General features: G+C 46.1%; 4 protein-coding genes, 2 long non-coding RNA genes and 1 other non-coding gene across 16 annotated transcripts; 3 read left to right on the top strand and 4 right to left on the bottom strand.

The window, feature by feature from the left end:
- Nucleotides 1-17,574: 17,574 nt before the first annotated feature.
- On the bottom strand, nucleotides 17,575-26,459 carry Tamalin (trafficking regulator and scaffold protein tamalin). The gene is made up of 8 exons (XM_005324978.5): nucleotides 26,073-26,459; nucleotides 24,060-24,109; nucleotides 21,652-21,706; nucleotides 21,457-21,559; nucleotides 19,955-20,048; nucleotides 19,794-19,860; nucleotides 19,523-19,589; nucleotides 17,575-18,785 (listed from the first exon to the last, which is right to left on the bottom strand). Exons 1-8 carry the CDS (start codon nucleotides 26,322-26,324, stop codon nucleotides 18,274-18,276), a joined length of 1,200 nt encoding a protein of 399 aa, XP_005325035.1. The 5' UTR covers nucleotides 26,325-26,459; the 3' UTR covers nucleotides 17,575-18,273.
- An 11,068-nt stretch (nucleotides 26,460-37,527) lies between these two features.
- Nucleotides 37,528-78,312, bottom strand: Acvr1b (activin A receptor type 1B). 3 transcript variants are annotated; one of them, XM_078014659.1, is made up of 10 exons: nucleotides 78,154-78,312; nucleotides 55,072-55,311; nucleotides 54,085-54,333; nucleotides 50,596-50,826; nucleotides 48,846-48,951; nucleotides 47,354-47,535; nucleotides 46,222-46,378; nucleotides 44,161-44,285; nucleotides 40,773-40,903; nucleotides 37,528-38,392 (listed from the first exon to the last, which is right to left on the bottom strand). In XM_078014659.1, the coding sequence occupies exons 1-10, from the start codon at nucleotides 78,242-78,244 to the stop codon at nucleotides 38,267-38,269; spliced, it is 1,638 nt and encodes a 545-aa protein (XP_077870785.1). In that variant the 5' UTR covers nucleotides 78,245-78,312; the 3' UTR covers nucleotides 37,528-38,266. The 3 variants fall into 3 exon arrangements, with proteins under 3 accessions (XP_077870785.1, XP_077870784.1, XP_077870783.1); XM_078014658.1 differs by lacking the exon at nucleotides 48,846-48,951 and adding an exon at nucleotides 77,228-77,303 and having other exon boundaries at nucleotides 47,354-47,521; nucleotides 78,154-78,286; XM_078014657.1 differs by lacking the exon at nucleotides 48,846-48,951 and having other exon boundaries at nucleotides 47,354-47,521.
- On the top strand, nucleotides 67,000-67,072 carry Trnaa-agc (transfer RNA alanine (anticodon AGC)). The gene has a single exon. It is a non-coding gene; the product is annotated as a tRNA-Ala (tRNA).
- On the top strand, nucleotides 76,952-97,863 carry LOC120888308 (uncharacterized). The gene is made up of 4 exons (XR_013422912.1): nucleotides 76,952-77,158; nucleotides 85,559-85,636; nucleotides 93,839-93,951; nucleotides 96,189-97,863. It is a non-coding gene; the product is annotated as an uncharacterized LOC120888308 (long non-coding RNA).
- A 7,821-nt stretch (nucleotides 97,864-105,684) lies between these two features.
- Nucleotides 105,685-120,828, bottom strand: Acvrl1 (activin A receptor like type 1). Of its 6 annotated transcripts, none has more exons than XM_005324974.5 (11): nucleotides 120,691-120,828; nucleotides 120,009-120,206; nucleotides 114,080-114,148; nucleotides 113,293-113,544; nucleotides 112,905-113,116; nucleotides 112,599-112,698; nucleotides 112,119-112,265; nucleotides 111,547-111,822; nucleotides 110,546-110,743; nucleotides 107,983-108,113; nucleotides 105,685-106,948 (listed from the first exon to the last, which is right to left on the bottom strand). In XM_005324974.5, the coding sequence occupies exons 3-11, from the start codon at nucleotides 114,141-114,143 to the stop codon at nucleotides 106,814-106,816; spliced, it is 1,515 nt and encodes a 504-aa protein (XP_005325031.1). In that variant the 5' UTR covers nucleotides 114,144-114,148; nucleotides 120,009-120,206; nucleotides 120,691-120,828; the 3' UTR covers nucleotides 105,685-106,813. The 6 variants fall into 6 exon arrangements, with proteins under 6 accessions (XP_005325031.1, XP_040136552.1, XP_040136553.1 ...); XM_040280618.2 differs by having other exon boundaries at nucleotides 120,681-120,812; XM_040280619.2 differs by lacking the exon at nucleotides 120,009-120,206 and having other exon boundaries at nucleotides 120,691-120,816.
- Nucleotides 113,534-116,091, top strand: LOC144364834 (uncharacterized). 2 transcript variants are annotated; one of them, XR_013422911.1, is made up of 3 exons: nucleotides 113,534-113,865; nucleotides 113,955-114,169; nucleotides 115,884-116,091. It is a non-coding gene; the product is annotated as an uncharacterized LOC144364834 (long non-coding RNA). The 2 variants fall into 2 exon arrangements; XR_013422910.1 differs by having other exon boundaries at nucleotides 113,534-114,169.
- Nucleotides 120,829-132,413: 11,585 nt separating the features above from the next.
- Nucleotides 132,414-136,081, bottom strand: Ankrd33 (ankyrin repeat domain 33). 2 transcript variants are annotated; one of them, XM_021726175.3, is made up of 5 exons: nucleotides 135,834-136,081; nucleotides 135,372-135,620; nucleotides 135,019-135,148; nucleotides 134,718-134,858; nucleotides 132,414-133,720 (listed from the first exon to the last, which is right to left on the bottom strand). In XM_021726175.3, exons 2-5 carry the CDS (start codon nucleotides 135,534-135,536, stop codon nucleotides 133,002-133,004), a joined length of 1,155 nt encoding a protein of 384 aa, XP_021581850.1. In that variant the 5' UTR covers nucleotides 135,537-135,620; nucleotides 135,834-136,081; the 3' UTR covers nucleotides 132,414-133,001. The 2 variants fall into 2 exon arrangements, with proteins under 2 accessions (XP_021581850.1, XP_021581851.1); XM_021726176.3 differs by lacking the exon at nucleotides 135,834-136,081 and having other exon boundaries at nucleotides 135,019-135,144; nucleotides 135,372-135,504.
- Nucleotides 136,082-139,151: the final 3,070 nt, after the last annotated feature.

Here is a 139,151-nt window from a genome sequence, read left to right on the forward strand (position 1 = left end):
GGTATTCGTCCATACTCTTGTGCGACACAGGGCAAGTCATCTAACCTCTCTGAGCCTCAGCCTCTTCATTTGCAAAAAGGATAAAAATTTTATACACCTTTTGTGGTCATGGGAAGGACTGAAGAGCTTGGAGGTGGTTTGCACACAGTAGGCACTCCAAAGGAGTTTTTCTTCCTCTCCCCTAGAAGCCTGGCTTCCCCAACCCACAGAGTGCTTTATGTTGGAAGAACTCAGGCCCACCACCTGACCTGGAAAAGCCCACCTGCCTCTGACCACAGTCTCTATGCACAAGCATCCCAGTGGGAAGCTTCCTGGGGGGTGGGGAGTGCTTGCTTGAAAGGTCTCTCACCCAACTTACTGGAGTCCCCTTGGAAATGAGAACCATCCTGTTCTAAGCAAATCTTTATCCCCCAGCAGTTGCCCACTCAGGCGCACTTAAAGCCCCTTGTCTGGAAGGCCTGGCCAAGGTTGGAGCCATGGGTATAGGTGTGGGGGCAGGTTAGAAACTGCCACTCTGCACCCATCTTCCCAGAAAGCAAGGCTACTGGGGAGCACCCATTAGGGAAGATTCTGTACTGTGCCCTGCTGCACCAGCCCACCAGCCCCTACTTGTTTTTTGAAGCCACCTTAAATTGTGAGCAAGCTATTCAATCACCAGTGCCAGGCCAGGCCCCACGCAGCCAAGAATCCCTTCTGAATTCAAAACTACCCAAAAGTGGCCCCACACCCCCACTCAAGCCCTCATTCCAGGGGCCACATTCCTCTCCCCACCCCCTGTCCACCCCCAGGGATTTCTGGACCTATCCTAATCTCCCAGTGCAATTCAGAGGCCCCTTTCCCTCACTCAGCCTTCATAATGATCCCAAGTGGTTTTGTCTCAAAATCACTTGACTCTGTATGTTTCTATCCCAGATCCAAGTATTAGGGATTTGCAGATAAAGGAAATGAGGCTTTTAAAATAGCAAGATGTCAGAGGAACGAGGACAGGCTTCTCCTCACTCACCCCTCACCCCCCTCCTTCCCCAGCAGCTCCTTCCAAATGGATTTCATAAAGAAGCAGCTGCCCCACCCCCTCTTTTTCTTTCTTTTTCCAGAAGTCTAAGTTTTGAAAATACATTTTAAAATATTTGCCTGTGTAGGAGAAATAGATTTATTTAGACAGGAAGGGGGGCGGGGAGGGTTCAGTTACCAGTTTTTCCATGAAGGCTTCCAGCCCACAGAGGTCTCTCCTTTCCATAAATACTCAATCCAACTTGCTTTGATTATATACTCTCCTACATATAATGAAATAGAACATATATTATTAAAATGTGTAATGCTAAAACACACACACACACTCGTGTGGCTCATGGAGACAGGGTAAGAGGGTAGAAGGAGATAAGCTCCAGAGACCCTGGGTTGATACTGGTTATCAAGAGGACAGAACAGCTGTAGCACTCAGACTTATTTCTCTTTGCTCCTGCCTAGGAGACTAACTTCCTCAGTCCACGGGGTTCCAAATCTTTCCAGCTGTCAGACGTCAGAGAAGTTACTTGCCCTCTCTGGGCTTCAGTTTCCTCATCTGAAACACCAGAATGACATATCTATCTTACAACACTGTCATCATAAATGAAAAGTGCATCTTTGATAACAGGCATAAAGAAAAAGTCTTCAACATAGTGGCAGATCATTTCCATACAGAAGGATTTAAGGGAGAACCAGGGCTGAGGACCTTGTCTTGAAGCTGGATATTTAAAATGCTTACCCTAGCTTGGCTTAGTTGATTGTTTAAGTTTGGGGGGCTATACAGATGGGAACAATATCACTTCTAAATGTCATTACAAATGTCCAGTAAATCTCAGCCCCAGTGTTGTTGCCTTCACTCGGGTCCCTTAGCTAGTCAGCAGCCAAGCCAGAACCATAGCCCTTCTTTTGACTCCCAGACCAGTGCTATTTCTACCTACCATTGTGCTCCTCCATACCAAGCATCCTCTTTCAACACAAATTCCAGGAACCACTTCACAGCTTCTGTTGCAGATAGAAAAGCTGAGGTGAGAGAAGATGAACTACTCACATGGCTGATGGGGGGTGTACAGGGGCAGGGACACAAGCGCCCTAGCCAATGCTGTCCCATTCTGGGAAATTCCTGAGAAGAGAACAAGTCCTGCAACAGAAAGTTTCCCTAGTGTTATGGGGAAGCAAGACACAAGAATAGATATGAGCCCAGTGAGGTGGTGTACACCATAATCCCACCCTCTCTTGTGGCTGAGGCAGGAAGATTGCAAGTAATTAAAAAAAAAAAAAGTTGAGGTTGTAGATAAGTGGTAGAGTGCCCCTGTAATCCCCAGTATAATAATGATTATTAAAATAATGATAATATAAACATTTAAGAAGCAGACTCCAAGAGGTCTCAAGCTGGCACCCTGGTGGACACTTTATAAAGAGTTCATCTCAGAGGTCACCCTGTAGGAAGAGAATGTGGGATACAGTATGAAAGGAGACACAAGACTAGTGTGGGTAGAGGAAAGCATCCCACAGAGGAGAGTCTGCCTGTAAAGCACATAGCTATGGGGTGGGGCAGAGTTGAGGTCCTGATGGTGGGAAAGTAGTAAGCCAAGATGAGCCACAGGACCCAGGACTCTTTGTGGCCTTCCACATATACCCCTCCAGGTCCTAGTCTTAGAAGGCTTCCATTCAGCTCCACCCAGCCAGGGAGACACCATTCCACTCCACCTCAACCCCAGCCCACGAAAGGGTGGGGCAGGGTGGATGTCAAGGGGGTTCCCTAGCCTGTTTGGGCCTGAAGGTGCTCCCCTGCTCAGGGCCAACCCAGAATAAGCAGAGGGGCTGTGGAGGGGATTCCCTTCATAGGTTCCTTCCTCATCTTGAGAATCAAGAACTACCTGACTGGGGTCCCCCCATCTCTCGGGTTTAAGAGTAATTCAAGGGCAGAAAAAAAAGGTGGGGCACAAAGACAGGGCTTTCCTGGGGCTGCCCCAGCGATGGGGGCATTCAAGGGCACCACCCAATTGGGGTCACATGCTCAGATCTGCATAAGGAAGAGGTGGCCACTCAGTGCTTTTCTTAGTGCCTCCACATTTGCTGTCCCTGATTGTCATGGATGGCCATCTGGGCCAGCATGAGAAAGTGATCAAGGTCACCAGGCCGGAAACAGCATAACTGCTGGAATTAATGACATTTCTCTTAAATCCAAGCCAGGATTCTTTATTAAAAATAAATAAAAATCCTGTGTAACTTAATTACAAAATCAAACATGCTCATTGTAAACAAATGCAAATGTTACAAAACTGCATGACTGATTAAGTGCGAAGTCCGTAATCCCATTCCCAGAGGAGTAGGAATTGGGTCATTCTCTGATGTCTGCTTCCAGATTTTTCTCAACGTCTATGAGCATGGGATCTGGCCTGGGGACGCTCCCCTAGGGGCCAGCGACCGGAACGCCAGGCCGGAAGGAACAGGACCGGGCCACTCCAATGCGGGAGGCCCCGGCTGGCCAAGCCCCACGCTGCGTTCCGGGGGCCGCAGTGCTGCCCTGAGCCAGTGCTGCCCCGCGCCAGTCCCTGCAGGGCCGGGTGCGGCCGGGGAAGCCACTACGTCACAAGGCGGTCTGGAGGGAGCCCGCTGGGCCAGCCAGGATTCCATTACATCACCCGGGGCGAGGAGCCGGCGTTCTGTAAACGCCGTGGCAAACCATTGGCTACCGTGCCGCCCAACCAACCAATAGCACCAGAGTATGCAAATCACTTGTTGAGCCAACGCTTCCTTGGGTCTGCTGTATGCAAATAGACGTCATCGCCCGGATGGAAGTTCCCAGAGGAGGGATGAGAGGCGTCCTGAACGAAGTTTGTAGGGAGCTGTTGTGGGGACTTGCTATCCCAAAGCTCTTAAATCCAATCCCAAGAGGACTGGAGTTTGATTGACGGTGAATTATGGGGTTGTCTGACCAGTTAGACCCCGCTGCTTGGGAATTCAGTGAACATGAGCAATGATGCAAAAATTATTGTCAATTTGGAGAGAGTCAATTTGAATAAGTAAGAAAGCAGTACAGAAAGCTGGAACGTGCCTCGGATAGCACCTCAGAAAACTCTCTCCAAAGGGACACAGCAGAGAAAAGAACAGACACAGTCCTTGTCTGATAGGTAGTTCCAGTCGGGTATGGTGGCTCAAAAGTTGAAGAATCTTGATAATCAGTAATACCTGTTGTTATATGGGTCAGGGTTCTCCAGAGAAACAGAACCAAAAGCATACGCAGTCAGCTCTCCAGATCCTCGGTTCCGAGTCTATAAATCCAACCACCTATGAATTCAACCAATCGTGGGCTGAAAATATTTGGGGGAAAAAAAAAGCATCTGTACTGAACACATACAGACCTTTCCCCACCATTATTTCCTCCTAAACAATACAGGGTAGCAACTAATTGCATAATTGTATTAGGTATTATAAATAATCTAGAGATGATTTAAAGTATAGGGAAGGGTGTGGTAGGTAGGTCACACGCAAATATGACACCATTTTATATAAGGGATGTGAATATCCTATGATTTTGATATCCTGGGGGAAGATAGACCTGGAACAAATCATCAGTATATATCAAGGAACTGCTGTGTATATATAGATATAGAAAGGACATTAACTATGAGGGATGGGCTCAGAAGACAATGCCAAGATGGCCCACAATCTGTTATCTGTGGGCTGGAGCCCCAGTTAATCCAGTTAATGCCATCTGAGTCTGAAGGCCTGAGAATCAGGAGCCCTAATGTTGAAGATGAATGTCCCAGCTCCTTAAGAGAATGAATTCACCTTTCCTGAGGGTTTTTGTTCTCTGCAGGCCATTAATGGATTGGATGGGTCACATCCATAAGGCCATCTACTTTACTCAGTCTATCATTCCATGATAATCTTTTCAAGCAAAACCCTCTCATACACCCCCCCACACAAAAAAATGTTTTGCCAGCTGAGTATCCTTTAGCCTGGTCAAGCTGACAGATAATTAAGCATCACAAACCATAGTGAAAGAGAAATGAAATACAGGATGTCAATGAGCTATTTAACCAGTAAATAATGTAATTTTGAAGGTGGGATATTAGAGAATGACTGTGCTCTCCAAAGAAGTCTTTTTTAAACAGAGGGAGATTTGTCAGTCAGAGGGCAGAGGGAGAGTTCCAGGAAGAACAGTATGTGGGAAAGCCCAGAGGTAGGACAGAGCCTGCTTCCTTAGAGCAGCAGAATAAGGTGACTGAGTGGAGCCCGTGACTGAGGGAGAGAGTGTTGGGAGATGCCACCAGAGAGGAATGCTTGGCAGAGCAGTTAAGGGCCGTGTGCCACGCAAATGTTAACAACTTTCCTTGTCTCTTCTTTCTTCTTTAAATAGCCCTGTAAGGTGAGTGCTATTTTAGTTTGAGGAAACTGAGGTTCCAAGAGGTTGTCATATGCAAAAAGTAGCGGGCCAGTGTAGCTTTGAAAACTATCCATTGAACTGCTGTACCATTGCCTCCCAGAGAGGAAACTGAGGTTCAGGGAGGTAAAATGATTTTTCCTGCCTTTCATGGTTTACCACAGAACTGGGACCCCCAGAGAGGTCTATGAATTTTTGCCTTGTGTTTGTCTCTCTGTGCTGTAAAGAGAGGATTAAAGAAAAGGGAAGTGGGATGAAGAATGGGGCTCAATGTAGAGCTTGTGCCTAGCATGTGTGAGGTCCTGGGTTCAATCCCCAACACTCAGAAAGCAGGGTCGAGAGGGGCAAGGAAGGGGAGGGAAGAAAGGATCTTCCTTGCTCAGGCTAGAACTTAGGGTTCCCTGGTAGGAGGTAGTTTTTAAACATCCTGGCTGAGGGTGTGATAATGGCCACCAGGGGTCGCCCTGGAGGCTGTGGGAGCCCTGGCTTGCCTGGGCACCCAGATTAACTGGATCTTTCTGCTGTCCCGGTTGCCAAGAGATTCTGTTCCTCCTACTCTTCACTTGTAGAGCCAGCTCTGGTTACCGGTGACAAGCCCTGGAGGAGAGTGCTGGAGAGACATGCAGGCAGGCACAAGGGTGCCAGAGGAGGACAACTCCTTCCCCATCCAGGTCAATAGCAGAGGGCTGTTACCCCTTAACCCTCTGGGTTAAGACTGTGATCTGGGGACTGGGGTGTGGCTAAAGCGGTAGCTCGCCCGCCTGGCATGCGTGCGGCCCAGGTTCGATCCTCAGCACCACATACCAACAAAGATGTTGTGTCCGCTGGAAAAAAAATATATATATATTAAAAAATTTAAAAAAAAAAAAAAAAGACTGTGATCTGTGTCCCCCATGCCTTGGCCCTATGCTCAGAACTCCAGGAGCCCAAGGCAAGGCCCACATGGGTGTGGAGGCCTAGGCAGTAGCTGGGCACAGGGAGGACTGCAGGAATTTGGAGAGGAGTCCTTCCCTAACAGCTGAGCATCAAGCCCAGCAGTGGTGGGCATGCATCGCTGTCTGTGTGTCCATCTCATCGGTGGGCAGGGGAGCTGTAGCCAGAAAGATGGGGCAACCCGTTCACCTTCCATTTTGTTCTTTTTTTTTTTTTTTGTACTGGGGATTGAACCCAGGTGCTTTTTCAACATGGCTACATCCCCAGCTCTTTTTATTTTTTATTTTGAGACAGGGTCTGCTAAGTTGCCCAGGCTAGCCTCGAACTTGCAATCCTCCTGCCTCAGGCTCTTGAATCACAGGGATTACAGGTGTGTACCACCACACCTGGCCTTCCATTGTTCTTTTAGAAAATGTCCCACACTTCTCCAACTGTGACCTTCCTGCTTGTCATAGGGTTCCCAAGGTCATGGCCTAACAGATCCCAGTTCCCTGTCAGTGTCACTCCACAGAAGGGATTTCTAGAGAATAATTAGGCAAGTTAACTCTTAGATTATTTAAAGCATTACTCTTCTTTTAAAAAATTATTTTTAGGGGCTGGGGTTGTAGCTCAACAGTAGAGCACTCGCCTAGCACGTGTGGGAAGCTGGGTTCAATCCTCAGCACCACATAAAAACATATAAATAAAATAAAGGGGGCTGGGGTTGTGGCTCAGTGATACAGCACTAGCCTAGCACTTGCAAGGCCCTGGGTTCAATCCTCAGCACCACATAAAATAAAATAAAAAGTTTTTTTTTTAAAAAGGTATTGTGTCCAACTATAACTAAGAAAAAAATTTAAATGAATTTTAAAAAATAAAAAATATTTTTATTTATAGATGGACATAATACCTTTTTTAAGATGTATTTTTATATGCTGCTGGGAATCGAGCCCAGAGCCTCACATGTGCTAGTCAAGCGCTCTACCACTGAGCTATAACCCCAGCCCTCTAAAGCATTAATATTCTTAAGGAGAGATTATCTTTTGTTCATGTCTTGAGGAATAGATAGTTAAACTCATGAAATGGTTTGAACATTCATGCTAGGCAAACATTCTGCCACTGAACTACATCCCAACCTTTGTTTTAATTACTCAAACTTGTGATCCTCCTGTTCAGCCTCTGAAAGTGCACAACTGACTTATAATCATCATTCTTTCTTTCTTTCTTTCTTTTGTACCAGGGATTGAACCCAGGGGTACTGATCCACATCCCCAGCCCTTTTTTATTTTTTTTAATTTTGAGACAGGGTCTCGTTAAGTTGTTTAGAGCCTCACTAAGTTGTTGAGGCTGGTCTTGAACTTGCCATCCTCCTCAGCCTCCGGAGCAACTGGGTTTACAGATCTGGAATAAACATCATCCGTAACACAAGCTCTACATAGTCTCCCAGACCCTCCAATGTCATAGGTAGTCTGTGAAAGATTGGCCAGGGGGCTCTCAGAAGTTGATGGGCGGGGGTCTTGTGCCTGGTTCCTGAAGAAGAGTCCTCTCTGGTGAGCATTAGAGTATGTGGGTGCCTCCTTCTGGTGCAAGGGCCACAGTGCAGTGGTCGGTTGGACTGTGTCCTGTGAGGTAGGGGAGGGGCTAGAATGCAGTTCTAGAATAATGGCGCCTGCAGTCCTAGTTACTTCTGCACATGCCTCGCCCCACCCCACCCAGTTTCTCAGTCTCTTTGTTTTTTGGGGACAGAGTCTCACTCAGGTGTGCAGACCAGTCTTGAATTTGCAATTCTCCTGCCTCGGCCCCCCAAGAGATTGGCATTACAAGTGTGTCACAGTAACTGACTTCTTGAACTCCTCTTCCTCTTCCCTTGGAACCCCTTAGCAGAGCACCTGGAGGAGCAGAACTCCTAGTTCTCTTGGTGCTGGGTGCAGAGATCTCACAGCACTTACTCTGGGCCAGGACCTGGCTGCCAGCCAGGGAGATGCCTGGTGGATGCAGCGCGGCTGGATCTGCCTTTGCTGTTATGCCTTGTGAGCAGGATGATCCCTCCAGCGCTCACACCATAAATGTCCAGACACAGAGCCACTTTGGAACTATCTCCTGCAAGTCAGGCAGGGCCACCTCCCAGGGAGGGCTGGGTAACCTGAGCTACTGAGGGCCTTCAGGTCACTTCAGGAGCACTGGCGGTCAGCTGATGCTCCTGGGGACCATTCATCATGCCCCCTAGCACAGCCCAGTTCAGCCATGGCTATTTCCAGTCTTGGGGAGAGAGAAGATTATGTAAGAGGCTGGAAGCCAGGGGCTAGGGTGAGGGGCACCTGTGGCTACTCCCACCCCCTACTACTAAGCCAGACCCTCCAAGGGTCTCGGGGAGCCTACAGCCCTGGACAGAATCACTGTGAACAGTTGAGCAGCCTGTCAGCACACTTTCCACTTCCTGGCCACCAAACAGCCCCTCCTTAACTTCCTCATGGGAGGTAGAGCTCAGTGGGAGGTGAAGCTGGGCTTAGAAACACTTCTTCACCACATGGTTCTAAACGAGCTGTCAAACTTTAATGCGCCTCAGTTTTTTGTCTGGGAAATGCATAATATCTCCCTTGTGATGTAGTTGTGCCCCTCCGGACCTAAAAGCACATTCCAGGGGTGGATCATTCCAGTTTAAGTACCAGCCATGTGTATGTGGCCTTGGACTAGTTAGAGAGTCACCACTGGGTGTCTCAGTTTCCTCAGGTGTAGAAATGGGACAGCGACACTGCCTGTCTTCCCGAGTTGTTGTTGGGATGGCGTGTGTTTGTATGCATAAAGCACTTAAAGAACTCCTGGCCCAAGGTCAGCACCCTGTAAGTGTTGGTTATAATTAGACAATGTTTGCAGATCACTTTCCTCAGCCCTGGCTCAAAATAAGTGTTTGGTGAAAGATACTTGTTATTTTTAACTTCCTTCTCTACCTTACTCTCCCCCATAAACCAGCTTTCATTTAGTCTTGCAAAGTTTCCTAATCTCTTCTCTGTTTTTTTTTTGTCAGTCCAGTAAAGAAGTGTATAAATGCTATTTGTCTGATATTTGCATTCATGAAACATTTCTCATGCACTTCTGTCTGGACCTCACAGCCAGAAACCCGTGAGCAAGAAGCACACTCCTGTCATTGCCCTCATTTTGCAGAGCCAAGGACAGGGTGTGACCTGTCTAGAAGCATCAGCTGCTAAGGGGTGTGTCCAAAGCCCCTGAGCAGGATATTCTGATCTCGGGCACCAAGACGATGTGGCCAAGGCATGCCAGCTCCAGGCTGCCAGGGAAGATTAGCACAGGGGGGCCTCTGTTTCCGGTCCCAGCCCTGGGAGCACCCACAGAGTGGGAGGAGAGAAGCCTGTGGACTTTATAAATATCTCACATCTTAATACCAGCCCCAGCAGCCTCCAAGTGCTGTGTGGTGGTTCCCTCTACTGGACATAAGTGGCACTGCTGGCTCTTACAAGGGAGAAAAGTGAATCTATTATTCACAGAAAACTCTACCCAGGGCCTTCTATGTGCCAGGCACTCGTCTAGGAACCACAGAGGTCAATAAAAAATCTCAAAAAGGTCCCAGTCTTTCATGCATATACATTCTAGGAGAGGAATACAGATAAAAACATATATAACAGAATGTCACATAATGAGAAATGCTACCTAGAAAAATACAGCAAGTTGAGTGGCTAGAGACTGCCTGAGGCTAGAGACTACAATTTATCAGAGAAGGCTTCTAAGGAGGCAGCAATATAGCAAGGCCTGGGTGAAGTGAGGGAAAGAGCCCTCTATCTGTGCAAAGGCCTTGGAGACACAGGAAGAGTTGGAAGGTGCTAAGGTGGGAAAATTGAACATACGGAAACATTATAATGAGGCCCGAGTGGTCAAGAGCAGTGCTGGGTGCCCTTCAACAAATGAATTGATAAAGAAATGTACACTTACACAGTGGAATATTACTCAGTCATAAAGGAGAATGAAATTATGGCATTTGCTGATAAATGTATGGAACAAGAGACTATCATGCTAAGTGAAATAAGCCAATTCCCCAAAACCAATGGCTGAAGGTTCTCTCTGATATGCGGGTGCTAACCCACAATAAGGGACGGGGAATAGAAGTTCAATGGAGTAGACAAAGGGGAATGAAGGGAAGGGAGAGGAAATGGGAATAGGAAAGACAGTCAAATGATTCGGACATAACTTCCGTAGGTTCATATATGAATACACAACCAGTGTAAATCCACATCATGTACAACCACAAAAATCAAAAGCTATACTCCATGTATTTGTAATATGTCAGAATACACTCTATTGTCATGTGTATCTAAAAAGAACAAGAAAGAAGGAAGAGCAATGCTGGAAAGGGAGACAGGTTAAAGAAGCAGCTGCTTTCTATTATGACACGTGAGGAAGAACACCGTGCAGACTCCAAGGGTCCGGTGGCTGAAGAATAGTCCTGCTGGGAACAGTGACATCAACAGGCAGGCACTGTGCTGACGTATGCAGAGCTCCTGTGAAGTGGGTATTCCTGGCATGGCCACCATGGTGCAGATGAGAAAACTGTGGCTGAGACAGGTAGAGATTATGCATTTGCTCAAAGATGGAAATATAAATTCACAGTGCAAGCACTTGAATCCCAGAGTGCCTGACTCTAGAATCAGGGCTTTTAACCTCAAGTTATGCATTTGGAGAGAAAAAGGCAGGACGCAAAACAGCATTCAATACAAATGGCCATCATTGTATTCAAATATGAATATTTATATGCATAGAAAACAGATCAAGGCTATACATCATGTGATGACCTCCTGGGGTGAACTATGCCTCTCCTCCCACTGTGGTCCAGGGGCAGAAAAAAAAGCTCATCGCTCCACCCGGAGAAGGTAGACAAGAACATTCTTAACATTTTTTAAAAATTTTTTTTAGTATTTATTTTTTAGTTGTAGCTGAACACAATATCTTTATTTTATTTATTTATGTGGTGCTGAGGATCGAACCCAGGGCCTCACAGGTGCTAAGCAAGCGTTCTACCACTGAGCCACAACCCCAGCCCCATTCTTAACATTTGTAACAAGTAGTTTCATATTTAGATGCTACTTTTTGGCTTATAAAGTTTATCTTCTTTGTTTTGCATTTAGTCTTCATGATACCATTTCACACAGAAGAAAGCTGAGTCTCAGAGAGGCCGTGATTCTCCCTCGGGGAGCCTGTGCCTAACTGAGACAAGAACCTACATCTATACATTCAGTCCTTGCAGCCTTGCAGTAGCGAGGCCGAGAGGTCAAGGAAGGGCTGGGACTAGGCAGCCATCCAAGGGCGGGGAGACCGGGGAGGCAGTGCCCAAGGCTGCCAATAGAGGGCGACGGCGTCCCACCGCTCGGCGAGCCGGCCCGAGCCACGCCCCCCGCGGGCCAGGGCCCTGGAGCGACAGGTGAACCCTGGAAGCCAGGAGCAGAGTCCAGGGGACTGGGGCTTTCGGGGAGAGGTGTTAGCGGGGCAGCAGGTGGGCTGGGACAGGGACCATGGGAGGAGCCTCTGGCGAGGTTGCCGCGGGGACCGCACTGGCTCCAGCGATGGGACCCGGCGCGCGCGGGGGTGCGGGGCGTGTGCTGCAGGAGGCCGAGCTGGAGGTGCGAGCGGAGCTGGTGGGCGTGCACGAGAAGGTCCCGGCGTGGGCGAGGGGAGGGGGTGCACCGTGTCTGTGGGACTTCCTGAGGCTGAGAGATTTGTTACTCCGGGGAGGCGGTTACTCACTCAGGCGCTGCCACCTGCTTCCCTCCCAGCTCCCAGAACAACACAACTCAGAGTCCCCACGTCCACCCCCATCCAGCTCCTGGGGGCTGCGCCCCCAGAAAGCTGTCTCTGCAGTTCAGCCCCCAGCCTTTGAACCTAGAAGTAGAAGAGGGTAGGAGATGGTGGGGAGGGAAGTGTCCAGCCAACTCCACTGGAGTGGCACCTGAATCCAGCCCTTTAGCCTCCCACACCGCTCATGAACTCCAACCCCAAGCACCACCATGTTGGTCTAGACCTAAATCCTGAAGGGGCAGCCATGGCCAGCTGTGTGCTTTAGCACCTCCTCTCCCCTTGCCCCACCTCTGAGCACTCACTGCACCCAGCAGCCCGCAGATCCCCTGTCACAGATGTGTCCCCACCCTCCCAAAGTTCCCAGTCTAAGCCATTACGCATACAAAGCTGACATTAGGGAACAGAGAATGATTCCAGCCTGTCTACAAGTCCCTTACACCCTGGGAAGACCCGACCTCAGGGTGGCTGAGTTCTGTCGGTATTTGGAGTCACAAGTTTTTTTCTGGGAGAGTTCTTCTCTGAAGCATCCAGGGTAGTTGTGTTCTCTCTTTCTTCTTCTTTCTTCTTTTTGCAGTGCTGAGGATGGAAACTAGGGTCCCAAGCTCTTGGGCAGGAACCTCCTGCCCCAGCCTTCTGAGTAGCTGGATTATAGAGGAGCACCTGGCTTTGGAGTCTTTTCAGTTGTGTTACAGTCTACCACTGAGCTACATCCCAGCCTCCCTAGTACCTGGGATTACAGGCATATGCCATTGCACCTGGCTAGAAAGTAGGATTTGACCAAGTCTTTCAATCAAGAGCAAAATTTGGAGAGTTAGGTGTGCTGTGACCTAAGAGGGGCTGTCACTCTGGGAAGCTGCTGACCAGACCAGCGATGAGGGAGCCCTACGTGACTGTGCTGGGGAGCAGTGGGGAAAGAGACCCAGGGGTATCATTTGCATAATTTTTGCTTTTTATATAAATTTGCATGTTCTCTCCTGAAAGGCCAAAGCCCAGGAAGGGAAGATTCACTGAGGTTTAGGTCTCCTTACAGCAAAAATTCCAGTGTCTGGTAGTTTAGCAAGTGTGCTTCATCCTCCTCCCCACACCAGCCCACAAGCTTTCAGACCATGCAGTATTCTACCCAGGGAAATATGTTGGTTGAAATCATTTAAGTTCCATATTTTGTACATATTGTTCATTCATTCACTCAGACATGCCTGCCTTTAGTCAAAGCTGTTTGAATGCCTACTTGGTGCCAGGCCCTCATAGAGGTGAACGGAGTAGGGTTTCCCCACCTTGGGAGCCCGCCATGGGAGGTGAGGAGAGGCAGTGGGGCCAAATCTGAGGGAAGATGGGGGGAGTGTCAGACAAGGCTCAGTTCTGTAAAAATATGCAACAGGGCTGAGGAAGGGCTGAAGGGGCGGCTCTAAGGAGGGAGAGAGGATGTTGGAGCTCAAGCCTGTCTGCTTCTGTCCCCTCTCCATCCTGTGTGGTCAGGGCTCAGAGAGATGCAGCATTCTGAGGTCACCACCAGGGGTCAGCACCCCCTGCTCTACTATTGAGTATATCATCTCTTCTGGAATTATACTCTGTTGAGGAGCCCTCCTTGGTCTCTCTGCCCTCTCCATAGCCCCATGGCCCTCTCTCTCATTTCCCTGAACCCATCACTCTCTCCTTAAGGTCATTTTATCAACCCCATCAATGCGGGACCAGGCAGCCTCCTGAGCAGACAGCTTGACGTCTCTCCTGACCTTGGGGAATCCCACAGCCTCCCTCACTTCCCCAGCTTCACGAGCAGCTGACTGGTGAGCAGAAAGTACCTCCTACTATCAGCCCTCTTCTCCTCCTGCTGCCATCCAGTTCAGGTTCTCTAGTTTGATCTCCAGGGAAAATACCTGTATTCATGGGGTCACTTCTAAATGTTTTTTTTACATGTGCCTACAATGTGCTTTTTGAAGCCAAAATCATTTATGATCCCTCAGAACCAAGACCCAAGAGCCTTCCCTCTCCCCTCACTCTGATGGAAATGTTTTCATTCCTGGAAACTTGATCCTTCTAGACCCGATCTTCTCCCCTTTTGCAATCTGGCAGAGTCTGAGACTTTGCTCCTTCAGGTCCCATCTTTCACATGCCTCCTACACCCCCACTTCTCTTCTACAAGTCCTACCTCACAGGGTCAGCTCCTTCCCCACCATCTCTGTGACCCTGTCCTCACACCCCTTCCTTCAGGAAGCCTTCCTTCTTCCCATTCCAGGCTATTGAAGTAGACAGGAGAGGATCCTTGCTCTGCCAGGTACCTGTTACCTTAACCTCTCGCATTCTGTATCTTCATCTGTAAAATGGGGCCAGTGATATACAGCTGTCAGATATACTGTGAAGTGAGGGGTACATGGAGGTGCTCTGGGAGTCAGCCCCCGATCCTTTCTCTCTGCAGCTGCCGTCTCCACAGCCTGGGGATCCGGCCTGCTGTTGGGAAGCTGCCTTTGTCTCTACGCCCTGGCTGATCTGCTTCCCCACTGCCCTTGACCCAAGCTGAGGGGAGAGGACCCAGGGAATCAGGGGCACAAAGCCACTCTGCTGGAGAGGTGGGGCAGATGCAGGGCTCTGCAGGGACCTCAGACATGGCCTCATCTACAGGGCCATGTCCTCCCCCCACACAAGACCTGGAGTGGAGTCCACTTTTCTCTCCTGGAATTTTTGGGGACCCTGTCTGGGACGGGGGAAGGGGTCCCCCAGAATCCTGAGGCTTGAGGGGAGCAGAAGGCTGGTGGGAGGGGAGAGAGGGAGGCAGGGCAGGGGGAATACCGGCCACACAATATTACGAGTCCCTGCTCCTTTCCTATCCACCCCCACCCCTCCACCAAACACGATCCCTGGGTTAATTTTTAGCATCACAGCTCGCACATTAGTCACTCCCTGTCATCCACCTACACGGCAGGAGGCTGCTGTGCGGGTGCCGTCATGCCCTCCACAGAGAGGTGGGATCTGGCTCCACCCTAGACCACTTCCCCCTCCCCTAGGTGTGCTTTGGCAGCCAGGAACCCCCATCAGCCTGGGTCAGGGATCCCGACATCCCTCCCCAGGCCAGCTGCACAGCAGGGGTGGGGACAGGCTATGGGTGACAGGCTAGCAATCGCCTGGGAAGAAGGAAGCCAGGGAGGCCCCTGAGCCCCCACTCCAAGTAAGGTGCAAGGCTGTGCCAGGCAGCTGGTCTCCTGGCAGCCAGGGCCCTGGGAACAAAGGTGTGGGGCCCCTCCCCTGACCTGAGCCCAGAGCTGGTGTTTGTCCTCACTGCAGAGCAGCTGTGCAAACATGGAGCTTGGGGAAGCTCCATTTTCTTCACCAAATGTCTTGTCTTCTCAGGACAAGGGAGAATAGGGCAGACAGGTGCAGATGCCTGTCTGGAGCCACCACCCTGCCCCAGAGGGATTTCACAGGAGGGACCCACAGATGCCAGCTACAGATGGAGCACAGGGGGTCCCCCCCTTGAGGTGGAGAGATGGTGGTTACACCTGAACAGGGTTGGCCTCAAGGCATTCACTCATTCAGTAGCATTTACTGAGCACCTGCTATATGTAGACAAGCTCTGGGCTAGGCCCTGGGGGTGTGACTTTAAACAAACCTGGGAGTCCTGTCTCACCAGGCAAAAAACAGATTACAAAAGATGTGGTATAATTACAAGTTGAAAGAAAGTACTATAAAGAAAAAAGTAGGGTACACGGAGATCATGAATAATGGGGACAGGAATGACGTCAGATCAAATCAGGGAAACCTCTCTGAAGAGGTAATGTTAAACTGAGACCTGATGATGAAGAATCATCTTGAAAAGAAGAGTGCTCTGGCAGCCAGCGCACGCCTTTAGTCCCAGCAGCTCAGGAGGCTGAGGCAGGAGGATTATGATGAGTTCAAAGCCAGCCTCAGCAAAACGAAGGCGCTAAGCAACTCAGTGAGACCCTGTCTCTAAATAAAATACAAAATAGGGCCAGGGATGTGGCTCAGTGCTAAGGCACCTCTGGGTTCAATCCCTGAAACCCAATAGATAAATAAATGATATGGAAAGAGAACATATTTGAAATTGAGGAAGAGGCAGAGACCAGATCCTGGAGAGTCTCATGCAGGGCATCCCAATTTAGTTGCAGAGTCTGGGTACTGCACAAAGGTTGCCATTTGTCAAACGGTTGGGTCTGTGTGGTTGCTGTTAGCCAAGAGAACAGGATGGCTTTTGTAATCCGCTCAGAGAGATGTGTTATGGATAGGCCATGATAAAATGTTTGATTATTCTTTTATTTCAGGGGAAGCCATAATGGATTTTAGGCAGAGGGTTGTGATTTTTTTTAAACACTACCCTGACTACTATATGGCGAAGGATGGAAGATAGAGGAAAGAGAAGCAGCAAGGAACCCATTCAGGAGGCCAGCACTATGGGGCAGGAGGGAGAGTGTGGGGAGGTGGCCTGGCCAGGGGAGGGTCCACTCAGACCTCTCTTGAAACCACAACTGTCTGCTGGTTACTGTCAGGGAGGAGCACTAGAGTCTTAAGCCCCAGGCCCAGTTTACTGCTAGTTTGCTGTGTGACCCTAGGACATCTCACTTGCCCTAGATTACCTCAAAGAAGGTGGTGATCACCTCTTGGGAGATGTTTTGGCACACTGTATTGAGGACCTACTGTGCTAGGATTGGGTAAGAATAAAGCAGTGGCTCAGACAGAAACAGTCCCTGGGCCCTGCTGTAAACGTGTGCAAACTATTAGGTGGGCAGGGCAGGCAAAAAGCAGAACCTGTCAGAACTCAGGCAGTTTGGATGGCAGTGCTTACTGTGATGGAAAGAAGAGAGGGCTGTGTCAGAGGAGGGCAACTGCATGTTTGCTGAGGTGGGAAGGCAGAGCCCGCAACTGGAGGAGTCAGCCTTGGGAAGAGCTGGTGCAGAGGGAGGGGCCTGAAGCCAGGGACAGCCAGCATCCAGTCCCAAAGCAGGGAGCAAGGGTGGGGGGCACAAGATAAGGAGGCAGGCAGAGGTGGGACACTGCAGCACAGGAGTTAGAATCTCCCTTTTGAAGTATGGCTTTCCATTGAGGAGCTCTAGAAAAATGGGGTGACCAGTAATTGGGCCAGAGACAGGCTGTTGGGTGGATATGGCAAAGTGCCCTGCTGATTTGGCTTTTGTCCCTACAGGGAGACCTGTAGGGCTGGCAAAGAAAAAGGGAAGCAAACATTCACATTGGGATTTAGGGATAGTGAAGGGTTTTAGACAAGGCTGTTGTGGGTACTCAGGGAAGGAGGCTTAAGATGCACTGTTCTGAAGAGGGTGTGGGGCCCCCATTCAGGCCCATACATGTAGGTTAAACCTCCCAGACTATTTTTCTGGCTTCAGGCTGCAAGAAAATGAGGTGTAAATATAGTGTGAGTGTATGTGTTTGGAGGGGGGCGATGAAGTCAGAGCTTGCTGAGCCCAGTCCTCCCCCTCAGGCAGTCACCACACTGACACAGATGCAAAAAAACAGTCAATTTTATACAGTTTGTGTTTCAGAAGCAACATAGGCGAAATGGTGGAGCAGTCTCAGCAGTCCCCATCCCACCTGAACATGCCCAATCCTGTTCCCCAAGGGGCACAGAACCCAGGACCCCCTCCTGGCAGGATCCAACTTAGTTATAGGCCCTTGGGAGGAGCCAAGCCCTTACGGGTCAAGCCAGAGGGAAGGGACCAGCACCTTGCCCCCTTAGGGCCCTCTGATCCGCTGGAATAGCCTGTGTGTAGGGTAGAGGAATGACCCACCCAGGGCCACTTCTCCCCAAGGCTAAGGGGGCTGGGAGCAAGTAAAGCTGAGGAGAGGGCTTCGTGGGGCAGGGACCCCCTTCTAGGTGGAGGAGTTTTCCTGGACACCCCACAAGGCACTACTAACCCAGACTGGAGGATAACACATCCATCTTTGGTCCCCAAACCTATCCGGACCCTGAATGCTTGTTCTCCACCTGTCCCGACTCCCACTGTGGTTTACGGGAGAAGAGGCCTGGGCTCCCTTGCTTTGCCGAGAAAAGCAGAGAAACCATCAGGCTGGCCAGGGCTCCCAAGGACCCTCTCCCGCTGCTCTGGGCTCCTGGGGTCCTTTGGGCCCTGCGCTACCACCCCACTTTGAGCACTGGCTTTCACGAATAAATAAATAAATAGCTCCCCCACCCGCTCCCGCCCCTACAGCTGGCTCTCCTCCTCCTCCAGGGAGCGGTTGAGTCCGGGAATGAACTTGAGCAGTCGTCTGCGGAAGCTGCGGTACTTGGTTTTGCGCAGGCCAGGGCCACACAGGGCCTGCTCCCGAGCCTCAGTCCAGAGCGCGCCCGGTGCGCCCCCGCCGCCACCCCCGCTGGGGCCCGCGCACCGAACGCTAGCGCTGCGGCTCAGCGTGGCCCGCGGCCCGAGGCAGGGCACCAAGGTCGGCGCCTCTGCAGGGCTCGGGCCGGGGCCACGCGTCGGGGGCGGCGGGGATGGCAGCGCCCGGGACTCCGTGCCGGTGCCCCCAAAGAAGCAGGTGTGGTAGACAGTGTCCTCAGCGTCGCCCCTGGCCCGACGAGTGCCCCCGCGGGGACCCCCGGGCGCTGCAAGCAGAGGCCCGAAGGGCAGGGAGCCGGGGAGCAGGCCTGCACCATAGAGGCAGGAGCGCACGGACTCCAAAGTGTCATAGATGCTTGGGTCTTTGACCACCAGGCCTGCCAGGACAGAAGACATGAGGGAGGCTCCTAAGGCCTGGGGCCAAGCATACTTTGCTGGGGATAGGGGTGGGGGGGATGGGGAGCAGGTAAGAGATCCAGTTCCTTCCTATTGACTATCTATGTGACTCTGGCGAGGCTCCACTGGGAACCTCAGCTTCCCATCTGTAAAACAGCAATTATAAATTCAAATCCTTATGACACCGGGGTCACAAACAAGATTTAAATAAGGGTCACAAACAAGATTTAAATAAGCTCTCTTTCTCTTTTTTTTTTTTTTTTTGTACCAAGGATTGAACCCAGGGGCACTCCACCCCTGAGCCGCATCCCCAGTCCTTTTTTATTTTTGAGACAGGGTCTCCCTAAATTGCTGAGACTGGCTTTGAACTCCCAATTCTCCTGCCTCCACCTCCCAAGCCACTGGGATTACAGGCAAGCACCACAATTCCCAATTAAATAAGCTCTTTGAGCCTAGGTGTTCTCATGTGGAATATGGAGATGGTACCAACACAAGAGAGCTTATTTAAATCTTGTTTGTGACCCTGGTGTCATAAGGATTTGAAAATAACTAAAAAATATGTGTGCATCAGCCCAGGGCAGTGTGGTACTCAAAGTAGCCGCTAAACAAACCCTTCTTCACTTTGGAGGGGGCAGTAGCTCACTGGTTATGAGGGGGAAGCACAGACCTGGGTGTCTGAAAGGCAGTAAGTGGTCCTTCACATACCCAGTCTACTTACCATGCACCAGTCGCTGTTCCTGAACCATTAGGGACCTGTATTCTCCCCACTTCTCATACAGGGTTTGCTGCAAGACACACCAAGCCCCGCTGTCAGGAGCTAGCACTAAACCAGCAGGACGAGGGTGTAGACAGGGGTCAGGGAGTAGACTGAAGAAACCTTAAGGTTAAAGGAGGGTCAGCGGCTGAATGAACCAGTAAAATGGTGGGGCCTGAAGGGCAGGGGCTTGGGAAGTGGACAGTGGAGGTTGGTCGAACTCTGGGTTCCTCACCTTCAGGTACTGCAAACGAGCTTCCAGTTCTGCCTTCCGAATTGATGTCCCATACAGAGTTTCCAGTCTGAGGAGTTAGAGAACCAAAGTCTGAGTGAGCCCACAGGCTGAGGAAACATGAGAGGTTAAGCCCAGGCACCAGGCATCCCACCTGTGCATACCTGAGAATGTTGCCAGAAGCCTTGATGATGTCAACAATCTCCCGATGCCGGATGCCTTCCACATTCAGGCCATTGACACTGGCGATGGTGTCCCCTGCCAGGCAGAGAGGTGGTCAGCATCTGCTCCACAGGGCATGAGGGAAGAATTCTAGTCCTCTACCTTGGCCAGAAAGGAGAGGAGCGATACCCCTGAGGAATACTCCTGAACTCCTTCCCCCGAATCCTTCACTGTTTTGGGGAGACCTCTTGGGTGTCTTTTCTACCTCATCCAAAACACATAATCACAAAATCACAGCCATTCCTCCCTATGCAGTGACCACAAGCTTATCCAGATCTAGCACCCCAGCTTAGGTGCCTGCGACCTCAGAGGGACTAGACTCTCACATACCCAACACCCTTTAGAAACTCTGTGTCCAAAGACTGAGCCCTTCCAGGGCCCTGGGCTGCCCCTTGAGCTGGTTATTTGTTTAGCCTGATGTGAGACTCAGTTAAGACAGGAAAGAATAAGTAGCATCCAGAATAAGTAGATAAAAATGAAGTAGAAATAAATAAATAAGTAAAATAGATAAAAAAGATAATAAAGGCAGGGGGATGAGATTGTGGCTTATCGGCAGAGCACTTGCCTAGCAGGTGCGGGGCCCTGGGTTTGATCCTCAGCACCACATAAAAATAAATAAACAAAATAAAGGTATTTGTCCATCTCCCCCCCCCCCCCACTGGAAACCAACACTGGACCCAAGGTGAGCGGTCTCCAGTGCCACTGCAGGGGTTCTGACCTCAGGCAGGGCAGGCCAGCATCTCTAAGCTCCTTTCCCATCTGTAAAAAAGGAGTATGGAACCCTGCTGGAACTGCCTCAGGGATGATCAGGAGGAAGAATGGGAGGGAAACTACTTTGCAAAGTTATCCAAGGGTTGCTAGTAAGTAAACAATGAGATAAGGGACAAAAATTTTGACAGAAGGGAGCAGGTGAAGTTAATTCATGCAGTCCCAGGCTGCCCCTTTCTGGGACTTGGGGATTCTGCCTGGATCTCAGGGGTCTTCTACCAGAGGCATCATTTTCTTGTTGGAGGACATGCTTAGGTGCCCCAGACTAGAGTCAGGTTGGGACAGGGTAGGCCCTCACCCCATGTCAGGCAGACTCAGTAGAATGCTGCCTCTCCCCAGCTCCTGCCCATGCAGGATTGCCAGGCTGCCAGCAGGAAGCAGCTGGTAGCCCTGCAGCAACAGCCGCCACTTACCAGGCCCTGGCTCTGTGCCCAGGGAATCCCTCACCACACTGTGATGGGTGGACGTGTTATTACCCCATTTTGCAGATGGGGCTGCACAAGATCACACAGTGAATGGTAAATTTTGCCTGGATCCTAAGCCTGGATTCTATTTTTGGTCTTTTCAAAATAGGAAGAGGAAGGAAGACTAATTTCAGGAGCGATTTCTCATCCCTCTCCTTGGGAGAAAGGTCATACCCACTCCCAGAGCCCAATGTCCTGGGCTCAGGTCCCACCTGGTGTAAGTCCAGCCAGCTGGGCAGGGCTGGACTCATGAACTCGGCAGACAAAGGTCACCATCTCCACACGCTGCTCCTCTCGGTGGTGAAGGCCATAAGTCTGTAACAAACAAGGCCAGATAGATAGGTTCATGCCTCCCTCAGACTGGCCTCCTGACTGTCAACCCTCTCTCTGTACACAGCTTTTCCCACCTGGATCTCAAAGCCGAAAGTCTGGTTATCCTCCTTCTCCAGAGTCAGAACTTTCCTGTGGGAGACATAGGAATCAAGACTGTTAAAATTTAAAGGATTGTGGTAGTCTTAGACCTCAGGTGTCCAAGGAGGCAAGAGTCTGGTCTAGAACATCTAGAAAAGACTCAACAGTCTCCAGTGACAGCTCACAGTCATCACAGATTTTTGGAATGTCTTTTCCAGACCTAAAGCAAATTGTCCCCATGGAGCATGGGGGACGGAGGCACTGGCAATGGCTGGCCCCTGTGGGGCCAACTACACAAGAAGGCTCCAGTCTTCTAGTGAACTCCAAGTATCACTCACTGACAAGCTGAGGCCCCAGATTCGGCCCCAGCCTGGAGCCTCCTCCAGCTCCACAGAGCTCAGGGGAAAGAACGGCCCCACCCCCAGAGGCCAGTCACGAGGCTCAGCACAGACCACAGCTGCTCCTCCCAGCTGCGGTGGGGCCAGCCCACCAGATGTGAGGGGCTGGGGGAGGGGAGCCTGAGGCCGCCCCTTCCCGCACTGAAGGCCTGCCCGCCGGACACAATGGTCTGGAGCCACTCCAGGTCCTGGCCTGCTGGGGGAGCCCAGAGTTTCCTCTGCCCATCCCCACCCCCTTCCTTCCCGCCAGCCAGAGGCAGAGTTAAAGCAGCCTCCTAAGGCCCCTTCAAGTCTGAGGACCTCAGAAAGGACCTAGAGAGCAGGCCCCTCAACTTCTAGGCTGACCTAGATATTTCCCTCAAAACTGCACTGCCAGCTCCCATCTGAGCCCTCACCCTGAAGGGCAGGTCCGTTGTTATCCACCCCCGCCTCCAATGTGTGTACTGGGGCAGGCCCAGGGGGTCTGGAAGTTCTGTGTCAGGCTTTCTGAGTTTCTGGAAGGACTGGTGAACTTAACTGCAAAGGGCCAGATGTTAAATATTTTAGGTTTTCTTTGTGAGACCCATACTGCCTCTGTTATATATGGTTGTTTGGGGCTGGGGATGTGGCTCAAGCGGTAGCTCGCTCCCCTGGCATGCCTAAGGCCAGGGTTCAATCCTCAGCACCACATACAAAGATGTTGTGTCCACAGAGAACTAAAAAATAAATATTAAAAAATTCTCTCTCATATATATATATATTATTATATATTATATATATATTTGTTTTTATTTTTACAACACCTTAAAAATATAAAAATGAGCTGGTTAGTGCATGTCTATAATCCCAGTGACTAAGGAGGATGATGCAGGAGGACCACAAGTTCAAGGCCAGCCTTGGGAACTTAGACCCTGTCTCAAAATAAAAAATTGAAAGGGCAGGGGGTATAGCTCAGTGGTAAAGCATCCCTGGATTTAATCTCAAGTATCCTAAAAAAAATTGATTAATTTTTGAAAAATGAGTTGGGCACATGCCTGTAATTCTAGCTACTTGGGAGGCTGAAGCTGAAGGATCTCAAGTTTGAGGCCAACATGGGCAACTTAGTGAGACCCTGACTCAAAATTAAAAGTGCTGGAGGGTATAGCACAGTGATAGAGTGCTTGCCTAGCATGCATGAAGCCCGGGTTCAATTCCTAGTCCTGGAAAAAATGGTTTTTTGGTACCAGTGATTGAATCCAGGGGCAATATCCCTAGCCCTTTTATTTTTTGAGACAGAGTCTTGCTAAGTTGCTTGGAGCCTTGCTAAATTGCTGAAGTTGGCTTTGAACTTGCAATCTTCCTGCCTCATCCTCCTAAATCCCTGGGATTATAGGCATGTACCACAGTGAGTGGCATGTTCTCTCTCTCTCTCTCTCTCTCTCTCTCTCTCTCTCCATATATACATATGTATATATATAAAAAATATATATAGACAATTTTTATATTGGCCATGGGCCAAACAGGCCAATCTGACCAGCAGATCATAATTTGCTGGTCCATTTCAGAGAAATCAAGACTCAAATCAAGGATGGGTCATGGACAGAGAAGGGAAACTATGGGCTCCCAGGCCCTGTGGTGAGTACCACACCTTAGATCTTTCCTAAAAGGGATGTCACAGGCTGGAACCCCACTGGACTTGCTGGACCAGGCAGCTTCACGGAAGTCCTGGAGTCATGGCTTAGAACATTACCCCTACTTCCCCCACCCATCATCCAGATCTCACATCTCTCCAGGGAGGGGTAACTGGCAGGGACTGGGGGTGGGCTGAAGAGTACCTAATGATTCAAAAATCCCTGCCTCCTTTCTCTGCCACCCCTTCAGCCAGCCCACACCCACACCTGCCCCTCACTCCCAGCGGGAGAGCCATGCTGAAGAGTAAGAGAATGACTCCCCAGGCTGGGCTGAGATGCTGTATCTGCTTCCCCCTGCCTACCACCCCAGCACTTCATTCTTTTGGACCATAGCAAGGGCTGGTGGGGGTGACTCACCGCTGCTGTTCAGGACTCTGGCTGAGATTCTTCCAGCGGAATCCTGAGCCCTAGGTGGGAAGACAGTAAAGACAGGTGAGAGGGGGATTGCCCTTGGGCAGATGCTGAGAACCTCATTCTGGGATGTCCCTCTAGTTCTGGACACAGCACCCCGTTTCTCATTGTTGTCTGTCTCTTCCCAAATCCACACCTACTTTGTTCCTGGTATAATTATTTGCCACTACTGCAACTATTATATCATTCTCAGGGTTTCCTTAACACCTGGGATTGCAGGGACACAACTGTCCTCCTTGGTTTCATATGCATAAACCCCTAGGTCTCCTGCTGGTTTCCAAGTTTGGGGCGGAGTCATGACTCTAGAAGGGTCTCCATCACTGGGGGGGGGGGTCTTTCAGACCACGAAAATTGAAGCAGGGGCTCTTCCTCAGTGGGATTCTAAGAAATACAGGGCTCCCCTATCAAAGGACTCCAGGGAACCCAAGGCCAGTCTGGTCTCTAATTTTTCAGCCAGACAGTGAGTAGCTTAGGAGAGCTCATGTAAGAAACTCAGGCTTGAAGAGCTGGCAATTCTAACCTGAACATGGCTGAGTGGGGGACAAAAGTGCCAAGTCTCCTAGAATAAAGCCTGTTCCAGGGACCAGCTGTAGATCTCAGTTGCAGGTAGCCAGTGTGCCCAACTACACCTGGGTATCTTACTTTCAGGGACCAAAAAAAAAAAAAAAAAAAAATTGAAGATGTCAAACTTGTCAGTAAGTCTCACTATACTTAAGGGGTTGTTCTGGGGTGAAGAGATGACAAAGTTGAAGATCCCTGCATCTTCAGAGTCCCTGATAAATTAAAGCAATCTCCCTCCCTAAAATTTTGGAATATGGAAGCCCCATCTGGTTCCAGCCCTTTCCTCACGTGCCAAAACAGCCCAGGGCCTTCCGGGTCTGTGCTCTGTTAACCCTGCCACCAAGCTGCCCCAAGACAAGGAAGAGAAGGGGGCTCTCTTTCCTCAGAACCAGAGATTAGCCTTATGGGTGGGGACAGTTCCCAAACGGGCCAACAAGGAAGAAGGACTGGGCAGCACAGAGAGACCCCTTTGTCTTTCATCCCGATTTTCATAAAATGCAAATTCTCAACAAGCTGTTCATTGTGTGGGGGGTGATGGGGGGTAGGAGAGGAGGAGGGGGACTGCATGGGGAAAGGCCACCAGTCCCTTCTCCTTAACCTGGGTCTTGGATCTCTGCTTCTGAGCGCTCAGGTTCCCTTGAGCCAGAGGAAGGGCCTCACGGAGGGGGAGACGCAGAGGGCGGGCCCGCATCCTTCCTGCCCCGCGGCGCCCCACGACCCCTCCCACCGCGTCCGGTCCGCCTTAAGTCCAGGGAGCGGTGCCCTGGCACCCCGCACATCAGACGCTTTAGCCCAGGAACCCCCGGCACCCCCCTCGGAAGAGTGTGCTCCCTGGGGTCCACGACGCCCCAAGCACTTGGGCAGCGTGTGAACTCAGGCGGCGCGGCCCCCCTCCCCAGTCTCCTACTACTGGGCTCTAGGACCCTCAACTTGTCTGGGGCGAGCAATGGGGCCCCATCCTCACCCCTCCGTCTGCAAGTAGAGAAGCCCGGACAAAGGGAGTCCTGGGGGCTCCGAGACACCTGGACACCAGGAGGCGGGACCCGGGGTGGGGGGGAGGCAGCAACCTCCGAAGGAGGTAGTCGGAAAAAGGGGATGCTTGGGAGGAATCAGGGCAGGAGAGAAGGAGGAGATGGGGCGGCGGCGCGTGGGGAGTGGAGTTGAGAGCCAGCGAGACTGGGGGCGGCACTGAGCCGGGGGCCACAGAGCAGCGGGGGCCGCTGGTGGGGGGGGGTTGCGCTTTCTGGAGAACAAGGGGAGTCGACCCAGGTCAGCGAGGTGGAAGGTGGAGGACTCAGTGGACCACTAGGAGAGAATGGTGTGGGGATCAGCTGAGCCCTGAGGAAGGTACACTGCTGGGTAATGAGGCTGGGGGCGCAGGGTTTGAGGGGGACGCACCTTTCGGCGGGGCAGTGTGCCCCCGGACACCGCCAGCGCGCGGTACAGCTCGGCAGGGTGATAGTCTTCCAGCGCCGCATACAGCTCGTCCCCGGTGGGTCCAGGGGTGGCGGCTGCAGCAGGGGGGGCCGAGGCCGGGGTCGGGGCCGGAGCGGCGGGAGCGACTTCCGAGTCCGGAGTCCCAGCGGCGGGGTCCGGGGCGGCCGCTGCCTCCTCTTTCTGCTGCAGCTTTCTGAGTCGGCGGAGGGTCATGGCTCCGGCGCTGGGCGCCCCTCGGAAGCGGCGGTCGCTCCACTCCGAGGCGCTGGCGGCGGCTGGGGGATGCCAGCCGAACCGGCCGCGTGTGGCTTGCCTTTATAGGCTCGGAGAGGTAGGGAGGCGTCCTTCAGAGGCCTCGCCCCGGGTGCGGTAGGCTCCTCCCCCGGCGGGGGCCGCTGCCCTGGAGCCCCGCCCACAGCATCCGACAGCTGGCGGTACTGGGGAAACTTGGAGACCAGAGCGCTCAACGCTGGGGGAAAACTAGCAGCCGCGGGGAGGCGGAGCCAGGGCATCCCCGGCCGGGGCCCTTAGTTCCTTGAGGGGGGTCTGTGAGGAGGTATTGCACGAGATTTGAAATTTGGGAATGGAGGGCTTTAATGATTCATGGAGAGGTAGCACAGTAGGGGGGTCTCCGTAAGAACTTTTTTTGTGAAGATTTGGCGAAATCCAGGGTCTTCTAGGCCAGGGGAGAGAGGCGGTGAGGCTGTGCATGGGGAGTAACGTGGTCCCCAGAGAAGGAGGGAGTAGACATCCTTGTACCAACTGCGCAGAAGCCCTCAAGGAGTCAGAGGACCCAGAATTTCTCCTTTTCAAGTTATCTCAGAAGTGCTGAAAGAGGCTGTCTCCCATTCCCATGTTTAAGGCGAAAGGGAAAATATGGAAAACCTGAAAGCAGGAGACTTAATTATGAGGTCCCTCCTTGGTGGTCTCTGCTAGATAAACCTGTCCTCAGCTCGGGATGCTGGAGCCCAGGTGCCGCTTTCCCAGTAGACAGATCCTTACCGTAAGGTTGACTCATGGGGCTGGGAATGTGCCCAAGCAGAGTGGGGGCTCAGAGTTGGATGGAGCGGTGCTCCGTCATTCTCGGTCCAGCCTTAGGGACCATCCCCCAGGCTGTTTGTTACCACGATTGCCAGGCCCTAGAAGAGCAGGGATGGCCCAGCTTAAGTCTCTGTCGTCAGTAGTGCCCAAATAAGAAGTGAGAGGAGGAAGTGGAAGGCCCTTATGTGGTGTCTATAGAGTGGCTAGCTACCACAGGGCGTCAGCACAAGCTGGAGACTCCATATCAGGACATTGGCCACTACACGTGGACCAGGGCTGCATATCCCTCTCAGTCCCCTCCTCCTCTAGTCGGAGCATTTACCATGTGCTCTGCCCACCATTTTGTGTGCTTTTGCATACTTGTATTAACCCATTTGGTTCTCTTAACAACCCTAAGAAACAGGTACCATTATCATCTCTTACAGATGAGAGGACCGAGGCCCAGAGGAGTAAGTAACTAGGCCTAGCTTGCTCAGTGGCAGAGCTGATTCAAACCCAGGCAGCCTTGCCTGGTGCATGGGCACACACCTGTAATCCCAGCGACTAGGGAGGCTGAGGCAGGAGGATCAGAAGTTTAAGGTCAGCCTAGGAAAATTAGCAAGACTCTGTCTCAAAAAAAAAAAAAAAAAAAAGGACTGGGGGATACAGCTCAGTGGTACAGCACCCCTGGTTCAACCCCTAGTACCACTAACCCAGGTAACCTGGTTCCAGAGCTGCAAGCTAGTCACCCTGTGGTGCTACCGTCTTCCTCAGTTCCCGTGTTTAAGTCCTGCTCCATGCCAAGGACTGGTTCACGCTGGGGTTACAGAGGCTCTTGGTTTGGTAAGCAGTGGCATATTGTACAGGTGCTGTGTTAGACCCATGACCTGAAGGGTGAAAGAGATGGAGGGCCATGTTCACTTGGGGAGACCAGGAAAATCTTTCTGCCTCTGGCTGTCCCACTTCACTTAACTTGCTTCTTTACCTTTTCTCCTTAATTGTGCCCACCCCCATGCCCTGGACCCTTAGCCTCCCAGGAGGTGTGGTTGGAAGGGAGTTTTACTCCAGCCCTCAGTGATTGCACAAGTCTGGATGGCAGGATGCTTTTTGGGCAGGGGTGGCTTGGGGGCTGTGAATCAAGAACTAGCTCCCTTAGTGCTTTTCTTTCCCTCCTCCCCTCTCCTGCCTTGGACCACCAAGTGGCCATCAGCTGAGGGGCCGAGGGGGTGTCGGTGGGGAAACATGGGACTCTATTGTGAGCATTAGCACAGATGGACCCCTGGACCGTCTGTTGCCTGCTCCTGACAGACGGCATCTGTGGTGAGGAGGGAGGAGGTGTGAAGGCTGCAGGCTCCATGGTTTCTATTGTATTCATCTCAGTACTTATCCCTGAAGGGATCCTCAAAGGAGCTACTTGGGCAACCTCTTCTGTGAAGAAACCACTCCACCTATCCCAGCAGGTAACTGAACAGATGCCTCCCTGTCTCTACCTGGAGACAGGGACATTGCAGGTGCCAAATAGCACCTGCTGCCTGGTCTCCATCCTCTTTGAGACTGATGTGGAGGCAGAGACTCCCCTCAATTTATGCAGGTCAGGCTGTCTCCCTGCTTACAAGTGAGAGAACACCATCAGAGAACTGAAGTTCACATCTTAATTTCTTCCTCCTGCCAGGCACAAAGAAAGCTCTAGAGAACCCCAGAGTAAGAGTGAACTCAGGAATTGCAATTTCTGGGTAGCTATTGCATGATTTCCTCAAATCCTTGAATTTCAGAGACAGAAAGTCCATTATGGTCTGGAAGGGATCTGGTGTGGTCCAAGCCCTTATTTAACAGAGGTGGGGGTGGGGGGTGGGAAGAGACTGTAGCAAAACAGCCACTAGAACCCAGGACTCCTGACTCAGACTGCTCATTCAGCCACTGGAAGCTCTCCAAGAGCTCAGGGATCCATGCCTGCCTCCTCTTCCCAATCTCCCCCATTTCTCCAGGAAGAAGCCGGGACCCAGGGATGCCGTACTATGGAGTGTGATGCCCTCTGGTGGTCATGAGTTTTATGGTGGAAAAAATCTTCAAACCATATTCCACCTGGACTCCCAGCCATGTTTAAGGATCCCTTATGGCCCTTTACCTCCTAGGAGGATCTGTTCATAGCTGGTCACTGAGTACAGGAATCTCACACCTGTCACAGTGAGGAAATGTTTTTGTGATAAAAGCTATTGCTGCTCAAGCTGCAGGTGAAATTCACTGGGAAGGAAAAAAAAATCACAGCATTACACAGATAGCAATAGCCTTCGCTACAGTATCTATGAGAGGCCTAAAGCTTTGCCTTCCCTAACTTTCCATAACTTCCTCCTAAGCCGGAGCCTCTTGTCTAGCATCTGTTCTTCTCATCCTATCTGCAGCCCTTTCAAGTTTGGGGGTGGGAGAAGCATTCTGCACACTGCCTGAGACTTCATATACTAGGATGCCTCCCCACCCTTTTCCTCCTACGGGCAGCCTTCTTGCAAGTACCCCATCACTTCAGCTCCTCAGACATCTGTGCTCAAACTATATCTTATTCCAAAGCAAGTCTGTCTTTCATATTGAGTTCCCAGGTTTTTTGGACTCAGCTGGTTGTTAATCCGTCAACTTCTTGGGATGGGGCTTGATCTGGCAAAGGAGCTTAGACAACAGGGGCGTGGCTAATGGACAAAGCCTAGATAACACCCCTTCTCTTCAGAACAAGCCCTTGCTCAGACACACCCACAAGTCATCTGCCCCCCCCAAGGGTGAATAAAGACAGCTAGCTGACTTTGGCCCCTCCGACCTCCCTGAGCACTTGAGGCTAGAGCTGTGGAAGCTCAGACCCTTCTGGAGTCTGAGGCTCTAGCATAGTCATTTTAGGACCCAGAACTGGCAGAGATGAATAGTGGGCCAGAAGACACCTCTCTGGGTGCTGCTGCTGTTTCTGAGTTGGGAAGACAGGAGGGAGAAGTCCTGGGACTCAGCTGGCTGCTGGTCCATCAGGAATGAGGGGCTGGGCTCCCAATTGCAATGGCATTGCCTCTTGCAGGCGGCACGGAACAGTTGGTGGGCAGGTGGCCAGGAAAGGAGTGGTTGTTTTTCTTAATGGCTCCTACTGGCCAACACTCTCCATGGGAAAATTTACTGTGTTGGTGCTGGAGGAATCCCCGCTAGGGAGAGAGTTCAGGAGCAGGAGTGACCTAGCCCAGTGACCCAATTCTAGGGGGGTTGGGAGCAGAGGCCAGTTGGATGAGGCAGTTCCTTTGTGTTGATATGGATAACGTCTTGGTCCAGTCTCTCCCAGAAGCCAAGGACTATCTTGCCTCTTGGATGTTGGGGGCCAGGGTATCTCTGGCTTGAATAAGTTAGAAACAGAAGAAAGGGAGGCTAACCACAGCTTTCTTTACAGCACCACTCCTGAGTCATGGAGTATATATTATCTTACCTTCTTGCACAGGGACACCTAGTGAAGACAGAAAATGATAGCTCTTAGGGCCCCAGGTTCTTTCCTCTTGGCAAACAAACCTGCTCAGTTGCTTAATTCCTACTTTCCTCTCCCAGGGGAAGAGCACAATGCAGGCCAGCTTCCCCAACCCCCAAATTCACATGCAAGACTGCCAGGCCCACTCTCCCTGCTTTACTTCTGATCATGCCCAAACCTGTGTGTCTTCCCCACGCTGTCTCTCCCTGTCTCCCAGCTCTTCCAGCTGCCATGGCCTCTCAAAGCCAGTACTGTGATCTTCTCAAAAGACAAACACGACCATATTGTGTGTCCCCCTCTAACACCAAATTCATGTTGGAACCTAATATCTGATTGTGCCCCCCCCCACTCATATTGAAACCTAATACCCAAGGTGACAGTGTTAAGAGGTAGGGTTATTATAAAAGAGGCTTTAGGGAGCCTCTCTGCTACCACATGGTAAGGCACCATCAGTGTGAACAGGCCCTCCTCACCGGATACCAAATCTGATTGCACCTTGATCTTGGCCTCTAGAACGGTAAGCAGTAAAGTTTATAAATTATCTCATCTAAGGGTATTTTTCTTTTGTGGTATTGGGGATTGATCTCAGGCAAGCACTCTACCACTGAGCTACATACTCAGCCCTTTTTTATTTTTATTTTGAGACAGGGTCTTTCTCAATTGCCTAAGCTGGCCTTGGATTTATAATCCACCTGTCTCAGCCTCCCAAATTGCTGATATTATAGGTGTGTGTCAGTCACCACGCCCAGCTGATTGATTTTAACTTATGGGGCAATAATTATGCTAGCTGTTGAAAAAACTCAAGAGGAAAAATTGCTAATAGATTAGTACAGTCCGAGGTAACTGTCCAGGAGAAGTGATGGCATTGAGACTATGTATTGCCATTTCTGGTCCTCAGAATGAAGCCCTGACTTCTCAACATGTGAACACCTCCAAAAGACTCCCTCCCTGACCCTTGAGTTCTTTTCCATGGCCACCCCTAGCATCTGTGACTTTTGAATGGCAACACTCTTTTTGATTAAAGTCCCTTCTTTTTTTCTCAGCCAGCAGGCCAGTGCCTATTCTAAAATACATGTCTCTTCTCTTGATTCCAACTTCCAGAGGCTCCTGTGTTCACCCAGTGTTCTGCCTTGTCCTTATCAGAGTGCTTATCTTCCTCCATTGTGGATATCCCTGCACTAGGAATGCAAGCCTGGAGGGCAGGGCCTTATCTCTTCCTTCCTGAGACCCCTCTCCTGTGGTTCCATGACATCTGCCATGTTGTTTTATAATACAACTTGCCAAAATCTGCCTTATTGTTATTATCTCTCTCTATATCTGATCTCTCTAGACTCCTTGAAGGGGGGCAGGGAACATAGATTGTGTATCTTTGTGTGCTGCCTACTGATTTATGCATTAATAGTGCTCAAAAAATAGTCTATCCAATTTTCCCTGAAATCTTCCCACACCATTAGCCCCCATCTTGTTTCCAACAAGCATTCTCAAAAGGGCACTGTGTGCTGTGGCACATGCCTGTAATCCCAGCAATTTGGAAGGTTGAGGTAGAAGGAATACAAGTTTGGGGCCAGTCTCAGCAACTTAGAGAGACCTTTCCTCAAAATAACAATAACAACAACAACAAAAAACCAAACCCATAAAAAGGACTGGGGATGTAACTTAGTGGTAAAGTGCCCCTGGTTTCAAGCCCCAGTACCAAAACAAAAACAAACAAAACCAAAAAAACAGAACGCAGGACTATCTATCTGGCTTATTCCTTAAAACCTCTCCGACCATGGGACACCCAACAATTTACAGACTATAGCTGTATAGTCAAATAGCAGCATGGGTATTACCAAGAAGGTATATTTTAGATGTGATTGACATTTTGATCAGTAGACTTAAAGAAGAATATCCTGTGTTAGTCAGTCTTCCATTACTACAACGAAAGCCTGAGATGATTATAAAGAGAAAAGTTTTGATGTTCGGTTTTGGGGGTTTCAGTCCATGATCAATTGGTGCAATTGCTCTGGGCCTGTGGTGAGGCAGCACATCATGGTGGCAGAGCACAACAGAGCAAAAGCACTCATCTCACAGCCCGAAAGCAAAAGAGAGGAAGGGACCAAGCTTGGCAGTACACCCCGCGTTGACTTAAAGACCTCCCATTAGGCCCCTACCTCTTAAGAGATCCCCAGCAGTTCCATGTCTAGGGACCAAGTCTTTTTTTATTTTATTTTATTTTATTTTATTTTTTTTTTAAAGAGAGAGCGAGAGAGGGGGACAGAGAGAGAGAGAGAATTTTAACACTTATTTATTTTTTCTTAATTCTCGGCGGACACAACATCCCCGTTGGTATGTGGTGCTGCTGAGGATCGAACCCGGGCCGCACGCATGCCAGGCGAGCGCGCCACCGCCTGAGCCACATCCCAGCCCCTAGGGACCAAGTCTTTAACCCATGAGGCTTTGGGGGATATTTATTCAAACATAACCCCTCTATAATGTGGGTGGGTTCCATCCAATCAGTTGAAGGACTTGAAAGACTGAGGTGCCTTGAGGAAGGATTCTGCCTTCAGACAAGAATGCAATGTTAATTCTTTATTATATACCTATCTATCTATGTGTATCAATACACATCCTATTGGTTCTATTGCTCTGGAGAACCCTGATTAATAACACCATTTCTGGCCTGATCCAACACATTCTTCCTGTCCCCCCACCTTTATTATGCATCCCTTTCATGTTCCCTGGTCAATGGCTTGAACTCTACTTATTTTATTTTGGTTGTGTTTAACAAACACATTTGTGGGACTGTTAGGATCATAACACACATGGCTTGGGGGTCAGAGACTTAAAATGTGTGAAACAAAAACCAAATAAATTCAGATTTCCTATTACACACCTTACAAAGATGAGACAAAGTAACTTTCAAGGGCACAGGAAGAGATGTCAGAAAGGGTGTCATCCTGATTTTTGAAATGGTAAAGGTGAAGGTCTAACCCATCTCTATTGTGCTTCATGTCTATGTCTGGCAAGGTGACCAATTATTCAAAGGATGGCCCATAAGGGGCCTTCATTTGAATTGGGTTGAGATTAACTACAAAGCACTTTGCCTTTCCTTTCAAAGAACAGGTAAATAGATCAAAGAGATGCAGCAGATACAATTATACCTCAGCAAGGGCCTTGGGCTTCTGCTGTTATCTTTGTCAAGAGAAGAATTATGGCCTGGACACAAGGACAATTTAATTAGTAACTGTCTGGGTTACTGGGATATGTGGCAAAATTGAAGCAAATTTACAGAGGTAAGTTACTTTTCTCCAATCTGACCGCTTGAGATGGAAGAACAATGGAAAAATCTGGGTAATAACCAGGATTTAAAATCAGTGACAGGCTGTAGCAATGGACAGGTTCAACCGTGAAATGAACTCAATTTGAGTTCAAAATACTGTCTGCATGCCAGATGGAGGGAGAAGGTGGCTGACTTTTACTCAGCCCAAGAGGTGGGACTCGGTCTTGGGATGACCTTCAGGTAGGTATCAAGCATCCTGTAGATTCTTGTTCTATCTGTGCTGTCAGTTAGGGCTATGCGCCCTTCCTGGCCTGAGGCTTTAACCAGGTTCAGGAGAAAGCAACTGGCCTTGGTGAAGACCACAGAACCACAGAGCAGGATAGTGCATTGGCTTCTAAGGGGCTGCAGCTTGTGGATCCAAGGTCTTTTCCACCCCTAAACTTTGTAATCTTGGGCAATTTACTTGACTCCTTTAATCTCCCCATTCATTTCCTAATCCATAATGAGAATAATGCCAATCTCATTTGGGTGTTCTTTAGATTAAAGCAGTTAAAATACATAAAGCAAATTTTGGCACATTGCTTAGCATACATTTTCAATAAGTATTTGCTAAAATTAACTGAATGACAGCTGCCTTCAAATTTTAAAGGACCTCACATAGAATAACTGCTTTGAGAAACGGTTCGATCCTCAGCACCACGTACAAACAAAGATGTTGTGTCCGCCGAAAAGTAAAAAATAAATATTAAAAAAAAAAAAAAGAGAAACCTGTAGAAGGCACGTGGAGGTTTCCCAGTCCTTTCTTACCGAGCAGCAGTCTGCAGATGGAAGTCACCGCCCAAAGTGTTAAGAGTGAGGCGTGTCATCTGGCAGGATACTACACGGGAGTGGGTGAGATAACCTTTAGGGTACCAACTAAATTTGAAACTTTATGCTTCTAGCACTTGCTATTTTGGATCCTCTCAGCCTAGAGGTAGATCTCCCAAACTCTTGAAAATACCAGCAGAACTATTGAAGATTCTCATATCAGTCACGCAATCACCGAAGACTTTACAATTTCAATTTAGGAGAAGGGAAGAAAAACTGGATGGCTCTAGGTTGCCTTTAAAACTTTGTGGTATGTGAAAACCAGGATTGAGACCCTCTTATAAAAAACAGAGAAAAATGCTAAAAGATAAAGTCAAACACAAAGCCTCCAACAAGGATGCCCAGTGTCTCCTGCTGCCTTATATGCCAGGCCCACCCTCTATGAAATAAAGCAAGTTTCAGGAAGACCTAGTTTCAGGAAGTGTCCAGATGTGCACTTCTTCTGAACATGATCTACTGCACATGGTGTGCACATCAGACCTGGACAGCAAGGATGGAAATAATTCAGAGTCCCAACTCCCTAGCAAATGCTGGGTGGTCATTCTCCATATGGAAGACACATGGCACCAGAAAAGCTCTGTGAATAAAACTTTTAATAATGTACAGCAGAAATTGGACAGGCTCATTCTTATATTAAAACAAAAGATTTCCTATATTACAATTTATTTACATTTGCATACTGAAGAGGTAAAGTGTCTAAGTGGCTATTTTACAGTCCTTTCTAATAAAATGTACAAAACAAACAGAAGTACCGAGAATGCCGTTCGGGAGCCTTGATGGCGACATAAGAACGGGCTTGGACTTGGTCTGTGAATCTAGAATCCAGAGGTGCAGGTAGCCCTATGGATCAGGGTTAGCCTCAGGGAGCCAAAAACCCAGCTTCAGTTTCTCCCCAATTTTCGCTTGGTGTTAGCAGTGGTGGGTGTGGGAATTTCCCAAAAAACTGCTGTCTTCCCCAGAGGTGGCGGAGCTCAACTGCATGGATGGTGAGGGCAGAAAGGCCCCCTGGGGAGTGGGCTAGTGGTTTGGGAGTCACTGGGTGGACATGTGTTGGCAGATCCCAGAGGCTAGTTGTGACTTGGGGCACAGGAGCCTAAGTTCCATCATCACTTGTAACCGCCACAGTTCTGCTGCAGGGCGGGTAAGTGGGAGGTCAGCAGGGGTGGGGAAATAAGGTCCCCTTAGTGACACAACTGGTATTTTAAGGGACATTAATTAGTGGCCAGTAAATTGGCCCAAGGGTTAGAGGAAGATCTCCTTTAATGCAAGGAAAGAAACAATACATCAGGAAAATAAATAGAAAAAGCAGGAACATGGGGAGACCAAGGAGGCAGGGGGAGGGCTTTTCCTCCTCCCCAGGCTTTGGCAGGATTGCTGGGTTGGAGGCAGGCATGCTCACACCTGCATACATCATGTGCCTCCCTGGGGGCAGGAAGGGGGCTCAGAATGAATGCAGTGCTTTGGGGTCTCACCTGTGGTTCTAAACCCCAGGCCTCACTACCCACTAGTAGTCTCTTTGTAAGAAGGACATGTTGGGGGGGGGGGGTCGGTCCTCTTTCCTCAGTGGTCTTATTTAAAAACAGTTAATTCCAGGCTCAAAAGGCTCTCAGAACCAATCATAAAAAGTCAAAGCAGGTGTGCAGGGGTCTCACAGCAGGCACCCACTTACTGGATTTAGTTCCTTCTCCAGTGCTCCAAGAGCAGCACCCAAGCCTGTCAAGTTCACAGTGGTCTTCCCAGGCCCGGCTTGGCGCTGGGCACCCAGTGGGCACTCACACACATCTGCTGAGTAAACGCCTGGGGAAGGTGCAGCCAACCAGACAATGTACAAGGCTGGGGTGCTCACGGATGGGGGCAGAATGCCAGAAAGACCGAGCCCCAGGGTAGAGAGGAAGTATCACTGCTGAGTGGGAACAGGCTCAGGTACAAGGACAAACACTTCCAGTGTGATTGAGCTATGTGCGCTTGATTAGAGTTTTTTTTTTTTTTTTTTTTTTTTTTTAGGGATTTCTTTAAAAACAAATAGGTTGAGAGGTAATTATCACATAGAGATGGTTTTCCTTTTACAAAAACTTAATATTATTAAAAAAAGTTAAAATCCAGACCCTCCCAATAAAATAAAATAAAAATAAAACCACTCCAGTTAAAAGTTATGGCTTCAAAGTTATTATAGACCTAAGATATGCTGACCAAATCACCACCCAAAACCGTGCTTCTAGACTTCATTAAATACTATACTTAGGTTAAATAACATGTTCAGCTCAGGCTATTCCCTTTAGTAGGGCCCCTGAAGTGGATGCAAATCTCTCATCTTCCCTCCACTCTGATCAGATAATCCAGTAAAAGGCGGCCCATGCAGATGCCTCCCTCCCACCCAGACTCCCCCCCAAATCAGCCCCCCTCCCCTTCCCCACCCCAAACCCACCACCACCAAAAATATACACTGCTGTTCGTAGAATCTGGGATGGGACAGACAGATGTGACATTCCAATCTGAATCCCAAGATCTAGCTTTGGATTCCTTGGCCCTTCCTTGATGCTGCTGAGGACGATGTGCTGGGCCAGCTCATTTCCCACGGTTGAGGCTGACCACAACACCTAAGACTTCCACCGAAATTCTTTCCCTGCCCTCCCTGGGTCCCCCATCCCCAGCATCACATTTTGACCCAAAACCCTCTCTTGCCATGGACAACTGGGCCAGCTTCGGTTCCTCAGCCTGAAATAGAAAACTGTGCTGACACAAGGCAGGCAGAGCAGCCAGCTGGGAAGAGAGTGCCACTGGGCAGGTTCTGGGGGAAGGGAAGGAGAGACCTTCAGGGAAGGGCACCAGGGAAACTAGATGCTGCTCACTATGAAGAGAGGCACCAGCACGCAGAGACAGCATGACACCACACCCCTGGCCTGCACATGCACAGAAAGCTCAAGCGAGTGCATACCTAAACACACACACATACACACACGTGTAAGGGCGTGGCACAGACCAGGCACAACAGGGGACGCACCTCAGCACATGCACACACGGCTGGACAGACAGGCAGCAGGTTCCGTCTCCACTGGCAGTCCTCAAGATGTCTGTGTAAGGAGGAGGGGAGCACGTGGCTCAGAGCCGCCTGGAAAGGGGCTACACTTCTGGACCACTTTGGTGTGCCACGGGCTGGTCCCTGGAGGGCAACAACTTGGCTCCTCCTAGCCCCTCCCCGGCCACCCTTTCACCATTCCTGGCTAAGTGCCAGATGCACCGGGTTTTGTGGACTTCCCACTGCAACCAGTTTGAGTTGTGGCATTGAGTTCTCCACACGATTTGCTCTCAGAGTCTCCATGCCATCAGGAGGTAAATATAAAAGGTGTCTGTCTCAAACCCAACATGGGAGTGAGCGTGTCTCCCGGGCTCTGTCCCTCTGGCAGGGCCAGGGCTCTGGCCACAGAGGGCTGGGCAGAAACGAGAGGTAGGCCTCCACTGTACGCTCAACACGGCAGCTGCACATAGTTCTCGCTGCCCAGGGTTGTGTGCAGGGGAGAGAACAGGCTAGATCTTCACATCTTCCTGCACACTGAGTTGTGATAGGGTCTTCTTTATGCGCAGCGCAGTCAGACGGGCTGCGCCGTTGGCGTACCAGCACTCCCGCATCATCTTCCCCATCACCCGTAATGCCTGCAGAGACAAAGGGCTGTCAACTTGACTGCAACCAGAGAAGTCTTTCTGGTCCCTAGTTAAGCACTGGCTAGTTTCCCTGCTGCTTTCCCACAAGGCTGAGTCTGTTACAATCTGCCAGCCCCCAGCCCCTCCAGCAGGAAAATGATTCTCAAACTTCTCCTTCCTTGAGGGATAAGCTGTGTAGTGGAAGGGAAAAGCTCCAGCTAAGGCTGGCTCTTTTATTCTCAGTCTCACTCTCAAGTAAACCTAACCTGAGGCACTTGAAGAAATACTTTGGAAAATGCTGTTCTATTGTGTAATGAGAAGGCATCCACTCAAATGTGAGCTGAGTAATTTGGTTCTTAAAGGCAGAAATGCCCTCTAGTGGTTACACTCATAAAAGGCTGCAATGACCTCTACTGTTCTACTGGAAGATTAGCACTTTGGGAGGAGCCCAGTGCACTGCACAGCAACCTGAGTTAACAATACTGATCTTAACTAAACTGACAGATGTTAACTAAACTGTGGTAATCCTTTCATAATATACACAGATTAAAATCAGCACATGTCAACTATTTCTCAAATAAAGTTGGAGAAATACATAAATAAGTAGAAAGAACAGCAGGATTACAAAGTGAAAAGGCAGCCCATGTGCATTCAGCTCGGCCAATCTTGCTCCCCTCAAGGCTCTAAGACCTCAGAACCCCATGCTAGTTAGAAAGAGATGTAACAGATTTGTCCCCATTTCAACTATTCCCACCAAATGTTGTCCCTCCCCATTTCATTACCATTGGTACCAAATTGTAATTCTCTTTCCTTACCCCAACTCCTTCACACTTGTTACTTTCTCTTCTGAGTTTTTACAAAGACCACTTGCTCAGACATGGTTCCCTTCTGCTACAGTCTCCAGCCTTCTCATATAGATGCCTCTCCCTAACTCTTTTCTATAGCTGGCCACACCTGTGGTTCTACAGCTGTTTTTCTAGTACAACAGGTCTAACACCTCCCAAACACCTTTTGTTTCTGTCTCTTGTTGACCACTTACCTCCCTTATCTGTGATCAGAAGGAACCTTTTTCTTCTATACTAGGATGGTGCCTCTAAAGGGCACCCTACAGCTAACCAGAACAAATGACTACAGCCTCAGAGGGCTCAGTGAATAATACCATAGAAAAGTAAAGGTTGAGTATCCCTTATCTGAAATGCTTGGGACCAGAAGTGTTATGGATTTGGATTCTTTCAGATTTTGAAATGTTTGCATATACATTATGAGGTATCTTGGGAATGGAACCCAAGTATGAACACAAAATTTATTTATGTTTTACAAGTATCTTATGTTGTTTTGTTTTTGGTTTTGGTTCAGGGATTTTTTTTTTTCTGTATCAGGGATTGAACTCCGGTGTGTTTAACCACAAGTCACATCCTCAGCCATTTTTGTTTTCTTTTTCTTTTTTTGGGGGGAGGGGAGGGTACCAGGGATTGAATTCGGGGACACTTGACCACTATCCTCAGGTCTATTTTGTATTTTATTTTGAGACAGGGTCTCACTGAGTTGCTTAGCACCTTGATGTTGCTGAGGCTGGCTTTGAACTTGCAATCCTCCTGCCTCAGCCTCCTAAGCTACTGGAATTACAGGAGTGCGCCACTGCACCTGGCTCCAGCTGTTTTTTAATATTTTATTTAGAGACAGGGTCTCACTGACTTGTTAAGTGCCTTGCTGAGTTACTGATGCTGACTTTGACTCCTCCTGCTTTAGCCTCCCAAGCTGCTGGGACAACAGGTGAGCATGGTGGTACTGGGGATTTAACGGAGGGGGCACTTGACTACTGAGGCATATCCCCATCTTTTTTACTTTTTGAGACTGGGTCTCATTAAGTTACTTAAGTCCTAAGTTGCTGAGGCTGGCTTTGAACTTGTGGATCCTTCTGCCTCAGCCTCCCGAGTAGCTAGGATTACAGGCGTGCACCACCGCACCCAAAAGCACATGCATTTTGACTGCAACCTATCACATGAGGTCAGGTTGACCTGTCAATGGAGATTAGGTGTGGAATTTTCATTTGTGGCATTATGATGGTGATCAACAAGTTTTATTTTAGATTTTATTATAGATTCAAGGAGTACCTGGGAGTGGTATATTCTTATTTTATGGGCTGAAGATTGAATCCAGGGTCTTGCACATGCTAGAAAAGTGCTCTATCATGGAGCTCCAACCCGAGCCCTTTTTGAGACAGGATCCCATAAAGTTGCCGAAGCTGGCTTAGTACTCCCCTGCTGCCTCAGTCTCTCATCTCAGGTAACTGAGATAATAGGTGTCACCATGCTCAGCTTGAAAAACTCTTTTCTGAGGTACAGAAGTCAGGTAGATGGGAAAAATCACAGGAAGCAAGGAAGTTTCCTACCTCGTAACTCTGCCACCAGTTGGGGATATTGGGACGTAGCTTCTGGTCACAGACAACCTTTCGCATTTCCTCAATGGAAGGGTCGGAGGGCACTAAGTCGTAATATGGCAGCTGATATTCTTCATGGACTCCTGGGAGAAATGAAAATGTCTACCTGAGTTATCAACAGAAAGAAGGAGAGATTACTCCAAACCAGTGACAATATTGTGATTTGTAAATGTCATCTCCCACTAAGATGAAGGAAGTCTCCTTGGAGGAGGTGGTGGATTCCAGGCATGGGACAAGACATACACAATAGTAGAGCTGGGTGCCATGGTACCGACCTGTAGTCCTAACACTTGAAGGATAAAACAAGAGGATAGCTAGAGCCTAGGAGTTTGAGGCCAGTTTAGGCAATGTCTCAAAAATAAACAACAAAAACAGAAAAACTCCAAAACCACCCCCCCACACACACATAAGAAACCTGCAACATTAAGCCACGAAGCACAGAAACTATCAAGAATAAAAAGATTAAAACTACTACCCTGTTGCCTCAGTCTCTCATCTCAGGTAACTGAGATTACATGCCACCATACTCAGCTTGAAAAACTCTTTTCTGAGGTGCAAAAGTCAGGTAAATGGGAAAAGTCACAGGAAACAAAGAAGTCTTCTACTTTATAGCTCTGCCCAGATAGGGAAAGGGGCTACACTTCTGGATCCTCTGGACAATTCTGGTGTGCCAAGGGCTGGTTTCCTACCTCACAGCTCTGCCACTAGTTGGCCAAAGATTAAAACATTTAATAATAACACTAATGGATTTGATGGAGGGCTGGTTGTGGCTCAGTGGTAGCAGTTGCCTAGCACGTGAGAGGGACTGAGTTCGATCCTCAGCACCACATACAATAAACAAACAAATAAATAAAGTTATTATTAAAAATTTGATGGAAATAAGTATTTTAAAATCCTCTAGTTCATAACAATTCTGACAAAAGAAACCTCAGTCACCTTTGTAGGATGCTATTGTTTTGAAAAATGTAAATGAATGGAAAGAGTCAAATATTTTTCCTGCTTTTTCTAATCTAAACTAACACATCTTGCAGGGTGTAGTGGTGCACACCTTTAATTCTAGCAACTTGGGAGGCTGAGGCAGGAGGATCAAAGTTCAAAACCAGCCTCAGCAACTTAGGAAAACCCTGTCTCTAATTAAAAAAAATAAAAGGGGGCTGGGATTGTGGCTCAGCGATAGAGCACTCAACTAGCACATGCGGGACCGAGTTCGATTCTTAGCACCACATAAAATAAATAAATAAATAAATAAAAGGGCTGGGGATGTGGCTCAGTAGTTAAGCACTCCTGGGATCAATCCCCAGTACCAATAAAACAAAACAAAACAAACTATACATCTTGATAACCAAATAGATAACTGGGTAAATTTCACTTTCAAGGGCTGGGGACATAGCTCACTGGTAGGACACTTGCCTAGCATGTTAAGGACCTGGATCTGATGGCTACACAGCAAAAAAAAAAAAAAATCCAGGTAATTCACAGAATATTAATGAAATCAGGATGCAGACAACTTTTAAACCTTTAATGAATTTGGATCTGGACAACGATCATCCTTGGTTGCTAAATTCACAAAATGAGAAATAACTGCTATTATGTGCCTTGTAACAGAAGTTCAGAGTAACATCTATGAAGGATATTAAAGAAAATGAAAACAAAACAAGAACCCAGGTACAATTCCAGCTGCTAGATTTAAACTACTAATTCATTGAAAACACAAGAAAGAATGTGTGAAATCCATGGGTGGCAATAGGCAAAATCTAAGCTGGGAAACTTCACTAGACAAATGATGTGGATTCTAAAATAAAATAAAGTGAAGAATAAAACAATTGGAACTGGGAATTAGAGACTAGAATAGACTTAACAAGTCCCTCAATGGACTGCAGTGGTGGAATGTATTTGGATCCTGATCTTGAACAAAGTATTTAAAAAGATTAGGAGATAAATAGTAAATCTCAACACTGACTAGATGATATTAAGAATTAATATTCACTTTTAAAAAATACTTTATTTTGTATAATGGTTTTGGACTCATAGCAAAATTGAACACAAAGTATACAGAGTTGCCATGCATCCCAACACATGCACAGATTCCCCCACTACCAACATCTTGCATCCTGGGTTCAATGCCCAAAACCACATACACACACACACACACACAAAAAAAAAAAAAAAAAAAAAAGTAATTTTCTCATATCTTTTTCCAGAAAACAAAAACCCAAAAGCCCTGCTGTTGTGAGCTAATAAAAAAGATTTTTAAACAAAGTTTGACTTGGTAATTATCTGAGGGATAGTTAAGAGCTTAAGTTTTAGCTTCAGCCTGCTCGTGCTTCAATTCTAGTTGTTATGTAACCTTGGATAATTTACCTAACCTCTCTCTGATTTATGTTCTTCATCTGTAAAATGATGGTAATAAATAATAACTATCTTCATAAGTATGTGGTAAAGATTAAATTGAGTTTATATACAGCAATGGTGAATACATGTTAGTATTTTTACATACTAAGCCCCAATGTCTGGATGTCATGAGAAAGAAGAAATGAATTTATTCACATTTTAAGGCCCATGTATTCAGATTTTTCTTAATTTGTTTTATCTGTATATATACTAATCAAAATTTAATAATACCTGGGCACTTCCTCCATTATCTGAATCTTACCAAAAATATCATAGATGGAAAAGGGCAATAACAGACAAAAGGGTTCTGTTGGAAGACTTACTAGTTCTTTTTAATTCAACCACTTCCACTGCCCTGGGATCTCTTTCATCAGAGATAAATAAGCTGACAATAAAGTGTTTTCTGCTAAATCTGATATTATCTATTCTGACATGAATAAGCCATTGCAAATGCCAAATATTTTTTAATCATGGGGAAAAATACTCATTTTGAGAAAATTCTATGTGTTCCTACAAATTTCTACTATTTCAGCAGTCATGAACACCAAGGTTTCCCAAGAACATGGTTCACTTCCTGGGGCTCAGCCAGTGTGTCAGAACACATTGCCCCCGATTTAAGGAGATTCCTGTATTAAACCTGGGCTGTTCATGCCAAGGGCATTTCCCACCTCTAATAATAAAGTCAATGCTTTAAAAAAAAAAAAAAAAGAGGCCAAATGAGCCTCCAGAATGGTTAACAGTATTCAACAAGCTGGTCTGAACTGTCAACACACCCTTACAACTGCTTCCAGGGTTCTGCACCCTTGATGAGAACCCTGAGTGTAACTTGGGATCTGGCACCAGGCACCCAAGAAAAGGAGGGGGGGGGCAGTAAAATATCACCACCCTTAGGTGAACCATTATGCTGGAACTTGAAGCAGGAGCAGAAGCAGGTAAAAGAGCAAAGTACCTCCAGAATTGCACCTTCGAGCAATCTCCCAATATACAAGCCCAAGGGCATAGATATCAGCACATTTAAAGGAGTCAAAGTGTTTCATATTAATAGTTTCATCAAGTACTTCAGGGGCCATGTATCTGCAACAGCAAAAGAAACACAGTTACGCACAGAACGTGAAGATTATGCACTTTATTATTATGATTTTTATGGTACCAGGGCTACATCCCCAGCTTCCTTTTTTTTGAGACAGGGTTTTGCTGAGTTTCCCAGGCTGCACTTAGAATTCTCTTGCCTCAGACTCAAATGTAGCTGGGATTACAGGTGTGTACCACCACACCTGGCTGTTTTCTTTAAATCGAAGTACTGATCGGGGGCCCTTGGGGGGCTGAAGTAAGCACTTCTCTTCATTGCACACTCTCATGTTTTGGACTTGAACCTAAATACTTCAGCAATATCAGACCTGGGAATAGTAGGATACCAGTAAGTATGTATGTGTATATGTATTGCTGAGAGCCATTGCCAAGTAGGAATGACACATCGAAATTTCCTTGCCAACGTACCCCATGTTGCTTAGAGGAAGGACTCGTGGAAATGGACTTGCCTTGGGCATTCTCGCTGTGACATTGCATGTATGCTTGAGAAAGGTGACCCTGCTCAAGGACCAGGGTGGATCGGGGTTTAGGGAGGATCCTACTGGATTAGGGCGGATCCAGGTTTAGGGTGTATCCTGCTGGTTTTAGGGAGTATCCCATCCTTGGGTTTAGGGCGGTTCCAGGTTTAAGGTGTACCCTGCCAGGAATAGGGCGTATCCTGCTACCTCAGGCACGCCTGATCCTTGAGTTCCCTTGAGATTCAGAAAGTATTTGGGATTAAAAGCCTGGTGGAGTATGTGAATTTTGTGGGAGAACGTGATTTCCCCAGAACATGTTTGTGGATGGCCGGTGTGAGTTCGGGAATAAAGAATTGCTGTTTGAATCTACAAGGCTGTGAGTGGCTGGTGATCTTGTGCCCAGTCAGACTGTGGCAACGTATGTATGTATGTGGTACTGGGGCCTCCTGCATTTTAGGCAAGTCCTTTACCACAGAACTACATCACCAGTCCTGTTTGTTTTTTTAACCATCAAGATTTGTTTGTTGAAGCCTGTTTTGATTTCCTGACACAGTTACTAGCTCTGTGGGACACATGGCTGGAAAAGGACATAGTGGAGCCTTTCATTTTATTAAATGTAGCCACAGTGATGGGCTGAGCTTAAATTTCATTCTAAACTTCTCTTATTATCTATCATACCTGACTGCAGGTAGGTGCAGATTAATTCTAGAGGTGATCAAAGTCACCCTTATTGACTGAGTGGTAATAGTGAGTAAGCGCTACAAATTGAGTCACCATCCCCCATAATAAATCAAGGCATCACCTCAGGACCCACATTATGGGGCTTGGGTAGCTGCAATCATTCAGGTCTAAAGGACAAAAAGCAGCAGCACAACTGAAGGAAATTCACTTAGGTTCAGCAGACTCCCTCTTTTATGTTGGTAAAAAGAGAGAGTTCCACTTCCAACTTGCAAGGTCAACCACATACATTCCTTATTACTTTATTTCTCAACAAAGTGGGAAGCAGGCCCATGATCCCTATGGGTATTTCAATCTCCACCCTAGATTACCTCTGCTCTAGTTTGGCAAACCTCTTCTCCAAACCCCAGACAAAACACATTCCCTGCTTCCTCCAGGGCCTCTGCACAAACCACCCCTTTGGACTGCAATGTTCCCCTCTTTCCCTAGCTCCTCTTCCAAATCCTGCTCCAGTTTCTCTTCCTCCACTGTCTCTCCACCCACAACAGCACCAGCACCTATACATATACGATTCTACAGAGCTGTACTTGTGGTGGTACTTGTATCTGTCTGATGCAACTGTGTTCTTTCTAGTGTGGGACATGGATGTTCAACTGAACTTCTAGCTGCCTGAGAGCAAAGACCACACCTCCTTTTTCTACACCTCTTCCTGTGCATATGGAAAGGGCACATATGGGATGCGTAGTAAAAGCCATTGAGCAGGGCTGAGGCCAGGGCCTTCCTACCTTTTGGTTCCCACCCTCTGATTTGGGGCAATGTCAATGGTGTCAGTGACTGCATCATGACGGACAGCCAGGCCCAGGTCTGCGATGGCACACATGCCATTTTTCTTCACCAGGATGTTCTTTGACTTTAAGTCTCGATGAGCAATTCCAGGCTTCCCTGGCAGAGAAAAAAACAGAGATCTTTAAAGAAAGATAGCATAAATGTTAAAAGCATAGAGTCAGCAGCCAGACTGTGTGGGTTTGAGTCCTGGCTTTGTCTCCTGCTAACCCAATGATCCCATGTGTACCTCAGTCTTCTCATCCAGAAAATCAGAATGACAGTACTTACTTCACAGGAATGTTGTGAGGAAAATGCATTCATGAATGTAAGTAAAGACCTCAGAAGCACGTTGAGTATTAGGTAACATTACTAATAATACTATTACCACTCTTTTACCCTAAGCAGCTCAGGTATAGAGCTGCTGAGGAACTCAAAAGAGAAGCTCCTGTCTTGGCTGGTTCTCAAAACCACACAAGCCTGAGGATGGGAACTGCTGATATCAGTGCAGAGGCTAGGAACAGAATCCAGCTGGTATAGCTGGTTTCCTACTGTGCTCATCAAGGACTGTTGCCCCAGTCAACCAGGTACCAGGAATCACACCTGCACCGTGGCCTACCCAGAATATCCCCTAGAAGCTGACAAACAACAAGCAGCAAAGCTTCAGGTTTTTTTCCTCCAGGAAAACCTTTCTAGATTAGTAGAGCCTAGGATCTAACTATAAGCCAGCTATTCCCAGCAACGAATGTGTGAAATTATTAAACTGATGCCTCTGTCACACTGGTTTATCTTTTAAGTTCCATTCTTTTACATGTGTCCTGTGGGCATCTGAGAGGATTATTCCTTAACAAATGACTATGTCACGCCACTGTCAAATAGCTGAATGCTGATGTTACAAATTTCCCTAAGTATAGGGAGAACGCTTGTATGTCTTTGGTTTTATGCAAACAAGCTCTAACCTCTGTCCTTCAGACTAAATTACAGTTCCTGAGGTCCAGCCTTGACTCTTTTGGTAAAAGGGAGTTCTAAGAACAAAATCAGTATGGATAGCTTTTAGTCTATCGAGCACCCCATTTCTCAGCTGGTTCCACTCACCTTGAGTGCCCACAATCTCCATATGTAGGTGTGCCAAGCCACTGGCAGCAGAGAGGGCCAACTTAATCATGCCCTCAATGGTTACTGTGTAGCGGTTAAGATAATCAAACAAGGAGCCATGTTCATGGTAGTCAGAGACGAGCCATAGCTGTGTCCAGGTGCCATTATCTGCAGAGAACAGAGATGATTTCCAGAAAAGGCATTACTAGCAGCAACACAGAAGAATGTGTACAACCTGAGATCCAGTCACTGGCCTGAATTCACTTTTCTTGCCTCCACACCTCCTGATGCCCCCCTGGCCAGTCTCATCTACAGTAGCTCCAATGAGGCCAGAGGAACAGTACACCTCTCCTGGGCTGCTCTCTTATTTCTCTCAGGTGGGCTGTAGGATTCCGAACAGCACTCCACTTTTCTGCCAAATTAAAAATGTGAGGTATCAGGAGAGGAAACGCATATGCTTAAAGAAAGTAACAGGCTTGGTCAGTTTTATCAACACTGCTCCTGACAAGACTCGCCCATCAAGAATGAACAGCAGTGGCCTGCACTCACCTCCAACACAGAGGAAGGCCTTGCAAGTCCTCCTCTCTGCTCCAATGACCCTCTCAAAATAGCCTGAGCACAGTACCTGCCTCACTGTAAAGTGTCTTTTCGGTTTGTTGCTCTCATCAGGCTAGGAGCTGTCTGTGAACACAGGAAAGATCTCCTTTTGCACTGTGGTATTTCAGGTCAAAAAATGTCTTTCAGTGCATGAATTATTCACTTCCCAGTATTCCCAGAAAGACCATCTTACCCTTTGTAAAATGTGTGGAGGTGGCTAGCATACACTTTATTTTCTCTTTTTTACATAGGGCTGTGGGATGGAGGAGGGCAGAGGAAGGAAGAAAGGAAAAAAGAAATACAAAAGCCAATAATCTAATTAAGCCATGCTGCTGTCACAAGGAAGACTGGAAATTGGATCAAGAGCTCCCAAATTCCAGGCTGGCACTGGTTTCACTATATTTCATACTAAATATGTCACATGGTTAAAAAGGCAAGAATGAAGGAGACCAATTTTTCTCCTTCCCTGGCCCTAGCAGGGGCTTCGACAGCCAGATCCCTACTTACACAAGCTGCCAGAATCAATAAAGGGAGTGGCTGCTGGAAATTACAAACCTTGGCTTCTTTTATCACACTCAAGGGCCCACCTAACACATGGCTTCCCACCCTCTACCAGTCACCTAGTCCTGAGGACCCTGCTGGTAAGTTAAGAAAAAGACATGTTTGGGTCCTGTCAAATGTATGGAAGAGGGGCTGGGGCTGGGGCTTAGTGGGAGAGTGCTTGCCTAGGATGTGTAAGGCACTGGGTTTGATTCTCAGCACCACATATAAACAAATAAATAAATAAAGGTCCATCAATAATAAAAAAATATTTTTAAAAAAATGTACGTAAGATTTATATTTTGTCAAAAGGTGATGCTGTTTTAAAGAGGAGTAGCTTACTCAGAGGGAGTAAAACATTCTCCTTCCCTTTTTTCTCCTATATGCAATCCTAAGAATCTCTAACTTGGGGGTAGCTGAGGCTATCACCAACCTCCACAGCAATGTGAGGAATAAGCAGTCTGTTGTTTTAGGAAGAAAAAACAAATATTTAGCATCTTCCCTGGGCTTTATAGACACTAACTTCTAAGTCACTATGCCAAGAATACAATTGCCAGAGACTCTTTTAAAATGTGAACCGAGTCCCCTCATGGCCCTCTCTGTGCTCTAGCTGCACGACTGCCAGGTGAATGCTCCTCTCCTTCTGTGAGCTCTGTGAGGGCAGAAACTCTCTTGTGTTTATATGTGATGATCTGAGCAGTTGGCAGAGGTCCTGGCCCACAGTGGTTAATAAATGCTACTGATTTTAATGAATAAGATTCCAGTTACTACACTTAACTTTCAATAAAACAGAATCTTCTCAAAAAGGCCCATTATAACCTAGCCTTTGCTTACTTCTCCACCAGTCTTTTGCAGCAACATAGCCATTCCAAGTTATGTGCAGCGTACAACACACTTCATCTCTGCACATGTCTTCAGAGCCCTCCCTACTGATATTTCTTCCTGGCCAATTCCTGCCACCTTTCACTCAATCAAGCTTAATTGTGACTCACCTCCAATGTGTGCTCACTAGCACAGCCTTGGGTTGCGTCCTATAATCAATTGTAAGTTTACTAGTCAGTGAGGTCCTCAAAAATAGGGATGTACCTGGGCACATGCATGAGACTCAAAACTAAAGCAAGAAAGGAGGAGAGGGGGAGAAAATAAGGGACCTCAGGTAAGAGTCAAGTCAAAAGCCAAAAAAGCTACTAGGTGACATTTTGGGTACAGGCAGATCTTTGTTCTTTAGTGGCTGCTCCACTACAAGTATATATAATGCTAGTATGTCACAGAACATGGACTTATTACTTTTCTATGGTTATCCTTTCCTAGCAGGGGTGAGACCACAATTCCTCATTCTAGCAATTTTCCAATAGACTTAGTGGGGCTGAAGTTGTAGCTCAATGGTAAAGCGCTTGCTTGACATGTGTAAGGCACTGGGTTCAATTCTCAGCATTACATAAAAATAAAGAAATAAAATAAAGGTACTGTGTCTATCTTGGTTAAATAAATAAATAAATATATATTTTTAACTCCAGATAAGTAAGTAAACACCATGCTTCATACACACATACATACACACACACACACACACACACACACACACACACACACAGTGGAGCTCCTACAGAGACTACACTAGAGGTGGGTTTTGGAGAATGTCAAGAAAAGAAACCAAACCAGGTGCAGTGGTGCATGCTTGTAATCCCAGTGGTTTGGGAGGCTGAAGAGGCGGATTAAAAGTTCAAAGCCAGCCTCAGCAACTTAGAGACCTGTCCTTGTCTCAAAATAAAAAGGGCTGGGGATGTGTCTTAGTGGTTAAGCACCTCTGGGTTCAATCTCCAGTATCAAACAAAAAATAAAAAGCAAAGAAGAGAAACCTAGCAGGTAAAGTGAGGGTGTGTATTTTGTTTATCTGCTCAATAACTTGGGTTTCTATGTAAGTTTTTCATGGAATAAAAGGTTCTACATCTTGAAGCATTTGAAAACTATGACCTTATTCAGACTCTCTTTTATGGGCAATAACTTAGAAGCAAAGAGCAATTCAATTTCTCCAGCTATCCCTTCATTGAAGAATCTTGTTGACTTTGGGATGCCCTACCTGTATCCCCAGCCAAGCCCTTTACCTTTATTGTCAGCAGCAATAAATCCAAGGATGTTTTCATGCCGCAACATGACTGTCTGGTATATCTCGGCTTCCCGGAACCAAGACCGTTCTTCACGAGAAGAGAAAATTTTTACAGCTACATCACCACCCCTCCAGCGGCCACGCCATACTTCCCCAAACCGGCCTTTGCCGATAATCTCCTGTAAAACAATGGTGCGGGCCACTGTGCGCTGGACAAAGAGAGGTAACCCTGTGAATCAAAGAACAGAAAGAAATCAGACATTACAAATTTGCTAAACTTTGGAATTTCCACACTCACTGCTATCCTGAAAAGGTCCTCCATTCTACCCCGTCCTTTAACATGGAAAGCTCCATGAGCCCCTGCACCATGTCTAGTGACTCTACTGACAGGCTGAGCCAGACAGAAATTGGAAGTGAGTGAACAAAAAGAGAAATGCCTATGATTAGCTATTCTTTAGTAAAGCAATTTCTCCTCTAGTTAGTCTGGATAATGGATTTGAATGTAAGTGTTTGACCAGATTTAACAACTCTGTATCCAGCCACCTGTGGGCCAACCTACCCACGGATCTGCTTTATTCTGATGGAACCAGAAAAAGATGAAAGTCAGGACTTAAGGACCCAGAGCCGCTCTGCTCATCAGCCACTAGGGGGCAGTGGTGTGTGGCTAATGAAAGCCCAGGCAGTCTGAGATCAACGTTCTGCTCATAGGTAGAATCCAGTCAGAGATGGAAGACTATCCATACTAATTTTAAGATTAATTTTACTGATTTTTTACTGCTTCATTTGATTCATACACTATCTCTCTATCTATCCAATCACCATTCCCATCACAACTGACTCAAACTCTCACTCCTTCCCACAATCAATAATAACTGTTATTTATCCCCAGTTTGATGCATGTGAACTACTGTTTGCTGTGCTTACTATGCATGAAGCTCTATGCTAAAGACCTACATAAATTGTCTCATTTCCTCACAACCACCTGTACAGTAAGTATTATTATTCCCATTTTGCAGATGAGAAAATGAAGAATAAGACTCAGAAAGGAACATTATGTAACTCATCCAAATTCATACAAGCAAAAGTGACAAAGCAGGGATTAAAATCCAGGACATAGTCCATGCTTTCAACTACAACAATAAAGAACCACCAAAATGTTTCTCAAATTGGACCCTTCCTTCCTTTCCATCCCCTGTGCTACTCCAGCCATTCATTCATTTACTTATATACTGGGGATCGAACCCATGGACGCTTTACCACGGAGCCTCATCCCCAGCCCCTCTCTCCCTCCCTTTATTTATTTATTTTTGTTAATTTTGAGACAGGGTCTCACTAAGTGTCTGAGGCTGGCTTCAAACTTGCCATCCTCTTGCCTCAGCCTTCAGAATCACTGGAACTACAGGTGTGGAGCACCATACCCAGTTGGCCCTTCTTTTAAAAGACTTCCAACTGGTCTTTCTGCCTTCATCGCACCCTGCTCTTGCCCTACACACCCACACACAGCCCTGCCTCACCCCACCCTTCCTCACAGGAGGTTGGTAAATGAACAAATTCATCCTCCACATCACTGTCAGAATTCCTTTCAAAGGAAAAAAATATGAACATTTTCCCAAGTGAAAACTTTCAGTAGATGCCTCTTATCTCTAAGATGAAGTATGGCTCCTAAGATCCTTCACACCCGGGCTAGCCTGTCTTTCCTCAGCCACCTAGCCGGGACACACCATGCTGGCCTTCTTATCCTAAGTCCTTAAACATACATACTATAAACTTTCATGTCTTTTTGTCCTTTCATTCAAGGTGTTTTCCTTGGCCCAGAATATTCTCTCCCCTTTCTTAAAAATTCCAACTCCTTTAACTACATCTCCTCTTTAAGATTTTTACCCATAATCCCTGTCTCTTCTATCCAATCCTGGATCAGTCTTTTTTTTTTTTTTTTAAATCTTTGTTCCCAGAAGGTATTCAGCATACATTTGTTAAAATGAACTGCAAGTAACATAAGCAGCATGGACTTCAAAAACCACATTGGACTTCAAAAACCACATTATTAAAAAATCCAACATGAGGCTGGGGCTGGGGCTCAGCCTAGCATGTATGAGGCACTGGGTTCAATCCTCAGCACCACATAAAAATAAAATAATAAAATAAAGATATTGTGCCTACCTATAACTAAAAAAAATAAACATAAATAAAAAATCCAACACCTTGGAAGTTCTTTACCTTCTGTCCTGGGAAAGGACTAAACCACCCAGAGAGAAATAGTCATAACCATTTTACTCCAGATAAGTAAATAAACACCATGCCTCACTAGCCTCAGCTGGTCCTGGATCTGAAACACTCTGGAACACTCAAGCCACGGTCCTCCAAGAGCAAGTCAAGTCACAGAATCAACCAGGCAGGTCTAACCACTGCCCCACCTCTTTTAGCAAAGAACAGCTATGTATTTTCTCTGTTTCTAAAAATAAGGAGCTTTTAAATATATCCATCATTTTGGTGCTCTCTACTGCCGAGCTTAATAAAAGCGAAACCACTGAAATTCAGGAGATGTCACAGCTCAAAGTATTCCTGTGTTCAAGAAGGAATGTCTGGCCATGATGGATGGCATAATTTCCCTACAGAACATAGCATGTCCCATGGTAAGGAAACATAAAAACATTTTCACAAATATGATTCTGTGTGTTCTAACTAGAACAGCAATGCTGATCTCCAAGGCTGAGTTGTTATTGTTGTTTTTTGGAAGAATGGAATATCATTATGACTAAAGTAACAGTTTATTTTCATTACCAAAAAAAAAAAAAGTCTTTTGTAGTCATGTTCCCATCTAATTGCTGAGCTATGCCCCAAGACCTGAATAACCTCAATTCCCTCCATCCAAAATTCTGGTCTCATGCCAAGGTCCAGCGTTGGGTTCATCGTCCCCATCTAAGAAAGACTTGGTCAACAACAGGCACTACAGGAAATGGAGCTGATGCTCTGCTGGAAGCCCAAACTGCTTTTATGGTAACCCCCTCCAAAAAACCCTTGGGCAATGGTACAAGTCAATGATTCACCAAATCCCAACTCTAGCTTTACTCAATGTCCTTAAACTCCCCTTGTGGTTGCTCAGAGATCAATGATTAGCTGTCACCACCTCACAGAAATCCAGCACACTCCTGTTTCTCAAAAGGGGCCCTTCAATTGAGCACTCCACTGCTCAGGTGGAACCAGCTGAATTTTAATAGATGTATGGGTACAAGACTAGAAGAAGGGAGGCAGGGTTTCTCCAATGAGTTTTGCACTTATCCTTTGGAATCCCAGGGTATAAAAGATTTTCTGTGAACCCATTATCATATCTTATTACACGTCAGACTCCAAAAAAAGGGAAATTATGAAACCAAATGACTCAGTGCTAGTAGAAACAAGCACAGGGCTCCGGCCTTCCTCACACACACTCTCCTGCTGGGAAACAGTCATGAGGGCCAACAGACACAGCGCCTACAGAACTCAGTACCTGAGCCAGACCCTGATGTGGAGAGATCGTAGACAAGATCCTGAAGCGTCTTGTCTTTGGAAAGACACATCTCACATGAGGGATCTTCCATGTCCAGTCTCTGGCGGTTGTGATAGACACGCTGATGATAGTTAATAACAAGGAAAACAATGATGATGATGAGAAACAGAAGGAAGACTGGGCCAGCAATAATGCCTACCAGCTCCACAGGGCCCCACACGGAAGGGTGCTCAGGCTCCTTGAGGTGACCTGGGTCAAACAAGAGAAGGAACACAGAGTAAAAACAAGGGAACGCTGTGGCCTTACTTATCTCCAACACTGCCTCCAAGTGAGAAAGGGCCCTTCCCCCTCAAGGTTTTAAGTTTTTAAAATTCCTTTGATCTCTCTCTGGTCTTACTGGGCTTGTCTATCTACTTATATTCTCTCGATGCCAACTTCTTTGGTTGAATTGTCCCTTCTATGGTCAAACCAAACCCACTTTGGAACTTCACAGCATGTCAGGGTCCCACCTTAGCCTCCAAGATAAATGCCAGTTTCCACTCTCCTTTAGGCTCTGCTCCAGCATCTCTCCTCCTTGGATCTGCCTGGTGATACCTTCTAAATGGCAGACTTTGTGATCACCACCCTTTCCTAATTCTAGCCCCTCTTCACATCTGCCCATCTCCCTTCCTAGAGCAGACCCCTTCACAAGGCTCTGGTGCCATTTCTTTCCAGATCAGTCCCACATCCTCTGTGGGGATTCCTGCCTGGCTCTGCTGCCCATCGCTGTTCAGCCACTATCCAAAATGCAGATCTCACTTCTGGGACTTACTTGAAAATTTGCCTCTCTCATTCTCAATCTATAAACCTAACTTGAGAGGAATGCCATTCCTTGTCATCTCAGGGAGCATTCAAAAGGCAAGGGAGGGGGGAAAAGCACAGAAAATGGAAGGAGGAGGTGCGCTACCTCCAAGATGAGCCAATAGTCTGACAAGGACATGCACTTACCACTGGGCACCCTCAGGTCGATCTTGTTGCAGAAGTCAGTATAGCAGCAGTGGGTGTTGCGCAGATCCTCTGAGCTCAGGCAGTAGAAGGGCTTCCCGGCAGGGACCAGCTCCACTTTGGGGATGCAGGTACGCACATGGTGCTCCATCCCATCCAGGTTGAAGATGGAAACCATGCAGGCCCCATCTGTTTCACACGTGTAGTTGGCCTGTAGGCAGCTGGTGCATGCACATAGCAGAGCTGCAGGGGATTTGGGAGTAGACATTGAAAGCAACAATGAGGTCTTTTCCAGGTCCTTTTCCAGATTTAGAATATAATCCCTTAGCATACTTCAAGCTCCAAAACAGAAACTTTTATGGAGATGGGGCCAGAAAGATATCTTCAACTGGAGCACAACCCTTTTCAGCTCACAGATAAAGCCTGATGAACCCCACCATTCCTCTCAATGATCTATTCCATGCCTGTGAGAGACAGAGGAACCACCTTCTCATTCAAACCAAGATGGCCTGCAGAGAGGATAGAATCTCTCCTACAGAAGATAGGAGGCACCCCCCTACACACACACACAGACACACACACACACACTCTCTCTCTCTCTCTCTCTCTCTCTCTCTTCTCTCTCTCTCTCTCTTTTTCCATGTAAAACCACCTCAGGGTTCCTTGGAGCCAGAATCAAGCCATCTCCTCTCTCAGGCATGAGGCACGCCTACAGCTTCCTGAATGTAGTGCGCACACTCTCACACATTCTCCTGCAAAGCTTTTTTTTTTTCCTGCTTTCGAAAAGCCTTCAAAATTCTGCTCAAACACCACTTCCTTTGAAAAGCTTCCCCTGACCATTCCATCACTGTTTCTTCTCTTTAGTCTATGTCAGGTGTCCCTCTCATGAGGGCCAAAAAGAATGTCTTCCAAAGAGGAGAATTTTAGTGCCTACCTCACAAAGTTATTATGAGGACTAAATGAGATAATGCCTAAAAGGTGCTCAATAAATTTAACCCATTCTGAAAGGCCCCTGGACAGCACTTACAGTTTTTTTTTTTTGTTGTTTTCCCCCAAAGAGGCCGTGTACATGATCACCTCTGTGACTAATCAGTTTTGCTAGGTGTGTATCATGCTAAGTGTGTGCCACTGACAGGAAATTACTGTAAATGAATTTGGCGCCTCTGAAAGCCTGTTCTGCAGCCCTGGAATCTGCAATTCTTTATTTATCTGACTAACAAGAATAGCTCAGACAGCAGCAGTTGGTTCTTCCAACACTGTCTCCCATGAGCCTAACCTAGCCCTGACCTCTTGGAATGGGCAGACATGTGGCTTTGGTCACTACAACACTAAGGCTGGGACGCGCAGTGCTGAGAAAGGTACTCATCCATCAGTGCTTGGAGGGGAGGCCCATCAAGTCCCAGGTGGCACATTCAATAAGCACTGTCTGGGTACTCAGGGGGAAGACTTGCACTCCAAGGTCTCTGGAGGAGAGACATTTGCAACTGGTCCCACAAAAAGCCACACTGGCCTAACTCCATTTAGGCTGTAAAGAATCTATCTCTGTGTCTTTCTCCAATACTCTAGAAGACATCTCTTGTCTTTTCAAATGCAAAGACAGATTCTAAATGTCTCAGTGTCTAACCCCTCCTGCTGCAGGCTTTCTATAAATGAGAGAATCCCTTGTTGTTCCCACTCGAGGAAACTGAGGAGAGGCAGCACCAGCAGGTACACAGATAGGGTTGACCTCACTGCCCAGTCTGTTGTATTTTTTTTTACAACCTTTGATCAGATCCCTATCTTCTGGGAGAAATTCCAAAACATGTTGCTACCTGCTAAAGAGCGTAGGTAGTGTTGGTTCTTAAAGGCATGAAGTTTAAAGTAGGTATTTGTAAGAACAGGATCCAAATCATAAAAAGAATTTTAAAAGCAAATTTCTCCTAAATTTCAATTTAAACCCTGGTAGTCACAAAAAAGACTAAGGGCCTTCTCATTTTTTTTTTTCCCAAATGCCCTTATTTGTTCTTTTATTCTTTTGGTAATTTAAACTTTTATAACTCTCAGAATACTTGGTCCAACTCTCTTTTACCCCACTGGAATCCTGCTTCCAACAAAGTTCATCTCCCCCTGACACCCCTGTGTACATTCAGGAGTGAGGGGTCCCTGTAAGGAGCATGCTTCTCAGTATATATGCTGTGATGTCCAGCAAAGAGAACAGCATTGGAGCTATTTCGGGAGGCAAGAAAGGGAAAATTAACAACTTCAAGAGAGGACTATTCTGAGCAGGGTGAGACACACAAGGCCAAACCCACAGTAGCCTGTTTAAAAAGAGCTCACTTCAGAGTCCATCAATTAGTGTAGCAGAGCAGTCAGAAATCTCTCTGATTCCAGATATTTATTCTCCTTTTGTTGGTTCATGGCCTCTTTCACAGTGATTCATTCTGGAGAATGAACACACCCACACGTGGCTCATTATTTTTGGGAAGTACTTAAACAATCTTGGTGTAAGACAGGAAAGAGCAAAAGTGGTGAAATCTATGCTAACAGGGACTGAGAACGGAACCGGAGGCTGGGCCCCAGGGGCTGATGATAAGGGAACTGGGTGAGTCCCTAAGCCTATCTGGATCTCAACTGTCCAACCAGAACACATTTTTTCTTACAGAGATGGTAGGGAGATTAGTCAAATTCTGCTAAGTGCTGTGGGTACCTTGAGAAATACTTGCTCTACACATATCTATGTACATCTATGTACACTCTGAACAGATAAACTTTTATGATAACCATCACTATTGCCCACACCCAGGAAAAGGTCTGAATTTACATCACTAGGAGCCACAGTGGGTATCACAGCAGAACAGGTCATAAAGACCTAAAGCTCAAATGTCAGCACTTGTGTTAATCACATGACCTTGAGCAAGTTTACTGCACTAGTTTCTTTTGTGCTCAATCTGTATAGTGGGACTATTAATAACTCTTCACAGTACTGTGTAAGAATTACATGAAACAACATAAAAACACTTAATAGTAGGTACTCAATAAATATGAATCCCTCTTCTGAATGTAAAACCTAAAAAATAAAAATAAACAACCATACAAAATAAAATGTTTCTCTTGAACCACTGATTAGGAAGTGGAAAGTTACAGCAAGGTCTCGGCAAGAAGCTATTCAAGTCTATGTGCTGTGGGTAACTAGTCGCGTGGCTTTGGGCAAGTCATTTAACCTCTCTGAACCTCATTTTCCTCATGATTAACCAGAAAGAAGGAACTGAACTAGATGACCTCCAAAATCCTTTCCAGCTCAATCTAGATTTAGTTTTGTTTTTTAATTCACACTGTTTGGATCATTGATCCAACACTGAACAATTCTGCTGTTTTATATACCTTTTCCTAAATGTCTTTAAGACAGACATTTTGGCCAGTCTTCTGTTAATATTATTCACTGAAACAAAATAAGTGATAATAAAATTATAAACATATCTGAATTTACTGTAAATTTAGTACACTAAATCACAAACCTAAATCTAATTCCCTTTGAAAAGTCAAGTGTGTACGAATGATAACAGACCCTTACAATGTTTCACAATGACTCATCAGGTTAAAAAGTCTGCATGTATATAAGCAAGTGCATACCTAAAATTCTCCTTATTCCACAAAGTGTTACATGTGAGAAAACTAAATCACAGAAGTGTCACTAAATCACTCAAAATGTAAACAAAAAAGTGGTCAGAACAAGAGTCCAGGTAGGGTAGACTTCTGTTATTAGCAAGTTTATTAGTCAAACCTGAATTCAACACAAAACCACCTTGGCAGAATTTGAACATGGTTCCTAAGTATGATTAGAAGGTGGTTTGTGGTAGGATGTAAATGCAAATTTGATTCATGAGACAGGCTGTGTTTTGAGAAGGCAGACAAGTCCCAACTTGGGCAAACTCCATCAAGCTTCGCATAGGCCTCCAAAGAGAGGAGGGCACTGGGCAGGTCTTTGGCCCAGCTGGGAACTCTCAGGATCCCCACACAGGCTTGAGTGATTCAGTGTCTCTTCTGTGATTTAGTTTTCCAAACTGTCATTTCTCATACATAACACTTTGGTTGTGGAATAAGGAGAACTTTAGGTATGTATTTGCTTGTGTAGTCCTTTTAGTAGTCTTTTTAACCTGATGATTACTGCACTGGGCTTGTTTTTGTGGTGCCAGGGATGGTTCCCAGGACTTCAGGCACTCGCAAGTACTCTACCATTGACCTACAAATCCATCCCTGGCTTCTCTGGGAAAGAACAAAGACCACAAATTTGATTTCAGCCCCAGTAATACTAGTTTTATATTAGGGTGTGATGTTTTCAGTTTTGTTTCCCATAAGAACACACTGCATAGACTGCATTACTTTTTAAGAGTTTTCACCTTCATTCTCTCATGTGATCCCCACAGGCGTTCACAAGAGCTGAGGTAGGGTAGCTGTTCCACTTTATGGGTAGTAAAGCCAAGAAGATAAGGAACTCACAAATGATAAACAAGTAAACGATGGAGCCACAACTCCAACTCAGGTCTCTAGGCCCCAAGTCCACACAGCATCCTACAATGTACCTTCTGGCAATGTCCAGCACCCCTAACTTTTCAGGGCCATCACTGTACTACAAACATCATCAGAAGTAGGACACATCATTCTGCAAATATTACTGACATCAACTAAAGGCATTCTTACCATCACTATGTCAAATCCACTCAGGGTTTTCTGACCAAAAAGCCTCACCAAGTCTTCCTGCAGTTTACCTCCAGGGATTTGGCATGTTACAGTCCAAGAAAGCAGAGGTATTTATTTCACCATGAATTCCTTAATGCACATTAATAACTAGAAGTGCCATTCTACACACACATACACCAGCCCTTTTTTTTTTTTTGATACAGAGTCGTGCTAAGTTGCCCATGCTGATCGCAAACTCCTAGACTCAAGAGATCCTCCGGCCTCAGATCCCCAAGTATATTGGACTAAGGTATGCACTACCACGCCTATTCATCCCTATCTTTAAAAGACAGTGTTTTATACAGAGTGAAGTTCCTTTGATCCCTTGGTGATTTCAAAATAACCACCTTGTACAGACCTTATTAAGTTTTTCCCATTCAAATTAAGTCTCTTAATTTTGCTTTGTTCATATGTATACTTAGCTCCTTTTAAAAAGTCCCAAACTATGGGCCTTAGAAAACCACAATGCCACTTCCCTTCCAGTGGGTAATTTTTCTTGGATTCAATGCCCCTTCCCCTTTTTGCAGTGCTGGATATTGGGCTCACGCATGATAGGCAAGCATTCCACCACTAAGCTACATCCCTAGCCTATGATCCTGACTTTTATTATGGAACCCACAAGTATAGCAACCAGGGCCTCCTTGGAAAACTCTTTACAGAGGAAAAACAGGTCACTCTAACAGTCTTCTGGCTGAGGTGCCATTTAATGAAACAGACTGTTCCATTCGCCTTTGTGTCTACAAGGTTGAATTCGAGTAGGCACACACTAAATATTTGCTGAAAAAATAGCCATTCAGGGCTGGGCTGTGGCTCAGTGGAAAAGCGCTTGCCTAGCATATGTGAGGCACTGGGTTTGATTCTCAGCACCACATACAAATAAAATAAAGGTCCAGCAACAACTAAAAAATATTTTTTTAAAAAATGGCCATTCATCCATTAAGGTCTGAAAGAAGAAAGAATGTTGTTCCAGCTACTATGGCCGTGTAACAAATTACCCACAAAATTTGTGATATAAAACACTATTTATTCTGAACATGGATTCTGAGGGCCAAAAATTTGGGCAGAACAAAGCAGGGACTGTTTGCCTCTACAAAGTCCTGGGTTTCAGATAGAAAACTCCAAGGCTGGGGGCTGGGATCATCTGAAGGCTCACCACCTCCCACATGTTAGTAGGTAGGTGATGCTGGTTGTTGGCTAGGGGTCTTGGCTCCTCTTTATGTGGCCCTCTCCAAATAGCTTCTGTGAATAGGCTACCTTAGGCTTGATAGCCAGTTTTCACCAAGCAAGTTTCAAAAAGGAGTGAGCAAGGCAATAATTGTATCCTTTTAATGGCCCAGCCTTAGAAGTCACAGAGTACAGCTGGGGATGTAGCTCTGTGGTACAGCCCTTGCCTAGCATGACTGAGGTTCTGGTTTGATCCCCAGCACCGCAAAAGAGAAGTCAGAGAGCATAGTGTCCATCATGTACTTGACGCTGAAGTAGTCATGCCTCCATCCAAATTCAAGGGGGCAGGGGTAGACCCATCTGTTGGTGGAGGGAATGTTAAAATCACATTGTAAGAACATGTGGAATAGAAGATATAAATGCAATCATTTAGGAGACTGCCACAAAGACCTACTTCTTTAGGTCTAAAACATCCTGTCTGACTACTTAAATTCAGAACAAAGTAACATTTATCACAAACCAACAATGAACTTTATAAGATTGGATTTAATTTTTAAACTACTTTGAGGGGTATATAACTATACTTATCCACTTTGAAAGAATTTGGGGATGCATATTTTCATAGCATGCATCTCAATAAAAAATGGGGAATATAATTCTTTTGTTTCCTCTGTATCACTGATAGCACCTTCAGGGAGACATAATTGCATACCTATCAACAACTTGGGCCCTGAGGTCACAGAGTCTCAGTTTGAATCCTGACTTTATCGCTGTTACCCGAACAATATGGGGCAAGTTTCTTAAGCTTGCTGGCTTTATCTATCCAATTATAAAATGGGGATAACAACAGAATCTATTTCATGGTGGGGGGTGTGGGGTGTGGGGCTCTGAGAATAAGATAATCATTAAACAAAGCTCTTAGCAAAGTGCCTATACAATTAAGTGTACATTAAATGCTAGATATACCCCAACTGTTCTTTAATTTTTTGTTATTGATGTTGGAATCCTCAGCAAGTTATATTTTGAACTACTCAGTTTCCCAGAGTATCATAAAATAATGAAAACAGCCTCAATATTATCAAATATCCAATCAAGGATATTTGTAGAAGAATGAAATTAGACCCTATCTCTCACCCTGCACAAAAATCAACTCAAAATGGATAAAAGACCTTAGAATTAGACCAGAAACTATGCTGAAAAGGTAAGCTCAAGACTCCAGCTTTTAGGCACAGGCAATGACTTTCTCAATGACTTTCCCCTAAAGCTCGGGAAATAATGCCAAGAGTTAATAAATGGGACAGCATCAAATTAAAAAGCTTCTGCACAGCAAAGGAAACAATTAGGAATGTGAAGAGAGAACCCACAGAATGGGAGAAAATCTTTGCTAGTTACTCTTCTGACAGAGGATTAATATCTAGAATACATAAAGAGCTCAAAAAACTTGACACCAAAAATCAAATAACCCAATTAATAAATGGACAAATGAATTAAACAGACACTTGTCAAAAGAAGAAATACAAATGGCCAACAAATATATATGGAATAGAAGATATAGATGCACTAGGCATGCAATCATTGTATTACCCAGCTATACCACTCTCAGTATTTACCCTGAAGAATTAAAGGCATCTTACAACAGTGATACCTGCATACCCATGTTTACAGCAGCACAATTCATAACAGCCAAACTATGGAACTAGCCTAGATGTCCATCGATGGATGAATGGATAAAGAAAACATGGCATGTATACACAAAGGAATTTTACATAGCCATAAAGAAAAATGAAATTATGGCAGTTGCAAGAAATGGATGGAACTAGAGATCATCATGTTAAATGAAATAAGTCAAACTCAGGTGGTCAAGGGTCCTATGTTTTCTCTCACATGTGGAAACTAGAGAGAGAGAAAAAAAAAAGAAAACAAAGGTGGGGGTGGATCTCCTAAAAAATCAAAGGGAGATCAGTAGAGGAAAGGGACAAAGGGTTGAAGAGAGGGAAGGGAGAATGCTGGGGAGAGATATGGCCAAATTATATTGTGCATATGTAACAACAAAGCCCATCAGTGCATACAACTATAATGCATCAACAAAATGAAAAAAAAAAGTTAAAAATCCAATCAATGTTCAAACATCCTCTATTGTCTCAAAAAAAAAAAAAAAAAAAGGTTTTTAACAGTTGGTTTGTTCAAATCTGGATCCAAATAGATCTTTTCACTGTCCTTGGCTGAAAAGTCTGTTAACCCTTTTTTAATCTATAGATCTTCCTGCTGTTGTTATTTTTCTTTAAAAATTGTTTGTTAAGAAACCAGACTATTTGTCTGCATTTCCCACATTCTGGATGTTGTTGACTCCCTGTGATGCCATTTTACAAGTAGCTCTCTTCTCTGTATTTTCTATTTTTAAAACATTTATTTTTATTTGTTCTTTTTATTTACACATGACAGTAGAATCTATTTTGATATGTTGTTACAAATGTGTATTTTCTATAAGCTAAGAGCTAGATCTGGGTTTTGATTTGATTCAGGTTCAAATATTTAACTAGAACACCCATAAAGCAGAAAACTTTCAGCTGTCTCCTTTTATAATGTAATATTAGTTCCCATCTTTTTTTTTCTTTCTTTCTTTTTGGTGGTACTAGAAATTGAACGTAGCGGCATTCCATAACTCAGCTACATCCCCAATCCTTTTTAAAAATTTCTTATTTTCAAACAGGGTCTAAATTGCACACACAGGCCTCAAACTTAAAATCCTCCTGTCTCTCAAACCCATGTGTGCTCTCATGCCCAGTTTTTTTTTTCTTTTTTTAAAGTTTTTTTTCTTTATCTTTTCCAGGCCCTGGATAAGTATTCTGTTGCCTCAACACTTTCCCCCTCCAATTCCAACAGGCAGTCTTTGACACATATTCATTCTTTGTCTAGGAAAGACTAAGCTAAGCACTCCCTCTACTAGACTACCTGCAATTACTTCTGTACTAAATTTCATTCAACACTCAAGATCAAGATCAGCTTCAGTGTATTTTCTTGGTAATTCTAAGACTGCCTATCCTAAAGATGGATTCTTTTTTTTTTTTTTTTTAAGAAAGGACAGTGTGAAGGAAAGTCAGTCTTTTTTTTTTTTTTTTTTTAAAGAGAGAGAGAGAGAGGGAGGGAGAGGGAAAGAGAGAATTTTAATATTTATTTTTTAGTTTTCGGCGGACACAACATCTTTGTTTGTATGAGGTGCTGAGGATCGAACCAGGGCCGCACACATGCCAGGCGAGCTCGCCACCGCTTGAGCCACATCCCCAGCCCAAGATGGGTTCTTAAGATGGCTATGTTCCTCTCTTGTTCTGTCTGGATAATTAAAGTCTGCAATCATTTATGTCTGACCTAATTCTGTGCCTTCTCCAATTTCATTATCCTGGTCAAGTGGTCTGCAACATATCCCTCCTAGACCAACTATAACACATAAGGGAAAGATCTCACTGAGAGATCTCAGGCCATACTGTCTTTATCTAGTCAAGCTGCTGGACTTTTATGCAGGCCCATTCTCCCCACAAATCTGCTATCTTAATCTCTCCAACTACGGGGTGTCCTCCTACCTGGTCTCTGACTAAGCCTTTCTAACGCTGTACGTCAAAGCCCCTTGCTTAATACTAAACTTTCTAATGTTGCATTTACTTGGTAAGGAAGTAAATGAATTCTACTTAGTAGGAAGTCCAGTCACCATAAACATTACTAATGCTATTATGAATACTGAATACTAGATTTTGATTCTTTTTTTAAATATATATATATATATATTTATTTAGTTAGTTAGTTGTAGTTGGATAATACCTTTATTTTATTTATTTATTTGTATGTGGTGCTGAGGATTGAACCCAGTGCCTCACACGTGCTAGGTGAGCACTCCACTGCTGAGCCACAATCCTAGCCCCTAGATTTTGATTCTTTTATACACTTTCACTTTACTAGGTTGTTCTCTTGTTTTTACTTTTTGGCTTATAAATTCCCTTTGTTAAAAAAAGAAAAAAAAGTTCAAGGTGTGGTATAAACAGTAGTGGTAACAGGCTGCAGCTCCTGGAAGAATAGCCTATTAGGAACAGGAGTGGCAACCGCAAAAGGAAAAAAAAAAAAAATCAAAAAAGGCATGGTGGCGTGTGTATTCCCAGCAGCTCAGGAGGGTGAGGCAGGAGGATCTCAAGTTGAAAGTCAGCCTCATGAACTTAGTGAGGCCTTAAGTAACTCAGTGAGACTCTGTTTCTAATTAAAACATAAAAAAGGGCTGAGGATATAGCTTAAGTGGTTGGGTGCCCCTGTGTTCAATCCCTGGTACAAAAAAAAAAAAAATCAAACACCACAGAATATACAATATAGAGGTTGAATACTCCCTTTATTCCTGCCCCGGAGATATTTACTATCAGGTTTGATGTATATTCTTCCAGGATTTCCAGTTTCTTAGGTATACTAATGTATTTTTAAGAATTTTCCCCCAAAATTGAGCGATGCTAGAAAATTAAAAACCCAATTGTCTACCAGCAAATTAAATTATACATAATATATTAAATATAATTGTATATATATGAGAGAGACTCACTCTCTCCATATTAAAATCTCAATAGTCATTTTTGCAGAAATGAAAATGCTGATCCTAAAATTCATATAGAATTGCAAGTGATCCTAAATAGTCAAAACAATCTTAGGGCAGGGCAATAAAGTTGGAGACTCATACTTCTCAATTTTAAACTACAAAACTACAGTTATAAACCACTATTGTACTGGCTTAAGTACAGACATATTGATCAATGGAAGAAAATTGAGAGTCCAAAACTAAAGCCATACACCTATAATCAATTGATTTTCATCACAAGTGCCTAGAACATTCTAAGGGAACAACAACTGGATAGCCACTTGCAAAAAGAAGTCAAACTCTTACCTTACATACTTTACTTAACTCAAAACAGATCAAAGACATAAATATATGACCTAAATATATGACTTATAGTGAAAAACGTCTAAAACTCTTAGAAGAAAACAGGGGTAAATCTTCATGACCTTGGATTTGGCAATGTTCTCTCAGATATGGCACTTAAAGCGCAAGCAACAAAAGAATAGGTAAATTGAACTTCATCAAAATTAAAAACTTTTGTGCATCAATGGACAATATCAAGAGAGTAAAAAGACAACAAGTGGGAGAAAGTATTTCCAAATTATATATCTGATAATGCTCTAGTAATCAGAATAAAGGACTCTTACAACTCAACACCAAAACAACCCAATTAAATCAAATGTGGTGGCAAATACCTGTAACTCCAGCAATTCAGGAGGCTGAGGCAAAAGTATCACAAATTTGACACTATTCTCAGCAACTAACAAGGACTTAAGCAAGATAATAAATAAAAAGGACTGGCAATATAGTTTGGGAGTAAAGTGCCCCTGGGTTCTGTCTCCAGTATGCCACCCCCATATTTAAAAACTGGGCAAAGGACTTGAACTGACAGTTTTCCAAAGACAAATGGCCAACAAGCATATGAAAAAAAATGTTCAATGTCAGCTCAAAAGCATTTCAAATTTAAATGCCAAATCAAAATCACAAACTATTACCTCACATCTATAAGGAAGGCCATAAGAAAATGAAAACTGGTGAGAGATGGAGATACTGGATATCTCTTATATATTGCCAGTAGATATACATAAGAGATACTGGATATCTAATTGCCAGTAGAGACTAAAAAAAAAAAAAAAAAAAAGCAACATGACAGGATGTGGCTCAGTGTTAGAGTACTTGCCTGGCATGCGTGAGGCCTTGGGTTCAATCTCCAGCACCACACACATACACATACATACATACATACATACACATACACACACACACACACACACACACACAACATACATTGTAAAAAAAATGTTTGTGACTCCTTGATAAGTTAAACATAGAACTGCCACATAACTCAGCAATTCTACTCCTATGTATATATCCAAAAGAACTGAAAACAAGTGTTCAAACAAAAATTTGTTCATGAATATTCTAACAGCACTATTCACAAAAACCTAAAAGTAGAAAACAGGGGCTGGGGTTGTGGCTCAGTGGTAGAGCGCTTGCCTAGCATGCCAGAGGCACTGGGTTCGATTCCCAGAACCACATAAACAAATAAACAAAATAAAGGTATTGTGTCCATCTACAACTTAATAAAATTTAAAAAAAACCCAAATGTCTATCAAATAATGAATGGATGAACAACATGTGGTATATTCACAAAATGGAATACATTTAGCCACAAAAAGAAATAAGCTACTGATACTACAATATAGATGAACCTTGAAAACATTATGTTAAGTGAAAGAAGCCACATAACATGATTTCACTTATACAAAATATCCAAAAATCAGATTTGTGGTTGTTAGGAGTGAGAGGGGACAGTGACTACTTAATGGGTACAGGGTTCTCTTTCAGAGTAATGAAAAATGCTGACAGTTTGCATATTATGAAGGTATTTGATGCCACTGAATTGTACACTTTAAAATTATTAAAATGGTAAATTATGTTATATGTAGTTTATCACAATTAAAAACTACCATAAATCCACACTTGCAAAACCATATATGTATAATATAATCTCAATTACAAAAACAAAAAAATCCATAACACATGCATGAGCAAGAAACAAGAAAGAAAAGTGGGGTTTTTTGTTTATTTAGTTGTTGACGGACCATTATGTTTTATTTATTTCTATGCGGTGCAGAGAATTGAACCCAATGCCTCACACATTCTAGGTCAGAGCCACAACCCCAGCCTGGTACAGTGTTTTTTAAAAACATGTTCCTCCTAAATCTCTAGGCTCTCCATGACATCTCAGGAATCTCAACTGTGCAAGGAGGAAACCAGTGTTCTTTTCACTCTTTTCTGAACTGGTCCATAGCACAGTGCCTGGTAAATAGCACTGTGCTTAATAAATCTCCACCTGATAATAAAAGATGAAGAGGGCTCTGCAATATAGAACACTGCAGAGGATACCTTAATTTTTAAGTGCTTCACTTGCGACTGGTGTGGTGGCACACACCTATAATCCCAGCTACTCTGGAGGCTGAGGCAGGAGGATAGCAAGTATGAGGCCAGTCTGAGCAACTTACTGTCTCAAAATAAAAAATAAAAAGTCCTGTGGATTTAGCTCATTGGTAGAGCACTCCTAGCTTCAATCCCTAATACGGGACAGGGGGAGAGGGGCAGCAGGAAGAAGAGGGCTCCACTATTTTAAGAAGACAAAAAATAAGTGTTTAATAGCTGCTGATCCAGACAACTGCCAAAATGTTTAATGAAAATCCTGAATTGGGTTAAAAAAATAGAGGTGTCTGGCACTAAACTGACCCAAAATTGAGGTAGTGTTTGGTTCTCTTGGGGGGAAAGTATGAGAAGGCAGTATCTGAGAACTAAAGTTCTAACTAGTCTAAGGAGAAAAATCTTGCAGAAGTAACACAATCACATGCTATTGGTTAAAAACAAATAAAAAGCCAAAGTTATTTATTTTTTTATTTTTCACAATCATCAAAATTAGATTTAAAAAATACATTAAAACAAAACAAAGGCTTTCAAACACCCAAGAGCTATAATAAAGTCAAATTTTACACATGTACTTGGTGGTATCCTGAAGAAGAAAAAATGTACTGGCTTTTAAAAAAGCACTTATGAAAAGAATGTACTGACTTAATAAAGGAAGTTATTTGTATGGGGGGGGCAAAACTCACAGATTTAACAAAAGACACTTGATAAGTTTGGTATTTAATTCCAATCTGGGAAAAGATCCTGAAATGGGAGTTTGCAAAAGAGAAAAGTGTTTGTAAAGTCAGCTCCACAGTATACCCATTCTACAAACTGCCTTTCTGACATTCTACTTGGAGACAAACCCAACCCTAGAGAGCTGTTTAAACAAGTTCAACCCTAAGCCTCAGGTCTAGAGAATGAAAGCTTTGTTCTCACTCAAAAGAGACGTTTGATGTTTATGCTATGGAGACCTGTCATTGCAATTTAATTTATGACTAACTATAAATACCTGAACATAGGAGCAAAGGCCCACCTGCTGTTCAGAATGTCAAGGTAAAATTGGAGTGGCATCATTATGAGAAAGTGTGGCCAATGTTCCTGTGACCTAAGTGTCCAGAATTTGTTGTTGAATTTAGACTGTCTCCCAGTAACTTGGTTTTTGTCCTTTACTTACAGTTTGTAATATACATGTAAAATTACTGTTGTCTTTCTTTGCTGCATTCAAGTAGATTTACTTCTGGCTTATTAGGGAAGGGGAGAATATTTATCACTGGTATTTTCTTCCTGACCTATTTACAATCGTATGAATGAGAAGAGAGAAAAGAGAAAAGTGTATGTCACAGTTTTGAGTCAGAAAAGGGATAGGAATGACTGTTTTGGCAACTGGGACAACGAAGGAAGAAAAAAAATTAGCCAAGACTGAGAAAGTAATGAGGCTGAGATCAAGTTCATTTGGCTGAAATAAAATGGGTAGGTGGTAGATTAACAGGAAAGAAGGAGGGGAGACAGGAAGATAGTTATGATCCAAGTAATTCACAAATGGGATAAAAACTACATATATGTGTGTGTGTGTGTGTGTGTGTGTGTATACACACACACATACATACATAGTTTTTTATTACATATATATATATAAACTATATATGTATGTATAAATACACACACACATATAAAATGAATAAATTACCACAAGATGGGTTTGGAACTCTACCTACAATTTTACTAAGAGGATGGAAAAGAAAGGAATGAATTTAACTAAACAAATGTATTAACTGCTTAAAATATGCAAGGCTCTGTGATAGGCCAAAGTCATATAAAGAATAAAATGGTTCCTACTATCAACTTTTTGTGGGTAGAGGTAAGGAAAACAGAACTATAAACCACATGACCTTCCACTACCAATATGGATGGGACACTGGAATCATTGACTGGGCAACACAAGAGGACAAGGGTTCCATACTGAAGGATGTTGGATTTAACTAGGAAGAGAAGGGGAGAGAAAGCACTCCAGAGAGAAGAAACAGAAAAGATAAGGGGACTTGAAAAATACAGGGTGGGTTGGTTCCACAGTAAACTGACAGATACAACCACAATACCAAGGTTCCTGCCAGAGACAAGGACTAACTAGGGCCAGATCAGATTGTGATGCCAAGCAAAGGCGTCTGGAGTTGATCCTAGAAGCCACATAAAAACAGTGGAACCATCAGACATTGTGAGTTTTCCCAAGTTAAATACAGCAGTAAGTGTTAAAACAAATGGAAGACTGAAGGACTACTTGGTTATAAAACTATTTTCATAGTAACCATAGTCTACAGTGGAGCACAGAATTTAGAGTGCATGCTTTGGAATTGGACCAACTTTGAGCCCACTGCTTAATCTCTGTGTGCTCCAACTGCCTTATCTGTAAAATAGAGAGAAGGGTGCCTCAAAGAATAGCTGCACAAAACCAGAGTGGTGGTACATTCTTGTAATCCCAGAGGCAAAGGAGGCTGAGGCAGGAGGATCACAAGTTCAAAGCCAGCCTCAGCAAGTTAGCAAGAACCTATCTCAAAATTTAAAAATAAAAATAAAACATGGGCTGGAGATGTGGGTCAGTGATTGAGTGCTCCTGGTTTCAATTCCTGGTACAAAAAGAAAAAAGAAAAGAATAGCTGCATAGAATAAATGAAACAACACAAGTACTAAGCACAATGCTTAAGCACAGTAAACATTCAGCAAATTAGATGTTTTTACTACTACTTTCAGTGAATGAGAAGGGTCTGAACTCTTCATAGTTTATATTCACTCCAACAAGCAGAAGTAGTCAATTTGTGTGTAAATCACAAAAGGGCAAGAACATACTCTTACCTCAGAATTCCTCTCCACGTTCAGCTTAGGGCTATCTATGTATGTCTTAGACATCAGAAATGAACACAGACTAAGCTGGATGTAGTGGCACATGCCTGTAATCCAGCAACTCAGGAGGCTTAAGGGAGGAGAATCAAAAGTTCAATGTCAGCCTCACAACTTAAGAAGACCCTTTTTCAAAATTAAAAATACATTAAAAAGGCTTAGGGATGTAACTCAGAGGTAGTGTATCCCGGGTTAAATCCCAAGTACCACCCCCTCAACCCCCTCAGACACAAAAAAGAAAAAAAAAAGGGGGCTAGGATTGTAGCTCAGTGGTAGAGCGCTTGTCCAGCATGCATGAGGCACTGGCTTCGATTCTCAGCACCACATATAAATGAATAAATAAAAAATAAAGCTCCATCAACAACTAAAAACATATTAAAAAAAAAAAAAAGAACACTGACTGGATCTGATTCAATCTTGTAAATTGTAACAGACATATACCAAGACAAAGAGTGAGAATTTGGAGAAAAGGGGTTCTCCTAATTTAAATATCCACTTAAAAAATAAAACTCAACTCAAACATTCCAAGAACCTATAAACTGATCTCTGAAGCAGATACAATCTCCTCTCCCTCCAAACACACAATTTTCTAGAAAAAGGTTATAGGCAGATGAAAGTCACATATAATCAAAGAACTTCTTTTCATCTGTGAGGTCCAGCAAAAGGGTACCAGATCTCAGGTGTCCTGAGATTTGGAACATTTCTCAATAGTCCCCTCTCCTGTTTTACTTATCACCATCACAAACACATATTTTTTTAAAAGAACATCTCTTCACTAATTCAGTTTCTATAGGTCAGAAGTTCAGGTGCAGCATGAATAATGTCACCTAGGGTTGCTTTCTTATCTAAGATTAGTCTTCTTCCAAGCTTACTGGTTGCTGGAAAAATCAACAGCCTTGCAAAACAAGAACTGAGGTCTCTATTTTCTTCAGGGACCACTTAGCTCCTAGAATCTGCCCATGATTTTCTGCCACGTGCCTATTGGGAAGGGCAGTTCATAACATGGATGTCTGCTAATTTCCAAGCCAGCTGGAGCATCTCTGACTTCCTCTTCTGCAATAAGCTAAGAAATTTGTTTTTAAAGAGCTAGTTCAAGGAAAGAGAGAGAGAGCGCGCGAGCGCAAGCTAGTTCAAGGAGGTCAGGCCCATCATAATAGAGTCCCTACCTGAAAGTCAAATAATTGGGACCTTAATTACATCTGTAAAACACCTATTCAGTAATACCTAACCTAGTGTTGGACTGAATAATTGGGAACAGATATGTGTACACAAAATCCCAGAAATCTTGCAGGAGCAAGGAACAGAAGGTGAACTGTGATAGGTACAAATCAATCTTATATTTGTTTATTGTTTATATCATCTTGCAGATGGTAAGCCTCATGAGGGAAGGCAGCTGTCTCTTTTGGCTTACTGCTATGTATCCCTAGCACCTACAATGGAGCCTGACATATGGCAGGTGCTCAATAAATATGTTAAAGGAATCTTTAAGTCACCATATTAGATGCTCACTATGCATGTCTATCTATTTAGTTTATTTACAGTCTGGAAATGGGACTTCTAACTCTATGTATTAAAATTCTGGTTCAGTGAAACCATTTAGGAGTTCTGGGAATTCTGTGAGATGCAATTTTACCTGTACCACATTTGCATGTATAGCTCTAACAAAATATTATTCAGACTCCATATACGTGAATTTGCCTACTTGCTAAAATGTATCTGTAACCCCAAAAATCAATGCTTGTGGTACTTTCCTGGTCATTCAAGGACATGTACAGAGCCGCCCAACACACATGTTTCCAGCTGAGGTCAAACAAGGCAACACTCTGCCTTCTTGTTTCAGCTCTCATACTGTAAACACATGTCCTTTTGGCAGTATGTTTAGTACCATACTTTTTGTTGATGATTTTGCTATTTAAAATAGTTCCCAAGTATAGTGCTGAAATGTCTAGCATTCCTAAGCACAAGAAGATAGTGATGTGCCTTAAGGAGAAAGTATATGTATTAAGTGAGTTTGGTTCAGGCATGAGTTACAGTACTGTTTTTTAATTCAATGTTAATGAATCAACTGTATATTAAATAGGGTGTCTTTATATAGAAATACATAAAAACAGGTTATATATTGATTGTTTGATGAAAATGTTGTGACCACAGGCTTGCGGGAACCTACCCCTGTATTACCTTTAAGAGCAATGTGTATGGTATTCTCTAATTCAGTGTTAATAGCCACTTTATAGAACATAACTATCAAAAATAATAAAATTTGATGGTATGAAGCCTATCTTACAGATGAAACAATGAAACTGAGAGATATGAAATGGCAGCTCCAGAAATACTCTAGCATATCATCCTGTTTGATTTTTGTTTAAATACTCATGACTGGGCTGGGGATGTGGCTCAAGCAGTAGCGCGCTCGCCTGGCATGTGTGCGGACCGGGTTCGATCCTCAGCACCACATACCAACAAAGATGCTGTATCCGCCGAGAACTAGAAAATAAATATTAAAAATTCTCTCTCTCCTCTCTCACTCTCAAAAAATAAATAAATAAATAAATAAATAAATACTCATGACTGATAATAGTGTTTGCTTTTTATTTTCAGTCTAAGCCACTGCAATTTAATTTATTTATTTATTTATTTATTTATTTATTTATTTATTTATTTATTGCTATTGCAATTTTAAATTCCACAAGAGTAGAGATTTAGGGACTCTTGTTCATCTTCTCTATTATTTCCTCATGCCAAAAACCATTCCTGACACATGACCAATCAAATATAAAAAACAAATGTCCTATATGTAAGCTAGTAAATATTAGAAGTGATATGATATTTAAAGTAATTTTCATAATTTTAAATTAAAAATATTTAGCAAAACAAGGTTTAAGGTTAGGTGGAAAGAAAGAAAACAGAAAAGACAAGCAGCATTGCCTGAAGTGACACTGTCTCTGAAATCTACAGTAGATAAGATCACCTGGGATGGAAAATTCACAGCTAGACCAAACTTTGGCAACTCTAGAACAAGAGAAGGAGAGATACTCTGAAACAGTATTTTTGCTTGGTGTCCCATTTATCCACAATCCATGGAGAATGCCAGTAGGCAGACAGAACAGGCAAGAGCAGAAATGATGCCTATGAAGTCCCAGCTGATGTAGCCAGACATGAGACAGAGAATCTGAGAAGTCCAAAAACAGACAGCAGGTACTCAAACCTGGAAATAAGGCAAAGTGAGAGAAATCCAAGTTTGACTGCCTGAAACCACAGGGTCTAAGAGCTGATTACTTAAAAGGTTCCAGCCTTAAGTCCAGGCTATGGATGCCTGCAGCACAGACAGCACCAGAGGGCTGATGAGAAAGAGAACTCTCGATTTTCTTTTTGTAAATAGAGAGGAAAATGAGATAAGATCCTCTTACATCAACTCCTACTATAACAGATTAATAACCAAAGAACTCAACACAAAGAGGTGGGATTCAGAATTAATACTGCTGCTCTGAGCAAAAATCAAGCAGTAAACAATAAAGATTTCAAAATTAAAACAAAAAAGCTGATATTCTAATTTAACCTTCAAAAATAAAGATGATCTAAAGTGCGTGAACCGAGAATTCCATTCCACCTCAACACCCTGTACCTCTGAGTTATTATGAGAACAGACTGCAATGCAATTCAACTCATGTTCCAAAATGCAACAAGCAGCTTCAACAGGACATGCTGAAAGAAGCAGCATGTCCCCTCCTCTCCAGGTTTACTGATTCATATTTTGGTAGCAAGGTTACAATTAGCTCACCGGTGAAGAATAAACCTATTTATAACACAGCAGTCCCCCTGAAAGATACAATCATCTAAAAAGGTTTTTAGAGGAAAATAAAGTGCAATTTCTTCTTGTACTGACTGCAGATTCCCAAGGTCCTTTCAGATGAAGTCCTCAGTCTAACCTTCCTGTGTTCACAGTCACCATTCTGGCCACCTCTCAGCCTCCATGTTCTTATGTAACATTTACATAGTGCCATAAACATATCCAGAATTGCATAACATTGCCAAACCAATAAAGCCTAAAGCAGGTCACTCTCTCCAGACTGTCTTTGATTAGCACAGGTATGCTGCCTGGTTTATGAAGTAAATGCCTACCAAAACCAGAAATTAACTTGAGGAAATCTGAAAGGAGCCTACAAAAAAAGCACAATTAAGAAGAAATTAACAGTGTAACATGTGGTGCACCTATCAATCACAGAGTATGTATTCTGCCCCATAGAATAAAAAGTAACCCAACATTGCTTATTCACTGAAGTCAGAAACTGTGTCTAAAAATACCTCCCTGCCAACTGGCTATCAGTAAGTCAGTCTCACGAATGTCCCAATAAGAGCAACACAGAATATTTTTCTGACTTTTCAGAGGAAAATTGAGGCAGTAACAGAAAGGTTAAGTTACTTGTCAAGGACAACCTGTAAGGAAGCAAAGTGCTGGGGCAGAAAACCAACCTCCTCCCTGCATCTGCTTCTAACCTTTAACCAGGAGTAGCCATTTTAATTGCTTTATCACATCTGTTCCAGGAGCTGTTTCAACAAAATTTATCAGAGATTCTCTTTTCCTCTACAGGAGTTCACTTCCACAGTACCTCACATCCATATCCATTCAACAAAATTACAAGACTTGGCTTGAAATAAAAATTATTTTAGAAACTCAAAAATATTCCTATCATAACCTCAAATGCCTCTTTTGTTGCTTTTATCCTAAGAAATGATTGTCATGTTCTTCTGCTACAACTCAACTTTACATTTTTAAATACCAATGTGAACATTGCTAAGCTAGGTCTTAAAACACAGTATACCTAACAAATGGCTACTGTTTCTAGCCTTAAACTCATTCTCCTTATCACTGGTCTTTTACTACTCCCAGTAAAAGACTAATAGAAATTAACTAATTAATTCATTAACTAATAGAAACACCTATCCCTTACTGTCCTCACATTATGTTCGAGTACCAGGCATTAGAGCTGCTGGGCTCTTATCTCTTCTCTAGCCAATGTAGGGGAGCACTATATAGGAAATCAGGGAAGGGGAAAAAAAACATCAACTTCTTGTTATCCCATAGCTTCTATTTTCCCAGAACTGACGTTTTACTTTAAGCCTTTTGCAACAGTGGTCTCTCTAGCATGCACTATTGGCAACTAGATGTGTCCCGGAAAAAACTGTAGTGTCTGGCCAAGAAGTTTAAAGGCCTTTGAGAATGTTTGTTGGACACACAACTTAATTTCCCATATACTAAAAAAAGAAACCGATTCCCTATTATGACCACCCACCCTCACCCCAACAAACATCCTTTTTTAGGAAGGTTACAAAAAAATGAACTCTGCACCATTCAAAACCAGTTGGATTATCAATTAAACATTCTTAACTTAGCTCACAAGACAAACCCCACAAACACCACACCAAATGGGCAGAGAAATGACTGTTTAAAATCTTGGCTACATTAAGGGCAGAATAAAAATTCCTATTTGAAGGACTTAAAGATTTATTCACATACACATAAGAAACCTGAAGGGTGAACCTTATTTTTACAACCCTACTAGAGAAATAAAATTGTATTACACATTCCAAAAACATGGCCCATAATAAGACCCCATGAACATCCTTATTTATGAAAATCATTATCTCACCACAAATGTCAGGCTCTGTTCCTACATCTTCAGCATGTTTATCAGACCTCACAGAGCAGTTACCTATGCCACAGCGCAGCAATACCGAGGAAGACACACACAAGGTACCTAACAGAAGCATTAACCAGTGAACAAAGACCTCACTGCATAGGCTACACCACTGGGAACAAATATCAAAGCCGAAGATAATAAACTTGTTTTTGAGACTCCAAAGTGGCATAGTGTCTTTCTTCATGTTCTGCTTTATTAAGGAAGCCTGGATCCACCTGAGAATTGTTTTTAGTTGCCAGAAGAGCCCAAGAACACACACTTGATCTCCCATTGCTGGAAGGTTAGGGGCTTCTAAGTCAAAGCAGCAGGCTTTGTACATGGGAGCAAATACAATCCTGATAGTCTCTCCCAGATCCATCTGTGGGTCAATAATCACTTCAATATAACTGCCAAATATAACCTTCATCTGCAGACCCAATGCCAAAACACATTTGAGAGGACTCTCGCAAATGAAATATTTTAGGGTTTCATCAGCTCTTTTCAGTCCCCAAAGCCTCATAAACAACACATCCAGTGGAATGTCCCACAGAAAGGTCCCCACCTCTGTATGGGAAGGGTGTCGGGGAAGATCAGGCGAGCAGAAGGCTGTGGGGGTCGGAAGGTAAGGAGTGTGTGAGGGTGGGGGAGGGCCGGGAAGAGGGTTTGTGGGCGAAGGTAAATAAGTACTGACCAAGGGCCAGGGAGACGGTCCAGTGGTGGGATCTTTAAATAATCTTGGGGGTTGGACGCAGGTTCTAGGATATCACCTGAAAGGCATCCACAAAGTGATTAACTAAATGGGCCCCCCTGGGGTGGGGTGGGGTGGGATGGGGGAGATGGGAGGAAAGCAAATACACCTAGATTCAGATTAACCGCCCGGGAACTAGTTTTCATAGGGTTAGAGAGATTCCAAAGCCAAGCTCCAAAAAGGTTGCGGGGCCTGCTCGTCCCACTTCCTGAGGCATGTGCATCGGAGGTGGGGGGTTTGCCCCGCAGAACACAGGGGGCTGAGCGAAGGGGAAATGTGACTCCCGTTCCCAGAACATCAGGGAGGCAAGGGAGGAAAGGTAGAGACACGCCAAGTGCAGAAGCTGAAGGGAAGGTTAGAGACCCCCTTCCCCTATAGCCTGGGGTGCGCGAGAGCTCTCATCAGGATACCTAAGAGAAGCAAGACCCCATTACCGAACCCCACAATCTTGGCGGGAGAAAAGGCGCCCCCAGGAGCATCTGGTGGGTAGGAATAAAGCCCCCCCGTTTCTGGACGTGCTTAAGGGCAAAAACCAGAGACCTCTCCCAATCTTAAGGAAGCTGGGACTCCCCTCTATGGAACACGGGGGTGCGGGGAGCGCAAGCCCCTGGAGCTCCCCGAATTCAGTTCCGCTTGGAAGAGGGCTTGGGTCCCCAGGGGCCCGGCGTGAGCTCGGGTGGCCTCTGGGCGGCCGCGCCTCGGAGGTCGGGCAAGCAGACTGAGGGTCACCCCGACTCCTCCGCGCCCCCCGCCCGGCCATATTGTGCGTGTGGGGAGGGGGCGCGCTGTAGCTCAGGGGCCGCGGCTCGAGGCCTCGCCCTCGCCCGGCCCTCTCCATCCCGGCCTCCGCCCCCCGCCCCGGGACTCACCCTGGATCCCCCGGGGCCCAGACCCGCCGTTGCCGGCGAGCAGAAGGACAACAAGGGGAAAGAAGGAGGAGGCTCCGGCCGACTCCGCCATAGTAACCACCGCCGCCGCCGCCGCCGCCGCCGCCGCCGCAGCCCAGCAGCGCCCAGCGCGCGCGCGCCCCCGGCGCCTCCCCTCCTCCCGCGGCCCCGCTCCCGCCTCCCTCTCCTCCGCCCCGCGCCGGCACGTGCGCTCCCGGCGGAGCCGGCGCCGCGGCCGCCGCGCGCGCCCCCGAAGGGCGGGGCCGGGTGCGCGCGGGCGCCCGCCTTAAAGGGGAGTGTCCTTGTTAAAGGGGTGGGAGGGGCTCGCGCCTCCGCCAACCTCGCAGTTCGGTGCGGAGGAGGCTGGAGCGGACGCACCGCCCCCTCCTTCTCCCGTTCCCGGCGCCGCGCATAATTACCTTATCAGCTCCGGTGCCCCGCCCCCATCCGAGCAGCACGAATCCAGTGCGTGTTCCCGTTCCTCCATCCCTGCTGCCTAGCCTCAAGCCTCGTCAGGTCCCCCTGGGATCAAAGCAACGGTCTCCTGACTAGTTTCCCTCTGGGTCTTCTCCCAGCAATCTGGGCACGGCAACCTGTGTGATCGGATCACTGCATGCTTCTTTACAAAATATAGCGAAGCCTGTTAATGCTGACAGTCTTAGTGAGGGTGCTGCCCCAGGCATGCTCATTCTGCTGGCAGGTAAAACCCTCATAAACAATATGACATTATGTATCAAATGCCTTAAAACATTCATCCCATTTATCCGGTATTGTTCCCGTCTTTAGGAAATAATGAGGATACATATTTACGCAAAATGATAACATATTTACTTATCGTTGTAAACAGCTGGAAACTAGGAAGGCACTAATAGAAGACTTAAATAATGACCCACCCATACGATGGAACAATATTTTGTAATTAAAAATCATGTTTACGAAAACAGTTATTGACATGAGAAAATGTTCATGAGGTAATGCTAGGTGAAAAAGCAAAACAAAACTATTTGTGGTGTTAAAATTTTGTTGATAATTCATATTTGCATAGAAAAAAAAGACTAGAAGGGTGTTACGTGATATTAACAGTAGTTATCGTCATGAATAATTGTTTTTACTTTTTCTTTAAACATTTCAGTAATTTCTAAATGTTTTCCAAATGAACATTACTTTGAGATGGGGGGGGAGTTTATAAAAAGCAAAGCAAATCACCCCATATCATTTTGAAGAATTCACTTTCTTTAACTTGAGGTGGTTAAAAGGGCAGGGTTTTTGGAGCCAGAGGGTTCTGGATCTGAATTCTGTTTCTCTTACTAATTGTCTGTGAATCCGGCAAGAGTTTAACTTCTCTAGGGCATAGTTTCATTATGTAAGATCTAAGGGTAGAGCCAATGGCTAAGGGGTGAGAGAAAAAGTTTCTTAAATGGAATCCTCACCTTACAAGTTGTTACCAACCCAAAGAATTCCCATCCTCGTACACAGAACAAGATTGCAGACCAGGGCTGGAAATGTAACAGTGATAGAGTGCTCACCTAGCATGCCAAAGCTCACTCTATGAGTGGGTCAGTGTAGCTGCATGAGTAAACACCTTATTCTTATTCTGCTTTCCCTCATCCCTCCAAGAGGTAGCCCCAGAAGGCTATCTAAATGGTTTCCCAAACTATGCTGTAGTCTCATAGTTTCCCAAACTATGCTCTTAGATCTCTCAGCAGTGGTGGACACAGCAGCAACACAGTACTGTATTAGTCTCCTAGGGCTGCCAAATCAAAGTACCAATAATAACTGGTCAGTTTTAAATAACAGAATTTTTTTTCCCTTTCAACATTCTGACAGCTAGAAATAAGAAACATGGTGTTGGCAAGACATGCCCTCTCTGGGGTCTCTAGGGAAGAATGCTTCCTTGCCTCTTGTAGCTTCTGGTGGTTCCCAGAATCCCTGGTGTTCTTCTGCTAGTGGAAGCATCACTCCAGTCCCACCTCCATCTTACAAGGCTGGCTTTCCTCTGACTGTCTCTGCATTCACATTTCTCTCTTCTTATAAAGACATCAATTATTGGATTAGAGCCCAATTTGGAGTAGAGAGGATGGTCAAGGAGTGGAAATCCACAGACTACAGGTGGACATGAATGGGGGTGGGCATATTCAACCCAGTACTGTCACCAGTCCCTGCTGTTGGGAAGAGGAAGCTGACCACTCAGGAGCATATTTCTGAGGCTAAGTGGGAAAGAGCTGTCCTTCCTTCGCCTTGCTAATTCACACCTGTGCTCTTTGCTCCCTCCCACAGCCTGGCCCAAGGATGCCTCCCAGATCTTTTTATATCCCTGAAGGCCACATAATAAAATACACATATTTATGGGATGCCATGTAATGTTTCCATACATGTATACATTGTATAATACTCAAATCAGGGTGGCATGTCTATCTTCTCAAACATTTATCATTTCTTGGTAGTAAAAACACTCCAAGTTCTTTTCTCTAGCTTTTTTGAAATATGTAGTACATTATCATTATCTATAGTTATCCTTCTGTGCAATAGAACAAAAAAACTATTTTGGGGTGGGGGTGGGGATTTAACCCAGAGGCACTTTACCAATGAGCTACATCCTAGCCTCCTCCTCCTCCTCCTCCTCCTCTTCCTCCTCCTCCTCTTCCTCCTCCTCCTCTTCCTCCTCCTCCTCTTCCTCTTCCTCCTCTTCCTCCTCCTCTTCCTCCTCCTCCTTCTTCTTCTTTCTTTTTTTTTTTTTTAACTTTGAGACAAGTTCTCACTAAGCTGCTTAGGGTCTTGCTAAATTGCTGAGGTTGGCCTTGAACTTGCAATCTTCCTGTCTCAGTCTCCTGAGCCTTTAGGATTATGGGCATGTACCACCACTCCCAGCCAAAACTTACTTCTCTTATGTAACTATGACTTTGTACCTGCTGATCAGCCTTTCCCCATCTCCCCCCAACTCTCTCCAGCCTCTGGTAACCATTTTTCACTTAAGTGTCCATTAATCTTATGGATGGACCCATATCACTATCTATGAACTTTTCATCTCCTCTCTTTGTTCCTTTGTCCTGAGATTCCTTAGAGCTATCAGGAGTTACTTTCTAAGGAAAAAGTCTACCTTCCCCAAACCTCCAATGACTAGACCACCCAGTTTCACAGCTGCCATCTTGGTTACAGGACACACCTCTTAGGGGATTTCATGGGGTTTACCTTGGTGAGTACCAGGGCCATTAATCCCAGAAGGCAGTAGCTCATCATCATTATCCATTCTACAAGCACTTACTGAATACCAACAGTGTACCAGGCACAACATATACACATGAGTAAGTCTTGGCCCTTGCCCTCATGGAACTTCAACCTAATAGAGACAAGCATGAAAGGGTAAAAACCAGATTATAGATGCTGTGGAAAAAAAACACTAAAACTCAGTGGGGAAATACAGAGGGCATGGATGATTCAACTCTGCAGGGAAAAGGCTTGGAAAATCAAAGAGTGCTCTTCAGATAGACATGCCTGTTTGGGGCAAGGCAGGGGATGTCAGAAAACTGTTTTGCCTGGTATTTAGGGAAATAGTGAGCAGCATGGCATTATACCCAGAGGGTTCATGCTGAAGAGGCTGGTGATAGAGCCAAAAGGTAATGTTGGAGAGATAGGTAGACAGAGAAGTATACTTGGAAGACATCTAACCAGTGGGGTAAAGTGATGATATTTGTGTTTGCTGAACCAAGTGAACTTGAAGTTTGTGCAGAGGATGGTTGGAGGAAGGCAAGATTGGTGATAAGGAAACCAAAGAGTTGGCAATTCTATTAGCCCAGACAAGATCGGAGGAGGACCTGACCCCAGGCAGCCATTGTGAAGATGGAAAAGCCACCACCATCTTTTTTTTTTTGCAGGTTCTCACTAAGTTGTAAAGTCTGGCCTCAAACTTAGGATTCTCCCAACTCCCTGGCATTGCAGGCCTGTGCCACCCACCTGAGGAAATTTAAAGTGGTAGAAACAAGAAGACTGACTGGATGTGGGAGTTGAGGAAAGGGAATGGTCCCATGTAATTCCAAGACAATTTGATTTGGGTGACTGGCTGCTTGAGAATTCCATTCAGCAGAATAGGAAAGGCAGGTTTGGGGAAAGAAAATGAGTTTCTTGTTGGACACACTGAGTTTGAAAAGTATCTTGTGCCTGGAGTCATGAAAATGTGGCTTTGGAAGCCAGCAGCATATCATAGATGCTCAAATAGCTCAAGAAAGCACAAGAATTCTGCAATAGCCACAGGAAAGAAGAGACAGAGAAGTTATAGAAGTAGAAAGAGAATCTAGAGATGACAAAATCATGGAACCAAGGCAGGAGAGGCTTTGAAGAGGTCCCTAGTGTCTAATGTCAAAAAGAGGTCAAGTAAGACAAGGAACAAGAGTCTCTGAGGATTTGAGAATTTAACCCCCACTGGCGATGCTTACCTGGGCAGGTTCAGAGGAGAATGGAATGGAGGCATAACTTGAGGGACTGTATATAAATGGAAGTAGACTTAGGAAGACTGAGTGTCATCTATTCTTTAAAAAAGCTTGAAAGTGATGAAAAGGTGAAATTTGGATTTCTTTAAGAATAGTAGAACAGGTACTTTGAGCAAACTTCCTGCTTATGACTTCAAGTACTCAATAAACTAGCAAGACAATGAAGAATGCTCAACCCAAAGATGAAGAACAGTCCAGTGCTGTGGCACACATCCATAATCCCAGTGATTCAGGAGGCTGAGGCAGGACAAATGCAAGTTCAAAGCCAGCCTCAGCAACTTAACAAGGCCCTAAGCAACTTAGTGCCACCCTGTCTCGAAATTAAATATAAAAAAGGCTGGGGATGTGGCTCAGTGGTTAAGTGCCCCTTGGTTCAATCTCTGGTACCCTACCACCACCACAAAAAAAAAAAAAAAAAAGAAAAGAAAGAAAACAAAACTGGTTGGCCATAGTAGTAGAGTACTTTCCTAACATGTGTGAGGCCTACGTTCAATCTCCAGTACCTCAAAAAACAAATAAAATTAAACTAAGAATCAAGAGAGGAAAGCAGTTCACCAAAGCTTGAAAGTATTTACATACCAGGTAAACTTGAACTTTGGTTTTTGAAGGCAATCAGGACACAGGAGACAAAGCCCAGACCCATCCCAAGTGGGGAATCAAGTAAGAGACCTTTTGCACAAAGCTGTGACCCACAATAGGTCACATTTAGTTTAAGGATCATCTAGAAATAACTCACACCTCTAAGAGACTACAAGGAGAGCTGCCTGTCTTGAACTTTGTCACTGAGTGAGAATGGGGAAAAAATCTTCCCTGAGAATTCATAACTGCAAGCTAGCCTCTGATTTGTTTTCATTCCAAACTCGCTCTACTTGGATGATTCAAAAAACTACTCACTATTTAGATTCAAGTTGTCCTGGGCCAAAAAACTTTCTGGTAGTGCCTAGAAGAAAGAAAAGCAAATCACCTCTAGAAGAACCCACCTTCAACCCAAGTTACAGGGAATTTTCATAGACAATATTTCAAGAAATACAATCTACATAGTAAAAAATTAAAAAACACCTGACCAGAGAGAAAAAATGAAAAGCAGTCAACTTATATAGTCATAGAAAATGACTTTTTGAAAATAAGGTTAACTAAAAAATGTATAAGTTATTCACAAGTTCAAGCATACTTTACTAATTGTTAGGTATTCACTAATAGAAGAGAAAACGTATACAAATTCTAGGTTAAGAGATTAAGGAAATAGAATAAGAAAATAGTCCAAGGAAGAGAGAAAGAAAAAAATAGGGCAATTTGAAATAACAAAATAATATGGATGAAAATAAATTCAATTATATGCATGATTGCAATAAATGTAAATGGACTAAATAATCCAATTTAAAAATAAAGATTTCCAAACTGAACAAGAGAAAGAATGAAAAGAGTATTGCAGAAGGGTACACAAGGTCAGGGGAGTGACCCTACTTTATTTTCTTGCTTAAATAAAAAGAGACTGCAACTTAGACTGTATAAGGAAACCAAGAGGAGTCCAAAGATACAGGAAGAATAAAGAGTAAGTGATAGAGTCAAAACCCAGAGTAGATGGTGAACACAGGATCAAGATCCAGAGGTACAGGGGCCAGCCTTGGCCTGGTGGAGAGACTGGAGGAAGGCATTTCATAAAGAGAAAGTTCACAGGCACAAGAGGGTCATCCTGATGTTCTGGTAAAGGTAAAGCCATGGCCTCTGTTTTGGTACAATGTACTCTTGTGGAAAAGTGGTATATGATAGTAGATGTGCTTGAGGAGAGGGGTAAGAGTTTGTAAAAGCCATTGTGGAGGATGAGAGGCATATACAGGGATATAGAAAGCAGAGAGAGATTGTCAGAGTGACACTGGGACACAGCCAGGATTGCAGTTCATAAAGTTGAGGTCACAGCAAGCCCCTTTATGGGGCTTGTTTTCTCTGGAAATGCTCAGCAGCTTTGGGTGGAAGCAGAAGATAAAGTGAAAGGGGTGGAGGTGAGGGTGTGAGGGCCTAGGGGCTGGTGGAGGGACAGTTAGGCTAGAGTGTTGAGGGAAGCAGGAGAGCAAATTAGATAATGGAAAAAAAAATCAAGACTGGGTACAGTGACATATACTGTCTCAGCTATTTGGGAAGCTGAGGTAGGAGTGATAGCTTAAGCCTAGGAGTTCAAGGACATCCTGGGCAACACGATGAGACCCATACCTCAAAATAAAAAGTGGGGGACTTAAAAGTGTGATGTGCCTCATGGCTGAGCATGGGGCACTGGCTAGAGCAACTGTTATGGTCTGAAAAGCTCAAAGACTTCAGTCAGTTGTCAGGGACCTAATGCAGTTCATCTGCAGTGGTCCCATGGGATGATGCCAAGTTGGGGTGTTACTGAAGAAAATTCTGCTGTGCTCTCCTTCTCTCTTTCTGCCGCAGAGGCTATTAAATAACTTTTGAGGAAAGCCTTCTTTCTTTCCTCTAACCTGAACATTGACCTTGTTCCACCTCACTGCTTCCTTGGTAAATAGGCCCTATGCCCTCAGCCTTGATGATTCATATTTTAGTTTCTATCTGGGCATGCCCAGTGGCCAGACAGGATTGTTCTCCCAGTCATCCTCCTGTTGTTATAGATCTCATAGCTTTCACCTTCTTACTGGTGCCCCTCTCTTTTAGGCCATTGGTGATGTTCCAGGCTAGAAGCTTAAAGCACACATCTCTGGCACCTCCCTACCTTCTGGCCACCCTCCCTGCAGTCCCCTAGATACACCACAGCATACCCATGTTCCAAAAGCTTCCTGCATTTGTCAGCTGCCTTCTCCAGGACATACAAGCTGTCTATTGCTTATAGTCATGACATTCTAAACCTTGAGAGGATTTTCAAAATTATTTAGTCTGATCCTGTTGTTTTATAGATGGAGAAACTGAGACCCGGAGAAGAAATATGTGCTGTCCGGGACAGAGCCCAAACTGGCAGTCAAGATCTCTACACAGTGAGAGCTTACTATTCATCCATACTGAGTTCTCCTATGCATAAAAATAGTGTTCAGAGACTGACCACAGACTCCTAAGAAATTTACCCTGGTTATTTATCTACCTTCACAGTAGCCCCACGAGAGACATGATATTATTTATCCCATTGCAGAGATGAGGAACTGAAGCATAGCTCAAGGTCATGAAGCAAATCCCCAACCCAACTGACACACCAAGCCCCTCAAAATTTTCCTCCTACTTGGATCCCAGGAGTGTATCATTCTCACTGGCTACTCCTGCCTCTTCTAGGGGAGTTTTTATGGTCTGCCTTCTGGCCACAGCTGTTGCACCAGGGCTGGACATCTGAACCAAGGGAAAGCAAGAAACAGATTGACTGAGCCACTTAAGTCCTCTCTTGGGAGTATTTGAACTAAGAAAATGCAGAAGCTAAGTTATTTAGATGGTGGTGCGAACAGGAGACCAGTACCTGGAAGCCACCATGAGCTAGGGTGAGCCAGGAGAAAAGAGTGGATCAAAGGCATGAGGGAAACAGAGAGAAAGAAACTGGGCTTACCCCAGCTGTGCTTGTGGGTGTGTCTGTGGACACACACCCTCCACCTTCACTAAACAGTCAAATAGTACCCAACACCCAGCACAGTGTCTTCTCAGATCCCATGAGATCTGACTGTATTTTCCACTACTGGGTTCTCTGAAATTCCCATCTGTCTTCTCAGGAAATCCTCTTTTCACTTCCACCGTTTGAGCATGTTGGTCCTTGCAGCCTATGAGCAGGCCTAAAACACCAGCTCGTGCAATCTACCGGCTCAGGGCCTGCTTCCCTCAGGAAGCCTCCCCCGCTCTGCGTTCTCATCTTCCCCAGGCAGATCATAAACCAACCGTGGCAGCCATAACTTCCATTTCCCTCCCACCATTTCACTCCTCCTTGATTGATTGACTCTTCTAACTTTGGGGTACCCATATTTCATTTTAACACTTGAAGCTGGACTATCCTTATTGCTATCAGCTTATATTCTAATAAATCCATGTGTTTATCCCTCATTTATTTATCCTCAGAGCCTGTATCAGATGTCTATGTGCCAGGCACTGGGTTAGGCCCTAGAAATGAGTATATGAAAGCTCTTAGTCCTTGCCCTCCAGGAGTTCACAGCCCAGGAGGGAAATCCGGATCCCCCTTGCCAAACTGGTCACACAACACAGACGCTGGTTTTATGATCCCAGCTACCTACACACACTCACACACGTACTCCAGACATGACGATGAGTCCTATCACCTTGTCACACACACTCAGACACAGGTTCTATCTTGTCGTCTCCGCTCCATTCCTCCACCCCCTTCCTCACACCTACTGCTACCTGTTTCCTGCCTGGCCTCTGACTACTCTCTGCTCAGGAAGATGCCCTACAGTCCTCCTTTACTTCTCTCTCTCTCTTTCTTTTGGTCCTTATTCTGTGGTACAGGAGTGTGTGTGTGTGTGTGTGTGTGTGTGTGTGTGTGTGTGTGTGTGTTTATGCTATTTTAAGACCCCAGCACTTTGCAAAAACCTGGTGGAGAATCCTGCCAAAGCCCCAGGGTGGGGGAGGGGAGGCTGGGCAATCTGAGCCCTGGGCAGACTGGGTGTCTGGGGAGCCAGGTTAGCAGCCGCCAGCTGCAGAGCCTGGGCTCAAACCACCGCCGCCCTTGACTGCTGCTTTCCTGGCCGCCGGGTCCCAGCCTGACCCAGTCCAGTCCATCCACCCCCACTTTGCCATGCCCAGCCCTCCTTCCTCTCCACTAGTTGCTTAGGAGTTTGCATACTAGGCATCATGTAAAATTGTTATGTTTCTGGAAACACACACACACGCCGAGAAGCCTTGAAATTCTTCTTGGAACAGGTCCAGGGATTTATTTATGAAATTCCCAGGGGGTGGGAGAGACAGAAGTCTGGACTTTGCAGACTGAGTGCTGAGCCGTCATCTCATCAACATAACCACGGCTCTAGTGTGCACTTACTACATGCCCCCTGCGGACCTGTGCCAGGCGGAGGGCTGGGGCACGCCCTTGGGCTCAGGACTCAGGGCGGCAGGGATGCCCTCTTCCTCCCTGCCTCCTCAAGAAGAAAAAACAGGCATGGTGTTACCTTATTTTGGCCACGGTCCCCAGCTCTGATCTCCCTGCTCCCTGTCCTGCTAGCCCCTCTCCTTGCTTTCTTTCTCACTGAGTATGCAGCCTCTCCCGGCTGCCCCCTCCACCTTAAAGTCCATGCTGCCTTGTGGATGGATGTGCAGGGCCTCCAAAGAAAGCCTTCATGGCTAGTTTCTACCCAAGTGAGAATTCGGGGAGCTGTAGTGTGCTCCATGTACTATTCCAATGTTGGCAGTTTGACATAGAACACAGTGAGGTTATGCCTCGGCGGCATGGCAGGGTCTGCCAGCGGCTGGAGGAAGCTTGATGTCCAAACCTCTTATGATGATTTCCAGTCCTCCCCTAGGACCTTAGGTGGGAATGGTCAGTGATGAAGCCAGGGAAAGGGATCAAAGGACTGTTTCCAGAAATCAAATGTGCAGAAGCTGTCTGCTGCCTTCAGGCCACTGGCTCGCTCTAACCCACAATTTGAGAGGTAACCTGGCAGGACTTTGGCTTCTGAGGCCTCACTTAACACTGCAGAGGTGGAAAGGGGTGAGTTCAAATGTGTCTTTAGCTCTGCCTTTGAGATGAAGCCATAGGATCAATCAATTCCCATAGAATGACTTTTTGTTTGTTTCTTTTTTTTTTTTTTTTGGGTGCTGGGGATGGAATCCACTAAACTACATCCCCATCTAAATAGCCATCTGATGCAAATGTCAAGATTTTACTCCAGAATTTTAGGGGTAAGATCTCAGTTGGAAAATATAGAATAGTCTGCCAGAGATGTATTAGACAGGGCTGAGGTTGTGGCTCAGTGGCAGAGCGCTTGCCCAGCATGCCTTAGGCACTGGGTTCTATCCACATTAAAAAACTAAATAAACAAAATAAAAGTATTGTGTCCTTCTGCAACTAAACATTTTTTTAAAAAAAAGTTGTGTTAGACAGTTTAGACAGGTTCACTGCACTTTGAAATGCAAGAAATGAGGGGCTTTTAAAAATCAAAGACCACCATCTAGAAAATAATCAAATCAGAGCACAGGTAATGAAATACGTTAAGTAAAAAATGAACATTGGAAGAACAATGTAGAGATGAATCCTGTAGAGATGACAGAACCTTCCCTACCCAGAGCATCCTAGGCTCCAGGCTCTGATGTTTAGAATCCTCACTTGTTAAAAAAAAAAAAAATTATATGTATATATATATATTTAAAACTAAAAAAGTCCAAATGGTCTCACAGACTGGAAGTTTCTCCCTTCTTTGGGAGGCCCCAGCCTAGTTACACAAAATGAGTTGGAGTGGGGAGCTATGCCTTCTAGCAGCCTCACTCAGGAAGGCATGCAGGTGTGGGCAGGCTCCCGCTTGGAAGCCTTCTGTAAATAGGCGGGCACAATCCTGCCTGGAAGGAGGGCCGTGTCAGCCTCTGAGGGCTTATACTCATTCCATGTGAGAGTGTGCACCCATTTGTGTGTGCATGAGCATGAACATGTACATGTTGGGAAAGGGTTTACTTAGCACTAAAGGCTCAGAAACATGTCCCACTCATGCCCCTAAAGCTATTCTAATGAACCAGGATCCTCCTCCCAGGTTTATGGAAAAATGTATCTGTGGGAAGTTACGAAGGCCCAAGTCTATTTCCAGAAACATTAGTAAAGATCATGGCCTTTGGATTTAGACAGATATGGGTTCAAATCCCAACCCTATTACTTGTTAGCTGTGTGATTTGGGGCCCATCACTTAACCCTTCTGACCTTTGGATTCGTCAGCTGTGATATGGGAATAATGATTTTCAGTCTTGCAAAACATGTGTTCGGATAGAGTGAAACTGTCCTTTATCAATTACCAAAGGCAGTAGAGATGAGAATTATGACTTAGGAGAGGTCAATGATGCTGGCAACTGAAGTCAGACTGCCAGTTTTTAATGTCACCACCTATAAAACAGGGATAGTGATGGCACCAACTTCATGGATTTGTGATGAAAATCAAATCATCAATACATACACAGCACATTTAATGGCATCTGGTTGTAGCACCAAGCTGGCCCCTGTGTGGTCCTTGCCCCAAGGCCCAGCCTGGCTGCAGAGCCTTTGTCCCAGCTTGCCCTGCCTGTGGCTTCTGGCCAGTTTTTCCTTACAGTAAAATCTGGTTTTTCCTCTGAGCTGGTCCTTCCCAGGCGTGCTGTTGTCATGGGAACCTAGAGAGGCTGCCTCGGTTTGGGGGAAAAGGGGTTGTTTATTAAAGCCAAAGAATCCCACCACAGCTATTGTAGCTCTAGAACAGTGGGCTCCCATAATCTAGTCCTGCAGAATAAAGCCAGCCAGTGGGCTTGGGGGAATCTGTCTATGGAGGGACTCTAAACAAAGAGCAAGGTGGGCCAAATCCCCTGATTCAATACTCTCTGCCACCATTTTTCTGTGGGTCTTCAAAAAAAAAACAAGGCCCAGTTTCCTGGTGGGGCTGAACAGATTCAAGACTTAGAATATCTAAGACTTTACAATTGATTTGCTACTCCTTTGCCTTTAGACAAATGAGGCATCTCAAGAGCAAGGTACAATTAGCTTCACTTAACAGGTTGGCAAACTGAGACTTAGAATGCCTGAAGTGACTTCCTAAGACATTTAGCTAGTAAAAATATAGAACCAACACCTGGAAACCAGGCTTCTGATCTTTGCCATTACTCTCTGAAATGCCTACAGGGAAGCAATGTGGAAGACAGAGGGAGAGAGGGGGCCAAGAACTGGTCCTCATAACCCCCGTGCATGCAATCTGTTTCTACCTTGGAAGGGGATTCTGAGAGGACAAAAAGCCACTTCATTCTCCTCCCACCAAAAGTTTACTCCTGAAAATTGACAATCTCTCCCTATCCCAGCCCTGGGGATTGAATCCATGGGTATTCTACTACTGAGCTACATCCTTAGCCATTTTAATTTTATTTTGAGGAAGGACCTCTCCAAGTTGCCCAGGCTGGCCTTGAACTTGCAGTTCTCCTGCCTCAATTTCCTGAGTCTCTGGCCTACCATGACCAGCTACTGATTTTTTTTTTTTTTTTTACTTTGTGGTGCTAGGTATCAAACCCAGGGCCTTGCACTGAGCTGTATCCCCACTCCTATCTCCCTCACCACACACACTTTTGTTTTTTGTAGCAAAACAGCAATATAGCATGACCTTGAAGAATTTTGTAATGTTGAACCTCATAATTCCACTTCTTAAAATTATCCCAAAGATCTCCATATACTTCTTGACCATTTGCAGGAATTTATTCTAAAAACATACTATAAAAAGATGAGTGCATAAAGATTTGACTTGAAAATATTATCACAGTGTCACCTGAAACACTTAAATGCTGGAAACAAATGTTCAAAAATAAAGAATTGCTCACATAAGGTACATACACATTAAGGGTTGTAGAAAAGTATTCAATGGGGACTGGGGTGTAGCTTACTGGAGAGGGTGAGGTTAGCATACATGAGGCCTTCAGTTCAATCCTCAGCACCAAAGAAGAGGAAAAAGAAGTTTTTAATGACATGAAAAAATGTTGATTATATACAGTTAGAGTAGGGAAAATCAGATTATAAAATGTGCACAGTACAGGGCTGGGGTTGTAGCTCAGTGGTAGAGTACTTGTCTCGCATGCGTGAGGCACTGGGTTCAATCCTGGGCACCTCATAAAAATAAATAAAATAAAATAAAGATATTGTGTCCATCTACAACTAAACAAAATTTTTAAAAACATGTACAGTATAGTGTAACATTTGTAAAAAATTATGCACGAAAGGCAACTGGAACGATGTATAGCAAAATGTTTACAAGATTTCTCTGCTTGGTGAAATTAAAATATTTTCTTTTTGATTATCGGTATCAACATTTTCAAAGATTATTGCATATTAGTTTTAAAATTAAACCAGCAAAAGCTAATTTAAAATAGTTTTTGAGCAACATCTCCACTCTCAACCTTTTCAAGAGCAAAACAGCAATATAACAAGAGCCTTGAAGAATTTTGTAAGCTTAGATCTTATCCACAAAGATAATTGAAGTATGATTTATGACAGAAAAAAGAAAAAAGCTGGGGTGGGAGCGGGGCTGAGGTTGTGGCTCAGTAGTAGAGCGCTCACCTAGCATGTGCGGGGCACTAGGTTCAATCCTCAGCACCACATCAAAATAAAATAAAGGTATTGTGTCCAACTACAACTAAAACAAAAAATTTAAAAAAAAAAAAGAAGAAAGAGGGGAATGGGAAAATAAACAAGGAGAGAAATGAATTACAATAGATGGGGTAGAGAGAGAAGATGGGAGGGGAGGGGAGGGAGGATAGTAGAGGATAGGAAAGGTAGCAGAATACAACAGTTACTAATAGGGCATTATGTAAAAATGTGGATGTGTAACCGATATGATTCTGCAATCTGTATTTGGGGTAAAAATGGGAGTTCATAACCCACTTGAGTCTAATGTATGAAATATGATATGTCAAGAGCTTTGTAATGTTTTGAACAACCAATAAAAAAAAGAAGATTAAAAAAAAAGAAGAAAGCACATCTACATAGGGAATGGCTTTATAAATTACATTATATACTATATTAAATCATTCAAAAACTTCCAAAGTCTGTGAAGAAATATTTAAACATTTATGATATGTTAAGTGAAAAATACCAGACAAAATGGAATGTGCACCCGATTATAAGTATGTGAAGTATGTATGCAATGAAAGAACTTGCTTCAATTTGATGTGATGATATTACATGTAATTTCCCCCCCTTTTAAAAAATTACCAAAATATGGGCTGGGAATGTGGCTCAGGCTGTAGCGCGCTCGTATGGCATGCGTGTGGCCCGGGTTCGATCCTCAGCACCACATACCAACAAAGATGTCGTGTCCGCCGAGAACTAAAAAATAAATATTAAAAATTCTCTCTCTCTCTCCTCTCTCACTCTCTCTTTAAAAAAAATAAAATAAAATAAAAATAAAAATAAAAAAATAAAAAATTACCAAAATATGATACTTTGCCTTTTCAATTAAAAATACATAGCCAGGGGCTGGGGATATAGCTCAGATGGTAGAATACTTGCCTCACATGCAGAAAGCCATGAATGTCTTCAATCCCCAACACCACAAAAAAACAAGACATCAACAATAACAAAACATAGCCAGTAGTCCCAGCTGCTCAGGAGGCTGATGCAGGCAGATCACTTGAGCCAAGAAGTTTGAGGCCATCCTGGGCAATGGAGAGAGACTTTAACTCAGGAAAAAAATTAAAAATAATACATATGTGTGTGTGTGTGTATATGTGTGTGTGTGCACATGTGCCCACATATGTATAGGTGTATATATACCTGAGGAGTGATATAGTGCTAAGCACTGGGCCCTTTATCTGAAAACATTGTAAAGAATTAATATATTGTAAATGGGTGCCTCTGCAAAGGCATATTAATACATATTATTAATTCATATCACTAAAATTGTTATTTATTTATTAAATATCTACCATAGGTATGCATACCTCATTTCTAATTTTTACAATAACTTTTTCACAAGACTGTTTAATTACTTAGGGCTTTGTTGGCTTTGAATCACTGAAATCCAGTCTAGCAATTTAAGGGGAAATGCTTTTTTTTTTTTGGCTTAGGATACAGGGTTTCTCACGGGCTTGATGCAGCTGGCTTCAATCAGTCATTGGAACCAGGATGTCAAATGTACAAGACCTTTTCTCTGTTTCACTCTCTCTTCCTCTCTGGATCTTTATTTCATTTCTGCATCTGTCTCTATGTACTTCTTAAGACCAGTTCTCTCTGTTTCCCAGCCACAAAGAAGCATATGGCTACTGACAGCCATTGGGTCTCTAGTCAGCCTAGCCACACAGGAAAAGAGTCCAGTGTGACTCTCTGAATTCCAGTTCCTAGTTTGGGAGGTAGGGACTGATGGTCCAGCTTGGGTCAGGTGCCACTCTCTTGCCCAATTATCTGTTGCTAGTGGTCTGTGTCATGTAGTGCTTCTAACATGGCAGCTCCCAGAAAAATACTTGTTTGAGAGTGGGTGGGTGGAGGTGGGTCAGGTTGCTGAAAAGTAAAACCAACATGTTAATTTTTTTTAATATTTATTTTTTAGGGGTAGATGGACACAACACAATGCCTTTATTTTTATGTGGTGCTGAGGATCGAACCCGGGTCCCCCTGTGCCAGGCAAGCGCTCCACCTCTGAGCCACAATCCCAGTCCCATGGTAGGTTTTATTGTGCCCCTTTCTACAGATGAGAACCCCGAGGCTCAACATTGATTGACAGGTTTAGGGTGTTACAGCTTGGAAACAACAGAACTGGAATTCAAATCTACACCCGCCTCTTTCCAAGGTCCACTCCATCACACCACCCACACATTTACTAATAAATGCAAATCAACCCAGCTAAGCATGTTCCAGACAGAGAGGACAATATGTGCAAAGGCCTGGAGGCAAAAAGAAACTGTGGGTCTAAGGAGCTAAAAAGAAATCCAATGGGACTGAACCACAAAGGATGAGGAGGACTATGAATGGAGATGTGGCCCAAGATGTTGATCTAACCTGGCTCTAGGACAGTGGAGGCTGGGACCTGGTTAGGGATAAAGAGAGATGGATGGAATTGTGAGATGATTTAGGAGGCAGGATGGATAAGACTTTTGTGTTCAACTGACTCTTGGGGCTGGGCAGCCACTAGAGAGTAGAAAGTTACAAAGGAAGGTCATGTGTTTGGCTACTAATACCATTCCCTGATGGAGCAGGTTTGGGGAGTTCTGTCAGACATGATGAGTTTGAGATGCCTGGGAGCCATCCAAGGAACCATCCAGAAGGAGCTTGAGGGCTGGAGGAAGTCTTGAAGACTAGAGCTCGGGAGGGGGCATGGGCCCAGACATAGATCTGGAAGTCATTTGTGAGCATTAAAGCCAAGGTGCAATGAGCTCACCCAGGAGGTATGTAGAGGAAGAAGAGGACCCAGGCCAGAGGATGAGAGACGCCAGCATTTAGGGGAGAGACAAGAAGAGAAGAGCCCCCAGGGGAGGTAGGAGACCCACAGTGTGTGGTGGGAAAGCCAGAGGCAGACATGGTCAGCAGTGCTGCTGAGAGGTCAGCTAAATAAGGAAGGACTGAGAAGAGTCCACCAGGTTTAGCAACAAGGAGGCCCGTCTAACCTCCAAGAGATCAGTTTCCATGGCAAAGACAGAAGGCAGTGGGCTGAGGAGCGAGTGGGAGGCGAGGAAGCAGACATTTTTCCAATAGATGTGGCCATAAAGGGGACAGGAGAAGGAAGAGAGAACAGGTTGGTTGGAGGGGTGTGGGCTTGAGGGTTTCTCTTTTCAGCAAGTAACATGCTGATAGAAAGGACTCTCTAGAGAAAGGTAGGGTGAGGATTCACCCAGAAGGACCAAGGGTTATGGGGAGTGAGGGAACTTCCAGTTGTGCAGGTCTATTGTCCCGGCTTCATGGAAGGCTGAGGCAGGATGATCACTTGAGCCCAGGAGCTCAAGGTGAGCCTGGGCAACCTAGAAGTCCCATTCTCAAAACAAAAACCAAAAATCAAGAGTGAGGAAACTGGGCGGCAGGAGGGAAAGATGTAGACGCAGGCGACTTTAGAGATTTGGCACCTGCACTTGAGGGCATCTTGGGCTTCTGCTTTCTCTAGAAACAAGAAGCCAACTCGGCATATGGGGTTTCAGTTGTTGAAGTATAGAAGGTTTGAAAGAGATTTATTGGAAGAGCAGAGAGTTGACACCTTCTTATCAAAACAACTGTGATAAATCTGTTTTTATCAAATTCTCAAATTCACACCTGAAGTACAATAAAAGTGCAAATCTGGGAGAAGTGTGAAAAGGCCATTTTGAATAAGTGAATATTAGTTTAAAAAAAAAACAGAAGAAAGAAAAAAATAATTGTATTCATTTCAGGTACAAACAGTAACACAAAATATTACCTAGTGGTTGGGAAAGAATCATTTGTAATTAGCATAGAAATTGTTTGCAATGTAAATGAGTGTTTCTGAAGTACTTGACTATGCTTAAAAACAGTACTTTAGTATTTTAAGAATTCCCCTTGTGGGGTGAAACCACTTTATATCTATTTTAAGACCTTGTTAAGTCTGCTTAAATGTAGTTAATTTTTTTTTTTCTGGAAAAGATACTGGCTACGTCAGAAAACATTTCTGGCAAAGGTAAGATCGTGCAACTGTGTACCACACAAGCGCTTTCCAAAGGCCATTTCCACCAGAGAGCAGATCTGATTGCGGGAGATTGTTACTAAGGGAACGGTGGGGCGTGAATATAAATTTCATTCTCAAAAGACCTAACTAAAGTATTGATCCAAAGGGAGCCGCCAGTAAGTGTAGGATGAAGAGCTGTTTGGGAATCAAATAAATAAATAGACATTGAGAAACATATAAATACATACATGTGATCCTAGGTTTTTCTCCTTTTCTTGCAAATCTCTCTTAGTTGCTGCCCCAATGAGCAGCCTGGGATATCAGAGAGCCAGTAACCAAGGAGCAAAGCAGAAGGTATTGATACCAGGCTGGCTGCAACTCTGCAGAACTGGAGCTGGGAATGCTATCAGCAAGGACAAGGTCCTACCATTGTTATTATTATTTATTGAACAACAGTTCTGGTGAGGTCCTTTGCCCACGCGACCATGATTTCTCACAACCACCTATGTATAATCCCCATTGAGAGATGAGACACTGAGTCCCTGGAGCTTCTGATCTGTTTTCTGAACAGAATTACAAGCTCAAAAGGGGCTGAGTCTGGACTCAACTCTGTGGTCTTGATTCTTTTTATTTTCCCCTCTGCAGGTTTCAAGGTAACCATGCCACTTAGCAGCATGTTATCATCCATATCCTGTGCAAGGCACAAGGCCTCTCTTAGAGATTACTTTCCAGCTCCTTCTCCAGTCTCCTTTCAATCTCCATCTATCTTGCTCTCTTGACCCCACAGGCACCATGAAGTGCTCCACAAGAGCTTCTTCCATGTCCTGAATTATATACATATATCCCTGTTAAGGACATAATGTTGCTTTGAATATGTATGCATTTAATAATATGAAAAGGCATTGTGTTATAAAACTCATTTTTTTTGCTAATCAGTTCTATGTTTTTAAGATCTATGTTGCTGTGGGTGTATGTATGTATGCATGTGTGTGTGTGTGTGTGTGTGTGTGTGTGTGTGTGTGTGTGTATATATATATATATATATATATATATAATACTTTTTATATATGGCTCATTGTTTCCAATGGATGATGTCATATTCTGAAAGATTCATCCACATTTTATTCATCTATTCCCCCAGGGGTAGATACCAAGGTTTGTTCCAACTCTCAGCTACCACAAGCAAAAGTGTGTTGAACTTCCTCCTGATACATGTCTCCTTGTGGACTTGTGTGAGAATTTCTCTGAGATATATACAAGTAATAGTATCACAAGATCAAATGGAAAAGGCATACCCATATTCTTTAAATAATGCTAAAAAGGCTCTGCCAGTTTATACTTCTACAACAACTGCACAAGAGTTTCTACTTCTCTACATCCTTGTCAACACTAGGCATTACTCACTTTTCTAATTTTGCCATTTTGATGGATGTTAGTATGTCATTTAAATGTTCATTTCTCTGATTACTAGTGAATTAGAACATTCCTTTTTATATTAGTCATTCCAACTTTTTCTTTTGTGAATTAACTCTTCATGTCTTTTACCTATTTTTCTATTGGGGCTTGTTGGTTTTCAGGAGTGTCCTATGGTAATATAGATATTAATGCTAAGGCTTCCAGTTCATCATCTACCTAATAATTTTATTAGCTTTAATGTTAAATTTATCCATGGTGTATAGTTTAAGAATGCACTGATATAGTCATATCCATATATGTGTGTGTATGTGTGTGTGTGTGTGTGTGTGTATAGTTTTGTTTTACAATTTGTGCTTCATGTGTCTTCTTGAAGTCTCTCTATCCCTAGGACAAAAAGAATGCTCTAGGGCTGTGGTTGTGGCTCAAGCGGTAGAATGCTCACCTAGCATGTGTGAGGCACTGGGTTTAATCCTCAGCACCACATAAAAATAAAATAAAGATATTGTATCTACCTAAAACTAAAAAAATAAATATTTTTTTAAAAAAGAGAATGCTCTCTCACATTATCTTTTGTTAGCCTTAGAGTCTTGCATTTTACATTTTGTTCTTTAATCCATTTAGAGCCCATTTTTGTATTTAACTCAATTGCATTTATGTCCAAACATGGATCCAAGGTTCCTAAAACTATTTAAACAATCTAGCCTTCCTTCACTAATATTCTTCCCCCCGCTACACTGCTAGGAATCAAACCCACTTGCAATAAGCAAGTTCTCTATCACCAAGTTACACCTCAGCCCCTTCACTAACATCTTCACAATTGTGTTGAGATAGAATTCACATCTCATACAATTCACCCATTTAAGTTGAATAATTCAATGACTTTCAGTGTATTCACAGAATTGTATGATCATTATTACAATCAATTTTAGAACATTTTCATAACCCTCTGAAAAATCCTGTAACTTTTAGCCATCGTCTTTACTAATTTTTGATGTGCCCATTAGCAGGTATCAGTTTCCAGATATAGGTGGACTGTGTCTGAGTTCTTTATTGTGTTTCACTTGTCTATTTATCCACTTGTCTGATATTATTCTATTACTCTGTGACTTGTGTTTTCATAATCTTCCAGGGCAATCTCCTCCTTTGCACTTCTTGAAAATTGACTTGGCCAAATTCACGTGTCCTTTGACCCAGGAACTTCACTTTTTAGAGTCCATCATACAGGTATACTTGAATGAATCAAAGTGATTGGTGCATACTTAAGTTTATTCATTGCAACATGGTTTGTAATGGCCAAGGTCAGAAATAACTGAAACTTCCAAATGTAGGGACTGGTTTGATAATAGTACATCCATTGGAATACTATATTGTTATTAAAAATAGAGTAAGCACAGGCTGGGATTGTACCTCAGTGGTAGAGTACTTGCCTAGCACGTGTGAGATGCTGGGCTCGATCCTTAGCACCATATAAAAATAAATAAATAAAGTAAAGATATTTAAAAAAATTTTTTTAAATAGAGAAAGCAAAAGCTCTCTATACTGATATGTAAAGGTCTCCAAGGCAGGGCTGGGGATATAACTCAGTTGGTAGTATGCTTGCCTTATATGCATAAAACCCTGGGTTCCATCTCCAGCACACACACACAAAAAAAGCTCCAAGATAAATATTATTAAGTGAAAAAAGTAAAATGCAGAATAATGTTCTCCAGAAAAGTGGAATATACTATTGGGGGAGTCCTGGAGATTGAATCCAGGGGCATTTAACCACTGAACCACATCCCCCAACCCTTTCTTTGTATTTTATTTTGAGACAGGGTCTCACTGAGTTTCTTAGGACCTCACTAAATTGCTGAGGCTGGTTTTGAACTTGCCATCCTCCTGCCTCAGCCTCCCGAGTCACTGGGATTACAGGCAAGTGATACTACTTTTGTATAAGAGGTAAGGGGGACAAAAATCTGTATCCAAGTTCACTTGTATATACATAAAAACACTTTGGAAAGACAGAACACAAGCAGCTAAGACTATGAGTTTCCTTGGGGATCCAAGAACCTAGGTAGATGAGCAATAAGGATGGAAAGGGCACATTTCACCATCTACCTTTTCACATATTTGCTTTTGAATCATGTTAATCCATAACTTATTCAAAAGTAGCCTGGGTCTAGGGACTTTTCTCAGAGGTAGAGCACTTGTGTAGGCCTGGAGTTCTATCCCCAGCACGAGGGGGAAAAAGCAAACTAAAAAAGGAAAACTTCATGCACATATTCTTTCATATAAAATTGGGAATAAATTTGTTGAATCAACTGAAAAACAAAACAAAGCAAATGCCAGCTGGAATTTTGACTAGAATAAAACCTTTCCTTACTTCTCTGCTCCTTCCATCAAATGTCAAAAATGCAATGGGGGCCAGGCTGTAGCTCAGTGACACAGTGCTTGCTTAGCACATGTGTGGCACTGAGTTCAATCCTTAGCACCACATTAAAACAAATAAAATAAAGGCATTCTGTCCATCTACAACCACACACACACAAAAATTAATGCAATGGGAGAGCCAGGCATGGTGGTGCATACCTGTAATTGCAAGTTTAAGGCTAGCTTGGACAATTTAGTAAAATTCTGTTTCAAAATAAAAAAAAATGAGGGCTGGGGTTGTGGCTCAGTGGTAGAGTGCTTGCCTGGCACTTGTGAGGCACTGGGTTCCATCCTCAGCACACCATAAAAATAAATAAATAAAATAAAGGTATTGTGCCCATCTATAATTAATTTTTTTAATAAAATAAAAAGTAAAAAGGTCTGGGACTGTTTCTCAGTGGCAGAGGGTCCCTGGGCTCAATCCTCAGTACTGGGGAAAATGCAATGAGAGGCACGCAGTTCTGAAGCTAGGATAAGGCCCTGGTCGAGAATGGAAATAGTTAAGAACTCAGGAGAAAGTCTCCAAGCTGTTGATTTTCTTTTAAACATTGGCCATTCAGAACTGTCTTTTCCATTTCTTTATGTTTGCCTGTTTTATTAAGGGATTGCATCTCAGGGGAGGAGGGAAAAAGAATGATCAAATATAAAATCTTTTAGCACCTTCCGTCTGAGTAATGACAACCTGAAGCATCAGTGGCAGGCAAAGGCTCCTCACCCCCCTGGTGGCCCGTTATCTTAACTGCAGGCAGAGCGCTTCAGGAAAACTGCCTTTGTCAAGTTGAGCTTGAATATCCAAACCCTAGAAGGGCAGTAGGGCATGTTTTGAAAACTTGTTTGCTTTGCCTGTTTCCCTAAACATTCATCCTGCTTCTTATCCCAAAGGATCCTAGATTCCAAATTAGTCGTCCAAATTAATGAGATTTTCCAGTAATAAGCCTGAGACCAAAATGATGGAAAATCCACTAATTATAGGCTATCCAACCACCTCACCATGACTTGATCCAGACCTTTGGGAGGAGGGAGAGGAAAGGAGGAGAGAAAGCCGTAGATGCAACCTGTGCCGGGCAGTCCTTCCTTCCTGTGCCACTGCCCTCTTCCCTGGACCTAGGGACCTCGGCACCCAGTGCTTCCTGCCTCTGGACTCTGATCCCTATTCAGGCGGAGCTAGGCTCTGCCTCTGAAGACTATGTAAACCTTCAGGATAAATTCCTGGAAACTCCAAAATAGGGCCCAGAGTGGAGGTGGGGGGCATGTTTTCTGCTCAGTTCTGGGAAGCCATTTGAGAGGTGGTACCCAGAGAAGGAAGAAGGGTAGAAAAGGCAGACAAAATGCCCATTGTACCAAGCCTGTCAATTTCCTTTTTTCATCTCTTTATCAGTGTTTGTGACTGAGCTTCTTATCAACAGGAAACGCCTGCCTGAAGGGATGAGGCAGGTCCAGGGGGACTAGACGCCAGGGACTGGGAATTCTGGGTAGTGCGCTGCTGTGGGGCAGCCTGGCTGGGTGGCCTCTTGATTCCCAGGACCCAGGCTCTTTGCCCTGGCATATAATGACTACTTCCACGTACACAGGAAGAGCGCACCAAATAGGCCCTGAGACCAGAGGGTCTGCAGGAGGGAGAGCTGAGAGGGACTCCAGCCCTGACCTTCTGTGACCAAGGACAAGTCACCAAACAGCTCAAGCTTTAAAGTGAGAAGAATAGTCTTTGCCTCTAATCCTACCAGTCTCTATCCTTCTGAGGAGAGTCCAAGTACCTGCCAATGTCACAGATCAAGAAATTTCTTGATAGTCAGTCCAACTGACCCTTCTGATGTGTATGCCTGTGAGCCATGAGAGACTGGTATCCAAGCCTGGGACAATCAAGTGCTTAACACAGACTTTTAGACAAAAGAGAGAAAGAGGACTGTAGCACTGATTGACCTCTCTGTGTGTGCTAGTTACTTTAAAAATATTGGTCATCAAATCAGGCATAGTGCCAAGCACCTGTAATCCCAGCTACTCAGGCAGCTGAGACAGGAGGACTGCAAGTTGAAGGACAGCCTAGGAAATTTCCCAAAACCCTGTCTCAAAATAAGAAATAAAAAGGGCCAGGGATGTAGCTCAGTGGTAGGGCATTTGCCTAGGATGCTGCACCCCCTGGGTTCAATCTTCAGTCCTAACATGAAAACAAAAATTGATCATAAAACTAGGATCCTGATCTTGCATATCTGTCTCTCAAAAGCGAGGCCAACCAAGGGCCAGATTTCCCAGGAGGCAAAAAACCAAATCTAAGTGCTGAAAATAAATGCCCCAAAGGGATAGATATCTGAGTGAAGCAAGGTTTTGTGGGTGGCTGAGATGCACAGGTTTATCTATGTAGACATTTTTCTTCAAACAGCAGAAGACTGAATAGAGAGCAGAGGAACTGGCTGTCCTGGTAGAAGGGTGCGGAAGGAGATGGACGACCTGGCTTCCTATTTCTTATCTTCTGCTTACTGGTAGCCCTTGAGCAACCTGCTTTTAGTGATGGTGGTGATAAAGGAAATTCCAGTGTCTCTTGCCCTGCTTGTGTCTCCCGGACAACCCTACTCTCCCCCTGCTTCATCATTTGCTCCCGCAGTTAAGGATGTAGGTCAATAAGAGTGGGTGGGTGAGAAAGAACAGAGAAGAGACTCATCCAGACATGACACCCCGCAGGGCAGCAGTGACAACACTTGAACCTGAAAACTGCCTGAAAATAGACTGTGTGTCTATGACATTATGCAAATCATATGCAAAGTCAAGAAGCCCTCTGTCTCTATTTCTAGCAAACTGAATGTGGCCCTGGTGGAAGCAGCTCGTTCCAAGAGTCGCCCACCCAGAGTGACGATTGCATAGCTAGCATCAGTTCCAGCCCTGGAATGCTGGACTTGGGATGTCCACCCTCAGCCCACTCCCAGGGCATGCCTTCTAGGCAGGGGGGTTTTGCTATCACTTGGGTTGTTAATTTTAATGCCAGGAAGGATATGGGGCAAGCAGAGCACCATATCCTTGAAGGCTAATGTGAGGCAGGACTGACGGTGGATAGTGCCTGGGAAGGCAGAGAGAACTGTCCTTAAGAACCTGGGTACCAGGCATGGTGGCTCACACCTGTAATCCCAGCAGCTCGGGAGGCTGAGGCAGGAGGATCGTAAGTTCAGAGCCAGCCTCAGCAAAAGCAAGGTGCTAAGCAACTCAGTGAGACCCTGTCTCTAAATAAAATACAAAAAAGGTCTGGGGATGTGACTCAGTGGTTAGGTGCCCCTGAGTTCAATCCCTGGTACCCCCAAGATAAAATAAATAAATAAAAAGGGGATGGGGATGTTGCTCAGTGGTTAAGCACCCCTGGGTTCAATCCCTGCTAACATAAAATAAAATAACCTGGGTTCCACGAGCCCTTAGCCCTGGAAGGGTGGGCCTCAGCAGCAAGGATCATACTTCAGGGCCACATTCACCCCACTTCAGCATGCCTTAGCACCCATCACCCCTCATCCTCTTTGTGGATAGGTAGGGAGTTGGAGAAAAAGGGCCCCCAGGAAATTAGGGCAAAGCTCAAGATCAGAAGGCAGCAAATTTTCTTCCTTCCAAGGCAGTTCCCTAGGGTTCCACAGGAATTGGCTTGAGGACGGTGACATTACAAGGACTCTATTAACCCCGCAAAGCAATGGGCCGGTTCTTTCCCATCCCGCCCAACGTCCGCGGAACTCTTTGCTGGGCAGTTTCCCTACTGCCTTTCTCCCTGCTCTGCAACCACAGTGTGGCTATCAGGGTGCCCACTGGGACCTGGCAGGCGCAGGAGGAGGGAGAAGTCTGCGGGTGCAGGATGCTAAGATGCGAATATCCCCAGCACGGGTCAAAGAGGGCGCCCGAGTTCTCTGAGAAGGCACTGTGTTGGGGGATCCGCGAACCCAGGGCGGAAGGCATGGGCCCCCTGGGGGACTACAATCGTGATAGAAGGAATAGTGACGCCTCCCGTGTTTTTCCTTTCGTCCAATATAAAGACACAGGTTTTCAAGACCCGGCAGCCCCCCACCTCAACCCCCACCGCCTCTGGGTCCCGTCTAGGCCCCTCCCAGCTTCTTTAAATATCTGCCTCCCCAGTAGCCTATCGCGCTCACAATTTCCGGGGAGCGTGGAAAGGGGAGTGACATGCTTTCTGAGCTTAAGGTGCCAGGGTGGGGAGCTTAAGATCCCCAGGGATAGGGAGTTTCCCATTCTGGGGTGTGGACCGATTCCATACAAGGTGGGGATCCCATTTGCCATTTGCGGAGAGAACTGAAAACAGGGAATTGAGAGCGAATCAAGCTGCTTCTGAGGACTCGGAGATCTCCCTGCTAAGTATGGTTTTCGGGGACAGTCCCTGCAAACCAGAAGGACAGCTGAGCACACGCAAGGAGGCTGGCGCACCCGGAGGGGAAGGAGATCTCTAACCTGCCGGGAAAGGCCAGCCGCCCGGCTCTGCTCGGGGGAGGGAGGCAGCCTCTGGCCAGACCCGCGGCCAGCAGAGGGCGACGTGGCCCGCGCGCCATCACACCGCTCCCAATCGCTACAGATTGGAGTCCCCGTGAGGGTCTAGTAGGGGTTTTCAGAAGCCGTTACTTCTCCAGGGGCAGTGCAGGAACGTGGAGCCTGGGGTCCTCTCCTTCCTGGTCCCCACTGGTTCCCTCTATATTTGTGTGAGGGTACTGCTACAGATGCATTGACCTGGGAACACTCAACGTTCAATCATGGTTTATTGAGGGCCTACTATGCACTAGGCACAAGCTAAATGCTCCCACAAAGAGTATCTCCAGGTTAAAAAAAAAAAAAAAAAAGTATGATTCCCACCGGGACCATCTCCTCCACTCAGAAGCATTTGTAGACTATTTTCCAGTGTGACCCCTCCCTCCACTCTCCCCTGTCACTCAGTACCTCCTCCTCAAGCCTTTGCCATTTAGGGTTTTTCCAAGTTTTGGGGAGCTACTGTCTTTAGTTTCTGATTGTGGAGTTTCAGGAAGAGTTTAACAAATTTAGTGGACATAAAATCTTCCAGGTGGGAGCCTGTCCCGGACTAGGAGGGTTCCAGTGAGCAGAGAAGCTGTGAACTCTGCCCCCGTATTCCAGGATGCGGTTATGCTTTCGTTTTCAGCCAGTTTCACTTCCTGGTTCTTCTCCCTGCCTTGCACAATGCTGGGAGAGCCGCCTGGGAAACCTCTGCCACGAAGTGGAGGAAGACACACCCCACTGGTTCATCTAGGCTAGGGAGAGCGAGAGCTTCCTTCCCCAAGGGCTGAGGACTGCTAGGCCAGGTCTTCTCAAGCTGAGGGCTGCCTTTATCCTCAGCCTGAGACCCCACATACAATATCCCCTGAAGTTCAGCCTCCAACTATCTCCCTCCACACCATCTACCCACCCAGGCTCCAGGGTCATCTGCTCAGCACTCAGACATACACCTTGACATTTCCAAATGCTGAACTTTCTGTGTGTTTTTCTAGTGTCACCAAGATCCTCTGGGTCAAGGATATGGGACTGGGCCAGTATGGAGCAGAACCTGGGTGCTGGAGTCTTCTTGGCTAGAGCCACATTTCTTTTGCATCTTGCAGGTCACACAGAAAGCTGTCCCTCAGCCCTGAGGCAGAGAAGACCAAGTCGCAGAGTGGATGGGAGGCTGGCTTAGCAATCAGAAGGCCTAGGGCTGTCTGAACCCAAGGATGGTCACTAGCATGGCCTAAGGCAAGAATTGGAGCTTGCAGAATTAGACCAGGAGGCCCTTCAGACCCTCCTAGACTCTGAAGCAGTCATTTTCACATTCCCATCTTGAGGCAAATTGCCAGCATAGGGACAGGAAAGACTGATGAGCTTAGTTTTTGCATAGGCTGACTTTTTTTTTTTTAATTCAACGTTGCTTAACTTCCTTTATTTATTTTTTTAAGAGAGTGAGAGAGGAGAGAGAGAGAGAGAGAGAGAGAGAGAGAGAGAGAGAGAGAGAATTTTTAATATTTATTTTTTAGTTCTCGGCGGATACAACATCTTTGTTGGTATGTGGTGCTGAGGATCGAACCCAGGCCGCACACATGCCAGGCGAGCGCGCTACCGCTTGAGCCACATCCCCAGCCCTAGGCTGACATTAAAAGAAAATCAGAGCTAAAGAAACCTCAAAGGACATCAGGACCAAATCTTTCAGTATATTGATGAAGAAACAAACGTCCTAAGGCAGTAAAGGTCCAATCTGGTGACATGGAGCAAGTACCTAGGACCCAACTTGGGTCTCTGGACTCCCACTGGAACCTTCCTTCCCACCCCCTGCCACACATAGCTCAACATCCTCTCAATTATCCTAAGTCCTGGGCCTTACCCATTTGACCTGACACCTCTCCACTTCCATATGCTCCTGTCACACCTCAGCAGGACCCCTTGAATTTTAATGCCCTAACAAGTCAGCTAGGATAGCTAGGGGTCACGGAGTGGCAGGATCAGCCCAGCTCCTCCAGACAGCTGGTATTCAGCTAGCTGGGGCCTTGTGGGTGAGACATAAAGTCCAAGGTGTCATGCTATTGCGATATAAACCCATAGAGGGCAACTGAGGAACCTGGGTATTTGGAATTTGTGTCACAGGCTGAGGCCTGGCGGGGTAGAGCATCTGCTGAAGGCTGGACAGGGCCCTGTGCCACCCTGGCAGCTCTGGTGGGGCAGTGAGGTTGATCAAGGGCAGGGGAAATATAGGCCCAGGCTCTGGGCCCGGGACTGGGATTCCCTGGCGAGGCTGTCCTCTTTTGCATCCCTGCCCTGGGAGTGGTAGGGGGTACACCCTCCTGGCATGGGGGGTGGGATGGGGAGAGAGCCAGGCGTCAGGGAGCCGGCCACTTTGAGCAGGCCAGACGGCGCGGGATCAGATTTCAGCCCAGCTGTATTTTTGACTGGATGGGCTAGGGGCCAAGCTGGGAAGGCACAGCTGCCCTAGAGGGGGGCACCCCTCCCCAGCGCATGCACACACGCACGCAAACACACACACACACACACACACACACACACACACACACACACTACCTCTGCCCAGATGGGCCACAATCCCCTGCCACCCCACACTGCAGGCAGAGCGAGTCCAGCGACCCTGGGTTAGTGAATCACTTTGGGCTTCTCTGGACCATGGCTGAGTTTCTGTAGTGTCTTCTTGATGCGCAGCGCGGTGAGGCGGGCGGAGGGCGTGGGGTACCAGCACTCCCGCATCATCTGAGCCAGGCCCGAGAGGACCTGGAGGTCAGCAGAGAGGCAGAAGAGAGGGAGCAGGGACAGACAGGGAAGGTGGAAAGGAGGCCATGAGGCAGATGGCTCAGAAGAGGGAGACATAGCAGGAGAGAAGGGGCAGGAAGAGAGAGATAATGGAAGAGACAGGAGCATGAGAAAGGGGAAGGAGGTAGCAGGACAGAAAGAGAGAGAGCACTCCGGTCATTAGGAGCCCACAGTGTCTGTGGAGCACCTCACCCCAGCCCCACCTCTACCAGGACCTACAAGGAAGGCAGCTCTGAAAACCTCGGAGCTCCCATGTCACCCCCCTGCAGCTCAATGCCCAGGGCGTGGCAGTGACTCCCAGCTCCTCCACCAACCACGGCTGGACAGTGGAAGTCTGGGCGGGTTACTGCCCCCAAAATGCTAAGTCCAGGGAGGAACAAATCCAGGGAAGCTCAGGATCAGCCCCACTCCTCTGGTTCCTGAGAGTGAGTATATTTGCAGGAATGCATCCACGTGGCTTTTTATGGCTATGCATGTTGTATAGGAATTTGTGTGCCTATGTGTGCAAATACATGTGTACATTTATTAATTATTTCAGCAAATATTTATTAGACCTTTATTGCAGGCACTGGTATAGATAATAGGGTATAAAGAGAGCAAAAGAGGCATGCTCTTTGTCCTCATGGCACAGGTGTGCATGTGTATGTGTTTAAGAGTGTTTGGAAGCATATACATGCCGATATGTGTTTATACACAAAGTGTACATGACTTTGTATGAGTATGTGAAATGTTTTGAGAAAAAGAACAAAGACAAATGACAAAAACGTCATAGCAAAGATCCTCTGACTTTTCAAGGCAAAGTGAAGGCTCTCAGAATCTTAGGTTAACCAGAGGGCTCTAGGAGGATGGGGCCCACAGGCCCGGGATGTGGTGGGGGTACCCAAGACAGCTAGAAACTACTTAAGGAGCAGAGGCCCCAAATACAAGTTCCTGAGCCCAGAAATCCCAGCTGTGAGCCCCACCTCATGCCATCCCAGCCCCAGCAGAGTCCTCACCGGGTCTGCAGCCAGCCGGTTGGGGATGGTGGGGGTTTGCTGATCAACACACACCACCTTCTTCATGTCTTCAAAGCTGGGGTCATTGGGCACCACATCATAGAAGGGTGGCCTGTAGTCCTCCACAATGCCTGGAGATTGAAGAGGGATTGGGCCATCACTTGAGACCTCAAGGAGGCCAAATAGCATCCCAGAGGACAGCTTTGCTCAGCTTTTGTCCTAGGGGCTTGGAAACTAATTGCCTGGTCATGTCACCCTGAGGGGGATACTATAATATAAATATATTTATAATTAATAATAATTACTGCCTTTGTTTTGAACTTCTCATTTGTCAAACATTGTACTCTAAACATTTCATATGCATTATCCTGTCAATTCTTAGGACAGTCCTGTGAGGTTGGTACTATTAATGCCCCCATGTTACAAATGAAGAAACCAATGCTCAGAAAAGTTGAGCCCCAGGTTACACAGCTAGTAATGGCAGTCAAGACTGAAGCTCATCTTGCTGGATTCCTAGGCTACATCTTGTTTCAGTTATTCCTCTCTTTCCTTCCCTGGCCCTGACTAACTCTGATGCCCCATAATAATAACACCTAGGGTTTACTGAGCACTTATTATGTGCCAGCTACTGTCCCAAGTGCTCTGTCTCAAATGCTCACAGTAGCCCTAAGGGGTACTATTAGCTCCACCTTATAAGCCAAGAAATGAAGTCCAGAGAGTTTAAGAAACTTGTCTAAGATCAATGGGTTGTAAGTGACAGAGCTAGGACTTAAGTCCAAATATCTAACCTCAAACCCCAGGCTCCTGAGCCCCATGCTCCACTTAAAGGAGATAGCAGGTTGATCACTGGCTGAGGATGGCAACAAGGACAAGAAAGGGCAGAAAACACCTCTCCTAAGGGAAAATTATTTTTACCTTGGTCCAAATAACATCTATCCTCCATCAGGAAAGGCACAGGCCTCCACTGATCCCCACAGCCAGCAATGCCCCCCACTCTGCCTCGTATTATCCCAAGTGCAGGGTCCCTGGGAGCTCTCTAAAAGCAGTGTCTGTGAAATTGCAGGCAGCCCCATCCTGCTCCCAGGTCCCCAGGCTGGGGCCACAGCCACAGAGGCCACCACCTCAGTGAAGCCTTCACCAGCTGCTCTCCCTGTGGCGGGTTTCCAGGCCGCCCCTGTGCCGCTTGCCCCTAATCAGTGTCGCGCAGAGGCCTAAGCGTGTCTAATGAGCCTTTAATCAGTGCCGGGGCTGACACCAGATTACAGTGTTTATAATGCGCTGGGAATCTGTGTGGGGTGACAGAGCTTCCCCTCTGCTTCAGCAGCCCACAGGCTGCCTCCTCCTGGCCCTTCCTTTCCTGCCGGCAGGCAGCCTGGTCCAGGAGGCCTTGGCTGTGTCCCAGTGCCCCCCTTCTTTCAAATCCAGCCTCTTACAGCCCACTCTGGCAGCTCGAGCCCAGGAATCTCAGCCTCTTGAGAGTCTCCCAAAGGGATACTCTCCGCTGTCAGTATGATCTCTGAGGGCAGATGAAGTCTGGCAAGGGGCTGGCTCCTGGCAGATGCTCAGGAAATAAGATCATTCCTGTCCTAGGGAGCAGAACTCCAGTCATGTCCTGAAGATTGTCCCCAACCTGTCAGGGCTCCTGGCATCCCTGGCCATTGGCCACCTCTGCAAAAGCTGACTATTCATCCAATCCAGATGACCATTCATCGCCCATCTACCCCAGGGCTCAGAGGGCAGCCATCACAGAGCCGCAGAAGGCAGGTGCCTCTACCTGCTCCCAGCTTGACTAATCTGAGTCCCCTTTGGCAAGCCACAGTACTAATGATGCCATTGTAAATGCAGACACTATGATGGCCTGCATTCTTGTGGCTAAGGAAATCAAGAACCAGAGAGGTTTAAGTGTCCCACTAATAAAGAACACTGGCTCAAGAATCTGATTGCCTGGTTTTAGATCCTGATGCTGTCTGGTTGGCTACACTTCTGTGCCTCAGTCTTCTCGTATATGAAGTGGGGGTAATACTATATTAGGCACTTATCCTATCACAACAATGATAGTCACTAATGTTTAGCTTTAAAGATTGTTCTCAATACTTCCCTTGGATTATCTCAATGGTTAAGAAGCTATTTTTATTCTTATTTCATAATGAGGAAACTGAGGCACAGAGAAGCTAAGTAACCAGGATCATGGCAAAATCTGGAACTAAACTCAGCCAATTTGATTTTAAGCTTATGCCTTAATCACTAAGCACTACTACCTCCCTGCCAATGCAGGACATTTAAATAAGCTGATACATGTAGAGGATATAGCACATTTTTAAGCTCAATAAATGTTAGCTGCTATTAATATTTCTGTTATTATCCCTAGCCCAGGATTTCATAGCCAGGTTCACAGACTCAGATGAAACTTAAAAGGTCCCTCAGATGAACCATTGCTGAGTATCAGTGAAAGGATGCCAGGTCTAGCCACAAGCCCCTCAGGTCATGGGCATCAGCCATGGCAGAAAAAGCCCCCATCTCCACCAGCCTTTCCCACCCTTGTGTGTAGTGAGCCCTCACCCACCATTGACAATGGTTCGTCGAGCAATTTCCCACAGCACTAGACCAAAGGCCCAGATGTCAGTCCACTTGTAGGACTCGAAGCAGTCAGTGCGGATCTGCTCATCCAGCACCTCGGGTGCCATGTACCGCTTGGTGCCCACTCTTGGGTTATTGCCGATGTCCAGGTAGTCGCTGCCCTGGGAATGCATCACAGCCAGGCCTGTGGGTGCAAAGCCTGTTACTCCTGCCATTCATGCTGGCCTACACATAGGGCTGCCAGCAGAAGCTGGGGTCCAGGTCGGGTGGGGATGGGAAGAAACAGTGAGGGATAAGCAAAGGGAGACCTACACAGAGATGGGCTAGAAGACAGAGAGTGGCTAGAAGGAAAAGTTTCCAGCTTACCCCACACACACACTTTTTTTTTTTTTTTTTGCACTGAGGATTGAACCCAGGAGTACTTAAACACTGAATTATATCCTCAACCCCCCCCTTTTTTTTTTGTATTTCATTTAGAGACAGAGTCTCACTGAGTTGCTTAGCAACTTGCTGTTGCTGAGGCTGGCTTTGAACTCACGATCCTCCTGCCTCTGCCTCCTTAGCCGCTGGGATTACAGGCGTGAGCCACCATGCCTGGCTACCCTTTACTTCCATAGCGCTCTCAAGGCTCCCCAAAACCTATCAAGTGTGAATAGGCAAAGCAGGCTTTATTATGCCCATTTCACCTTAAGTTCGGTGCTGGGGAGCCATGTAGTCAGGGAAACTAGGAAGAGAATCCTGGTTCCTGGTGACCTGTCCCTTTTTTCCCTAACTCCTGGGGCCAGAGTGGGTGGTGGAAGGAATCTGGGCTTGAAAAGAATGTTAGGAGAACCCGTGGTGGCCTCTTGCGGAGGTGAAATGAGACTACACCTCTTCAAGTTTTAAAGGGCCAATGGCAGTCCACACCCACCAAAACAAGCAAAGCAGAGGCAGAGCGCGCGAACCCCGCCCACCGGCGAAGGGCCGCCCCCTGCTCGGGCGGCTCACCCAGGTCGGCAATGCAGCATTGCAAGTTGCTCTTGACCAGCACGTTGCGACTCTTGAGGTCACGGTGGGCGATGGCCGGTTTACCCTGCGTGCCAAAGATTTCCACATGCAGGTGCGCCAGGCCGCAGGCCGCGGACACAGCTAACTTCAGGGCCAGCTGGGGCTCAAGCGTTTGCCTCTGCAGAAAGTCATAGAGGGAGCCGTGCTCATGGTAGTGCGTGATGAGCCACAGCTGCGTGCTTGAATTGCGGGAAGTCATGTCCGAGGCGATGAAGCCTGTGCACAGAAGAGTCAGGATGGCTCAGACAAGGGGCTGGGGAAGAGGGAGACTGGACTGGTCAGGGTCAGGGTAGGGCTGGGAGGCAGGGAATGGGCTAGGTCAGGGCAAAGCTGGGGCTGGGGTGTAGGTTGATCAGACTTAGATCATAGGCCTGAACTGGAGTCAGAGATTGGGGCTGAAGATGGGCTGGGAGTATTTCAGGGTTAGATTAACCTCTGAAGGTCTCTGGGCTCCAGCCACAAGTGTAGGGGGATGAGAGCCCCAAGCCTGGAACAGTGCCCATCCCCCTTGCCTAGGATGTTGTCGTGTCTGAGCAACACAGTGTTGTAGATTTCTGTCTCCCGAAACCAGGACTGTTCATCCCTTGAGGAGAAAATCTTGACCGCGACGCTCTCACCATGCCACAAGCCTCGCCACACCTCACCATAGCGTCCCTTTCCTGATCCAATGCCAGAGAGGAGGGGAAGGGTCACACACGGGGCACACAAAATCTGGGCAGAGCCCCCTCCCCATCTTATGCTATGCAAACCCCACCTGCAAAACCTCTGAGATCTAAACTCAAATGCAGGCTACCCTCAACCACCTCTTGTTCCAACCCCACTCCTGCAGAAGAACCTAGCCTTGGCCCATCTCCAGCCTGCTCTGTCCAGCAGAATTTCTTTTCTGACCCAGGCCTGGCCTCAGCTATGACTCTGGAAGTCAAGAGTTCTCTCACTCCTCCAGGCTTATGGAAGCACTCAGTCCCCGTTCCCTGGGCTCACCCACTGCTCACCCACACACTCCACCAGGGCAACCTGTCGTGCCACGGTCCTCTGCACCAGAAAGGGGAGCCCAGAGCCACTGCCGGTAGTACAGTCACTGTCCAAGAAGTCCTGGGGATACCAAGAAGCCACTGAGAGGCTGCTCGCATCAGCCATGGCCCTCTTCTCTATCCTCAGCCTGCATCCTGCTGTTGTCATTGCATGCTCCTTACTCGCCCAGCTCCCTGCCTGCTCTAACTTCCAGGTGTCCCCTTCTAATTCTGTGGCTCCTGACAATCCACCCTCCACCCGGGATCCCAGTTCCCCCAGGCCCATACCCCCAACATGCTATCTCCCTGCTCGGATGCCTTCAGGATGAGACTGGACTCGCCCAGGTCGCTGTGCAGGCCCCGCTGTTTCTCTTGCCTCTGCCGGATATGCCACAGGCCCAGAGCACCCAAGGCCACCAGGACCAGCAAGGCCAGCACGGGGCCCAGGATCAGAGGAAGCTGACCATCTATTCCAGGCTGCTCCGGAGGAGGTTTAGTGGCTGGTGGAAGGGTACATTGAGTTCCAACTTCCACCAGTCCAGTTCCCCACCTTGGGTCAGGTCACTCTGCCATTCAATTCCCAGCATCCTGCTCCCTGACCCTTTATGGGCCACAGCATGAGAGGAAGCGGGGGTCTGAGAAGGTGAAGAGGGGTTGCTGGGGCCACTGGACATACCATTCAGCACCAGGGACACATTGCGGTTACAGAAGGGGCTGAAGCAGCAGTAATGATTGACAAAGTCAGTGGGGCGTCCCCTGCAGAGCTCCTGGTGCAGGTTCCCACAGCCTCGATGTTCCTGGGGGTGCCTGCCCTGCTCACGGACCAGCACTACTGTGCACCAGGCCCCCTCGCAGGTAGGCCCCCTGCAGTGTGGGTTCTTGCATGTGCAGGTCACCAGCGGGCCCCGAGAGGGCTTCACAGGGTCACCTGGGAGACACAGGAAGTTCAGCCACTCTGGGCAGAGCTCTCCCAAGGTGAACTCAAAACCCATTTCTGTTCCATTCCTCTCCCTTCTAATCCTCCAAACAAATCCCTTGAGGCCTTAGTTCCTTACTCCCATCCTCTGATCATCCCTCACTCACAGCCTCACCCTAATCAAGGACAGATGAGACTGTGAGAAGCAGACTTCTGTCTGCTGTGTGATTGTCAAGCCTCCTCGTCTAGCTCCAGCCTCTCCCTACCGATACCCCACCTTCTACCCTAGATGGAGGTTCCCACCCTGGAGTCTGACAGAGCCCCAACCTGCAGGTTTGTGGCAAGAGGACAGCAAAGGAAGGTTGGGGCAGCAAGAAGCTTAATCTAATGGAGCCTCTTTGACCCCTGCCCTCCCACTCCAGGCAAGCTCCCACCTTCCTTCCCTCCAGTTCTTCAGATTCAGCCACTGCAAGATTTGGGCTAAGCAGAGACCAGATAGCCCTTTCTCCATCCATGCTCCTGTTCCCAACTGCCCCCTCATACTCACCCTGGGTTAGGCCTAAAGCCATCAGCAGCATCAGAAAGCCCCTTCTGGGGGGGCCCAAGGTCATGGTCCCTGGAGAGAGTAAGAGAGGAGGTAAGATCTGCAGAAAACGTGACAGCCGCTGACTGTAGCTCCTTCCTAGCAGGAGGAAATCACTGGGAAGTTTTTTGGGGGGAGGCAGGGAGGCCACCTCCCCACTACGTCTGGCTTTGAGGCGGGGCCTGCAAGGGAAGTCCTGGTTCACTTCCCCATGGAAACCATCCTGTGAGAGGTGAAGGGTGGAAAACCATATTGAAGTGATCTGTGAGCTTGAGGGAACCCAGCTCTGCTCCCCTGCCCCTGAGCTCAGACTGGAGGCAGGCTGGGAGGCTGCACAGGGCTTTGAGATGGGGAGAATAGAGCATCTCCTCAGTAGCCCCCCTTCTTTCCAATGCCTCTTGCCCACCCCTCCCAGCCTCCACCCCTGCCCATCCCTTTCCCAGTGCCACCCCCTGCCCCACCCCCACTGTGGCTGCCTCAAACATAAACAGGCTCCTGTCTTCACTTCCTGCCATTCAGGGTCCTGCTGAGCCAGGAACAGGAATCAAGATTGTTTAGATTGAGGTCTGGATAGAACAAGCAGAGTCACGCATAGCAGGGAATTAAGGGCATATTGTCATAGCAGGCTGGAGTAGCTGCAGGGTCTAGGGACTGAGATACAAACATGACAGAATCCTGGGAGGACATCTTGGAAATCATAAAATCCAACTCCTGGTTTTAGAGAAGAAGGGACTGAGGCTCAGAAAGGGAAAGAGGCAGGCTGGGGCTGGGGCTCAGTGGCAGAGTGCTTGCCTCGAATGGGTGAGGCACTGCGTTCGATCCTCAGCACCACGTAAAAATAAATAAACAAAATGAAGATATTATGTACATGTATAACTTAAAAAAAATCTTTAAAAAGAAAGGGAAGGAGGCTTGTCCAGGGCCAGTCAAGACTCAGTGGCAGTAGCAGTTCATCCCAGGTGTCCAGACTCCCAGTCCAGTGCTCATTCCACTGTTTTCTGATATAATCGTGGTAGCATGTGTCTGAGCCCTTGAACCACCAGCCATAGCTTGGACAGCGTGGAGTCATGCCAGGCATAAAGGAGCTTCTCTGCCACCTCAGCAGAGTAAAAGAGAGCCATTCCCTAGCCTAATTCTTGTCCCTTGTCCTGGGAAAGGGTGGGGGAGGGCCAGAGATGTGGGAGGGGAAGTGAAACACATTTAGACATTAAATATTTGACCTTCCATGACTGGCTGGGGTTGGACTTTTCCAGAAGTTTGATGGAGAATGTTAAGGGTAGTAATTCTGATCTATAAAAGTCCCCAACTCAGAGCCTAAGCAAACTAGTGCTTTAGAAGTCTCCCCACTCTTCACTTCTCAAAGCTTCAGACCAGGAGGTATGGGCTGAGGCTGGTCAGACAGCAACAAGGACTTTCTGAATGGCAAAGAATGTTCAGGAATGTCTAGGGACTGGCTCTGAAGTTAGCACAGCTAACATGAGGGAGCTTTAGCCTGACATGATGAGGCTGTAGGGCTGGGCATATGGCCACCTAGGCTGCAGAAGGTCCATGGTCTAAAAATAGCGCCAAATGAAGACTTAAGACACTGAGGCTCTGAAAGTGGGATGTCTGGGTGGGGGGCTTCATGGTTCTGGCTGGTGGCAGCTCTGGCCTTCCTGCCTGGGCTTCCTCTGTCCTAGAGGCCTGGGCTGGGGGAGGAAACAGAGCCCTGGGCTGCTGCAGCTATGTCCCCAGCCTCTGCCTGACCTCCTCGCTTTTGTCCCTCCAGGCAGTCAGGACTCTGGCAAGCCCTCTGCAGTGGGACTGGTGGCTGGATGGAGAGAAAGCCCCAGATGAGATGAATCTGCCCACTGGGGTAGGTAAGGATGCCAGGAAGCCATCCTTAGCAGCCTTTGCCCAGAAAGCTGCTGAGGAGAGAGTATGAGGCAGAAAGAAAAAAGTGGCCAACAATAAACATGGCATCTGTCCTCATTCTAGGATCCTCTACCTAAGCTTCCACTTGTGGACCATCCCCCCCCACCCATCCACCCACTCACTTCCTCTACTAGACATCCCCTGCAGTGAGTTAGGGATGCATGTTTTCTGGTCTCACCCCAACTGTAGATTCTTTGTTTTCTTTTTCTCCTCAGTGCTGGGGATTGATCTCAGAGCCTCCCACATGCTAGGCAAATGCTAGGCAAATACTCTACCACTGAGAGACACCCCCAGCACCTGCCCTGCCCCCTCCAGATTCTGATTCAGTCTTTCTGGGACCAGCAAGAAACACACATTTTTCAGAAGTTTCCCGGGGAATTCTGATCAGTTTGTGTGGGTGCCATGCTTTGAGAAATGTATCCAACAGGAAGTTAAGATTGGCTCCTAGGCTTCCATTTGCCCTGCAGAGTCCTGCTGGGTGAGTGGGCATGGGTGGCAAAGGGAAAGGATTTCAATCCTGCTCAGGGACCTCCTCAACTCCAGGAACAGAAGTAACAGACAAGTCTCAACACAAAGCCAGGGACTTGGTGACACTGTGGAGCAAGGATGGGGATGAAGGGTTTGCTCTGGTTGTTGGCCATGCACCAAAGGGCTGGCAGCATTTGCAGAACTCACCTCTGGTCTAATCCTGGGAATGCGACAGGGTAAAACTGGGACTGTGCAATTCCTAACTAAGCACCACGTAAGGTTAAGTACAGGAGGGGTATTGAATTCTCACCAGGCCAAACTCAGAACTGACCCCACCCCAACACCATGATTTGCCTTGAACCAGATTGTAGCACAGACATCTGGGACCTAGCAGTATCCTTTAACTTCTAAGCAAAACTGTATGAAACATCTCCTACAGACAGAAGCATCACTGTTATTGGCCAAAAAACACAAACCTTAAACCAAGTTGAAACAGTAGCTTAACACTATGAAATAATAATAGTTAACTTTCCCTGAGTACTAATTATGTGCCAACTACTGAACTTTAATGGTTTATCTCATTTAATCCTTTACAATAATCCAACAAGGAAACCGGGGCTCAGGATGGTAAGCCAAACGTAGTTGGTTTGGTTTTTGTACTGGAGATTGAACCCAGGGATGGTCTACAGCTGAACTACATCTCCAGTCCTTTTTTAAATTTTTTTATTTTGAGTCAGGGTCTCACTAAATTGCCCAGGCTGGCCTCCAACTTTTTAACCTCTTGCCTCAAAAAGTGGGGATTACAGGTGTGCACCATCATGCCCAGCTCTAAATGTCTCTCATATATATACATATATAAATAATATATGTATCTTATATACATAAGATACATATATATATGAGTTGTAGATGGACATAATACCTTTATTTTATTATTTTTATGTGGTACTGAGGATCAAACACAGTGCCTCACACATGCTAGGCAAGTGCTCCACCACTGAACTACAATTCCAGCCCCTCCAAATGTGTTTTGATAAACTTAAAAATTGCTGAGAGGGGCTAGGATTGTGGCTCAGCGGTACAGGGCTCGCTTAGCACGGGTGGGACCCGAGTTCGATTCTCAGCACCACATAAAAATAAAGGCATTGTGTTGTGTCCATCTACAAAAAAGATTCTCTCTCTTTCAAAAAAAAATTGCTGAGAATTATGCTGGGGTTGTAGCACAGTGGTTGAGTGCTTGCCAAGAACATGTGAGGTACTGTGTTCAATTCTCAGCACAGCATGAAAATAAATAAATAAAGGTATTGTGCCCACCTACAACTAAAAAAAAAACCAATTTAAGAAAATTGCTGAGAATAAATCCTGTTTTGGTCATTGTTATTCCTCCAACTGTTTGGAATTAGGTGAGTCCCTCAAAGGAGGAAAAGGATGGTCTGGGACCCAGCTAACAAATATTCCACTATTGTCATCAACTGGTACCCTTCCAGTTTAATTGCAAAGACAGTGTTGCTGCCCATCTGTGTATAGTTAGTGTTTGAGTCTCAGGTGTGGTAAGCCAGAATGTGGCTGGAAGGTAGCTGTTAAATTTTTTTCTCCTCAGTGCATCTGAGGGACTGATAAAACTCACTGCCATCAGCAGAAAGGCTCAGCACAGCAGTGCTGCCTGGCATCAAACTCCACCATCTTGCCTCAGTCTCACTTCATTATGTCTGACCTAGACAGCACAGGACCAGACTGGGCTGTGCATATCAGGATGCCCTTACAATTCATTCACAGCATTTTATTAGCCCCTCATAGAAGTGCAACAGAGCAAAAACTAGCCTGGATTTTAGGGTCTCAGGCAGAATGTAGAGGCAGCACAGTAGGGTACCTCTGCTTATCTGAGGGAGATATTTTCCAAGACCCTCAGTGGATATATAAAAACATGGATAGTACCAAACCCTACATATACCATGTTTTTTCTTATCCGTACATACCTATGCTAAAATCTAATTGACAAATTAGGCAGAGAAAGAGATTAACATCAACAATAAAATAGAACAATTGTAACAATATACTGTAATAAAAATTCTACTTTCACCTTTTCACTTGAAGGAAGCACTTAACACCTTCTTTTGGCATATCCACACTGTCAGCATCATTACCCTTGCACTTTGAGGTGGTTACTAAGTAAAATAAGGGTTACTTGAACACAAGCACTGCAAAACCTCCTCAGCCAACCTGACAACCAAGATGGCTACTAAGTGACTAATAGACAGGCAGTCTATATAGCATTATGTCCCAGGAAGGAAGGACTAGGATGATGCAAGATTTTACCATTCTTCTCAGAACAGTGTACAATTTAAAATTTATGAATTGCTTATTTGGGATGTTTCCATTTAATACTTTAACACCACAGTTGACTGCAGGTAACCGAAACCTCAGAAAAGCAAAACTATAGATAAAGGAATCTGACTACTATATAGCCTAGAAGTTAGGGCTTGGGATCATGTGGACCTGAGATCAAATCCCACCTCTGACACTTAGTGCTGTAAGATTAGAGCAAGTTATTTAGCCTTTCTGGGTTAGGCTTCTCCTCATGTAAAATGGGACTAGTAATAGTGTTTATTTCATAGGTGTAAGTAGTAAAGTTATTTAGCAGATTACTAAGTAGTACACAGTAATCACTTAATCAATGCTACCAAAACCCCAATCCTACTATTTAAACCACTCAAGATGCACTGGACAAGTTGTTCAAATCTGAACCTGATTAGGTTGGGCAGAAATTAATCCTTTTTCTGTTGGATTGTGAAGAGGATTAAATGAGACAAACTATATCTACAGGTGTGCATAGTAAATACTCAATAACTAATAGCTACTTTTAACAGCCCAATGACAGGGGAGGACAGGTGAGAGGGCAGGTACTGGGCAACTGAAACAGTGAGGGATCCGAGAGGAAAGACCTTAACTCAGCCAGAAGCTGTCTATAAACAGAGGATGAGCACTACTGCCCATTACGGACCCTCCTTGGAAAGGAAAAGAAGGAGCCGGCAGCCAATGCAGGGACCTCAGAGATTTCAGTGTCCAGGCAGACTGAAAACCTGGACCTTGAAGGAAGAAAGCCACGGTATGGGAATTATGCCACCATCCAGGGTTGGAAGTGAGGCTTGTGGAAAGGAGTGAAAAGTGTCGGGTACCTCAAGCAAGGGCTTCAAAGGCTAGTCTGAGGAAGGTGGCTCCTAGAGGAGGCTCAAGAGCAATGAAAATGGACACCCTCCCTGGTCAACCCAGCGCCCTGGAGGGACATGTGAAAGGCAAGGCAAGAACGCTTCTGCCCACTTCATGGATGAGGATAGGAAAAGAGAGAAGTGACAGCCCCCATGTCACCTCCAGTCTTAGATGTACGCATCCTGAGCTGGGACTGGCCCTACTGCGACCTCTCCGAGAGGTCTTAGAGATCACTCGAAGCAAGGGCTCACTGGGGCGAGGGTCAGGGCGCCGTCTGGCATCCTGGCCGCCGCCCAGGACTCACCTTCGGGCCAGCCGGCACCACGCGAGCGTGAGCGGGCGGGGGCCGCCTCCTCTCCCCGGTGGCGGCCGCCGATACACGGCAAGCACTGGAGTGGGGACCCGGGTCCCGGGGTCCGGGCGCAGCCCCGGACGTGCTGGGGCCGGGCAGGGGTTCGCTCGGCGCGGCTGGCGCGGCGGCCTCCCGGGACTGGAAAGGGGGCTGGAGCAAAAATGTTTCTTATTCCAGCGTCTTCCTGCCTGGCCCGGCTCCACCACTCCCTCCTAATAAACCGTTTCCTATTGCCCAGCTCGCCGACCGGCCGCCCGCTCGACCCCAGCCGAGCCCCGGGACCAGCCGCTCCCCCGCGCAGCTCCCAGACCCCAGCGCGGCCGCGGTCCCGGCCACCCCCAGCTCCGGGTCACGGGCTAGCGCCCCCGCCCAGCCTCCCACATCCGCCTCCCCGAGGGGGCGGGCCTGACGGGCCTGGACTTGCGCCGTGGGGGTCCCGTGGGGGTCCCGTGGGGGTCCCGGCCCAGCGCCGTGGGGGCCAGAGCTGAGACAGGAGGCACAGAGTGACGGCTGGGATGAGTGGGGGCGCTCGAAGCCGCTGAGGGAGCAGCCTGGAATCTGGCGTCCATAAGGGGGGCATCTAGGGAAGGACAGGAGCAAGGGTGGCAGGCGGAGGGATGTTACCTGTCCTTACCCAGCCTTTATCCCGCGGTTCTGGGTCTAGGAGTGTCAGAGGAGCGAGGGCAGAGTTTGGGGCCCGCAGGGTCCAAATAAATTTTGGCTCCGCCCTCTGGGACTTCTCCCTCGGCCCAAATCTTTTCGCCTCCTCCCTCCAGCCCCTTCACACACACCCTGTCCCCTCCCCTTTTCCGCGGCCACCCCCGTCTGCCTTCGACACTGGGGTAAAGCGGCCCAAACAGGGCGGCTCTGGGTCTCTGACGAGGGTGGTCTGAGCTCCTCCAGTCCGCAGCATTGCGGTTACAAGGACGCGCTCCCTACCAGGGGTGGCCAGAATGGAGTCACTGGGAGCTGCCTTGGATTTTCCCCGTCCAGGAAAAGCCCCAGTCCGCCAAAATGGAACTCTAGAGGTAGGGAACTGAGCCTCACACTGCTGAGACCAGGCAGCTGGGGAGGGGAACAGAATGGAGATCAAGAGAAAAAGGGACTTTCTCCTGCCCTGACATGTTCTGCGAGTGCAGACCCTATCACGCTTTGCTTCAGTCACTGAGAGTGATCTGTGGCAAGATTTCATTCCTAGCCTCCTGGTTATTCAAACAGACTCTGAAGTCAGACTACCTACTGGGAATCCAGGTTAGTTGTATGACCTTAGGCAAGGGACACTTCTCCATGCTTCAGCCCCTCATCTGTTAAAAGGTCATAATAAACAGTGCCAGACTCCTCTGGTTGCAGGCAGAATCAAAGGACATGATGTTTATCTCAGTCTACAGCCAAGATGCTGGCTGGCTGAGCCCACACAAAGTAGGCCCTCAATGAAGGAGTTTGTTAAATAAGTTAATATAAATGAAAAGGCTGGAGAGGAAGTGGCCTCAGTGCCCAGTGGAAAAATGAAGGAATAGACAGACCTCTAAGGTGTCTTTCTCTAACATGGGGATTCTGCAAGATGGGCCAGTGACACCACCCCACACACTGACAGGAATAGAGGCTGGGGTAGACAATGGCCAAAGGCTCAGACAGGCATCAATAGTTGACTGACCTCACTTCCTCTGCTGAAAGCCTCCCCATCCCCCACCCTGCAGCTGCTTCACAATTTGTGAGCCTCATGAATTCCCAGAACCCTGACACACCCAAATTTCAGTGTCAAGACAGAATCGTCCTTCAGCCAATAGGAAGTACTATGGGATTACGCTATCTGCTCTTTCAGATTATAGTGGCCACTTTGGCACTCTACTACTACACAACTGGGAGCGTGGTGTGTGACCATCTTTTACACCCACACTCCTCTCTGCCCTGCTTTGAATTCTGGTAAACCTCTTCTTCCTCCAATCCATGGATATCTGCTCTGGGCCAAGATTCCATGGGATACCCATAGCCCAAGTCCAAGGCCTGACCGCTTGGGGAAATGAATGTGGGAGATCATCAAGGCAGTCAAGAGCTGAGAGTCACTGATGGGATTCAGTGGGAATGGAAGACTTTATGTGGGCAGGGTTTATGAAACAGGTAAAAGTAGTAGGGTAGGTTTGGGAGGAAGAAGAGAGGACCCTGTGTGGAAGGGTGCTGCTCATGGGTGCTGAGGTCTCTCCCATCTTCTCAGGGCACTGAGCCCTCTGGACCATGACTGGTGCTGCTGGGGGGCTCTTGCAGACCCCATGCCTCCCACTGCACACAGAGAACCTGGGGGAGCTGTCAGAGAAGGCACACAAGAGTTGGAGAAAACACTGGAGCCTCAGGCCAATGAGGACATGGAAAAGGAATTACAGGCTGTGTCCAAGTCTTCAAGAATTAATTGCTCAAAGGAACCAGCTGTTCCTCATATTCAGTGAGGACAGAACAAGAGGAAACAGCCCAGGACTTCGATTGAGATTTAGATACACAGAATTTCCCAGCAGTGCCTGACACAGGCCTGGAGGTCCTGAGAAGAGAGTGTGGGTGAACCTGGAACAAGAGTCTTCTTTACACATGGCTGGTGACACAGAGTCCAGTGTGAAAGCAAGAAAGCAAGACAATGGACCATACTTTCTGGTCCAGCTTTAAGTATGGAGTCCAAGCATTTCTCTCTCTCTCTCTCTCTCTCTCTCTCTCTCTCTCTCTCTCTCTCTCTCTCTGTCTCTCTCTTGTACTGGGGATTAAACCCAGGGGTGCTTAACCACTGGGCCACATCCCCAGCTCTTTAAAAAAAAAAAAAAAAAAAAAATATATATATATATATATATATATATATATAGAGAGAGAGAGAGAGAGAGAGAGAGAGAGAGAGGGTCTTCTTGAGTTGCTTAGGACCTCACTAAATTGAGGAGGCTGGCTTTGAACTTGGCGATCCTCCTGCCTCAGATTCCCAAGCAACTGGGATTACAGGCGAGTGCCACCATGCCTGGCCACGCATTATTCTTCAGACCAGGTCAGGGCTGGCCTCATAGGTGTGTGAACAATGCAGACATTCAGGGAAACATGCTTTGTTTAATGGTCTGTTATTTCTATCTCAAGATTCTTCATAATATTCTCTGTTGTGTATGCATGGTACTGGGGGTTGCACTCAGAGGAACTCTACCACTGAGCTACATCCCCAACACTTTTGATTTTTTAAAATTTTTTGTGGTGCTGGGGATTAAACCCAGGACCTTGTGCATGCCGGGAAGCACTCTACCAATTGAGCTATATCCCCAGCCCACTTTATTTTTTATTTTGAGACATAGTATCACTAAGTTACCAAGGCTGGTCTCAAACTTGCCATCCTCTAGTAAGCAAGTCTCCAGAGTCACTGAGATTGCAGGTGAATGCCACTGTACCTGGCCATAATATTCTTAATAATGTCCAAAGGGCCCAGACTTTTCATTTTGCACTCGATCCCACAAATTGTGTAGTTGGTTCTGCACCAGCTAAGTAGGAAGAAAAGGGTGAGCTGGGCTTTGCTCCACTTATACTGTAGATTGGAAGGCTGAGGGTGTAGCTCGGTGGTAGAGGGCTTGTCTAATACATGTGAGGCCCTGGACTTGACATCCAACATTGCAAAAAGAAAAGAAGAAAAATTGCAGAGTGGGAGAATGTGATTAGACAATATAGGGATTTTTCAAACGTGAGACAGAAAACCAGTAGAACAGGCTGCCTGAGGAGGAGGAACAGTGGATCTAACTCTAGGGGAAAAGAACAGATACCTGTAAATTTAATTGATCCATCTATTCAACACCCAGGAGAGATTCTTAGTGAGGTAGGCTGAATGAGTTTTGCCTGGAAAAAGAGGAAGAGGAAGTGACCTTCCAAGTGTCCTTCAGCTCAAGACAGAAAGTACCATAGTCTCCTGAAAAGAGTAACTCTGGGTCATGGCACCTGGGTTCTGGGCCTGCATCACTTCTTGGAACCTGTTTCCTCCTCTGTACCCTAAGGGGTTTAGACTAGAGAATCCTGAAAGTCCCTCCTGGTGTATGTAATACTCTTTGACATTAAGATTCAGAAAACTGGGCTGGGTTTTTGGCTCAGTGGTAGAGCACTTGCCTAGTATGTGTGAGGCACTGGGTTCGATTCTCAGCACCACATAAAATAAATAAATGAAGATATTGTGTCCATCTATAGTTAAAAATATATTTAAAAAAAAAGATTCAGGAAACTACCTGGACTGTAAGGCTCTATTTTCATAACTCAGGTCAACAGGCATTTGGGTTGGTACCAATGTTTGCCGGGGAGAGAAGCCAGGGCTCTGCCCAGCTCCTCAGGAAGAGGCTAGCAGACATGGGCCAGACTTCTAGACTCTGAGCCGCCAAGTCCCCTTCCTCTTCCTCCCAGTTCTTCCAGATCTCCTGTAGATGGATTTGTCTCCTCCCTGCCCAACCTTCGGCTCTTGGGATAATGCATCTCAGGATGGAGCCTCTTGAGGAAGGGCTGGAACATGAGAACAGGGGAGGCTGGAGGTTGCAAGGTGCCTGTGTGATGCCAGTATCCTTCGGAACATGGTTCCAAATGCCACCTTCTCTCCAGCAGTGCTCCTGGTTCTGGATCACCCCTCCCCACGGGATTCCCAGAACCCTGAATTCTCAAACTCCAGCCAACCAACTGGTTTGGCTACTGAGGAAGAGGAGTGTCAGTGGAGAGTCCAGACTGGGAACTGGAACACCACATGCAAGTCCTGGTTGCCATACCTGTGGGAAGGGGTTGGCAATTCCTTCTCTACCACATTCTCAGACTAATGAGAATGTGGTACGTGAGAAAGTCCCCCACCAGCTGTGAAACTCACACTCGCCATTTTGGTTGGTTTGAAGAGAGAGCAAAGCTGTTGGGTAGGAGAAATAGCACAGAAATGGGGAGTCAGGAGCCAGAGGCAAGGCTGGGGATGGTAGAGTAACCCCTGTCTCCTCAGCTGCTCAAAAGTAAGTAATAAGTATCGCCTCCTCTAGTAGCTACCTGAGGGGTTATCCTACAGATGAATATCAACCACTGGGGAGGCTGTAAAGTATAAGGCAGCCATTTTGAAATAGAACCCAAATAAGCACAGGGTGAAATAATAATATTCTGCAGAAGAGTATAAAATGAGAAGTAATTGTACTCATCCCCAGACCCTTCTCTAAAGGTTTCAGCTGTTCATTTCTCTGACACTTCCATAACTCTCAATGTGTGTTCCTGGGCTGTCTCTAGATCTAAAAACATCAGACATTATTCAAAAACTTTGGGATTTAGGTCATTTAGATTGCTTTCCCTCTAATGACTGATTGTTTTAATATTATTTTGAAAATGTAAGTCATATAGCCAAATTCTTACTTCCTATTCTATTAATACTAGGCAGGATCTCCTGACACTTCACTGATTAAGAACAGTGGCATCCACCCCTTCCTTGAAGCTACAATTTTGGTGCAAGAAGGGAAGCCCAGAGGGTATGATGGCACATGCCTCTAATCCTAGTGAGAGACCCACCTCATAATATAGCAAGGCCCTCAGCAACTTAGCAAGACCCTGTCTTGAAATAAAAAAAAAAAAATAAAAAGGGTTGGGCATGTGGTTCAATGGTAAGCACTCCTGGATTCAATCCCCAGTACCCCCTCCCCACAAAAAAAAAATCTGTCAATTTGCTGGGATGCCACTCTTGTTATTGGGGGATGTTCAGGTGAAACTCATGACAGCAGATGCCTCCAGGACCTTGCTGAGCATTTTGGTGGCACAGAACTTCTAAGAGGCATCTCAACTTCCCCCCTCTAAAGAAGAGCTGGGCCTGTACTTGGGTGAGAGAGGTCAGAGTTGACTGGCAAGGGAGTGGGAGACATGTGCTAAGGGGACCTTTATTGCCTGGAGAGAGAGTTTGAGGAGTTAGGGTGGCCGTCCCCAATGGAAAGGGCTTGGCGTTTGGACAAGGAGAGGGTTCCCAGGATCTGAGAGGAGGTAACAGTTCTGGCTGGGAAAGAGATTGTTTTAAAGAGCCAGCTGAGTGGCTGGGTGAGGCCAGAGGCCAACGGGATTTCCTTCGACTCCAGCCACTCGGGTGGGTGGGACCGGATTGCTCACACTGGACACAGGAATCTGCCTTTGTTTCCAGCTGGAGGGGAAATGCCATAAATCCTGCCCCTTTCCCGCCCTCCAGCATCCGTGCCCAGGCTCTGCCCTTCCCAGGACCAGAGGCCCTGGGACTGAGGGCCTTCAGGCCAGTTCTTGTCTCCAGGACTCCCCAAATCACAGGCCTCTGACCTTTGCCCCAAGTGCAGGGCATTGGTACAGATGCAGGGAATGGGGAGCAGAGCGCTCTCCAAGAATGGTGACAGTGGGCACAAAGGAATTGGGTTTAGACCTGCTCCCCTCTCTCCTTCTCTGAGAAGCACCATGGCTCTTCCCAGAAAAACACCAGGTCTAAAGGGAGACTTAAGGCCAAGGCTTGGGCCTTTCCAGTACCCTCCCAATCTCTTGCTCCAGATGGTCAGTGGGACTTTGGAACTCTAACTGTAATCACCCAGGCAATGCATGGAGCCCGACACACAGTGTTGGGGGCAGAGAGGGTTGGGAAGAGATGATGGGCCTGGAACCATAGGGAGTAGGGAACCCTGTCTTTCTTGGTCAGTGTCTCTACATGTTTGTGCACCTGTGTAACTGTGTTCATGTGTGCTTGAGTATGTGGCCCTTTATGTGCTACTGGGAATCTGGGGACCAGTGGGCCTGTGTGTTGGTATCTGTAGATAGCATTTGGGGTATGACTATGATAGAGGTTTCAGTCTGTCTAACTTGAGCAGGAATCGGTAGGGGCAGGGGCTATCGAGGGAAGACCAGGTTTTGTTCTCAATCCTCAGCTTCAGGCCTGGGTATCTTCCTTAACAGTGAAAAGCCTCAGTCCCTCTGAGGGCAAGGAGAGAGGTAAGCAGATCTAAACCTCCGCATAAGCCCTGGCCAGGTGGCTTCCTCAGTGGAGACAGCTAAGACCTGACAGGCCAAAGGTCCTGAGAGGCCAGGGCAAGGAAGAGATTGAGGAGGAGACAGTATGGGCATGGGCATGGCTGGCCTGTTGGGTGTGTGGAAGATGCATGGGTGCATTGGATCATTTGGAAAATATGACTGCTGGAGAGGACGGAATCCTGTTGGAGTTCCCCAGTGTGGAGTAAAGGGAACACAAACCAATGAGTTACCAACATGTGTAAGGACAGCTGACCCTGTAGTCCCACCAATAGAGCCCCATCTTCCTGGGCAGGGATGGATACAGGCCCAGCAAGGAATACTTTGGCTTGTCCTCAGTGCCACAGTGGTGGGGAGCAGACTGTGATTGTGCCTGGGGTAGGGGTGCTGAGAAGGCTGTCTGGGATGTGTCTTTCTTTCTTTCTTTCTTTTTTTCTTTTTTTTTTTAATACCAGGGTTTGAACTCAGGGCCACTCAACCACTGAGCCACATCAGGGTCTCACTGAGTTGCTTAGCACCTCGCTTTTGCTGAGGCTGGCTTTGAACTTGTGATCCTCCTGCCTCAGCCTCCTTAGGGCCTTACAGTTGCTTAGGGATGACAGGTGTGCACCACTGTACCTGGCTGTGTCTTTGCATTTTGAGGGTCACCATAATAACATCCTAGAATCACAGGGGAGGCCATGGGATCCCAAGGGCACATCCACCAGCCTCCTCCATGGTACCACTCCCTCGACTGCTTCATCACTGGCTACTGCTTAGACGGCTGCTTACCTACCAGGTATAACCAGATGCCAGCTGGTGCTTACAGCCCTCACTCTTTAGGCCTCACAACAACCCAGAAAGCAGTAGTGATTATAGTGATTATATATGATCGTCATTTGATGTTATAAACCAGAAAACAGAGGCTGGGAGAGGCAGGACCAGGATGGAAATCCAGGCCTCCTGCATTTCAAAGGCTGTAGCCAGGAGATTTCCCTGTGGCTTGCATTCTGCACAGCTACAGGCCTTGTCATGGGTTTCTGAGCTTCTGCTGACAGGGACAGGAGCTGGAATGGAGATGGGGGGACTGGGACAACAGAGGAAAGGCTTTGGGAGGTCCAGGCAGAGCAAGTCCAGGCCTGGAGTCTTCTCTCCCTTCTGATCAGCCTGAAGGGCTCTGGGAAGGACTGGAGGTAGCTGTCAGGAGCTGTTAGGGGATCAGAGAGATAGGGTAGGCCTGAGGGATTGTTGGAGGAAAAGCCTGGGACTCCAGATGTCCTGGAGATGGCCAGGGATTGGAAGGACAGGTCTTCACCAAGGTAGGAAGGTTTCTCCCTCCGCTGCCTCCTACCCCAGATACAGCCCAGTTGGAACAGAGGGAGCACTGTAGATGCTGGGGTCACCCCTGAGCAGGAGAGAGATAGGAGGGAGAGGTTCAAAGAATCAGAGGAAGCTCAGCTGTGGGCAGAGGTCATGTGCTGCACTGGAATGAACATAGGCTTTGGAGTCTCAGAGACTTGAGCTCTGAGCACAATATTGCCACTTACCAACAGGAGACATTGCGCCTATCACTTAGCCCTCATAACCTCAGTTTCCTCAACTGAACAATAGAAAGAGGATAAAGATTAAATAAGAAAGTGATATTGGCCAGGCATGGTGGTACATACCTATAATCCCAGTGGCTCAGGTGGGTGAGGTAGGAGAATAGCAAATTCAAAGCCAGCCTCAGCAACTTAGCGAGGCCCTAAGCAACTCAGTGAGACCCTGTCTCTAAATAAAATATATTTTAAGAAAATTTTTTGTAGTTGTAGATGGACATAATGACTTTATTTTATTTATTTGTATTTGGTGCTGAGGATCAAACCCAGTGCCTCACACATGCCAGGCAAGCATTCTGCCACTGAGCTACAGCCCCAGCCCTAAGTAAAATATTTTTTAAAGGGGTGGGGCTGTGGCTCAGTGGTTAAGCGCCCCAGTTCAACTTCTATGCAAAAAAAAAAAAAGTGATATTAACAAGGCCAGGCACAATGGTAAGTGCTATATTATCTCTTTCGCTTCTCACAACAGCCCTATGTGAGCATGTCACTCTTACCTTCATTCTATACTTGAGAGTTGTGAGGCTTAGACAGGTTTAATAGCTTGCAAGGGTCACAGGCAGAAACGTTTCACCACTGTGCTATTCTTCCCCTGCCTGGGGTACCTAGTGCCAGGTCTGCCTTCAGGTGCTGTGATTTTAGCACTGGGTGGGAAGGAACAAATTCCATCCCAGAGGCCCCAAAGCAGCTCACTCAATTCCCAGGGCCCTTCCTACATACAACTCCCTCACTTTTTTTTTGGTACTGAGGATTGAACTTGGGCACTCAACCACTGAGCCTGAGCCACATTCCCAGCCCATTTTTTGTATTTTATTTAGAGATAGAGTCTCACTGAGTTGTTTAGGGCCTCGATAAGTTGCTAAGGCTGGTTTTGAACTTGTGATCTTCCTGACTCAGCCTCCTGAGCCAATGGGATTACAGGCATAAACCACCATGCCAGCTAATAAGGCCTCTTTTGATAAACTTTACAGTTTGCAAAACCCTTTCCCCCATATTATCTAATATATTTTTCCAACATCTCTGTGTTTTCCATTTAATGGATGGGAGAGCTGAAGCAAGAGAAACATAAGTGCCTAATTTAATGTCAGGTGGGAAATAGTAAAGTTAGCTTGGAGCTCATTCTGGCCCACCACAGTTGCTATCAAAGCCCCTGGAAGAAATATTGCTGTATTAGTCACTTTCACGTGTGAGTGTGTGTGTGTGTGTGTGTGTATTTCTATTAAAGATCAGATTAAAATATTTTTTCTAAATATAGTAATACATGGTTAAAAGGTCAAAATGCCAATATAGGAGGATGAGGCAGGAAGATCACAAGTGCAAGGCCAGGCTCAGCAACTTAGCAAGGCCCTAAGTAACTTAGCAAGACACTATCTCAAAAAAAAAAAAATTAAAGGCTGAAGATATGGCTCAGTGGTTAAGCAATCTTGGTTGGTTCAATCCCCAGTACAAAAAAAAAAAAAATTATAATAAAAAGTCAAAATACTCGGGCTGGGGATGTGGCTCAAGCGGTATCGCGCTCGCCTGGCATGCGTGCGACCCGGGTTCGATCCTCAGCACCACATACCAACAAAGATGTTGTGTCCGCCAAGAACTAGAAAATAAATATTAAAAATTCTCTCTCTCTCTCTCTCTCTCTCTCTCTCTCTCTCTCTCTCTCTCTCTCACTCTCTCTTTAAAAAAAAAAAAAGTCAAAATACTCTACGCAGAAGTATTCCAAATAATTCACATTGATACTCTATCCTCAAGGAGATGCAGTGCAACTCCCATTCTCTGAGTGTAAGTTTCCTATAGTGACTTCCCTCCAAAGAGTACGAATAGAAACAGGAGAAAAGAATACGTTTTTCAGAAGAAACCTGCTAATAGTACCTCGGCCAGGTGATCAACACCCACAGTCACAGGTCATGTTCACAGGAAGTGCTCTTGATGTGACATGATGAAAACTTGACCTCTGTCTTTGGTCTTCCTCCTAAAAACCCATAACCCCAGTTCAATCACAAGAAAACAACAGAAAAGTTCCAGTTGAGGAACCGTCACAAAATACCTGACCAGTACTACTCAAAGCTGCCAAGATTCTCAGCCACAGCGCAAATCCAAGAAACTGCCGCAATCAAGGAGTCAAAGGAGACGTGATCATAAATGTCATCTGGCATCCTGGATAGGATCTTGGAACAGAACGGGGACATTAGGTAGGAACTAAGAATGTGTGAATAAAATATGGACTGCAGTGAATGATAATGTATTCATATTGGCTCGTTCATTGCAACAAATGTACTATACTCACATCAATAAGAGAAAACCGAGGGGACTCTGTGTACTATCTTTACAACTTCTTTGTAAATCTAAAACTGGTCTAAAAAATACAGTTCTGTTTTTTTCAAATCAAAAAATTCAAAGATAGTCAATGATGGTGGGAGCAGTGATGCACACCTGCAATCCCAGCAGCTCAGGAGGCTGAAGTAGGAGGATCACAAGTTCAAAGCCAGCCTAAAAGCAAGGTGCTAAGCAACTCAGTGAGACCCTGTCTCTATATGAAATATAAAATAAGGCTGAGTATCCTGAGTTCAATCCCCAGTACCTCCCATTCCCCCAAAACACCCAAAAGAAAACAAAGTAAACAAAGAAAAAAAAGATAGTCAATAAATATTTTCCCTCCCACATTTGGGTAGCTGTTCAGTTCTTTCCCAGAGAAAACAATGTGTTTCTTCCCAGAGTTTTTCTTTTCTTTTTTTTTTTTTCTTCCCAGAGTTTTTCCAGTGAGGGCATATGAGGTAGCTTTGTGGAGGCCACAACTGGGCCAGTGGGTCTCAGTCTCAATCTTGATCTCTGCTGGCTTCCAGCTATGAGATTCGATCGATTATTTAACTTCTCTGTACCTCCTATCCTCCAAGCTGGAATCCTTAAGATTGCAGGGAGAGGTAAATATGTTAATGCATATAGTAAGCCCCTTATAAATGATTGCTAGGATTATGATAAATATACAAGCAAATATATTTCTGCAACAAATGTGTTCAGAATGAAATAATCAAAGTTTGCAAATCAAATCCCCCCTGAGTTACTAAGTGCCCCATAAAGGCATTTCATTTCAGATCATTGGCTAATAAACTTTATTTGAAGGGCTTTTTTTTTTTTTTTTTTTTGTACTGGGGATTGAACCAAGGGTCACTCTACTACTGAGCTACATCCCCAGCCCTTTTTATTTTGAGACTGGGTCTTACTAAATTGCCTGAGCTGACCTGGAACTCACAATCCTCCTGCTTTAGCCTCCCATGCAGTTGGGATTACAGGGGTGTGCCACTACGCCTGGCCTAATTTTACAATCTTATTCCAGCATATTTTCTTCCACTGATTGTCAGTAATGGTCTTTCATTTCTTTCTTTGATCCATCCTGCTGGTTGGCTTATTAAATTGTTAACTACATCTTGGTACTCTATATTTGTTTGTTTATCTGGTACTGGGGATTCAATCCAGAGGTACTTTACCACTGAGTCACATCTCCAGCCCTATTTTGTATTTTATGTAGAGACAGGGTCTCCCTGAGTTGCTTAGCACCTCGCTGAGTCTGACTCTGAACCCACAATCCTCCTGTCTCAGCCTCCCAAGCTGCTGGGATTACAGGTATGCATGTTAGTCATATTTATAAAATTGGTGAAAATTTTACTTTGACAAATAGTGGGATGACCTCCATGCCTTTCCACCTCTCAGTTATTATCACTTTAATTCATCTTGAAGACAGCTTTATGTTGTGACCGGATGGCATCAGTCCTGCCCAGAGAGAAAGAAACTAGCTCCAGAAATATTTGGAATCAAATTGATAGGAAGATAGATTTTATTCAAAGCTAGTTTTAAAGGAAGATAGAAGAAACATATTGTGGCATAAGTTACATCTTTGAAATCCCTGAACGTGAACAGAGCTTTAAAGGAGAAGCAGTAGCAGTAGGGAAGTGAGACAAAAGGCAGGAAATGTACATATATAGATTTTGTTAGCCTGTGCTACACAGGACCGGGGAGGGAGCTGTCTTGCCTCTCAGCTTCTTAGCATCTGTCAGGCCAAGGAGGGGGCAGGGAGGCAGCCCTTCAGTCTCCATTCTCAGAAGGAGAAAGTTGTTCCCAATTCAGAATGGGGCCAAATTCAGTTTGTTTCAATATCAGGACATAAAGAACTTCCTTACTCTAGCTTTGTAATGCATTGCACAGAATATAGTAATCCACCCCCAAAATGTTAGCCAATACCCTATTGATGGACACTTAGGTTAGTTCTACCCTGCTATTACAAACAGTGCTATAACAACTTTGTACATAGGTTGGAAAACATTTTAGAGGTGGATGGGGGGGCAGAAGTATCTCTAGGCAAGAATGCAGCATAGAAAAAGGCGTAATTCCCTGCTCCTATCCTGGCCTAGCCCATCTTCCCCTGATCCTGTGCCAACCTTGCCTCCTCCTGCCTCTTCCTCTCCAACCTGAGCTCCTGGTATCGCCAGAGAGGAAGGACCAGGTTATTACGCCCTGAAGACTTGGACATAAACTTGAATTGTCTAGGGGCTGAAGGTGCCTTGGAGAGGAGGATCTTGGGAACTTGGGACCTAGTGCTAGTACTACTCCTGGGCTGCAGCCACTGAGAGAACATGCCCTGAGGGCTTTGGTAGGGAACAAAGACCCTGGGGCCAGGTACTTCCTGGGGGGGCTGGGGTACTGGAGGAGGAGGGGGGGCAGTACCTAGCAGTTCTGGCACAGACTTGCTTCGGGTGCCGAGAGCAGGTGGATAGTCAGGACACAGTGTGTGGCAGGCAGTGGCAAGAAAGGGACTGGCCAGGCCCGTAGTGATGGTCACAAGGTGGTCCAGAACACCCCCCTCCTGAGGAGACTGGGCAAAGGAGAAGCTCAGGGTGGACTGCAATCTTTCTAGGAAGGAAGGAGCAACCTGGGCCTGGGCTTGCGCCTGGGCCACGAGCCCTGGCAAGGCTGGCCACTCGAGCTGGTAATGCTGGCTCAGTTGCTCTACTCGGGGCCTCTGCAGCAGCTGCCGGATCCTCTGCACCGTGTCAAAGCTGTCAGTCAACAAGGCCCACTCCAGGGCAGTCTTGCCCCGAACAGGATCCACAGAGGTCAGGTCAGCACCTAGGAAGATGCACAGAGTGACAAGTGGGTGGGAGAAGGAATGGTGTGACTTGCAGAAGAGCAGAGGCTTGAGCCCCAGGATTGATTTGTGTTAGATTCAAAACCAGAGAGTCCCAGCTGCGATTGCTGCGATGAAGAGACTGAAGTCCAGACAGGGGAAGGACTTCTGAGAACCATTGGTGTCTTCAACCCAGAGCTGAATAACAGCCTCTGGAATCCAAGAGGCTGAGCTGAGGAGTGGAAGACGGTTGCTCAGCCCAGGCAGAGGCCCGCACCCTCTGGGGGAGGCGTGTGGGTCAGGTTCTGCTGGTCCCCTCTCCTGGTTTGTTTCTTCATCAGCACACCCCTCCATCCTGGGGGTGGGAGAGAAGCAGTCACTCTGAGACAAAGGAGGCTGTGGATCTCCCTCCTGTCTCATCCCAAAGCCAGGGTGAGGGAAGGGAAAAGCTGGAGGCGGGCATCCCCCGGAGTGACCAGCAGAGGGCAGCCCCACCTCCAGGAATATCAAGGGCCCACAATCCCAAGAGGCTCACCACGGCCTAATTCCACTTGGCCACCAGCCTCAACGGCCCCATCATGCGTCTCCCGGGGGGCCGGGCTTGCCAGAGTTGAAGGTCATTTTAGACAAGGCCAGCACCCTTATGATGGAAAGGAAGGCCACCTGCCTTGGGTCACTTAGTCAGCATCAGGGCAAAGAGCAGAACCCAAGAGTGTGGTTCTAGATACCAGCCCTTTTGGGTTTGGGGTTTTACAGCTGGTCTAGGTTATTCTCCCAAACTTTTCTTCCTGAGATCTCCATAAACAGAGCTGTCAATAGCTTGGTTTTGTTCATTGTGAGAAGCCCACAGCAAGCTCCCCTCCTCCAGGAAGTTGGCCTAGATTGACCCTCCATCTCCACCTCTCTCCTCTCTGCAACTAAATGACGGCTGAATTAACATCTGGTGGGGAGGCTTCGGGAGGGACTGGAGGTCACGCATCCAGTCCAGGCCCCCTGCACCTGCCATGAGGAGGGCAGCCACACACTCCGATCGGTTCCGCATGGCAGCCTTCATCAGTGCTGTGAGCCCCCGCTGGTCCCGGCGCTCTAGGTCCAGGCCCGCGTAGTAGTTGAGCAGGAGACTCACCAGAGAAGCGTGGCCTGCAGGGCACAGAGGTGGAGCTTGGCTTCAAAGCAAGGGGTGACAAGATTCCCAAACCACCCTGCACCAGACACCACAGAGCCTGGCGTGGACCTTGTGCACCAAATGTGGGCTGTGGCCCTGATGGCTGGTGAAGGGCGGGGGTCAGCAGCCTCGCACCTGCTTGGGCAGCCAGCATGAGGGCCGTGTTCCCTTCTTTGTCCTGATGGTTCACATCGAGGAAAGGACAGCGACTGAGCAGGGCAACGACACTCGAGAAGCCGTGGTAGCAGGCGACCATGAGGCCTGTCTGGGGGCAGGACAGCTCAGCCCTGCTTTCCTTCAGGGTCTCCCTTGTCCCCCACATCTGTCCAGAGCCTGTCCCAAACCCTGTGAAGTCCACCCTCACCCACCCTCTTCCTCCTGGCAGTGGGGATTGCCCCGAAACTCTCTCAGAGGCTAACCAGGGTGATGAGGGGGGATACCAAGCCCCCTGCCCCCAGCTGCCCTGGCAAGCACCTGGAGCTCCTCACCCTCCCATTGCTGTCCACTTGGGTGGCCTCCTCTGGGGAGACCCCCACATCCAGCTTGGCCTGGAGCTGGGTGGGGTCGTTGTGGACACAGGCCCGGTACAGGGCCCCCAGCTTGCAGCCTGGGGTTGCGGTGCCCTGGCTGGGGCAGGATGGTGCCTCAGACATGGCCACCTTCCCCCGGCAATGGCAGATCCTCCTCCTCCAGTCTGGGGCCAGAAGACAAGTCCTTCCTCATGCAGTTGGCAGCAGCTATGGCAGAAGGGAGAAGAGCAGAGTCTCCCTGAATCCGAGGGATGGTCCCCCAGCTGCAACCCTCTCCCCAGGGAAGGCCTTTCTCCTGGCAGGGGTCTCACCCACGCACCAGGTGGAGGACAAAGAACAAGCCCCCGGGTGGCTGGGGATCCAGCAGAGGACAGGGTGTCCGTGAGGTTCAGGGCAGGGGTCTGTCTTTATTTCTCTTACCTGGGGCTCTGAGGGTCCTCAGGAGGTGGTCACTGCTGTGGCACAGCCTGGGGCCTAGGAGCACTTCCCAGACGCGTAGGAGCACACTCCCCCTAGGTCTCTGGAGTGGCTGGAGGGACTGTCCCTCCCCAGGAAGCAATGCAGATAACAGATGGCTGGCTGGACTTTCTCAGAAAGAGCTGCTGCAAACACCTCAGGGCTGAGCTGGGTCAAGCCGGTTAGGAAGGGATTGGGGACCTGGAGGGGCAGGTGCTCTGTCTTAGCCATCCAAGATCCGCCCCAAGAACCTGCCAGGCCAAGTCGAGTCGCTCCAGGGCAGCTCCTCCTACCTGGGGCGAAGTGGGGGCGGCTGCCCAGAGTAGGACTGGCACGGACCAGATGCGCTCACCTTCAGTCTTCTGCGCCAACTGAATGCCTCCAAGACAGAGCTTTTGAAGATAGAAGGGTTGTGGGGTCTAGGCCTGAAGTCCCCTCTCCTTTGATGGAGCAGGATTAGGGAGAGGGCGGTGGCAGGAGAGTGTTGGAGTGAAGGTATCCAATTAAATAGGGTTTGGACTCTGAGGAGCACTTGGAGTGGGGGTCTTCAGAAGTCACCTGGACTTTCTTTCTTTCTTTCTTTCTTTCTTTCTTTCTTTCTTTCTTTCTTTCTTTCTTTCTTTCTTTCTTTCTTTCTTTCTTTCTTTTTAGGTTTTGGGGAAATCAAGGAATAAAGAATTGTCCAGTTAAGTATAGATTATAGCCAGATATCATGGAGCACTCCTGCAATCTCAGCCACTCTGGAGGCTGAGGCAGAATTGTGAATGAGAGGCCAGCCTCAGTGATCAGTGAGACCCTGATTCAAAAATAAATAAAATAAAAAGGGCTGGGGATGTAACAGTATTACAGTGCCCTATGTTCAATCCGGCCCCCGCCCCTGCCCCGACCCTCACACGCAAAATATAGAACTTGCCAGGGGCAGTAGTGCAACCCTGTAATCCCAGTAGCTCAGGAGGCTGAGGCAGGAGGATCAAGAGTTCAAAGCCAGCCTCAGCAATTTAGTAAGGCCCTAATTTAGTGAGACCCTGTCTCTAAATAAAATATAAAAAAGGGCTGAGGATGTGGCTCAGTGGTTAAGGAACCCTGGGTTCAATCCTTCTTCCACAAAAAGAAAAAAAAAGTATAGAATTTATGATGTGTTAAATTTAATGGATTAGTTTTGATGTGGTAAATTAAATGTGAAATTTTAAGTTAAATTATTAATGCAATAATAGGTTGTTGTTAAATTATTTAAATTAATATTAAATTTAATGAATTAGACCTCTGATGTAGAAAATTGAGCCAATTACATCCCCCGTTTGTATCACTTTCACTGCTTTCTTATTTTGTTTTTCTTTGTTTCCCTTTCATTCTTGGTCCTGGTTCCAATTTTTCCTCCTCCCCTTACCAATTGGCACTTATATATCCTTAAAAATGTACATTTCAGCAGGGTGTGTGGCAAAAACATGTAATCCCAGTGACTTGGGAGGCTGAAGAAGGAGGATCACAAGTTCAAGCTAGACTCCACAATTTAGCAGGATCCTGTCTCAAAACAAAACAAAACAAAACACAAAGTTGAGTATAGTGGTGTCATATCCGTAATTCCCACCAGCCAGGAGTCTGAAGCAGGAGGATCGAAAGTTCAAAGTCAACCTAAGCAATTTAGTGAGACCCTGTCTCAAAAAGAGCCGGGGATATGGCTCGATGGTAAAGTGCTCCTCTGTCAATCTGCATTACCAAAAACCAGGAAAATATACATTTGTTTTGAAAAAGTTAGTTTGGATTTGTGTATCTGTTTTTAACTAAAATTAAGAAGGGTGCTTCAGAGCTCTTTTTGTTTGTCTCACTCAGTACCTTGTTTTAAGATCTGTTCTTACCCATGCCTATAATCCCAGCTAATGGGAGGCAGAAGCAGGAGGATCGCAAGTTCAAGGTTAGCTTCAGCAACCTGGTGAGACCCTATCTCAAAATAAGATGTAAAAGCCCTGGGGATGAAGCTCAGTGGTAGAGTAGGTGGCTAGGCTCAATCCCAGTAATGCAAAAAACAAATAAACAAACAAAAAAACCTATCCTTATTGCTTGCTGTGTAGCGTAGCAGTTAGGAGTGTGTTTGGTTGTGAGGAACCAAAAGCTGTCTGTAGTGGGCTGATTGCTTAACATCAATCCAAAGCTGCTTTTAGGGTTTCTTCGAAACTACAGGAGCTAGAAAGCTAAAACAGCACTTCCCAGGTTCTCTTGAACAAGGAATCTGTGGTTTAGGTTCTGCTCTTGTGCAAGACATAAATTTGGAACAGAGCAACATAGCATGGGACATCCGCTTTGCTGTCACAAATCATGACAGCAGCAGGCGGGCTCTGGTGAGTAGCTTCCTGATTCATCAGCTTCCTGTAGTAGGGACTGTTGTTTTCTCATCACAGGCTCATGTGACTCTCAAAGCCAGAAGTTGCTCCCTACACAGAGCTTGCTTTCCCAATCCTTTCTGCTTAAACTTAGCCAGATTCATTTCTTTTGTCTGCAAGTGAACTCTGACATGCATGGCTTAAGCAATAGGGTTTTAGCTGAGTGTAGTGGTTCATGCCTGTGATCCCAGCTACTCACTGCTCCAGAGATTGAAGCAGGAGGATCACAGGTTCCAGGTCAGCCTCAGCAACTTAGTGAGGCCCTAAACAAGGGAGACTATCTCAAAATAAAAGGGCTGGGGGTGTAGCTCAGTGGTGAAACCTCCTATGCTCAACCTCCAGTTTTCTAACACCATTAATTGATTAATTAACTAATTAATTGAATCCCCAGGCCCAGGGGGAAAAAAAGAAAGAAAGAAGGAAAAAATAGGGGCTTATTTTTCACGCAAGATAAAAACGTTCAGGGATACTAAGCTGTTAGTGTTAAGCAACTAGATGTCATGGCTTGCTCTTACTTTTCCTTTTAATCACAAGATAGCTGATATACCTCAAGATGTGACGGGGTGCCATGTAAATAGAAGAGAGCTCAGTGGACCAGAGGAAGGGGATAATGGGGGGAGATGGCAAAAGGCAAGAATGGTGGAACACATCTGATCAAACTTTCCTTTGGTGAGGCTCAGTGGCACACGCCTGTAATCCCAGTGGCTCAGGAGGCTGAGACAGAAGGATGGTGAGTTCAAAGCCAGCTTCAGCAATGGCAAGGTGCTAAAGCAACTCAGTGAGACCCTGTCTCTAAATAAAATACAAAAATGGGATTGGAATGTGGCTCAGTAGTCAAGGACCCCTGAGTTCAATCCCTGGTACCAAAACAAACAAAAAATCTTTCCTATGTACATACGTAAGT

Source organism: Ictidomys tridecemlineatus, chromosome 6 (genome assembly GCF_052094955.1).
Source record: "Ictidomys tridecemlineatus isolate mIctTri1 chromosome 6, mIctTri1.hap1, whole genome shotgun sequence".
Classification (NCBI taxonomy): Eukaryota; Metazoa; Chordata; class Mammalia; order Rodentia; family Sciuridae; genus Ictidomys; species Ictidomys tridecemlineatus.

Coding starts and splice junctions, on each gene's coding strand:
- Tamalin (XM_005324978.5), bottom strand. CDS start 26,324: ATGACCCTCCGCCGACTCAGAAAGCTGCAGCAGAAAGAGGAGGCAGCG. Junction 24,110..26,072: donor GCACACTGCCCCGCCGAAAG/GTGCGTCCCCCT, acceptor CTTCCCACCTAG/GGCTCAGGATTCCGCTGGAA. Junction 21,560..21,651: donor CTTTCGGCTTTGAGATCCAG/GTGGGAAAAGCT, acceptor TGTTTGTTACAG/ACTTATGGCCTTCACCACCG.
- Acvr1b (XM_078014659.1), bottom strand. CDS start 78,244: ATGGCGGAGTCGGCCGGAGCCTCCTCCTTCTTTCCCCTTGTTGTCCTT. Junction 44,286..46,221: donor CAGAGGGTGGGAACCAAAAG/GTAGGAAGGCCC, acceptor TTGCTGTTGCAG/ATACATGGCCCCTGAAGTAC. Junction 38,393..40,772: donor ACTGGTGGCAGAGTTACGAG/GTAGGAAACTTC, acceptor TTGTCTCTGCAG/GCATTACGGGTGATGGGGAA.
- Acvrl1 (XM_005324974.5), bottom strand. CDS start 114,143: ATGACCTTGGGCCCCCCCAGAAGGGGCTTTCTGATGCTGCTGATGGCT. Junction 113,117..113,292: donor TGTGTCCCTGGTGCTGAATG/GTATGTCCAGTG, acceptor CCCTTCCACCAG/CCACTAAACCTCCTCCGGAG. Junction 111,823..112,118: donor CAGACACGACAACATCCTAG/GCAAGGGGGATG, acceptor TTCTGTGCACAG/GCTTCATCGCCTCGGACATG.
- Ankrd33 (XM_021726175.3), bottom strand. CDS start 135,536: ATGTCTGAGGCACCATCCTGCCCCAGCCAGGGCACCGCAACCCCAGGC. Junction 135,149..135,371: donor AAGTGGACAGCAATGGGAGG/GTGAGGAGCTCC, acceptor TCCTGCCCCCAG/ACAGGCCTCATGGTCGCCTG. Junction 133,721..134,717: donor GGCTGCCCTCCTCATGGCAG/GTGCAGGGGGCC, acceptor GCATCTTCCTAG/GTGCTGACCTGACCTCTGTG.